The sequence below is a fragment of the Scyliorhinus torazame genome, chromosome 8 (genome assembly GCF_047496885.1).
Source record: "Scyliorhinus torazame isolate Kashiwa2021f chromosome 8, sScyTor2.1, whole genome shotgun sequence".
Lineage (NCBI taxonomy): Eukaryota > Metazoa > Chordata > Chondrichthyes > Carcharhiniformes > Scyliorhinidae > Scyliorhinus > Scyliorhinus torazame.
The window spans coordinates 175,579,542-175,722,177 of NC_092714.1; the positions used below are offsets into that span (position 1 = coordinate 175,579,542).

Consider the following 142,636-nt stretch of genomic DNA (forward strand, 5'->3'; position numbering starts at 1 on the left):
GTTGCAAGCCAGGATTTTTAAAAACACTACTACATCAGTCACACACACCCAGGCTTTTAACCCTTACTATACCAAATACATATAATTGGATAGAATTAAATATAGTGCTTGGGGCTAAAGGGATCAAGGGTGTACAGAGGGAAGGCAAGATCAGGGTATTGAACTTGATGGCGGAGCTGGCTCGAAGGGCCGAATGGCCTCCTCCTGTTTCTATTTTCTATGTTTCTATGTAATACAATATACTTGAAAATCCCTACATTCATCACAATAACCTTCCTAGTTTTGGATTCAATTCTCGTTGCAATAAACAATAACATTCTTTTAGCTTTCCTAATTACTTGCTGTTCCTGCATTCTAACCTTTTGCAATTCATGCAGCCGGACACCCAGATCGCTCTGTATCTCAGAACTATGCAATCTCTCACCATTTTGATAATATGCTTCTTTTTTCTTCTTCCTGCCTAAATTGACAATTTCATATTTTCCAACATTGTACTCTGTTACGACCCCTTCAGGGGCCAAACCCTATATTGTGTACGGAGCCTCTCCCCTAACTGGGAGGATCCTCACAGGATATAAACCCCAACATGGGAGCAGGTCAGGGAGAATGATTCTGCGGGGTGAGGAGTAGTGCAATTGTAGTATTGGGATTAGAGTAAATTAACCAGGTTGTATCCTGCCTACCTGGTGACGTATGAAGTCCTTACCTTTGGCTATTACATTCTATATTTACCACATCTTTGCTCATCACTTAACCTATACATATCCCTTTGTGGCCTCCTAATATTTTCTTCACAAATTACTTTCCGATCTATTTTGGGGTCATCAGCAAATTTAGCATCCATACGTTTGGGCCCTTCATCCAAGCTATTTATATAAATTGTAAAAGCTGTGGCTCCAGCCCTGATCGCTGTGGCACTGCATTTGTTACCCCTTGTCAATCAGAAAATAGATGACCTGTTTATGCCTGGTCACTGTTTCCTGTTAACAAGCCAATCTTCTACCCATGCCAATATGTACACCATGAGCTTTTATTTTCTGCAATAACCTTTGATGTTGCACTTTATCAAATGCCTTTGTCTTGTGGCGCAGTGGGTAGTGTCCCTGTCTCTCAACCAGAAGTTCCAGATTTGAGTCCCACCCTAGGACTTGATGGCCAAGGAAGGTACGTTCAAAAACACAGAAAACAGATTGAGTGTGTCAACCTGCAAATACTCCCAAACACACCCCTCAAGCTGTAAGTCCCGGGCGAGGCTAGCGACCACTTCCGGTAATTACTAGCTATGGAAACAAACAAAAGCCTGCCTTAATGCACCACTAGGTGCAGGAAGAGAATTGGAATTGGAAAATGCCTTCTGGAAACCTAAGTACAGTAGATTCACTAGTTCCCCTTGTCTAAAGCACATGTTACATCAAAGAACACCAAAAAAATGATTTCCCTTTCACAAAACCATGTTGACTGCCTGAATGGGGGCAGCATGGCGGTGCAGTGGTTAGCATTGCTACCTCACGGCGCCGAGATCCCAGGTTCGATCCCGGCTCTGGGTCACTGTCCGTGTGGAGTTTGCACATTCTCCCCATGTTTGCGTGGGTTTTGCCCCACAGCCCAAAGATATGCAAGGTAGGTGGATTGGCCACGCTAAATTGCCCCTTAATTGGAAAAACTGAATTGGGTACTCTAAATTTTTTATTTTTTATTTTTTTATTTTCAATATGTTTATTCAAGGTTTTCAATAAATTTTTACAAAACACTCCAAAAAGGAAAGAAAATATACATAAGAAAAATAAAAAGGGGGGCCTTACGCCATCCCCTCCAACAACTTAAACCACTAAACATTAAACTATCTAACAAACTAAGAACAAAAATGGGGCAAACGCCCCTTACAATAATAAAAACAAGCCAACCCCGCCCCCCTCTTCTCCCCCCTGGACTGCTGCTGCTCTTGACCTACACCTAACATTCTGCGAGGAAGTCTAGGAACGATTGCCACCGCCTGGAGAACCACTGCACAGACCCTCGCAAGGCAAACTTTATCCTCTACAACTTGATGAACCCTGCCATGTCATTAATCCAAGCCTTCACGCTTGGGGGTTTCGCGTCCCTCCACATTAGTAGGATCCTCCTCCGGGCTACCAAGGACGCAAAGGCCAGAACTCCAGCCTCTTTCAGCTCCTGTGCTCCCGGCTCATCTGATACCCCGAATATTGCTATCCCCCAGCTCGGTTTTACCCGAGTGTCCAAGACTTTGGACATAGCTGTTGTGAAGCCCCTCCAGAACCCCTCTAGTGCTGGGCACGCCCAGAACATATGGGCGTGATTTGCTGGGCTCCCCGAGCACCTCACGCATCTGTCCTCAACCCCAAAAAACTTGCACATCCTCGCCCCTGTCATATGTGCCCTGTGAACCACTTTGAACTGGATCAGGCTAAGTCTGGCGCAAGATGAGGAGGAGTTAACCTTGCCCAGTGCCTCCGCCCACAAGCCCTCATCCAGTTCCTCGCCCAGCTCCTCCTGCCACCCACCCTTCAGCTCCTCCACCGAGGCTTCCTCTGCCTCCTGCAACTCCTGATGGATCACCGAGACCTTGCCCTCTACCACCCATACACCCGAGGTCACCCTGTCCTGAATCCTCCGTGCGGGAAGCAGCGGAAATTCCCTTACCCACTTTCTCACAAACGCCCTCACCTGCATGTACCTAAAAGTGTTTCCGGGGGTAACCCAAATTTCTCCTCCAGCGCCCCCAGGCTAGCAAAAGCCCCGTCAATAAATAGGTCCCCCATCCTTTTAATTCCCGCCCGATGCCAACTTAGGAATCCGCCATCTATTCTGCCCGGTGCAAACCTATGATTATTCCATATTGGGGACCAAATTGAGGCCCCCAACTCACCCCTGTGCCGTCTCCACTGCCCCCAGATCCTCAGTGTCGCCGCCACCACCGAGCCCGTGGTGTACCGCGTCGGCGGTAGAGGCAAAGGTGCCGTCACCAGCGTTCCCAAGCTAGTGCCCACGCACGAATGACGCCTCCTCTAATCTTTTCCACGCCACCCCCTCTCCCTCCATTATCCATTTCCGAATCATTGCCACATTGGCTGCCCAGTAATAACTACACAGGTTCGGTAGCTCCAGAAACAGCCTCTTTACCCTCGGGGTCTTACTTGCCCATACAAACCCCATAATGCTCCTGCTTACTGGCTTAAAAAAGGCCTTGGGGATGAGGATGGGCAGGCACTGGAACACAAACAGGAACCTAGGGAGGACTGTCATCTTAACGGACTGCACCCTGCCCGCCAGGGAGAGTGGCAACACGTCCCATCTCCTAAAGTCTTCCTCCATCTGGTCTACCAACCGCGCCAAATTAAGCTTATGCAGGGCCCCCCAACTCCTGGCCACCTGGATACCGAAATATCGGAAACTCCTCTCCGCCCTTTTAAGCGACAGCTCCTCCAGCCCCCTTTCCTGGCCCCTCGCATGCACCACAAAGAGGTCACTCTTCCGCATGTTAAGCTTGTAGCCTGAGAAGTCCCCAAACACCCTAAGGATTCGCATGACCTCCACCATCTCCTCCACTGTATCTGCGATGTACAAAAGCAGGTCATCAGCATACAACGAGACCCGATGTTCCTCCCTTCCCCGGACCAACCCCCTCCGGTTTCTAGATTCCCTCAATGCCATGGCCAGTGGCTCAATTGCCAAAGCAAACAACAGAGGGGACGGGGGCACCCCTGTCTCGTCCCATGGTACAACCTAAAATAGACTGATCTCCGCCAGTTCGTAGATACGCTCGCCACCGGGGTCTGGTATAACAATTTGACCCACCCTATGAACCCCTCCCCGAACCCAAACCTGCCAAGCACTTCCCATAGGTACTCCCACTCCACCCGATCAAAGGCCTTCTCCGCGTCCATTGCCGCCACCACTTCTGCCTCCCCACCATCCGAGGGCATCATAATCACATTCAGGAGCCTCCACACATTTACATTTAACTGCCTGCCCCTCACGAACCCCATCTGGTCCTCGTGTATCACTCCCGGGACACAATCCTCAATCCTTGTGGCTAGGACCTTTGCCAGCAACTTGGCATCTACATTAAGGAGCGAGATCGGCCTATACGAGCCACACTGCAGCAGGTCCTTGTCCCGCTTAAGGATCAGCGAGATCAGCGCCCGAGACATTGTCGGGGGGAGAATCCCTTCCTCCCTCGCCTCGTTGAAGGTTCTCACCAGCAGTGGACCCAGCAGATCCACAAACTTCTTTTAAAATTCGACCGGGAACCCATCAGGCCCGGGGCCTTGCCCGCCTGCATGCTCCCTGAGGCACGATCAATTTGACTGGAGACGAAGTTGAATCCAAACTGAGGCTTTATTAGTATCAGATGTGTGGCCTCACACAGCAGCTGGCGAAATGGCTGCGAGCTGGAGGCCACCCATATTTATAACCCAGCTCCAGGGCGGAGCTAGCATGTAGGGGCCACAGGTGAACCTGTAGTGCAGGTTCTACCGTACAACCTCTAATATCAGAACACAGTGGTTTACCACATTCACCCACTGTTAAAATTGAGTCCGGTGGGCCGGTCAGAGGTTCAGCTGGTCCGGTGCCTTGATGGTTCTTTGAGATCGACGAAGCGGTGACGGTGATGTTGGTGCTGTCGTGGTCGAAGTTGACTCTGGGAGCGTGCCGAAATCCTCTTCATCAACGGGGGTGGGCAAGGGGAGGACGGGCGGGCCTAGGGGGGGGTGATGGGGCGGCGGGGGAGGGGAGGGTGGCGCCGGGGCTGACGGGGGTGGTGTGGGGGTGGAACCTGCTGGTGCCAGGTCCCTGAGGGAGACGGTATCCTGGCGGCCGTCGGGGAATGCCACGTAGGCGTACTGGGGGTTTGCGTGGAGCAGATGCACCCTTTCCACCAACGGATCCGCATTGTGGAGCCGCACATGTTTACGGAGAAGCACGGTTCCCGGAGCTGTGAGCCAAGTTGGGAGCGATACCCCGGATGTGGACTTCCTGGGGAAGGCGAAAAGTCGTTCATGTGGTGTACTGTTAGTAGCAGTGCAGAGTAATGAGCGAATGGAATGTAGTGCATCAGGGAGGACCTCTTACCAGCGGGAGGCCGGGAGATTTCTGGACCGTAGGGCCAGCTGGACGGCCCTCCATACCGTCCCATTCTTCCTTTCTACCTGTCTGTTTCCCCGGGGATTGTAGCTCGTCGTTCTGCTGGAGGCGATACCCCTGCTGAGCAGGAACTGATGTCGCTCATCACTCATGAATGAGGATCCTCTGTCACTGTGGATGTAGGCAGGGAAGCCAAACAGAGTGAAGATAGAATTAAGGGCTTTAATGACGGTGGCAGACGTCATGTCGGGGCATGGGATGGCGAAGTGAAACCGTGAGTATTCATCGATCACACTGAGGAAATATGTGTGACGATCGGAGGAAGGGAGGGGGCCTTTGAAATCCATGCTGAGGCATTCAAAGGGGCGGGAGGCCTTCACCAGGTGCGCGCGGTCCGGCCGGTAGAAGTGCGGTTTGCACACCGCACAGACCTGGTAGTCCTTGGTGATTGTCCTTACTTCCTTGACGGAGTAGGGCAAATTTTGTGCCTTAATGAAATGGTACAACCGAGTGACCCCTGGGTGACAAAGGCTGTCGTGCAGGGTCCGGAGTCGGTCTACTTGTGCGCTGGCACATGTACCTCGGGATAGGGCGTCTGGGGGCTCGTTGAGTTTGCCAGGGCAATACTTAATCTCGTAATTATAGGTGGAGAGCTCGATGTTCCACCGCAAGATTTTATCATTTTTGATCTTGCCCCGCTGTGTGTTGTTGAACATAAAGGCTACCGACCATTGGTCAGTGAGGAGAGTGAATCTCCTGCCGGCCAGGTAATGCCTCCAATGTCGCACAGCCTCAACAATAGCCTGGGACTCTTTTTCGATGGAGGAGTGCCGAATTTCGAAGGCATGGAGGGTGCAGGAAAAGAATGCCACGGGCTGCCTGCCTGGTTGAGGGTGGCGTCGCTTTCTACTTGGAAAGGAAGTGTTTCGTCTACAGCGTGCATTCCAGCTATGGCAATATCAGCTCTGATCTGGGCGAAAGCCTGTTGGGCCTCGGCCGTCAGGGGGAAATGAGTGGACTGTACGAGTGAGCAGGCCTTGTCCGCATAGATTGGGACCCACTGCGGGTAATATGAGAAGAACCCCAGGCAGCGTTTGAGGGCCTTGGGGTAGTGGGGGAGGGGGAGCTCCATGAGGGGGCGCATGCGGTCGGGATCGGGCCCCAGACCTCCGTAGCCGAGGATGGCTAAGTGGTTTGTGCGGAACACACACTTCTCCTTGTTATACGTGAGGTTGAGGAGAGTGGCGGTGCGGAGAAATTTAGCGAGGTTGGCTTTGTGGTCCTGCTGATCATGGCCGCAGATGGTCACATTGTCTAGGTTATGAAACGTGGCCCACAAGCCATATCGGTCGACCATTCGGCCCATCTCCCTTTGGAAGACCGAAACCCCATTGGTGACGCCGAAGGGGACCCTAAGAAAGTGATATAGCCGGCCGTCTGCCTCGACGGCGGGGTATGGACGGTCCGATTTACGGATGGGGAGCTGGGGGGTAAGCGGATTTCCGGTCAACCGTTGAGAAGACCCGGTACTGTGCAATCTGGTTAACCATGTCAGATATGCGTGGGAGTGGGAACGCGTCGAGCTGCGTGTACCTGTTGATGGTCTGGTCCACGACCATTCGGTTTTTCTCCCCAGACTTAACCACTACCACTTGAGCTCTCCAGGGGCTGTTGCTGGCCTCGATGATGCCCTCCCGAAGCAACTGCTGGACCTCGGGCCTGATGAAGGCCTTATCCTGGGTGTTGTACCGTCTGCTCCTGGTGGCGACGGGTTTGCAATCTGGAGTTAGATTGGCAAAGAGGGAAGGAGGATCGACCTTTAGGGTCGCGAGGCCGCACACAGTGAGGGGTGGTAAGAGTCCGCCGAATTTAAGGGTCAGGCTCTGGAGGTTGCACTGGAAGTCCAGGCTGAGGATAAGTGCAGCGCAGAGGTTAGGGAGGACGTAGGGGCGAAAGCCGTGGAACTCTACGCCTTGGACCGTAAGCTTGACCGTACAGTACCCCCGGATCGCTTACACGATGGGACCCGGAGGCCAGGGAGAGACTTTGATTGGTAGGGTGTACCTTAAGGGAGCAGCGCCTTACCGTATTTGGGTGTACAAATCTCTCGGTGCTCCCGGAGTCCAGTAGGCAAGAGGTCACATGGCATTTGACTTTCACGCTGGTGGATGCGTTGCTCTGATTATGTGGTCAGGACTGGCCGATTGCCATGGAGGCGAGCTGTGGTTGATCGTCGGGTAGTGAGACAGCCGTTGAGTTGAGGTCCTGGAAAGCCGTTCATATCCATGTGCTGCGGGGTGGACAAGATGGCGGCGCCCATGGAACACACGTTGCGGGGGTGGAGCAAGAGGGCGGTGCCCATGAAACGCACGTGTTGTGCGGAGGAGAAGATGGCGGCAGGCATAGGTCGCACATGGCCTGGGAGGGAGGAGGACGGCGGCGCCCATTGTCCATGACCCGGGGGGGGGGGGGGTGACCGCGGCCGCTGAGCGGGCCTGGCACACCGCAGCGAAGTGGCCCTTCTTCCCGCAGGCCTTACAACGGGCAGCGCGGGCTGGGCAGCGTTGGCGGGGGTGTTTTTGCTGGCCGCAAAAATAGCCCCCGGAGATCACTGGCTGGCGCGTGCGCAGGCGTATTGGGTGGGTAGCGCCCCCGCTGAGGCGGCTGCATGTGGGGCCCATGAAGTGTAGGAGGAGTGGGCCGCGCAGTTGGGGGTGTAGGACTGGACATTGCGCAGGGCGACCGTCATGGAGAGCACTAGTGTTTTAGTCTCTGCGAGGTCGCGCGTGGCCCCTTCTAGGAGCCGCTGCCTGATAACATCAGAACCAATCGCAGTTAAAAAAGCATCCCGCATAAGGAGATCCGAGTGCTCCTTAGCTGTAAAGTCCTGGCAGTCACAGTCCCGGACTAGTGGGATCAGGGCCCTCCAGAAGTCCTCGATTGACTCAGCAGGTAGTTGAGTACGCGTTGCGGGCGCGTGTCTGGCGAAGAGCGTGTTCGTCTTCTGTTCATAATTTTCTTTGAGACGAGTCATGGCATCAGCATAATTGGGTGCATCCTGGATCAGCGGGAAGACTTTAGAGCTGAGTCAGGAGTACAATATTTGAATCTTCTGAGCCTCTGGAACAGGGGTCGGCGCCGCGTTGATATACGCTTCAAAACAAGCGAGCCAGTGCTGGAAGTCCTTTCTGGCGTCGCTTGCGTGTGGATCCAGCTGCAGTCGATCTGGTTTAATCCGGAGGTCCATCTTCTGAATCAGATACTAATAAATTGAGGCACGATCAATTTGACTGGAGACGAAGTTGAATCCAAACTGAGGCTTTATTAGTATCAGATGTGTGGCCTCCCACAGCAGCTGGCGAAATGGCTGCGAGCTGGAGGCCACGCATATTTATAACCCGCCTCCTGGGCGGAGCTAGCATGCAGGGGCCACAGGTGAACCTGTAGTGCAGGTTCTACCGTACAACCTCTAATATCAGGACACAGTGGTTTACCACACACCCCAACCCTGTAACCAGCTCCTTTATCCCAATTTGGGCCCCCAAGCCTTCCACTTGCCCCTCCTCCACTCTCGGGAACCTCAATTGGTCCAGGAACCGCCGCATCACCCCCCCCCCCCCCCCCGACCCCCCTCCGGGGGTTCTGACTTATACAGGTTCCCATAGAAATTCCTGAATACCTCATTTATTTTAGCCGAACTCCGCACCGTGTTCCCCCCTCTGTCCCTGATTCCTCCAATTTCCCTCGCCGCCTCCCTCTTGCGTAGCTGATGCGCCAGCATCCGGCTCGCCTTCTCCCCATACTCGTATACTGCCCCCTGCTCCTTCCTCCACTGGGTCTCAGCTTTCCCCGTGGTCAACAAATCAAATTCAGTTTGGAGGCTCCATCGCTCCTTCAGCAGCCCCTCTTCAGGGGAATCCGCATACCTCCTATCCACCCTTAATATCTCCCCCACCAACCTCTCCCTCTCCGTCCTCTCTCTCTTCTCCCTGTGAGCCCTAATTGAGATTGACTCTCCCCTAACCACCGCTTTCAGAGCCTCCCAAATCACACCCACTGGTACTTCCCCATTATCATTGGCCTCTATGTATCTCTGAATGCACCCCCGGACTCGCCCACAAGCCTCCTCATCTGCCAACATTCCCACGTCCAAGCGCCACAGCGGGCGCTGGTCCCTTTCCCCCCCCAACTCCAACTCCACCCAGTGCGGGGCGTGGTCCGAAATCGCTATGGCCGATTATTCCGTTCCCTCCATTCTTGGAATCAGTGCCCTGCTCACCACAAAGAAGTCTATCCGTGAATAGGCCTTATGCACGTGGGAGAAAAAAGAGAACTCTCTGGCCGCTGGCCAGGCAAACCTCCACGGATCCACTCCCCCCATCTGATCCATAAAACCCCTGAGAACCGTGGCCGCAGCTGGCCTCTTGCTCGACCTCGACCTGGATCGGTCCAGTGCCGGGTCCATTACCGTACTGAAGTCCCCCCCCCATTATCAGGCTCCCCGCTTCCAGATCCAGGATCCGGCTCAGCATGCGCTTTATGAACCCTGCATCGTCCCAATTTGGGGCATACACATTCACCAGCACCACCCGGGTCCCCTGCAGTCTACCACTCACCATCACATATCGGCCCCCATTATCAGCCACAATGTTCAGCACCTCGAACGACACCCGCTTACTCACCAGGATTGCAACTGCTGTTCTTCGCATCCAGCCCCGGATGAAAGACCTGCCCCACCCATCCCTTTCTCAGCCTGATCTGATCCACCACTTTCAAGTGCGTCTCCTGCAGCATAGCAACGTCTGCCTTCAGTCCCTTTAAATGTGCGAACACCCGGGCCCTCTTGACTGGCCCGCTCAGGCCCCTCACGTTCCATGTGATCAGCCGGATCGGGGGACTCCCCCCCCCCGCTGACTAGCCATCTCCTTTCTTAGGCCAGCCACGTGCCCACGCCTCCCGCACTCTCCAGTCCCCCAGGCGGAGGACCCCCTCTCCAACTCGCCCTCTTACCTCCAGCTCCCTTCGGTCAATGCAGCAGCAACCCAGTCCCCCCCCCCCACCACCCCCCACCCCCCCCCCCCCCACCCCCATCCCCCGGCTAGAAACCTTTCTAGCCCCCTTGCTCCCCCCATTGCACTCCCATAAGTCAGCCGACTCCTGCTGATCCCAGCCGCTCCCGCCTCTGCCACCGATCCCCCGTTTAGATTCCCCGTCAAAGTCCCCCCTCCCACTTCAAGTCGATACGGACACCCCTCTGGCACTGCCCCTCCTGTCGGGCCACGCCGCCCCCGCCTTCTTTAGCACGGGAAAAAAGCCCGCGATTATTTACCTGGTCCGGCCCCACCCCCTGTGGCACAGATCCTTTCTCCTGCAGCTTCTCCCCAATTCCCAACGACGCAGGACCTCCTGCCCCCCTGCCCCCTTCGAACGCGAGGAGCGGCCCCTCCAAAACAATACCCATGCCCATTAAAACACACATATCACATCCAATTCCCCCCTTCCCACTCCTCAGCTTTCCCAAAACCCACAGCAACCATTAGTTCCAGTCCAATTTTTCGTTCTGAATAAAGGTCCACGCCCCCTCTGGCTTATCGAAATAATGGTGGCGGTCCTGAAAAGTGACCCACAATCCGCTGGCTGCAACAGCCCGAACTTCACCCCCTTTCGGTGGAGAACCGCCTTGGCCCGGTTGAATCCTACCCTCTTCTTGGCCAGCTCTGCACTCCAACCTTGGTAGATGCGGATCTCCGTATTCTCCCACCTGCTGCTCCGTTCTTTCTTCACCCATCTCAGGACGCACTCTCTGTCCGTGAAGCGGTGAAACCTCACCACTACGGCCCTTGGCTGCTCATTTTCCTTAGGCCTCCTTGCCAGGACTCTGTGAGCCCCATCCAGCTCCAGGGGCTTCGGGAAGGCTCCCACGCCCATTAGCGTATTCAGCATCGTGGCTACATATGCCCCGATGTCGGACCCCTCCACACCTTCAGGGAGACCCAGAATCCGCAGATTCGTCCTCCTCGACCTGTTCTCCAGGTCCTCAAACTTTTCCTGCCACTTTTTATGCAGCGCCTCGTGCGCCTCCACTTTCACCGCCAGGCCCAGGATCTCGTCCTCGTTTTCAGAGGCTTTCTGCTGCACCTCTCTAATCGCCGTCCCTTGAGCCTTCTGGGTCTCCACCAGCCTCTCAATCGACGCTTTCATTGGGGCCAGCATCTCTGCTTTCAGCTCCGCAAAGCAGCTTTTCAGGAACTCCTGCTGCTCCCGCGACCATTGCGCCCACGCTGCCTGGTCTCCGCCCGCCGCCATCTTACTTATTCGCGCCCGTTCTCCTCTCTTCTCCAAGATCACTTTTTTGACTGCTCCACTCCTGGTCCACTCCATGCAGTGCTGGGGGAACCTTACTGCTGTCTTCCCACACCGGGAATCGTCATCCAAGTGCTGCTGGGGCTCCTCAAGAGGGCCCAAAAGTCCGTTCACGGCGGAAGCTGCCGAATGTGCGACCTACCCAGGCATAGCCGCAACCGGAAGTCCTAAATTTATTTTTTAAAAAGACTCTGCCTGATTAGTTTGAATGTTTCTAAGTGCCCTGCTATAACGTCTTTAATAATAACTTCCAACATTTTCCCTCTTACAGATGTTAAGCTAACTGGCCTGTAGTTTCCTGCTTTCTGTCTCCCTCCCATTTTGAATAAAGGAGTTACATTTCCAAACTAATGGAGCCTTCCCCAAGTAGGGAATTTTGGAAAATTAAAACTAGCGCATCAACCATCTCGCTAGCCACTACTTTTAAGACCTTAGGGTGAAGTCCATCAGCTCCCAGGGACCTGTCATCCTCAGCACCAACCAGCATTATGTTCAGTACCACTTTCACAGTGATTGTCATTCTCTTCTGCCCCACCCTCCTGATTTACAGCTATTTCTGGGATGTGACCTGTGTTCTCTCGCAGGCATTTTCAAAGCCGGGGGCGCAAACCTACGGGTGGGTCACAGGCGGGTGTCGGGAGGGTCATGGAGCCATCCGTCGCAGCGCTCCCAATTGCGCAAATTCGCGTGCAACAGCCGCAGTAGCCGGCTTTTAACAATGCCGGCTGCAAGCGGCCTTCAAAAAGGCTGGGAGCATATTTTTAAAATGCGGCCGCACTGCGCATGCGTGCCCGCTCATCGGTGCGCATGCGATGAGCAGGCACGCATGCGCATTGCGGCCGCATTTTTTTAATGTGCTTCCAGCCTTTTTGAAGGCCACAGCAGCCGGCATTGTTAAAAGCCGGCTGCAAAATGTTTGGGGAGAATGATGTGATTGGTTGCTTTCTGAACTTTGATGCTGATGAAGTGCAAGTCTCTTACTCCAAGAATGGTCAGGATCTGGGTATCGCATTTAAGATTGGGAAAGACAGTCTCGCTGACACTGCCTTATTTCCGCATGTTCTGTGCCTAAATTGTGCTGTGGAGCTTAACTTTGGACAGATGGAGACTCCGTACTTTCTGATACCGGAAGGCTTCACCTTCATCCAACAGGTTCCATTGGAGGAGCATCTTTGAGGGCCAAAGGGACCCAAAACCACTTCCTCCATTTTGTCAGCAGCAAACAAGGTAAGAGAAAATGGTGGATCGCGAAGGTCGGCCGGCGTGGGTCGCCAGGCATGGCCGCCAAGGTCGGCCGACGTGGGTCGTGAAGGTCGGCCGGGTTGGGTCCCGAAGGTTGGACGGTTGGTAAAAATGGGTCCCAGGAAAAAAAGTTTGAAAAACACTGCTCTACAGTGATGACCGATGCAAAATACCTGTTCAATTTATTTGCCATCTCCTTATTTTCCATTATTATTTATCCAGACTCACTTTCTACAGCACTCATTTTGTTAGCTGTTTTCTTATTTAAATGTAGAAACTCTTAGTGTTTTTATATTTCTAGCTAGCTTTCTCTCTGATGCGACCATCAATTCACTCGAGACAGAGAATAGAAGTGAACAGAGGCTTTAATCAACTAGAACAGTGCATTCCTGCGACTGCTCTGCTAGTGAGGGCCGTCTGCAGGGCAGCTGCTCGTTATACCTCCCCTCAAGGGGGTGGAGCAAGGGGCGGAGCCCACAAAGGCACCAACATGATACAATCAGTGTAGTACAGTACAATGGTCCATAGGTGGAGCCCACATGGGCAACAGCATGGTACAATGTAGTACAGTGGTGAATGGTTACTATAACACGTGCACCACATTCACCCCCTGTTAAAAATTTGAAGTCCGGTGGGGGTGAAGGGCTCACAGGTTCAGTCTGTCCAGCGCCCTGATCATGCGCTGCGATCACCAGAGCTCTGGTTTCGCAGTGGGCACGGGTGGTGAACTTGTCGGTGTGGGCACGGGTGGTGAACTTGTCGGTGTGGGCAAGGGTGGTGAACTCGTCGGTGTGGGCACGGGTGTGGATTCCGTGAGCGTGTCTTCAGCAGCTTCATTCCTGTAGGTCGGCGAAGGGGGGAAGGGGTATAGGAGGGGGTGTAGAGGCCATGTAGGGGCGGGGGCGGTGTTCGGTGTAGGTTCGGGGGGGGGGGGTAGGTTGGGGTAACGGTAGGGGATCCTGCGGGTGCCAGGTCCCGGAGGGAGACCGTAACCTGTCGGCCGTCGAGGTGCTCTACGTATGCGTACTGGGGGTTGGTGTGAAGGAGCTGGACCCTCTCGACCAGGGGGTCGGGCTTATGGCTCCTGACGTGTTTGCGGAGTAGGACGAGCCAGGACAGAAGCGAGACCCCTGAGGTGGATGTCCTAGGGAAAACAAACAGGTGGTCACGAGGGGTCCCGTTCGTGGCTGAGCAAAGGAGGGACCTAATGGAGTGGAGCGCGTCGGGGAGGACCTCCTGCCAGCGGGAAACTGGGAGATTCCTAGACCGTCGGGCCAGGAGGACGGCCTTCCATACCGTCGTGTTCTCCCTCTCCACCTGTCCGTTTCTTCAGGGGTTGTAACTGGTAGTACTGCTCGAGGCGATGCCCTTACCGAGCAGGTACTGACGCAGTTCGTCGCTCATAAATGAGGAGCCCCAGTCACTGTGGATGTAAGTGGGGAAACCGAACAAGGGGAAGATTCTATGTAGGGCTTAATGACGGTGGCTGCGGTCATGTTGGGGCAAGGGATTGCAAAGGGGAAGCGGGAGAACTCGTCGATGATGTTGAGGAAATATGTGTTGCGGTTGTTGGAGGGAAGGGGCCCTTTGAAGTCGAGACTGAGGCACTCAAAGGGACGGGATGCCTTCACCAGGTGGGCCTTATCCGGTCGATAGAAGTGCGGCTTACACTCCGGGCAGATTTGGCAGTCCCTGGTCATGGCCCTGACCTCCTCGGTGGGGTAGGGCAGGTTGCGGGCCTTGATGTAGTGGAGAAGCCGGGCGACCCCCGGGTGGCAGAGGTCATCGTGGATGGCCCGGAGTCGGTCATCTTGCGCGCTGGCGCATGTGCCGCGGGACAGAGCATCTGGGGGCTCGTTGAGCTTCCCAGGACGATACACTATATCGTAATTATAGGTGGCGAGTTCGATCCTCCACCTCAAGATCTTATCGTTCTTGATTTTGCCCTGCTGTGTGTTGTCGAACATGAAGGCTACCGACCGCTGGTCGGTGACGAGGGTAAACCTCCTACCAGCGAAGTAGTGCCTCCAGTGCCATACAGCTTCCACGATGGCTTGAGCTTCTTTTTCGACTGAGGACTGTCGAATTTCGGAGGCGTTGAGGGTACGGGAGAAAAATGCTACTGGCCTGCACGCCTGATTGAGGGTGGCGGGGAGGGCGGCCTCTGACGCGTCGCTCTCCACCTGGAAGGAGACGGACTCGTCCACCGCGGGCATCGCGGCTTTGGCAATGTAGCGCACAAAGACTCCGTGAGACGAATAGAGTGAAGTCGATGAGGCTTTATTAAGCGTGTCTGTTCCCCCGCAGCTCGATAGTAAACTGGCCTGCGGGGGAAGACTCCGGCTTCTTATACTCCACCTTCAGGGCGGAGCTTGAGGTCAACGGCCAACCAGGACCCGGGATCTGTCAGCCAATGACATTAGGGCTTCCAGTCCCACATGACCCCCAATACATACTACCACATTCACCCCTTGTTAAAAATGAACCCGGCGGGGTGATGCTTCGTATGGTGGTAAGGGTTTACAGGGCTGGTCCTGGGAGGACAAAACATTCACATGGCAATACAGTATTGGACAATTTCATCCTGTTGCAACTACTTACAGAGGGTATAGGAAGAAAAGCAAAATGTTCTTGTGAACAGTCCATCTTTGTTTTACATCGACGCCACGAGTCGGTCGGGTGGTCTGGTCGTCCGTGTCGATCGCCTCGGCCCCGGTGGTGGTGGTGCTTGTACCGGTGTTGTCGCCTCCAGGAGCCTTACGGTTTCAGCTTGGGCTTTATTCTTGGTCGGTGCTGAGGGGAGGGGAACCGATCCTCCTGGGAAGGGGGTGGTCGCGGGGTGCGGTGGTGGCAGGAAGGGGGGGGGGTTGGGTTGATGGTGTCGGGGGGGTGTGTGTGTTGCCGGCGAGCACCAGATCCCGCAGGGAGACCGTGTCCTGTCGGCCGTCGGGGTACTCCACGTAGGCGTACTGGGGGTTCGCGTGGAGGAGGTGAACCCTTTCGACCAACGGGTCCGCCTTATGTGCCAGCACATGCTTTCGGAGCAGGATGGGTCCTTGTGCCACCAGCCAGGTCGGCAGCGACGTTCCAGAGGAGGACCTCCTAGGGAAAACAAGGAGACGCGCATGAGGCGTTTGATTAGTGCTCGTACATAATAACGACCGGATGGAGTGGAGAGCGTCCGGGAGGACCTCCTGCCACCGTGAAACTGGGAGGTCCCTGGACCGTAGGGCCAGTAGGACGGCCTTCCAGACCGTGCCGTTCTCCCTCTCTACTTGCCCGTTCCCCCGGGGGTTGTAGCTGGGTGTCCTGCTTGAGGCTATGCCCTTGCTGAGCAGGAACTGGCGCAGCTCGTCACTCATGAAAGAGGACCCCCTGTCGCTGTGGACGTAAGCGGGGTAACCGAACAGTGTGAAGATGCTGTTCAGGGCTTTAATGACTGTGGCCGCGGTCATGTCAGAACATGGAATGGCAAAAGGGAAGCGGGGGTATTCGTCCACCACATTAAGAAAATATGCGTTGCGGTCGGTGGAGGGGAGGGGCCCTTTGAAATCGAGACTGAGGCGTTCAAAGGGGCGGGAAGCCTTAATCAGGTGCGCTCCATCTGGCCTGAAAAAATGCGGCTTGCATTCCGCGCAGATGTGGCAGTCCCTTGTGACTGTACGGACCTCCTCTAAAGAGTATGGGAGATTGCGGGACTTGATGAAGTGGTAAAACCGAGTGACCCCCGGGTGGCAGAGGTCCTCGTGGAGGGTTTGGAGGTGGTTAATTTGTGCGTTGGCAGATGTGCCGCGGGATAGGGCATCGGACGGCTCGTTCAGCTTTCCGGGACGATACAAAATCTCATAGTTGAAGGTGGAGAGCTCGATCCTCGACCTTAAGATTTTGTCGTTTTTGATTTTGCCCCGCTGTGCACTATCGAACATGAAGGCTACCGACCGTTGGTCCGTGAGGAGAGTGAATCTCCTGCCGGCCAGGTAATGCCTCCAATGTCGCACAGCTTCCACTATGGCTTGGGCTTCCTTTTCTACTGAAGAGTGGCGGATTTCTGAGGCGTGGAGGGTCCGGGAGAAAAAGGCCACGGGTCTGCCCGCTTGGTTAAGGGTGGCCGCTAGAGCTACGTCGGAGGCGTCGCTCTCGACCTGGAAGGGGAGGGACTCGTCGATGGCGCGCATCGTGGCCTTTGCGATATCCGCTTTGATGCGGCTGAAGACCTGGCAAGCCTCTGTCGACAGAGGGAAGGTCGTGGTCTGTATTAGGGGGCGGGCCTTGTCTGCGTACTGGGGGACCCACTGGGCGTAGTACGAAAAGAACCCCAAGCAGCGTTTCAGGGCTTTTGGGCAGCGCGGGAGGGGAAATTCCATGAGTGCGCGCATACGTTCGGGGTCAGGGCCTATTATCCCATTGCGCACTACGTAGCCCAGAATGGCTAGCCGATCGGTGCTAAAAACGCACTTGTCCTCGTTGTACGTGAGGTTCAAGGCTTTGGCGGTCTGGAGGAATTTTTGGAGGTTGGCGTCGTGGTCCTGCTGGTCGTGGCCGCAGATGGTTACATTGTCGAGATACGGGAACGTGGCCCGCAACCCATGTTGATCAACCATTTGGTCCATCTCCCGTTGGAAGACCGAGACCCCGTTTGTGACGCCAAAAGGGACCCGTAGGAAATGGTATAATCGCCCGTCTGCCTCGAAGGCTGTGCACTTGCGGTCACTTGGGCGGATGGGGAGCTGATGGTAGGCGGACTTGAGGTCCACGGTGGAGAAGACTTTATATTGGGCAATCCGATTGACCATGTCGGATATGCGGGGGAGAGGGTACGCGTCTAGTTGTCTGTACCTGTTGATGGTCTGGCTATAGTCAATGACCAGCCTTTGTTTCTCCCTGTCTTCACTACTACCACCTGCGCTCTCCAGGGACTATTGCTGGCCTGGATTATGCCCTCCTTTAGTAGCCGCTTGACTTCGGACCGAATGAAGGTCCGGTCCTGGGCGCTGTACCGTCTGCTCCTAGTGGCGACGTGTTTGCAATCCGGGGTGAGGTTCGCAAACAAGGATGGGGGTTGCACCTAGAGGGTTGCGAGGCCGCAGATAGTGAGTGGGGGTATGGGGCCGCCGAATTTGAACGTAAGGCTCTGTAGATTGCATTAGAAATCTAATCCCAGCAAGGTGGGGGCACAGAGTTGGGGAAGGACGTTTAGTTTGTAGTTTTTGAACTCCCTCCCCTGCACCGTTAGGGTAACTATGCAGAATCCCTGGATCTGTACGGAGTGGGATCCTGCAGCTAGGGAAATCTTTTGTGCGCTGGGATAGGTGGTCAAGGAACAGCGTCTTACCGTGTCGTGGTGTATAAAGCTCTCCGTGCTCCCGGAGTCGACTAGGCATGGCACCTCGTGGCCGTTTATTAGTACCGTTGTCGTCGTCGTCTGGAGTGTCCGGGGCCGAGCTTGATCGAGCATAATCGAAGCGAGCCGTGGTTGTAGTAGTGGAGTGGGGTCCGTTGTTGCCGTCCAAGATGGCGTCGGGGATGAACAAAATGGCCGCCCCCATACGTCGCACGTGGCTGGGGGGGTCACAAGATGGCGGCGGGGGTGGACAAAATGGCCGCCCCCATGCGTCGTACAGGTCTGGGGCGGTCCAAGATTGCGGCGCCCCTCCTCCCCTCGTGGTGGCCGGGACCCAAAATGGCGGCGTCTGCGGGTCGCAAGTGGTGTGCTGGGGGGGCTGGGGTGCGCTAGGACCGCAAGCGCTAGGACCGCGAGCGCTAGGACCGCGCGGAGCTCCCTCACCGGGGACAGCGGTGGTCGAGGCCCAAGTAGGTGGCGCCGGCGGGTCAGGCGTGGGGCGCGGGGTGGGGGTTAGGGTGGCGTTAGGGACGCGCAAAACTCCCTCCTCTCTGTGGAGAGTGTTGGCCGGGACCCAAAGCGGTAGCGCCGGCGGCGGGTCATACATGGGCTGCGGGGAGGGGGGATGGGGAGCGTAGGCGGCGTGCAGGGCTCCCAGTTCTCCCGGGACCGCGGTGGTCGGGACCCAGAGCGGCTGCGCCTGCGGGTCGTACATGGCGTGCTGGGGGGGTTGGGGCGGATAAACTGCTTGCAGGGCTCCCTGCGCTCCCGGGACAGCGGCGACCTCGCGGTACCGGCACACAACCGCATAATGGCCCTTTTTCCCGCAGCTTTTGCAGATAGCTGCGCGGGCCGGGCAGCGCTGTCGGGGGTGTTTCGCCTGGCCGCAGAAATAACAGCGGGCGCCCCCGGTGCGACTCGGCGTTTGGACTGCGCAAGCCTGTGGGGTGTCCGGGGGGGGGGGGTAGGGGGTTTGCCGTGACGGGTACGTACGGGGCCCAATGGGTTGCCGCGCAGTCGGGGCCGTAGGCGCGGGTATTACGCGCGGCCACGTCTAGGGAGGCTGCTAGGGCCCGTGCCTCTGAGAGTCCTAGCGACTCTTTTTCTAGAAGTCTTTGGCAGATTTGGGAGTATTGCATACCTGCCACAAAAGCATCGCGCATTACCATGTCCTTGTGTTCGTTTGCGTTCACCGACGGGCAGCTGCAGGCTCGTCCCAAAATCAGCAGCGCGGCGTAGAATTCGTCCATCGATTCTCCGGGACCTTGCCGTCTCGTCGCGAGCTGGTAGCGAGCGTAGATTTGGTTAACAGGACGGACATAGAGACTTTTCAGTGCTGCGAACGCCGTCTGGAAATCGTCCGAGTCTTCGATGAGGGAGAAAATCTCCGTGCTCACCCTCGAGTGCAGGACCTGCAGTTTTTGGTCTTCTGAGACTCGGCCGGTGGTCGTTCTGAGGTAGGCCTCGAAGCAAGTCTGCCAGTGCTTGAAGGCTGCTGCTGCGTTCACTGCGTGGGGGCTGATCCTCAGGCATTCCGGAATGATCCTGAGCTCCATAGTCCTTTTTAGGCACGCTTAATAAATTGTAGCGCACAAAGACTCCGTGAGACGAATAGAGTGAAGTCGATGAGGCTTTACTAAGCGTGTCTGTTCCCCCGCAGCTCGATAGTAAACTGGCCTGCGGGGGAAGACTCCGGCTTCTTATACTCCGCCTTCAGGGCGGAGCTTGAGGTCAACGGCCAACCAGGACCCGGGATCAGTCAGCCAATGACATTAGGGCTTCCAGTCCCACATGACCTCCAATACATACTACCACAGGCAATATCTGCCATGATGTGGCTGAAGGCCTGGTGGGCCTCAGCCGCCATTGGGAAGATGGTAGCTTTGATCAGTGGGCGGGCTTTGTCCGCATAGTTGGGGACCCACTGGGCGTAATAAGAAAAGAACGCTGATGCACTATCAATTACAACAAGACGAGAGTAGAGAGTAATCGAGGCTTTATTACGCAGAGATGTGGAGCCTCCTACAGCTGCTGCCAAAATGGCTGCAGCTCGGAGAGCCCACACATTTATACTCCGCCACCGCCTGTAGAACCGCTGTGCAGACCCTCTCAAGACGAACTTAAGAGGGTCTTAAGTTCGAACTTAACAAGGCGGGACAAACCGGTGGTTACTCCTGATCGGGGACCACACTGATGCTCCCATTGCACCCCGGTGCCGTCTCCACTGGCCCCAGATCCTTAGCGTTGCCGCCACCACCGGGCTCGTGGTATACTTTGTCGGCGAGAGCGGCAGCGGTGCCATCACCAACGCCCCCAGGCTCGTTCCTTTACAGGATGCCATCTCCATCCTCTTCCATGCAGCCCCCTCACCTCCATAACCCACTTGCGGATCATCGCCACATTTGCTGCCCAGTAGTAGCTCCCCAGGTTTGGCAGCGCCAACCCTCCTCGATCCCTACTGCGTTCCAGGAACCCTCTCCTTACTCTCGGGGTCTTATTCGCCCACACAAACCCCATAATACTCCTGCCTACTCTCTTAAAAAAGGCCTTAGTGATCACGATGGGAAGGCACTGGAACACAAACAGAAACCTCGGAAGGACCACCATTTTGACCGACTGCACTCTACCTGCCAGCGAGACCGGTAGCATGTCCCAGCTTTTGAAATCCTCCTCCACTTGTTCCACCAACCTCGTCAGATTCAGTTTATGTAGGGTCCCCCAACTCCTGGCTATCTGGATCCCCAGATACCGAAAACTCCCCTCCACCCTCCTCAGCGGTAGGTCCCCTATCCCTCTTTCTTGGTCCCCCGTTTGTAATACAAAGAGCTCACTCTTCCCTACATTGAGCTTATAGCCTTGTCTCTCTCCCCCAGCCCATGTAACATTTCCTGCGCGTGATTGACCCCCTATATACAACAACCATCACACATCAAACCTCAAACACCCCCCCACCCTCACAAACCCTCAGTTAGAGTCCAGCTTTTCGGCTTGTACAAAGGTCCACACCTCTTCAGGCGTTTCAAAGTAATAGTGTTGGTCCTTGTATGTGACCCACAGTCGCGCTGGCTGCAGCATTCCGAATTTCACTTCTTTCTGGTACAACGCCACTTTGGCCCGGTTGAAACCCGCTCTCCGCTTTGCAACCTCCGTGCTCCAGTCCGGGTATATTCGGATCTGTGCATTGTCCCACTTACTGCTCCGCTCCTTCTTGGCCCATCTCAGGACCCACTCTCTGTCCGTGAACCGGTGGAACCTCACCACCAACGCCCTTGGCGGCTCATTTGCCTGGGGCTTTTTCGCCAGCACCCGGTGTGCCCCGTCCAACTCCAGCGGCCTCGAAGGGGCCTTCGTGCCCATCATCGCCTCGAGCATCGTGCTCGCGTATGCCCCGGCATCGGCCCCCTCTACTCCCTCAGGGAGACCCAGGATTCGCAGATTCTTTCTCCTCGACCTGTTCTCCAGGTCTTCGAGTCTTCCCGCCCACCTCTTGTGTAGCGCCTCGTTCTGCTCCACTCTCACCGCCAGGCCCATGAGCTCGTCCTCGTTCTGACTGACTCTTTTCTGTACCTCCTGGATCTTAACTTCTTGGGCCTTCTGGGTGATCCCGAGTCCTTCAATTGCCGAAAGCATAGGCGCCAACATCTCCTTGCGCATCTCCTCGCGCTGCTCCTCAAAGCAGCGCTTGATGAACTCCTGCAGCTCCCCTTTGTCCCTGGCCGCCGCCATTTTGTTTTCTTTCCCTCGCTTCTCCCGTTACTCCAGTGCCGCTCCTTTGGCCGTTACACTTCTGGTCCGTTTCATAAATGTTGGAGGGGGACCTCTCTCTTCCCTTCCCCACGGGTTATGTCAAAAAAAATTCCGTTGGGGCACCTCTAACGAGCCCGAAAGTCCGTGGTAGCGGGAGCTGCCGAATCGTGCGGGTTAGCTCCGCATAACCGCAACCGGAAGTCTGCGATGTCGGCCTTGATACGGTTGTAGGCCTGGTGAGCCTCGGCCGTCAGGGGAAAAACTGTGGAGTGGATGAGTGGGCGGGCTTTGTTCGCATAGTTAGGGACCCACTGGGTGTAGTACGAGAAGAACCCCAGGCATTGTTTGAGGGCCTTGGGGCAGTGGGGAAGGGGGAGTGCCATGAGGGGGCGCATGCGATCGGGGTCGGGCCCGAGAACTCCGTTCTGAACCACATAGCCGAGGATGGCTAATCGGTTTGTGCTGAACACGCACTTCTCCTTGTTGTAGGTTAAGTTGAGGAATTTGGAGCTGTGGAGGAATTTGGAAAGGTTAACGTCGTGGTCCTGCTGGTCGTGGCCGCAGATGGTGACGTTATCCAGGTACAGGCAAGGCGTTTCGTGTCCATTGACCCGGATGGTCATCATGTAGTCCCGGAGGTGCTTGGGCATGACTGGTAGCCGGCGTGGTCAGAGGTGGTGGGGTAGTCCCAAGATGGCTGCCCCCATCGGTCGCCCGTGTTGGGCGGAGTTGAAGATGGAGGAGGTACAGAAAAGAGTCAGTCAGAACGAGGAATATGGCGTCCAAGATGGCGGCCCCCATGAGTCGCACATGGCGGGCCGCATGGGAGACGGTGGCCAAGATGGCGGCCCCCGTGAGTCGCACGTGTTGTGCGGAGTTGAAGATGGCTTCCCCCACGGACAACACGAGGCAGATGACGCGTCCGGAGGGGGCGGAGCCAGCAGGCACACAGCCACTCTGCGGGGTCTGCGGGCCTGTGAGTCCGAGAGTCGGGCCTGCGATTTGGAGGACTTAGACCTGGCCAGGCAAATTTTGGCAAAGTATGCTTTCTTGCTGCAGTCACTGCTGTTCGCGTTCCGAGCCGGGCAGCGTTGCCTGGGGTGCTGGTGCTGGCCGCAGAAAAAACAGGGTAGCCTCCTGGGTCGGGCGGGTCGCTGCGCGGCAAGGCCTGGGGTACTCTCTGGTCGGGGGTCCATGAGGGGGTCGCGTGATTGGACGGGAAAGCGTTGAGGCTTTGGAACGCTACTTCTGGAGAGGTGGCTAGTTTTACCGTCTCTTCTAGGTCGAGGGCGCCCTTCTCGAGCAGGCCCTGCCTGACATAGCTGGACCGGACTCCAGCCACGTAGGTGTCCCGGACGACGAGTTCCATTTGTTGGGAGGCCGTGACGGCCTGGTAGTTGCAGCTTCGCGCGAGGGCTTTGAGATCGCGTAGGCACTCCTCCAGCGATTCCCCGGGGCGTTGGCGGCGAGTGGTGAGGAGATGCCGTGCGTACACTTCGTTCACCGGCCTCACGTGTAGGCGCTTCAGCATCGCGAGGGCGTCTGCGTATGTGGTCGCTTCCTCGAGTTGTACGGAGATTCGATGGCTCACCCGGGCGTGGAGGAGGCTCAGCCTCTGATCATTGGTGACGGAGCCAGTGTGAAAAACTCACTTTGGCTTCCGCGGCCTGTGGGTCGAGTTCCAGTCAGTCAGGTTTGAGGGCTGCTTCCATCGCGATGTTGTAGTTGATTAAATTGATGCGACCATCAATTCACTCGAGACAGAGAATAGAAGTGAACAAAGGCTTTAATCAACTAGAACAATGCCTGCCTGCGACTGCTCTGCTATGAGAGCTGCCTACAGCGCAGCTGCTCTTTATACCTCCCCTTAAGGGGGCGGAGCCCACAAGGCACCAACATGATACAATCAGTGTAGTACAGAACAATGGTCCACAGGTGGAGCCCACATGGGCAACAGCATGATACAATGTAGTACAGTGGTGAATGGTTACTAGAATACGTTCACCACACTCTCATACTCTGATTTTTCCCTCGTCAATATTTTAGTCGGTTTTTACTGGGTTTTTTATTATCCCGTCCAATATTGGTCATTGGACCCTGAACGGATTAGCTTCGTACCAGGATTCAGCATATCCACAGCAACTTCAATCCACTCCAACATACCCCTCCCCCTCAATGGCCAAAGCCCCCCCCCCCAAAGCTGAAGCCCCCCCCCCCCCCCCCCCCCCCCACAAGGGTCCACCTTAACGGGGCAAAGTTTTAAAAACAGTCACAAATCTTTTTACCCAAAATACCAGGGCTGCTGGAAATCGGCAGGTACAAGCAAAGAAAGTTGAAAATAGTCAGCAGGCCAGGCAGCTGCCTTGGAAAAATAGCAGGTGACATTTCAAAGCATTGGAGCTTTCTGAAGACGAGGGGACATTTGTCTTGGATGTTGCCGAACACGCTGAGTGTTTTCACAGCTTTGTATTTTCTCTTGCAAAAGATGAAAGACTACCTTGAACAGAAGATACAGAGTTGCTCACTTCAAATTCCCCTGCTCAGTTTAAACTGAAGTTTTTTTGAAATTGGAGCAATTCTATAAAATCACGGGTGATCTTTTGCTTTCCGAAGCCAGGTGAGTAACTACAAAATCATAATGCACGGAGAGGCTTCACTGCTTTCCCCAGCTGTTAGAGCTTCAAGCGGTTTACCTGAAGGGGCAGATGTTATGGCATTTAAGCTGCTGTTGCCAAGGAAACAGGAGTGTGCCCCCCCCCCCCCCCACCCCGCCCCGGCGCCCTGTGTTTGTGTGAAATTTGTGTCTCTGAACATGAAAGGAAGTACTTCACAATAGCACAAACCAAAATAAAACAGTAATGTGAAGCTTGAATGAAAATGCAGAATGTTCTCCTGACATTAGAGATTGCTTTGGAGATGCACAAACTGGTGAGAAAAGTGCAGCAATCTAAAGAGGTAATGCCAGCTGACTGACATCACCTCAGGTTGCCAATGCTGCAGGATAGTCCTGGACTCTGCAGGGAATAAATATTAATTTCCCGGATCCTGCCAGGATGGAAAGAATGTTCATTTTTCTCATTTTAACTTTGGTTTAGTAGTTATGAAAGAAAAAGAATTTGCATTTGTATAGTGCTTTGCACCACCAGCAAATATTTCAAAGCTCTTCACAGCCAATGAGGTACATTCGAAATGTTGTCACTGTTATAAAGCAGAAAACACGACACCGACTGGATGCACAGCAAGCTCCCACAAACAGCAATGTGGCCATAGCCAGATAATGTGTTTTTGTGATGTTGATTGAGAGATAAATATTATTTTTAATGTATTTTAATACAAACATGTATCAAAACAGGTTACAACCCATAAACAACCCGGAAACAGCCCCTCAAACACAGTTACAAACATCCCCCACCTTTTCTCAAACCCCCCTGCAGAGCCACTTAACTCATACTTTATCTTCTCCAACCGCAGGAAGTCATACAGGTCACCCAACCATGCTTCTATCCCCGGTGGCAATGCCGACCGACACTCCAGTAAAATTTGCCGCCGTGCAATCAGAGAGGCGAAGGCCCCGACATCGGCCTTCCTCCTCTCCATGAGCTCCGGCTCCTCTGAAACCCCAAATATCGGCACCAAAGGGTCCTGGCCCACCTCCTCCTCCACAATCCTGGCTAAGACCGCCAACATTCCCGCCCAGAATGTTCCCAATTTTTCACAACCCCAAAACATGTGCGTGTGATTCACTGGTCCCCGCCCACACTGATGTGTTAGGCAGGTTGGTTCGATGTGGACTGCACTCGATGCAGGGAAGTTAGAAACAGACGTCTAACACAGGAGAAGATCCAACACTGTTTTATTCAACTAGATGAACTGCTGTACATATTCAGCTGTGGGTCGACACTATACTGAACTGACTAGTGACCTTGTAGTAGCCTGACCAGACTTACTAGCTACCGCATGGTGTTTGTGCTTGCTAGCTCGTGGACTCTGACTGTCTCAGTAGCTGGGTCCCGAGAGAGCGGGAAACCTAGTGCCCTCTGGCTTTATAGTGGTAGTGTCCTGTCTGGTGATTGGCTGTGCTGTGTTGTATGCTTACTGGTCATCCTATGTGTCAATCACTGCCTGTCTGCATCTCATTATATACATGAATGGATATTATGACATCTCCCCCTTTTTTTTGCGTTAAATAAATACTGAGGTGTGTATGCCTGACTATACACAAACGGTGATTGAACAAATGTATATACATGGGAAGGTGTCGATAGTGCAGATAAATGGCAAATTAAGCAATATTTACAAGAGTTAAGTCGATGGATTCAGTCACAAAAAGTTACAAAAGTTAAGTCTACAGATTCAGTCTTTGTGGAGGGCGACAAATTCTTGTCGATCGCCGCAGAGGTGGATCAGGAGCCGCCAGCACGTGGAGAGGTGGGATCGCTGCCATTGCGGTGGTCACGTGGGCCGGCAGGATCGCTGGCAGATCGGTGGCCTCGTGGCAGGGTACGTCCGGAGGAAGCATGATAGCCGGCGGAGCACTGCGGTCAGGTGGTTGGCATGGAACTCTTCGCAATGCCCGTCTGTTGCGCCGTAGCAGGGAGCCATCAGCCATGCGAACATTGAAAGACCTTGGGGCAACTTGTTTGACAACAACAGCTGTGGCTGACCAACCGCCCTCAGGCAACTGGACGCGAACATGATCGGCTGGAGCCAGCTCAGGTAAATCCGTGGCATGAGCATCATATGTGGCCTTCTGTTGGGCCCGGGACTGCTGCACTTTTTGTAGTACCGTGAGGTGGTCAAGTCGGGAACGTGGATGGCTGGAACTGTGGTCCTCAGAGTGCGATTCATGAGCATCTGCGCTGGAGACAACCCAGTGGACAGTGGGGTTGCCCTGTATGCCAGCATTGCCAGGTTGAAGTCGGAGCCTGAGTCTGCAGCTTTGCACAGCAACCGCTTGACAATATGGACCCCTTTCTCGGCCTTCCCGTTTGATTGCGGGTAGTGGGGACTGGAGGTAACGTGACGGAAGTTGTCGGACTGTGCATAATCAGACCATTCTTGGCTGTAAAAGCATAGACCGTTGTCGCTCATTACCATGAGCGGTATCCCGTGCCTGGCGAACGTTTCTTTGCAGGCTTTGATGACCGCCTTCGATGTGAGGTTGGACAGTTTCACCACTTCTGGGTAACTGGAGAAGTAGTCAACCAGGAGTACGTAGTCACGCCCCTTGGCGCGAAAAAGGTCTACACCTACTTTGGACCACGGAGAGGTCACGATCTCGTGCTGTTGCAGTGTTTCCTTGGGTTGAGCCGGTTGAAACTTCTGGCAGGTGGGGCAGTTGAGGACGGTGTTGGTAATATCCTGGTTAATGCCCGGCCAGTAAACCGCCTCCCGAGCTCTGCATTGGCATTTCTAGACTCCAAGGTGACCCTCATGGAGTGACCCAGCACCATAGCCTGCATGCTTTGAGGAATAATGATCCTGTCGAGTTTCAGAAGCATTCCCTCCACAACCGTTAGCTCGTCTTTAACATGAAAGAATTGGGGACATTGTCCCTTCTGCCAGCCATGGGTAAGGTGCTGCATCACACGCTGCAGTGAAGGATCCTTGGCCATTTCCTCACGAATTTGGACCACCCATTCGTCAGAGGCTGGGAGGTTTTTAGGCACACAATTGCACTTGCGCTTCTATGTGGCAGATGAAATCACCTTGTTCGCACAGTGTGGTGATGGACCGGGATAGGACATCTGCAATGATCAGCTCTTTGCCTGGCGTGTAGACAAGTTCGAAGTCATAGCGGCGGAGTCGAAGAAGAATTTGCTGTAACCGAGGTGTCATGTCATTTAAATCCTTCTGGATTATGTGGACTAGAGGCCTGTGGTCCGTTTCCACCGTGAATTTCGGCAGGCCATAAACGAAGTCATGAAACTTGACTATTCCTGTCAGGAGACCCAGACACTCCTTTTCGATCTGGGCATACCGTTGCTCAGTGGGCGTCACGGCCCTGGAGGCATATGCCACTGGAGCCCAGGACGAGGAGTCATCTCGCTGGAGGAGCACCGCCCCAATGCCGTCCTGGCTTGCATCAATTGTTATCTTGGTTTCCTTGGTTGGGTCGAAGGACGCTAGAACTGGGGCTGTGGTGAGCTTCGCCTTCAGCTCACGCCATTCCGCTTCATGTGTGGGTAGCCACTGGAATTCCGTTGACTTCTTGACGAGATGGCGGAGGGCCGTGGTGTGGGATGCCATATTGGGAATGAATTTACCGAGAAAGTTGACCATCCTGAGGAAGCGGAGGACCGCCTTCTTGTCCTCCGGGGTCTTCATGGCGTTGATCGCCAAGACCTTGTCGGCGTCTGGCCGCACACCCTGCTGTGAGATGTGGTCGCCTAGAAACTTTACATCAGATTGACCAAATGAGCACTTGGCCCTGTTGAGCTGGAGACCATGTTCATGAATTCGCTGGAAGACCTGCTTGAGGCGAGCGATGTGTTCCTGGGGCGTTGTGGACCAGATGATCACGTCGTCCCAGTATACTCGTTCCCCTCGATGCCCTCCATCATCTGCTCCATGATGCGATGAAACACTTCGGAGGCAGATATGATACCGAAAGGCATGCGGTTGTAACAGTAGCGGTCGAACGGGGTGTTGAACGTGCACAGCTTGCGACTGAACGCGTCCAGCTGTATTTGCCAAAAACCCCGGGTGGCGTCCAGCTTAGTGAAGAATTTGGCATGAGCCATCTCACTGGTTAACTCTTCACATTTCGGGATCGGGTAGTGCTCCCGCATGATGTTGCGGTCTAGATCCTTGGGATCAATGCAAATGCGGAGCTCCCCTGATGGCTTCTTTACGCAGACCATGGAGCTGACGCAGTCTGTTGGCTCCGTGACCTTCGAGATGATGCCCTGGTCTTGGAGGTCCTGTAGTTGCTTTTTCAGACGATCCTTGAGGGGCGCCGGCACCCGGCGTGGTGCATGGATTACATGGGTGGCGTTCGGCTTGAGCAGTATTTTGTATCGGTACGGGAGCGTGCTCATTCCATCAAATACACTGTGGTACTGCGTGATAATGTCATCTATGTCGGCTTGCAAATTTCCATCGGGCAAGGCCGTCGCCAGTGATGATGACATGGTGTGTATTCGCTGATCCAGGTTCAGGAGCTTGCAGGCGCGAGCACCGAGCAGGGACGCCCTGTCAGGCCTGACTATTTCAAATCGTAACGTTGCCTTGATCGCCTTGTTGGATACCCCTAGTTGACATGAGCCACTGGCAGCTATAGCCTTGCCATTGTAGTCAAGGAGCTGGCAGGCTGGTGGAAGAATGCTTGGTCGGGCCCGGATGGTGTAGAGGTCGGATTGTGAGATGAGGTTCGCAGACGCGCCGGTGTCCAGTTTAAATCGGATGCGAGCCTTGTTAACTGTGAGGACAGCACACCACTCATCGTCGGGATCCACACTGAGGATCGAGAGGCATTGCGCAGGTGTGGTGGAGGCCAGCTCATGTGTGGTTATGATGCCCACCCGATATGGAGACTTGAGGCAGTCAGCATCAGGGTCTGTTGGGTTGTCGGGATCAGAATCTGGCATGCCTTGTTGTATTGAGCGGATTCATCTGCGCCGCAGCTGGGATCGCTGGCTGCTGAGCGGTGGAGCGGATCTGCAGAGGGCTGCGCAGTGGCCAAGCTTGCCACACTGGATACATCGGCGACCTCTTGCCGGACATTGCCGCTTTAAAGTGGGCGGAGCCACAATTCTGGCACGTCGTGACGCTGACGTCAGCACGATCCGTGCACCATCGCGCATGCGCAGTGCGGTCGGCCGACGTACGCACCTGCGCAGTCGGGTTTTCGGTCTCGTCGTCCACTCGGTCGTGGCGTGCATGCGCAGGGATCTGAGAAAAGCGCGCAAAACGGCCACTCTCCTTGAAGCTCAGGCCCTGCATCTGTGCAATGGCCTGCATACTTTCTGTCTCGTGGGAGGCCAGCTTTGCAGGTTCTGCCGCCCTGATGTGGGAGTAACAATTCTTGGCATGCTCATGGACACCGCATGTCTCGATAGCGACAGAGACGGTCAGCTGTTTGATTTTAAGGAGCTGCTGCCGCAGGGAGTCGGAGTGGACCCCGAAAACGATCTGATCCCGGATCATGGAATCAGCCGTCGAATCATAGTTACATGACTGCGCTAGGATGCGGAGATGGGTCAAGAAGGACTGAAAAGGTTAATCCTTACCCTGAAGCCTCTGCTGGAAGATGTACCGTTCAAAGCTCTCATTCACCTCAATGTCGCAGTGACTGTCAAACTTCAGCAGGACTGTTTTGAATTTTGTTTTGTCTTCGCCATTGGCGAACGTAAGCGAATTGTAGATATGGATGGCGTGGTCCCCCGCAGTGGAGAGAAATAGCGTGATCTTCCTGGCATCCGATGCTGCCTCGAGGTCGGAGGCCTCGATGTACAAGAGGAACTTTTGCTTGACGGTTTTCCAGTTGGCGCCGAGGTTGCCGGAGATGCGGAGTTGCGGAGGAGGCTGGATGTTTTCCATTTCGCTGAATGGCTGCTTGCTGGTCGATGCTGATTCACTCGAGGTAGGTCCGTCAAGATCAATATCACTCTGGTACCATGATGTGTTAGGCAGGATGGTTCGATGTGGACTGCACTCGATGCAGGGAAGTTAGAAACAGACATCTAACACAGGAGAAGATCCAACACTGTTTTATTCAACTAGATGAACTGCTGTACATATTCAGCTGTGGGTCGACACTATACTGATCTGACTAGTGACCTTGTAGTAGCCTGACCAGACTTACTAGCTACCGCATGGTGTTTGTGCTTCCTAGCTCGTGGACTCTGACTGTCTCAGTAGATGGGTCCCGAGAGAGCGGAAAACCTCGTGCCCTCTGGATTTATAGTGGTAGTGTCCTGTCTGGTGATTGGCTGTGCTGTGTTGTATGCTTACTGGTCATCCTATGTGTCAATCACTGCCTGTCTGCGTCTCATTATATACATGAGTGGATATTATGACACACATCTCTCACACTCATCTGCTACCCCCTGAAAGAAGCCACTCATTCTCGTCCGAGTCATATGCACCCTGTGCACCACCTTAAACTGTATCAGGCTCACCCAGGCACAAGAGAAGTCCCGTTTACCCTTCGCAGTGCCTCACTCCATACTTCCCAATTGATCTCCATTTCCAACTCCGCTTCCCATTTCTCCTTGATCTTCACCACCCGTTCGCCTCCCTGCTCCCCCAGCCACTTGTATATATCCCCAATTCTTCCTTCCCCTTTCACATCCGGAAGCAGCAGTCGCTCCAGCAGGGGGTATCCTGGTAACCTAGGGAACCCCCTGCAGAACGTTCGCGCAAAGTCCCGAACCTGCAGGTACCTGAACTCACTCGCCCTCGGAAGCTCTATCCTCTCCCTTGGCTCCTCCAGACTAGCGAACCCTTCCCCCAAATACAGATCCCTCACCTTGATCAGCCCCACTTCCCTCCACCTCCTGTATACATTATCCACTTTCCGAAAAAAGGCCTTTGGTATAAAGATCGGGAGAGCCTGAAAGATAAACAAGAACCTCGGCAGAATATTCATTTTCACCACTTGGACCCTCCCCGCCAGCGTTAAGTCCAGTGTATCCAACCTCTTAAGATCCTCCCTGGCCTCCTCCACCAGCTTTGTTAAGTTCCACTTATTGTGCCCTGTCCATTCCCACGCTACCTGAATCCCCAAGTACCTAAACCTATCCCTAGCTAGCGTAAATGGCATCCCCCCTAAATTAGCCCGCTATCCCAGTTCATTCACGGGAATACCTCGCTTTTCCCTACATTCAGCTTGTATCCCGAAAACCCTCCAAATGTCCCCAGCAGGCCCATAACCCTTCCCATACTCTCCAACGGATCCGAAACGTACAACAATCGGCCATCGGCACAGAGCGACACCCAATGCTCCCTCTGTCCCCTCATAATCCATCGTCACTCCTCCGACCCTCTGAGAGCCATCGCCAATGGCTCTATGGCCAGCGCAAACAGCAGCGGTGACACCAGCACCCCTGTCTCGTAACCCTGTGTAAGTCAAAGCTTAGTGAGCTCATAACATTCATCCTCGCCCTTGACACCACATACAGCAACCGCACCCATGCCACAAATCTCAGTCCAAACCCAAACCTTCCCAAAACCTCAAACAAGTACCGCCACTCCGCCCGATCAAATGCTTTCTCCGCGTCCATGGACAGCACCACCTCCGGTACCAGAGCTCTCGACGGATTCATCACCACATTCAACAGCCGTCTTATATTACTCGCGAGTTGCCTGCCCTTCACGAAGCCTGTTTGATCTTCTGCCACCACTCCCGGGACACAATCCTCCATCCTCACCGCCAACAACTTAGCCAAAACTTTCACATCCGTGTTCAATAGCGATATGGGCCTATGCGACCCATATTCCACTGGGTCCTTCCCGTTTTTCAGGATTAGTGCGATTACTGCCTGCGTTATCATCTCCGGCAACTCCCCCTTCTCCAGTGATTCATTAAACCCCCTCAACAGATGTGGTGCCTAGTCCATCCCAAGTTCCTTATAAAATTCCACCGGGTACCCATCCGGCCCAGGGGCCTTCCCAGACTTCATACCCCTGATATTTTCCAGCACCTCCCTCAGCCCCAGCTGTATCTCCAATGCCTGCCTCTTTGCTTCCTCCACCTGGGTAAATTACAGCTCGTCCAGAAACAGCCCCATGTCCCCCTCCTCTCTGTAGTGATTGTAGCGCACAAAGACTCCGTGAGACGAATAGAGTGAAGTCGATGAGGCTTTATTAAGCGTGTCTGTTCCCCAGCAGCCCGATAGTAAACTGGCCTGCGGGGGAAGACACCGGCTTCTTCTACTTCGCCTTCAGGGCGGAGCTTGAGGTCAACGGCCAACCAGGACCCGGGATCTGTCAGCCAATGACATTAGGGCTTCCAGTCCCACATGACCCCCAATACATACTACCACATTCATCCCTTGTCAAAAATGAACCCGGCGGGGTGATGCTTCGTATGGTGGTAAGGGTTTACAGGGCTGGTCCTGGGAGGATAGAACAGTTACATGGTAGTACAGTATTGGACAGTTTCGTCCTGTTACAACTATTTACAGAGGGTATAGGAAAAACAAAATGTTCATTGAACAGTCCATCTTTGTTTTACATCGACGCCACGAGTCGGTCGGGCGGTCTGGTCGTCCGTGTCGATCGCCTCGGCCCCGGCGGTGGTGGTGGTGCTTGTACCAGTGTTGTCGCCTCTGGGAGCCGCACGGTTTCAGCTGTCGGTGCAAAGGGGAGGGGGACTGATCCTCCTGGGAAGGGGGCGGTCGCGGGGTGCGGCGGTAGCAGGAAGGGGGGCGGTTGGGTTGATGGTGTCGGGGGGGTGTGCGTGGTGCCGGCAGGCGCCAGATCCCGCAGGGAGACCGTGTCCTGTCGGCCGTCGGGGTACTCCACGTAGGCGTACTGGGGGTTTGCGTGGAGGAGGTGAACCCTTTCGACCAACGGGTCCGCCTTATGTGCCCGCACGTGCTTTCGGAGCAGGATGGGTCCTGGGGCCGCCAGCCAGGTCGGCAGCGACATTCCAGAGGAGGACCTCCTAGGGAAGACAAGGAGACGCTCGTGAGGCGTTTGATTAGTGCTTGTACATAATAACGACCGGATGGAATGGAGAGCGTCCGGGAGGACCTCCTGCCACCGTGAAACTGGGAGATCCCTGGACCGTAGGGCCAGTAGGACGGCCTTCCAGACCGTGCCGTTCTCCCTTTCTACTTGCCCGTTCCCCCGGGGGTTGTAGCTGGTCGTCCTGCTTGAGGCTATGCCCTTGCTGAGCAGGAACTGGCGCAGCTCGTCACTCATGAAAGAAGACCCCCTGTCGCTGTGGACGTATGCGGGGTAACCGAACAGTGTGAAGATGCTGTTCAGGGCTTTAATGACTGTGGCCGCGGTCATGTCGGAGCAGGGAATGGCAAAAGGGAAGCGGGAGTATTCGTCCACTACATTAAGGAAATATGCGTTGCGGTCGGTGGAGGGGAGGGGCCCTTTGAAATCGAGACTGAGGCGTTCAAAGGGGCGGGAAGCCTTAATCAGGTGCGCTCCATCTGGCCTGAAAAAATGCGGCTTGCATTCCGTGCAGATGTGGCAGTTCCTTGTGACTGTACGGACCTCTTCTAAAGAGTATGGGAGATTGCGGGACTTGATGAAGTGGTAAAAACGAGTGACCCCCGGGTGGCAGAGGCCCTCGTGGAGGGTTTGGAGGCGGTCAATTTGTGCATTGGCACATGTGCCGCGGGATAGGGCATCGGACGGCTCGTTCAGCTTTCCGGGCCGGTACAAGATCTCATAGTTGAAGGTGGAGAGCTCGATCCTCCACCTTAATATCTTGTCATTTTTAATCTTGCCCCGCTGTGCATTATCGAACATGAAGGCTACCGACCGTTGGTCAGTGAGGAGAGTGAATCTCCTGCCGGCCAGGTAATGCCTCCAATGTCTCACAGCTTCCACTATGGCTTGGGCTTCCTTTTCCACTGAGGAGTGGCGGATTTCTGAGGCGTGGAGGGTTCGGGAGAAGAAGGCCACGGGTCTGCCCGCTTGGTTAAGGGTAGCCGCTAGAGCTACGTCGGAGGCGTCGCTCTCGACCTGGAAGGGGAGGGACTCGTCGATGGCGCGCATCGTGGCCTTTGCGATATCCGCTTTGATGCGGCTGAAGGCCTGGCAAGCCTCTGTCGACAGAGGGAAGGTCGTGGTCTGTATTAGGGGGCGGGCCTTGTCCGCGTACTGGGGGACCCACTGGGCGTAGTACGAAAAGAACCCCAGGCAGCGTTTCAGGGCTTTTGGGCAGTGCGGGAGGGGAAATTCCATGAGTGCGCGCATACGTTCGGGGTCGGGGCCTATTATCCCATTGCGCACTATGTAGCCCAGAATGGCTAGCCGATCGGTGCTAAAAACGCACTTGTCCTCGTTGTACGTGAGGTTCAAGGCTTTGGCGGTCTGGAGGAATTTTTGGAGGTTGGCGTCGTGGTCCTGCTGATCGTGGCCGCAGATGGTTACATTGTCGAGGTACGGGAACGTGGCCCGTAACCCATGTTGATCAACCATTCGGTCCATCTCCCTTTGGAAGACCGAGACCCCGTTTGTGACGCCAAAAGGGACCCGTAGGAAATGGTATAAGCGCCCGTCCGCCTCGAAGGCGGTGTACTTGCGGTCACTTGGGCGGATGGGGAGCTGATGGTAGGCGGACTTGAGGTCCACGGTGGAGAAGACTTTATACTGGGCAATCCGATTGACCATGTCGGATATGCGGGGGAGAGGGTACGCGTCTAGTTGTGTGTACCTGTTGATGGTCTGGCTATGGTCAATGACCATCCTTTGTTTCTCCCCTGTCTTCACTACTACCACCTGCGCTCTCCAGGGACTATTGCTGGCCTGGATTATGCCCGCCTTTAGTAGCCGCTGGACTTCGGACCGAATGAAGGTCCGGTCCTGGGCGCTGTACCATCTGCTCCTAGTGGCGACGGGTTTGCAATCCGGGGTGAGGTTCGCAAACAAGGACGGGGGTTGCACCTTGAGGGTAGCGAGGCCGCAGATAGTGAGTGGGGGCATGGGGCCGCCGAATTTAAACGCAAGGCTCTGTAGATTACATTGGAAATCTAATCCCAGCAAGGTGGGGGCACAGAGTTGGGGAAGGACGTTAAGTTTGTAGTTTTTGAATTCCCTCCCCTGTACCGTTAGGGTAACTATGCAGAATCCCTGGATCTGTACGGAGTGGGATCCTGCAGCTAGGCAAATCTTTTGTGCGCTGGGGTAGGTGGTTAAGGAACAGCGTCATACCGTGTCGGGGTGTATAAAACTTTCCGTGCTCCCGGAGTCGACTAGGCATGGCGTCTCGTGGCCGTTAATTAGGACCGTTGTCGTCGTCGTCTGGAGAGTCCGGGGCCGAGCCTGATTGAGCGTAACCGAAGCGAGCCGTGGTTGTAGTAGTGGGGTGGGGTCCGTTGTTGCCTTCCAAGATGGCGTCGGGGATGAACAAAATGGCCGCCCCCATACATCGCACGTGGCTGGGGGGTCACAAGATGGCGTCGGGGGTGGACAAAATGGCCGCCCCCATGCGTCGTACAGGTCGGGGGCGGTCCAAGATGGCGGCGCCCCTCCTCCCCTCGTGGTGGTCGGGACCCAAAATGGCGGCGTCTGCGGGTCGCACAACGGCGCCCCTCCTCCCCTCGTGGTGGTCGGGACCCAAAATGGCGGTGTCTGCGGGTCGCACATGGTGTGCTGGGGGGTCTGGGGAGCGCTAGGTACGCGCGGAGTTCCCTCACTGCGAGCGCCAGGGCCGCGAGCACTAGGACCGCGCGGAGCTCCCTCGCCGGGGACAGCGGTGGTCGGGGCCCAAGTCGGCGGCGCCGGCGGGTCAGGCATGGGGCCGCGAGCGCAAGGAGCGCGAGGAGCTCCCTCACCGGGGACAGCGGTGGTCGGGGTCCAAGTAGGTGGCGCCGGCGGGTCAGGCGTGGGGCGCGGGACGGGGGTGAGGGTGGCGTTCGGGACGCGAAAAACCCCTTCCTCTCCGTGGAGATTGTTGGCCGGGATCCAAAGCGGGAGCGCCGGCGGCGGGTCGTACATGGACTGCGGGGAGAGGGGTTGGGGAGCGTAGGCGGCGTGCAGGGCTCCCAGTTCTCCCGGGACCGCGGTGGTCGGGACCCAGAGCGGCTGCGCCTGCGGGTCGTACAAGGCGTGCTGGGGGGGTTGGGAGGCATAGACTGCTTGTAGGGCTCCCTGTGGCCCCGGGACGGCGGCGACCTCGCGGGATCGGCACACCACCGCATAATGGCCCTTTTTCCCGCAGCTTTTGCAGATGGCTGCGCGGGCCTGACAGCGTTGTCGGGGGCGCTTCGCCTGGCCGCAGAAATAACAGCGGGCGCCCCCGGTGCGACTCGGCGTTTGGACTGCGCAAGCATGTGGGGTGTCCGGGGGGGGGGGGGGTAGGGGGTTTGCCGCGACGGGTACGTACGGGGCCCAATGGCCTACCGCGCGGTCGGGGCCGTAGGCGCGGGTATTACGCGCGGCCACGTCTAGGGTGGCTGCTAGGGCCCGGGCCTCTGAGAGTCCTAGCGACTCTTTTTCTAGAAGTCTTTGGCGGATTTGGGAGGATTGCATACCTGCCACAAAAGCGTCGCGCATTAACATGTCCGTGTGTTCGTTTGCGTTCACCGACGGGCAGCTGCAGGCTCGTCCCACAATCAACAGCGCGGCGTAGAACTCGTCCATCGATTCTCCGGGAGCTTGCCGTCTTGTCGCGAGCTGGTAGCGAACGTAGATTTGGTTAACTGGGCGAACGTAGAGATTTCTCAGTGCTGTGAACGCCGTCTGGAAATCGTCGGTGTCTTCAATGAGGGTGAAAATCTCCGTGCTCACCCTCGAGTGCAGGACCTGCAGTTTTTGTTCGTCTGTGACTCGGCCTGTGGTCGATCTGATGTAGGCCTCGAAGCAAGTCTGCCGGTGTTTGAAGGCTGCTGCCACATTCACTGCGTGGGGGCTGATCCTCAGGCATTCTGGAATGATCCTGAGCTCCATAGTCCTTTTTAGGCACGCTTAATAAATTGTAGCGCACAAAGATTCCGTGAGACGAATAGAGTGAAGTCGATGAGGCTTTATTAAGCGTGTCTGTTCCCCAGCAGCCGAATAGTAAACTGGCCTGCGGGGGAAGACACCGGCTTCTTATACTTCGCCTTCAGGGCGGAGATTGAGGTCAACGGCCAACCAGGACCCGGGATCTGTCAGCCAATGACATTAGGGCTTCCAGTCCCACATGACCCCCAATACATACTACCCCAGTGATCTGTACATCTGTACATACATCTGCACAGACACCAAGGACTGCAGACAGATATAACAGCCACAGCATCACTAGAGGGCATCAGAGATGGGTATAAAGGGTGGAGCCCAAGGGAGGATCCGCCTCTTTCAGAAGCACAGGGCCAGGGAGCAGCATAGGCAGCTTACCTTAGCTTCACTGATCATACCTCTTGACTGTATTACATCTAGTTAAGCTCTGGAAACAGAACAAACCTACTGAATAAAGTATTTGTGTTAACTGGAAGTCTACAATCTTTATTCAGACTTAGAGAATAATATACTCTCCTCCTGGGTCTGCCTCATAAAGTCCCTGGTAATACTCTCTAAATGCCTCACTTACCTTCCCTGGCTCTGACACCACATCCCCAGCCCCAGTCCGGATCTTCAATATTTCCCTGGACGCAGCCTGCCTCCGCAGCTGGTGCGCCAGCATGCGGCTCACCTTCTCCCCATACCCGTACTGCACCCCTCTTGTCCTACGCAGTTGCCCTTCCGCCCTCCCCGTTGGCAGCCTGTCAAACTGCCCCTGCAACTTTTTCCTCCTCGCCAATCCCTCCACGGTGGGCACCCTCGAATATTCCCTGTCCACCTCCACTATCTCGCTCACGAGACGGTCATGTTCCGCCCTCCTTTCCCTATCTGCACGAGCCAAAAAAAAAATAATTCCTCTCTGGACCACTGCCTTCAGTGCGTCCCAAAAAATGGCTGCCGTCACCTCCCCATTCTGATTCAACTCCACATACTCCTCAATTGCCGCCCGCACATTATCACAAAAATCTCCATCCGCCAACTACCCCGAGTCAAACCTCCACCCCGGCCTCTGCTCTCGGATTGAGAGATAAATATTGGCCTGGACACTGGGGATAATTCCCCTGCTCTTTCACGCCCACCTGAGCAGGCAGATGGGAACTCTGTTTAAATGTTGGATCTGAAAGATAGCTTCCGCAACCGTTCAGTAGTTCCTCAGCACTGCACCATCAGTGCTGGTTTCTTCACTCTAGCCTAGGAGTGGGACTTGAACCCAAGAACCATGGAGGATGGAGGCTAGAGTGCTCCCCACTGTGCCACGGCTGATACTTTCCTGGATGCTTCACGTTCTGACCTCAAGATGTTCCGAGGAACACGTGGAAGCCGATAAACCTCGTCAGCCTTTCCGCCACTCAGTCAACCCCTGGCTGACTGGTGACCTTTCTCCATATCTGAACCTTTGCCACAGATCACAGTGGCACAGTGGTTAGCACTGCTGCCTCACAGCTCCAGGGTCCCAGGTTCAATTCCCGGCTTGGGTTACTGTCTGTGCGGAGTCTATGCGTTCTCCCCGTGCATGTGTGTGTTTCCTCCGGGTGCTCCGGTTTCCTCCCATAGTCCAAAGGTGTGATTGTTAGGTTGAGGGGTTGTTGGGATATGACGGGGGAGTGGGTTTGGGTGGAGTGTTCTTTCAGAGGGTCAGTGCAGACTCGATGGGTTAAATTGCCTCCTTCTGCACTGGAGGGATTATTTGATTCCAAGATAAGTAGCAAGTAACATTCACATCACACAAGTGCCAGGCAATGACCAGGGCAGCATGGTAGCAGACGCGGCTAGCACTGTGGTTCACAGTGCCAGGGTCCCAGTTCAATTCCCCCCTGGGTCACTGTCTGCACATTCTCCCCGTGGCTGCGTGGGTTTCCTCCGGATGCTCCGGTTTCCTCCCACAGTCCAAAGACGTGCAGGTTAGGTGGATTGGCCATGTTAAATTGCCCTTAGTGACCAAAAAGGTTAGATGGGGTTATTGGGTTACGGGGCTAGGGTGGAAGTGAGGGCTTAAGTGAGTCAGTGCAGACTCGAGGGGCTGAATGGCCTCCTTCTGCACTGTATTCTATGTAATTTCTGTCACTCAAACAGCCTTTCCCCCAATCTCCAACACTTAGGGCGAGATTCTCCGCCCCCCCCCCCCGCGATTCTCCGGCCCGGACGGGCCGATGTCCCGCCACTAAAATGCCTGTCCCGCCGGCGTAGATTAAACCACCTACCTTACCGGCAGGACAAGGCGGCGAGGGTGAGCTCCAGGATCCTGGGGGGGTGCGCGGGGCGATCTGGCCCCGGGGGGTGCCCCCACGGTGGCCTGGCTCGCGGTCGGGGCCCACCGATCCGCGGGCGGGCCTGTGTCGTGGGGGCACTCTTTCCCTTCCGCCTTCGCCACGGTCTCCACCATGGCGGAGGCGGAAGAGACTCCCTCCATTGCGCATGCGCGGGAATGCCGTCAGCGGCCGCTAACGCTCCCGCGCATGCGCCGCCCGGAGATGTCATTTCCGCACCAGCTGGCGGGGCACCAAATGCCTTTTCCGCCAGCTGGCGGGGTGGAATTTTTCCAGCGCCGGCCTAGCCCCTTAAGGTTGGGGCTCGGCCCCCAAAGATGCGGAGCATTCCGCACCTTTTGGGCGGCGCGATGCCCGACTGATTTGCGCCGTTTTGGGCGCCAGTCGGCGGACATCGCGCCGAAACCGGGGAATTTTGCTCCTCCACACCAAATCAAGAGTATTCAAAGAATAGACTTTTAATGCCCCTGTGAATTGTCCTCTGAGTTACTTGCAGCAGTGAACAGGAGATCAGTGTTTCATTCTTGGCGACTCCAGGACAATCAATCCCAGAAGGTTGGAAACTCTATATCCTGTTACGATTCCAGTTGATGTTATATCTGGACGGGAAGATCCCAGAATAGAACCCTGGCTCAAAAGACCGTAATTTTTACTTTTTATCAAATAAAACATGGAGGAACAGAGTCACATGACCGCTAATTAGTTTTAACAAAAATAAAATTTTATTAAACAAGGAAAAAATTGAATTATGACTCAATATGCCTTTAGTCCCCCCTTATTTTAACAACTATACACAGTTAGGATTAACACAGATTACAAAGTACATCTTAAGATACAATGGTTTCATTAACACACAAAGTAACTTTTAAGCACACAGGATGACTATGGTAAGACACACTCCTCTCTGAAACCTAAAGTCCAGCGTGTTGAGGAAACTAGAGAAATGAAGCGAAGTTTCCAAGCAGTCTGGAGTTAAGGGAACAAAGGAAACAGAAAGCAGAACAGATTACTCAGAGGCCAGAAAGATATCTGCAGTAGTGCTCAGGCTTGTGAGAAATTACGACAGTTTGGGAGACATTACTTGAAATGATCGTGGAGTCGGTGGCTGGACCTCGGAGTTTGTGTAAAAGCCTTTAAGACAAAGGAAATTTGAAGGGAGAGGGCTGAAAGCAAAAACTTTGATGGTTGATGGAAGCAGCAGAGTGAAAGTATAATTTAAAAGAAGATTTGACAGTGTAACTTTTGAAAGTGGAATGTGAAATTACTCATGTGGAAACCAGAGTTCAGTGAGACCAGGTGGCTCATGATATAAGAATCATTTAGAACATAGTACATTACAGTACAGGTCAGCGCAGTACAGGCCCTTCGGCCCTCGATGTTGCACCGACCTGTGAAACCACTCTAAAGCCATCTACACTATTCCCTTATTGTCCATATGTCTATCCAATGACCATTTGAATACCCTTAGTGTTGGCGAGTCCACTACTGTTGCAGGCAGGGCATTCCACGCCCTTACTACTCTCTGAGTAAAGAACCTACCTCTGACATCTGTCTTATATCTATCTCCCCTCAATTTAAAGGTATGTCCCCTCGTGCTAGACATCACCATCCGAGGAAAAAGGCTCTCACTGTCCACCCTATCCAATCCTCTGATCATCTTGTATGCCTCAATTAAGTCACCTCTTAACCTTCTTCTCTCTAACGAAAACAGCCTCAAGTCCCTCAGCCTTTCCTCATAAGATCTTCCCTCCATACCAGGCAACATCCTGGTAAATCTCCTCTGCACCCTTTCCAATGCTTCCACATCCTTCCTATAATGCGGCGACCAGAATTGCACGCAATACTCCAAATGCGGCCGCACCAGAGTATTGTATAGCTGCAACATGACCTCATGGCTCCTAAACTCAATCCCTCTACCAATAAAAGCTAACACACAGTACGCCTTCTTAACAACCCTCTCAACCTGGGTGGCAACTTTCAGGGATCTATTTACATGGACTCCGAGATCTCTCTGCTCACCCACACTGCCAAGAATCTTACCATTAGCCCAGTACTCAGTCTTCCTGTTATTCCTTCCAAAATGAATCACCTCACACTTTGAGGAGAAATCCACAGACATTCACTTGGGTTCAGGGGGGAGTGTGTCTTAACTATTACTATAGTATGGCTTTTCTTCTAGCAAGGCTGAGAGAGATGTTCCCTCGTTAGCCTTCTAAAACCAACTGCTTCTAGCAGAGCTGTGAGAGGTACCTTCTATCTCACTGCACATCTCCAACTGCAATCGAATTAGCTAAACTAAAACATAAAAGCTTCTCTACCTTACAAGGCCCCAGTGGCTAAGCAACCACAACTTGTTTATTTACTCTTCACTTCTTAACCCTCTCTAAGCACAATATACACAGTTGGAATTGAAACCAACGCCCACACATACAAACACTTCTGTCCAGCATGAATTCTAACTATCCCTGTCTAACTGTACCTTCCAGGCACAGTCACATTAAATTAAACCCATTTAAAACTATGCCTGATTTCTAACGTTTAACAATGCAAATATGAATCCCTTAAAACTACCTTTATTCTCCTAACAATCCATCACCCTGGCTTCTTTTAAGGTTTTCCTTAAAATCTAGCTTTTTGACTGAGTTTTCAGTCCATCTCTCCTGATGTTTCCTTCTTTGATTTGGTGATGATTTTGCATTGCCTATTTTACAAGGCACTCTGCCATTAACAGGTCCAGGCAGAGGGCAACTGAGGGGGTCATCCAACCAGACTGTCTGCACCTCTTCCACACTTATGTTCACGGCCAACTGTCCCTGGAGAGGGAGCATGTGGTGTCCACAGCCACCATCGGGGCCCTCCGTGCCCAGTGGGCACCACAGGGGCTGTAGTACTTTATTGACCCTCTTAACCGCACTTTGATTTGATGTTTTTCAAGTTTCCATTGATTTTTGTTTCTTTTGGGCAGTGCCACTATCAGGAGAGACACAGCTGCCAAAGTGCGCCGATGCCAGTGAGTGATGCACAAGAAGTATCAACTGTGCAAACTTGTACATAAAGAGGATGAGCTTCTGTCCTGCTCTTCGTGAGAGGAGTGATGTGCACTGACTGTAGTGGGAGTGGCAGGTACTAACAAGGAGCAGGTATCTCCGCCCCTGTCCCCTCAGTTTGAATATTGTGACTGCTCTCAGTACATTCACAAGGCTGGTGTTTGGTGCCAGCACTCCCACTTCAACAACCCAGACAGAGATCTTTCGAGTCATTCACTTTGGAGAAAAGTACACTGTTCAGATCCTCTGTTTGATGTGGATCCAGTGACTGCACAATAATGGGTAGTTAACAGAGTGCTGCAACGCTCCACCTTCAATGATCATTGGCTCAGAGATCAGTACCTTACCAGGTCTCACTCTCTGCTGGATGTTAGGACGTGAAGCTGGTTCATTTCCATTGCTGGGAGTTCTTTCACTTCAAGAATTAGACATGCTTTTGGTGAGGTTTGTAAAGCTGACCCTGAGTGTGTGGATCATAGTGACATTTCCTGGTGAGTACTGACTGCTGCAACTAAGAGATGGGATTAGAGAGAGAGCGATGAGGGATGAACAGGGATATAGAGAGAGCGAGTGTTAGGTACCAGACAGAGTGAGGGTTGGGGAATGGAGAGAGAGGTGCGAATAGAGAGAGGGGAACAGAGAGAGAAGGGGGGAACAGAGAGAGGGAGAGAGGGAGGGAACGGAGAGAGTGGGAACAGGGAGAGCACGGGGGAAACAGAGAGAGAGCGTGGGGAACAGAGAGAGAGAGAGGGGCGAACAGAGAGAGAGGGGAACAGAGAGAGAGGAGGGAACAGGGACAGACGGGGTAACAGAGGGAGAGGCAGGAAACAGAGAGAAACAAAGAGAAGGGGAAACAGAGAGAGGGGGGGAAACGGAGAGAGGGGGAAACAGGGAGAGAGGGGTAACAGAGAGGAGAAACAGAGGGAGAAGCAGGAACAGAGAGAGAAGGGGAAACAGAGAGAGGGTGGATCAGAGAGAGGGTGGAAGACAGCAAGAGAGGGGCAGCAGAGGGAGAGAGGGTGAACAGCAAGAGGCAGGAGCAGAGGGAGAGGGGGAAACAGAGAGAGGGGGAAAACAGAGTGAGGGGGGAACAGAGGGGAAACTGAGAGAGAGGGGGAACAGAGAGAGAGAAAGGGGGAACAGGGAGAGAGGGGGGAACAGAGAGAAGGGAAACAGAGGGAGAGGGGGAACAGAGAGAGAGGGAACAGACAGAGGGGGAACAGAGAGAGAGAGGGGAACACAGAGACAGGTGGAACAGAGAAAGAGTGTGGAACAGGGATGATGTGTTGGGTGTTCTGGATCACAAACAGGTCACCAACACTGGAAGTGGTGCAACTCTATTTTATTATAAGGTTAACTATATTAACATACTTGAACTGTGGGTAAATGCAATACCAGCTTTTACTGTTGACCCTTGCCTAGTCCTAACCAGGTGATGCACTCAGCACATGGTGGATGTCTGTGTTGCAGGCTGTGAGCTCTGTGCTCCGAGCTGGCTGCTACTAGAATGAACGGGAACTCTCCTGTCCCCTGTCTTTATAGTGCGTGTGCTCTCACTGGTGATTGGCTGTGGTGTTGTGTATGCTGATTGGTCCCACTGCATGTCCATCAGTGTGTGTCTGTGTGTGTCTGCACCATAATATACTGGTATATATTATGACAAGGGAGACAGAGGGAAACAGACAGAAGGGAAAACAGAGAGGGGGAACAGAGAGAGGGGTAAACAGGAAGAGAGGGGGAACAGAGGAAGAGGCAGGAAGAGAGAGGGGGAACAGAGAGAAGTGAAAACAGAGTCGGGGGGGGGAACAGAGAGAGAGGGGAAACAGAGAGGGGGAACAGGGAGAGAGGGGGAACAGAGGAAGAGGCAGGAACAGAGAGAAAGGGAGGGAAACAGAGAGAAGGGAAAACAGAGAAGGGAAAACAGAAAAAGGGGGAACAGAGAGAGAGGGGGAACAGAGAGAGAGAATGGAAGATATGGTAAACCACAGTATTGCATTGTATTGCATTGTGTTGTGTTGTACATGCCTGGGCTTGTCCAGGCTGGCTCCACCTGTGGCTCCTCCCCTCGGGCTCATGTATAAAGGTGGCAAGTCTCCGCCTCCAACCCAGTTCAGGTCCAGAGGCCAGGAGGCTAGCTGTTTAGTGTATTAAAGCCTCAGTTACATTCATCACTCGTCATGTGCTTATTGAAGGCATATCAATTTAATACACTAAACTTTAAGATGAACTCAGCACTGAAGCCTGGAGCTGGACCCACTGGCAGCCGACGCCACAGAAACATTTGAGCACTGGCTAAGCTGCTTCGAAGTGTACCTCGGATCCTTCACCGAAGAATTCACAGACCTCCAGAAGAAGCAGATCCACCACGCATGGGTGAGCCCAAGAGTCTTTCTTCTCATCAGGGACGCCCCCTCATATGCGGACGCAATAATGCTACTGAAATCCGTTAACGAGGTGTATGCTAGGCACCTCCTCGCCACGAGATGGCAACACCCTGGGGAATCCCTTGCAGAATTCCTGCATGCCTTGCGTATACTCTGCCGGAACTGTGACTGCCGGGCGAAATCGGCTGCCCAGCACGCGGACCTTCTGATCAGGGACGCTTATATCGCGGGCATGAAATCAAACTACGTCCGCCAGCGATTACTAGAAGGGGGACACTCGGCCTCCCCGAGACACTACAACTCTCCAACTCGCTGGAGGTGGCCTCCCAGTACATGGATGCCAACACCTCTGACCGCACGGCACCCTCGTGGGCCTCGTGGGCGCAGCCATCAATCGACCCGGGTGCGACGCAAGCCTCTGCTGCACAGCGGCCTGCCAACGCCGGAGGCCCGAGGTGCTACTTCTGCGGCCAGAGTAATCACCCCAGACAATGCTGCCTGGCATGGAACGCAACTTGCAACGGCTGTGGGAAGAAGGGTCACTTTGCAAAAGCCTGCCAGGCCCGATCTCCCCCTAAAACGTCTAGGCCCAGCAGCACTGCCTGCTGCCTGTTGGGGCCACCTCGCCACCCGCCATGTGCGACTCGTGGGTGCCGCCATCTTCGCCGCCATCTTCAATTTCGGCCACCACGCTCGACTCGTGGGGGTCGCCATCCTGGGACCACGCCGCAGTCTCCTGGGAGCCCAACTCACCCGACCGTACACTGGCCGCCGCTACCTCCGACCGGCCTACCAACCGCCTTCCGAAGCTCGCCTCCCTCACGCTCGATCAGTCCCGACCGCACCACCTCGCGAAGTCTACGATGACCGTCCGGATTAACGGGCACGAGACGGCCTGCCTTTTCGACTCCGGGAGCACAGGCAGCTTCATACACCCAGATAAGGTAAGGCGCTGCTCCCTCCCAATCCTACCCGCAACCCAGAAAATCTCCCTGCCATCCGGATCCCACGCAGTAGAAATCCGGGGGGACTGTGTCACCACCCTTGCTGTACAAGGCGTTGAGTCCGCTAACTTCAAACTCTACGTCCTTCCCCATCTCTGCGCTGCCCTATTACTGGGGCTTGACTTCCAGTGCCACTTCCAGAGCCTTACCTTAAAGTTCGGCGGACCCCTGCCCCCCCTGACCGTCTGTAGCCTGCCTCTTAAGGTCGCTCCACCCTCGCTCTTCGCAAACCTCACCCCGGACTGCAAGCCCGTCGATACCAGAAGCAGACGATACAGTGCCCGGGACAGGACCTTTATCAGGTGGGAGGTCCAGCGACTCCTGCGAGAGGGGATCATTGAGGCTAGCAACAGCCCCTGGAGAGCCCAAGTGGTGGTCGTCAAGACTGGGGAGAAGCACCGGATGGTCATCGATTACAGCCAGACCATCAACCGGTACACGCAGCTCAATGCGTACCCCCTCCCCTGCATATCTGACATGGTCAATCAGATTGCGCAGTATCGAGTCTTCTCAAAGGTTGACTTGAAGTCCGTGTACCACCAGCTCCCTATCCGCCCGGAGGACCGCCAATACACTGCCTTCGAGGCAGATGGCCGCCACGACCACTTCCTCAAGGTCCCCTTAGGCATCACCAATGGGGTCTCGGTCTTCCGAAGAGAAATGGACCGAATGGTTGACCAGTACGGGCTGCGGGCCACGTTCCCATACTTAGACAATGTCACCATCTGGGGCCATGACCAGCAGGACCATGACGAGAACCTCTGGCACTTCCTCCACACCACTAAACTCCTGAACCTCACCTATAATAGAGAAAAATGCGTCTTCCGCACAACCTGCCTAGCCATCCTCGGCTACGTCATGGAACACGGAGTCCTGGGGCCCGACCCCGACCGCATGCGCCCCCTCCTGGAACTCCCCCTCCCCCACTGCCCCAAAACCCTGAAGAGATGCCTGGGGTTTTTCTCGTACTATGCCCAGTGGGTTCCTAATTATGCGGACAAGGCCCGTCCACTGATCAAATCCACCATTTTTCCCCTGACGGCCGAGGCCCGACTGGCCTTCAATCGCATCAAGGCAGATATTGCCAAAGCTGCGATGCACGCTGTGGACGAGTCCATCCCATCCCAGGTGGAGAGCGATGCGTCGGACTTTGCCCTGGCCGCTACACTCAACCAGGCAGACAGGCCTGTGGCTTTCTTCTCCCGTACCCTCCAGAGCTCCCGAATTCAACACTCCTCCATCGAAAAGGAAGCCCAAGCCATTGTAGAAGCTGTGCGACATTGGAGGCATTACCTGGCCGGCAGGCGATTCACTCTCCTCACTGACCAATGGTCGGTTGCCTTCATGTTCAATAACACGCAGCAGGGCAAGATCAAGAATGACAAGATTCTGAGGTGGAGGATCGAGCTCTCCACCTACAGCTATGATATATTGTATCGACCTGGGAAGCTCAATGAGCCCCCAGATGCCCTATCCCGCGGTACATGTGCCAGCGAACAGGTAGACCGATTCCGGGCCCTCCACAATGACCTCTGTCACCCGGGGTCACCTGTTTTTTTCACTTCATCAAGGCTCGCAACCTGCCTTACTCCATCGAGGAGGTCAAGTCCGTGACCAGGGACTGCCAGGTCTGCGCGGAGTGCAAACCGCACTTCTATCGGCCAGACAGAGCACACCTGTTAAAGGCCTCCCGCCCCTTTGAGCGCCTCAGCATCGATTTCAAAGGGCCCCTCCCCTCCACTGACCATAATGTGTACTTCCTCAACATCGTTGACGAGAACTCAGGATTCCCTTTTACCAACCCGTGCCCTGACATGACCTCTGCCTCTGCCATCAAGGCCCTGCACGATCTTTTCACCCTGTCCGGGTACCCCGCCTACATCCACAGTGATCGGGGCTCCTCCTTCATGAGCGATGAGTTGCGTCAGTTCCTGCTCAGCAAGGGCATCGCCTCCAGTAGAACGACAAGCTATAACCCCCGGGGAAACGGACAGTGGAGAGGGAGAACGCGAGGGTCTGGAAGGCCGTCCTCCTGGCCCCCACGGTCTAGAAGTCTCCCAGTCTCCCGCTGGCAGGAGGTCCTCTCCGACGCGCTCCACTCCATCCGGTCGCTCCTGTGTACAGCCACCAACGGGACTCCTCACGAGCGTATGTTTGCCTACCCAGGAAATCCATCTCCGGGGACTCGCTTCCGTCTTGGCTGACAGGCCCAGGGCCCGTCCTTCTCCGGAAGCATGCGAGGAGCCATAAAACCAACCCCCTCGTTGAGAAAGTCCTGCTCCTCCATGCCAATCCACAATATGCCTACGTGGCACACCAGGACGGGCGACAGGACACCGTCTCCCTTCGGGATTTGGCACCTGTAGATTCCCCAGCGACCATCACCACCACCCCCGACCCTACACCGTCTTCCCCCACCTCTCCTCACCTACCTCATGAACTAGCACCCGCAGGCCCACTGGCGACAATCACCATCACCCCTGCCTATACACCACCCCCCCCCCCCCCCCCCCCCCCCCCCACCTTCACAGACTCAACATCTGGGTGAAGAAGAAGACAACACGCTCCCGGACACGCAGGTCTCGACACCGGTGCCCACACCACAGCCGGGACTGAGGCGATCACGGCAGAAGGTAAAGGCCCCGACAAACTTGACCTTTCAGACCACTTCACCTCCGCCGGACTCTTTTTTAAAACAGGGGGTGAATGTGGTAAACCACGGTATTGCATTGTATTGCATTGTGTTGTGTTGTACATGCCTGGGCTTGTCCAGGCTGGCTCCACCTGTGGCTCCTCCCCTCGGGCTCATGTATAAAGGTGGCAAGTCTCTGCCTCTGATCCAGTTCAGGTCAGAGGCCAGGAGGGTTGCTGTTTAGTGTATTAAAGCCTCAGTTACATTCATCACTCATCGTGTGTTATTGAAGACATATCAGAAGAGAGCGAGAGAGAGGGTGGAACAGAGAGAGAGGGTGGAATAGAGAGAGAGGGAGGAACAGAGATAGAGGGGGGACATGGAGAGAGGAGAAGTGGAACACAGAGATAGAGGGGCAACAGAGGGAGAGGAACTGGGAGAGAGAGGGTAACGGAGAGGATGGAACAGAGCAAGAGAGAGAGAAAGAGCAAGAGAGAGAAGCATAGAGAGAGAAGGGGGAACAGATAGAGAGGAGGACAGGGAGAGAGGGGGTACATGAGAGAGAAGGGGGAACAGAGAGAGAGTGAGGAAACAGAGAGGGGGAAAGAGAGAGGGAGAACAGAGAAAGAGAGAGGTGGGAACAGTAAGAGAGGGGGAAACAGAGAGGGGGATCAGAGAGAGAGGGTAGAATAAAGAGAGCAGGAGAAAAGACAGGGGGAAAGAGAGAGAGTGGAACAGAGAGAGGGGTGAAACAAAGAGAGAGAGGGGGCTGGAACAGAGAGAGAGACAGGGGAACCAGAAAGAGGGTGGAACAGAGGGAGAGGGTGGAAGAAAGAGGGGTAGAACAGAGAGAGGGGGGGACAGAGAGAGAGGGTGGAACACAGAGAGATGGGAGGTAGAACACAGAGAGAGGGGCAACAGAGGGAGAGAGGGATGAACAGGGAGATAAAGGGGGAATTGGGAGAATGAGGGGGAACAGGGAGAGGGGGGAGCAGAGAGAGAGAGGGGGGGAACAGAGAGACAGGGCGAACAGAGAGAGGTGGGGGGACAGAGAGAGAGGGGGAACAGAGAGCGAGGGGGAACAGAGAGAGAGGGGGGAACAGAGAGAGAGGGGGAATTGGGAGAATGAGGGGGAACAGGGAGAGAGGGGAGCAGAGAGAAGGGAAAACACAGAGAGAGGGGGAACAGAGAGAGAGGGGGAACAGAGAGAGAGAGGGGGGAACAGAGAGAGAGTGGGGAACAGAGAGAGAGAGGGCGAACTGAGAGAGAGGGGGGAACAGAGAGAGGGGGAATAGAGAGAGAGGGGGGAACAGAGAGAGAGGGGGAACAGAGAGAGAGGGAGGAAGAGAGAGAGGGTGGAAGAGAGAGAGAGGGGGGAAAACAGAGAGAGAGAAGGTGGAACAGAGAGAGAGGGGGAGACATAGGGAGAGGAGAGTGATACACCATCAATAACACACACCGAGTGATGAACGTAACTGAGGCTTTAATACACTAAACAGCAAGCCTCCTGCCTCTGGACCCGAACTGGGTTGGAGGCGGAGACTTGCCACCTTTATACATAAGCCCGAGGGGAGGAGCCACAGCCTGGACAAGCCCAGGCATGCACAAGCATGCACAACACAATACAATACATATAATGCAATAATGTGGTTTACCACAGAGAGGTGGAACACAGAGATAGAGGGTCAACAGAGGGAGAGAGAGAGGAACAGGGAGAGAGAGGGGGACTAGGGGAGAGGGGGGTAAAAGAGAGGGTAGAACAGAGCGAGAGCGTAAAAGAGAGAGAGCGAAACATAGAGATAAGTGGGACAGGGAGAGGGAGGGAACAATAAAAGAGAAGGGGGAACGTAGAGAGAGGAGGAAACAGAGAGAGGGGGGAGGAGAGAGAGGGGGAACAGAGAAAGAGAGAGGTGGGAACAGGCATAGAGGGGGAACATATAGAGAGAGTTGTGGTAGTCACCACTAGCAGTATTATATGTATTACGGTAAGGCCCGTATAGTAGAGGTACATGGGTAAATCCCTGCCTGCTGGCTCCGCCCAGTAGGTGGGGTATAAATGTGTGTGCTCGCCGGTGCTGCAGCCATTCTGGTTCCAGCTACAGGAGGCACAACACCTTTGCTCAATAAAGCCTCGATTATTCCACTACTCTTGTCTTTGTGGTAATTGATAGTGCATCAATTTATTGAGCAAAGATTTTTAATATGATGGATCTCCGCATCAAGCCTGAATGCCTGCAGCTGAGCCCACAAGCAGCCAACGCTACGTCCACTTTTGACCACTGGCTAGCCTGCTTCGAAAGCTACCTCCGAACATCCACTGAGGAATCCTCGGACGCGCAGAAGCTCCAAGTCCTTGATTCACGGGTGAGCCCTGACATTTCTCCTCTCATCTGAGATGCGCCCACTTACTCAGACGCGATGGAGCTGCTGAAGGGACATTACGTTCGGCCAGTCAACCAACTATACGCCAGGCACCTCCTGTCCACGAGACAGCAACTCCCCGGTGAGTCTCTGGACGATTTCTGGCGTGCCCTGCACATCCTGGGGAGGAACTGTGACTGCCAGGCAGTTTCGGCAGTCCAGCACACAGAGCTTTTTATCCGAGACGCCTTTGTTATGGGCATGAGGTGTGCGTACGTCCGCCAGCGCCTACTGGAAGGGAGTACGCTTGATCTTGCGGGAACTAGGCAGCTCGCTAACCCGTTAGAAGTGGCCTCCCATAATGTCCAGTCGTACACCCCCGACCACGCAGCACCCTCGTGGTCACCAGCTGCCGACTCCAGTTCACCGCAAGCCTGCGCCTCGCGGCAGCCAGCTAACCCTGGGGGGCCCAAGTGCTATTTTTGCGGGCAGCACAAACACCCCTGGCAGCGCTGCCCAGCGTGGAGCGCGACCTGCAATGGATGTGGAAAGAATTGACATTTTGTTCCTGTTTGCCAGGCCCGGTCGGTCGCCGCTGTTTCCAGGCCCGGTGTTCCTACACCCCCACGTGCGACCCAGGGGCGCCGCCATTTTCCTCCTCGCAAGCCACGTGCGGCCTGTGGGCGCCGCCATCTTTGATGTCACTCGCCATGTGCGCCCCATGGGCGACGCCATCTTCGGTGCCATTTTGGACGCCGCCTCAGGACCCCTGCTCGTCTGGCCGTTCATCGCCTGCCACTACCTCCACCACCACTGACCATCCCGGGACCTCCCAGCATCTACCGTAGCTCGCCTCGATCACCTTGGATCAGTCCCGGCCCCGCAACCTCGTGACCCGCAACAACGACGGTGAAAATCGATGGGCACGAGACAACCTGCCTTTTTGACTCCGGGAGCACAGAGAGCTTCATCCACCCCACGACGGTAAGGCGCTGTTCCCTCGCGGTACACCCTGTCACCCAGAAAATCTCCCTGGCCTCCGGATCCCATTCCATGGAAATCCAGGGGTACTGCATCGCAACCCTCACCATCCAGGGCGTAGAGTTCAGCAACTTCCGGCTCTACGTCCTCCCCAACCTCTGCGCTGCCCTGTTACTCGGCCTGGACTTCCAGTGCCACCTCCAAAGCTTAACCTTAAAATTCATCAGACCCCTACCACCCCCTCACCGTATGCAGCCTCACGACCCTTAATGTCAATCCACCTTCCCTGATTGCGAACCTCACCCCGGATTGCAAACCCGTCGCCACCAGGAGCAGACGGTACAGTGCTCAGGACAGGACCTTCATCAGGTCGGAGGTCCAACGGCTTCTGCGGGATGGGATTATCGACGCCAGCAACAGCCCCTGCAGAGCTCAAGTGGTGGTTGTGAAGACTGGGGAGAAGCACAGGATGGTCATTGACTACAGTCCGACCATCAATCGGTACACGCAGCTCGACGCGTACCCCCTCCCACGCATATCTGACATGGTCAATCAGATTGCGCAGTATCGAGTCTTTTCCACAGTGGACTTGAAGTCCGCCTACCACCAGCTCCCTATCCACCCGGAGGACCACCAATACACTGCGTTCGAAGCAGATGGCCGTCGCTATCACTTCCTTAGGGTTCCCTTCGGTGTCACTAATGGGGTTTTGGTCTTCCAACGTGAGATGGACCGAATGGTTGACCGGTATGGACTGCGGGCCACCTTCCCGTACCTGGATAACGTCACCATCTGCGGCCACGATCAGCAGGACCACGACCCTAACCTCCAAAAATTCCTCCAGACCGCCAAACTCCTTAACCTCACGTACAATGAGGAGAAATGCGTGTTCCGCACCAACCGCTTCACCATCCTTGGCTATGTCGTGGAAAATGGAGTTCTGGGGCCCGACCCCGACCGCATGCGCCCCCTCATGGAACTCCCCCACTGCCCCAAGGCCCTGAAACGATGCCTGGGGTTTTTCTCCTACCTATGCCCAGTGGGTCCCTAATTATGCAGACAAGGCCCGCCCACTCCTTCAGTCCACAGTTTTCCCCCTGACGGCTGAGGTCCGCCAGGCCTTCAGCCGTATCAAGGCAGACATCGCCAAGGCCACGATGTACGTGGTCGACGAGTCCCTCCACTTTCAGGTCGAGAGCGATGCATCGGACGTAGCTCTGGCTGCCACCCTCAACCAGGCGGGCAGGCCCGTGGCCTTCTTTTCCCGCACCCTCCATGCCTCCGTAATTCGGCACTCCTCTGTCGAAAAGGAGGCCCAAGCCATTGTGGAAGCTGTGCGACATTGGAGGCATTACCTTGCCGGCAGGATTTTCACTCTCCTCACTGACCAACGGTCGGTTGCCTTCATGTTCAATAACACACAGCGGGGCAAGATCAAAAAAGACGAGACCTTGAGGTGGAGGATCGAGCTCTCCGCCTATAATTACGAGATTTTGTATCACCCGGGAAGCTCAGCGAGCCCCCTGACGTCCTATACCGCAGTACATGTGCCAGCGCACAAGTGGACCGACTCCGGGCTCTCCACTATGACCTCTGCCACCCAGGGGTCACCTGGCTCTTCCATTTCATCAATGCCCGCATCCGGCCCTACTCCATTGAGGAGGTCAGGACTGTCACCAGAGACTGCCATGTCTGCGCAGAGTGCAAGCCGCACTTCTACCTGCCGGATAGAGCGCACCTGGTGAAGGCCTCCCGCCCCTTTGAGCGGCTCAGCATGGACTTCAAAGGGCCCCTCCCCTCCACTGACCGCATCATGTACTTTCTGAACATGGTCGATGAGTACTCACGGTTCCCTTTCGCCATCCCATGCCTCGATATGACTTCTGCCACGGTCAATAAAGCCCTCCACAGCATCTTCCCCACCTACGTCCACAGCGATCGGGGATCCTCATTCATGAGTGATGAGCTGCATCAGTTCCTGCTCAGCAAGGGCATCGCCTCGAGCAGGACAACCAGCTACAACCCCCAGGGAAATGGACAGTGGAGAGGGAGAACGGGACGGTCTGGAAGGCCCTCCTGCTGGCGCTGCGGTCTAAAAATCTCCCGGTCTCCCGCTGGCAGGAGGTCCTCCCCGATGCGCTCCACTCCATCCGATCGCTCCTCTGCACCGCGACTAATGAGACCCCCCACGAACGTGTGTTTGCCTTCCCCAGGAAGTCCACCTCTGGGGTCTCGCTCCCAATATGGCTGACAGTTCCTGGACCCGTCCTCCTTCGCAAGCATTTGCGGACCCATAAGTCGGACCCTTTAGTCGAAAGAGTCCACCTCCTACACGCGAACCCGCAGTACGCCTACGTGGCACACCCCGACGGGCGCCAGGACACAGTTTCCCTCCGGGATCTGACACCCGCTGGGTCCTCACCCACGGCCCCCAACCTGACACCGCCCCCCACCCCCCCCGGTTGCCTCATTCACCCCTGCGCCACTCACCCTCCCCCCAGCGAACCTCACCGCAGCTCCCACCCCAGAAGTATCCGTCCTCCCATTGATTCCACTCAGGGGTGACGAAGATGAGGACAACACGCTCCCGGAGTCGCAGGTGACCAAGTCGGTGTCCACATCACCACCAGGACTGAGGCGATCGCAGAGGAGGGTCAAGGCCCCCGACAGACAGAACTTGTAATCCTTTTTTCCACCACCCCTGCCGGACTCTTTTTTTAACAGGGGGTGAATGTGGTAGTCACCACTAGCAGTATTATATGTATTACGGTAAGACACGTATAATAGAGGTCCATGGGTAAATCCCTGCCCGCTGGCCCCGCCCAGTAGGCGGTGTATAAATATGTGTGCTCTCCTGTGCTGCAGCCATTCTGGTTCCAGCTACAGGAGGCACAACATCTTTGCTCAATAAAGCCTCGATTATTCCACTACTCTCGTCTTTGTGGTAATTGATAGTGCATCAAGGGTGGAATAGAGAGGGGAGGAGAACAGAGAGAGAGAGTGGAACAGAGAGAGGGGTGAAACAAACAGAGAGAGGGGGCTGGAATGGAGAGAGGGGGGACAGATAGGGTGGAATAGAGAGAGGAGGAGAACAGACAGAGAGGGAGGACAGAGAGAGAGAGGGTGGAACCACAGAGCAAGGGGGGTGGAACACAGAGAGTGGGGCAACAGAGGGAGAGAGGGAGGGAGAGGGAGGGGGAACAGGGAGTGGGGGAACAGGAGAGAGGGGAACAGAGAGGGGGGAACAGAGAGAGGGAGGTAACAGAAAGGGAAGGAGAACATTGAACAGAGAGAGAGAAGGGGGAACAGCGCGGGGGGAACAGAGAGAGAGGGGGGAACAGAGAAAGAGAAGGGGAACAGAGAGGGGGAACAGAGGGAGTGAAGGGGAAAAATAGAGACAGAGAGAGTGATGCACAATCAATTGCACAGAGACGAGAGTTGAATACAACTGAGGCTTTATTACTCTAAGATGTGTGGCCTCCTACAGCAGCTGGCGAAATGGCTGCTGTATAGGGAGCACACATATTAATACTCCGCCTACTGGGCGGAGCCAGCAGGCAGGGGCTACCACCGTACCTGTAGTACAAGGTCTTACAACACATCTTCTAATATGTACAACAGTGGTGATTACCACATTCACCCCCTGTTAAAATTGAGTCCGGCGGGGGTGGCGGAGAACTATATACAGAGCAAGTTTAATATCCAGAAGCGAAAAAATATATATCTCTTTCTGAAGTCCAGTACAAGGTGGTTTGATAGTCCCTAACCAATTATAGATTTAGCCGGTCCGGGGCCTTGATGTGGTGTTGGGAGCGACGCAGTGGTGGCGGCGATTCCGCTGTTGGTCTGGTCCTTGGTGACTCCGGGAGCGTGCCTCCAATGCCGCACAGCTTCAATGATGACTTGGGCCTCTTTTTCGATGGAGGAATGCCGAATTTCGGAGGCATGAAGGGTTCTTGAAAAGAATGCCACGGGCCTGCCTGTCTGATTGAGCGTGGCGGCTAGGGCGACATCTGATGCGTCGCTCTCCACTTGAAAGGGCAGCGTCTCGTCTACTGCGTGCATCCCAGCCTTGGCAATATCGGCTCAAATACGGTTCAAGACATGTTGAGCCTCGGCCGTCAGGGGAAAAAGAGTGGACTGGATGAGTGGGCGGGCCTTGTCTGCATAGTTTGGGACCCACTGGGCGTAGTATGAAAAGAACCCCAGGCATCGTTTGAGGGACTTGGGGCAGTGGGGAAGGGGGAGCTCCATGAGGGGGCGCATGCGGTCAGGATCAGGCCCCAGAACTCCGTTTTGGACCACATAGCCGAGGATGGCTATGCGGTTCGTGCTGAATATGCACTTCTCCTTGTTATAGGTGAGGTTTAGGAGAGTGGTGGTGTGGAGAAATTTGGCAAGGTTGGCATCGTGGTCCTGCTGATCGTGGCCGCAGATGGTGACATTGTCTAGGTACGGGAAGATGGCCCGCAACCCGTACTGGTCGACCATTCTGTCCATCTTCCATTGGAAAACCGAGACCCCGTTGGTGATGCCGAAGGGAACCCTGAGAAAATGATAAAGGCGGCCATCTGCCTCGAAGGCAGTGTATGGGCGGTCCGCCTTACAGATGGGGAGCTGGTGGTAGGCGGATTTGAGATCTACTGTTGAGGTAAGACCCGGTACTGTGCAATCTGATTGACCATATCAGATATGCGTGGGAGGGGGAAGGCGTCGAGCTGTGTGTACCTATTGATGGTCTGGCTGTAGTCCACGACCATTCTGTGTTTCTCCCCAGCTTTCACCACTACCACTTGGGCTCTCCAGGGGCTGTTGCTGGCCTCGATGATGCCTTCCCGAAGCAGCCGCTGGATCTTGGACCTGATGAAGGTCCTGTCCTGGGCGCTGTACCGTCTGCTCCTGGTGGCGACGGGTTTGCAATCCGGGGTTAGATTTGCGAATAGGGAAGGTGGGTCGACCTTTAAGGTCGCAAAGCCGCATACAGTAAGGGGTGGTAGGGGCCCGCCAATTTTCAAGGTTAGGCTCTGGAGGTTACACTGGAAGTCCAGGCTGAGTAGTAGGGCAGCGTAGAGGTTGGGAAGGTCGTAGAGGCGGAAGCTGCTGAATTCTATGCCCTGGACCATGAGTGTGACTATACAGTACCCCCGGATCGCCACGGACTGGGATCCGGAGGCCAGGGAGATTCTTTGATTGGCGGGGTGTACCACAAGGGAGCAGCGCCTTACCGTATCTGGATGGATGAAGTTTTCGGTGCTCCCGGAGTCCAGCAGGCAAGAGGTCTCGTGCCCATCGATCTTGGGTCTGGTGCAGGCCTGATGTAAGCTTTGAAACAAGCTGGCCAGTGTTGAAAGTCCTTTTTGGCGTTGCTTGATTGCGGATCCAGCTGCAGGCGATTCGGCTTGATGCGGAGGTCCATCTTCTGAAAATCTTAGAGTAATAAATTGATGCACGATCAATTGCACAGAGACGAGAGTTGAATACAACTGAGGCTTTATTACTCTAAGATGTGTAGCCTCCCACAGCAGCTGGCGAAATGGCTGCTGTATAGGGAGCACATATATTTATACTCCGCCTACTGGGCAGAACCAGCAGGCAGGGACTACCACCTTACCTGTAGTACAGGGTCTTACCACACATCTTCTAATATGTACAACAGTGATGATTACCACAGAGAGAGAAGGGAACAGAGAGAGATATGGGAACAGAGAGAGAGAGGGGAACAGAAAGAGAGAGATGGAAAGAGGGGGGAACAGAGAGAGAAGGGGCAACATAGAGAGAGGAAGGAAAATAGAGGGGGGAACAGAGACAGAGTGATGGGGAGTAGCAAGAGAGACGGGAAGCAAAGAGACATGGGGACAACAGAGAGGGGGGAACAGAGAGAGAGGGGGGAACAGAGAGAGAGGGGGGAACAGAGAGAGAAAGAGAGAGGGAAACAGAAGGAGAAGGGGGAACGGAGAGAGAGGGGGGTGGAACAGAGAGAGAAGGGGGAAACACAGAGAGAGGTTGGAACAGCGAGAGGGTTAGAACAGAGAGGGGAGAACAGAGAGAGAGGGTGGAACAGAGAGAGAGGGGAGGTGGAACATAGAGAGAGAGGGGCAGAGGGAGAGAGAGGGGAACAGGGAGAGAGTGGGGAACAGAGAGAGGGTGGAACACAGAGAGAGGAGAGGTGGAACACAGAGAAGGAGGGGCAACAGAGGGAGAGAGGGGGGAAGAGGGAGATGAGGGAACACAGAGAGGGGGAACACAGTGATATGTTATGTAATTTGGAATATCACAAGCTCCCACTTGATGCAGTTTTGAGTAAAAGATGCTCCAGACTTTGAAGTGAGTTCAATGTGTTTCATTGAACTATTAGCACAGTTCTCAATGAGTTTGACTCTCTGCTAATCTAAATGTAGTAACTCAGTCCAACTGAACCAGCCTTGCTCTAAGCCACGTGCTGGGGTGTGATGCTGAGGATACACCCTGTCTCACTCTGTAGATGTTGGTCTGGGGAAAGAGGCGGGATTTGAGTGCCTCATCCCTTTTATAGTGAGATACCACCCCTGAGTGTTCTGACTGCTCATTAGTCGTGTCTTATTCTACGTGTTCATTAGCTGGATTTTTGCATATCATGACACAGAGTGGGGGAAACAGAGAGAGAGGGCGGAACACAGAGAGAGGAGAGATGGAACACAGAAAGAGAGGGGCAACAGAGGGAGAGGGGGGGGGAACAAGGAGAGGAGGAAACACGGAGGAGGGAACAGAGAGAGGGGGAACATAGAAACAGTGAGAGAGAAGGGGGGAACAGAGAGAGAGAGAGTGGGAACAGAGAGAGAGAGGGGGGGAACAGAGAGAGAGAAGGGGATAGAGAGGGGGGGGGACAGAGAAAGAGAAGGGTAAACAGAGAGAAAGGGGAACAGGGAGAGAAGGGGGAATATAGAGACAGAGAAGGAGAAGGGGGAACAGAGAGAGAGGGGAAGAGACAGACAGAGAGGGGGGAACAGAGAGAGAGTGGGAACAGAGAGAGGGGTGTGTGGTGTTGGGTGCTCTGGTGCACAGATGAGCCAACACAGTTGTATGTGGTACAACTCTATTTTATTTTAACTCTTATAATACAGTTCGTTCTGGATACTCTGCATGTGCTGTCTCCCTGAGTGTGTCGTGTAGTAGGTCTGTCCTGGTCCTCCTCTGCAGCTAATACTCACCACCGGGGGTCGTGTCTGTGCTTTTATATCTTTCTGTCATTGGTTGTGGTGTTGTGTGTTCTGATTTGTCTGTTGGTGTGTCTTTCATGATGTGTGTGTTTGAATATCATGACATCCCCCCTTTTTACAAGGATATGTGCCTGCGTGGTTATAAATATAATTGTGTCGTGAGTGCATCTAAGAGTATGTGTGTGTGTTGTGTACAGCGTGTGTATATGACGTAACTATTTACATGGGGCGATGTCGGGTGCGTCACACTAACAAGGTTGTACCATAACAAAATATGGATGCGAGAGAAAAAAAAACTTGAACAGTGGTCCGGTCAGACGATATCTGGAACAATAAACAACAACAGGTTATAATACAGAAGTGTTTGACTTTTTGAACGTATGAACAGCGTATTAAGTCCAGTCTAATGGGTGACCGCCTCAAGAATGGGCTGGTCCTCAAGCCGGTTCAGCTGTGGAGATTTGGGGTCACACTGGTTCACCTTGGACTGTTGGAGGTGATGCTGTTGCCGAAGTCTCTACTTTACCATTTGTTGTACTTCGTGCAGTGCTTGGTTTTTCATTCGTGCAAATATAACATTCAACATCTTTGTTAGTGTTGCCTTGGCTGTGGTTTGGTTCTGGTGGCGATGGAAGGGGCATGATCCGTGGCATCTCCATGAAGTCATCCTTGGGAACCAGTGGAGGATCCGGCGTGTGCGTACGGTTCAGTTGCGAGCGTGGAAGGCGGCGCAAAGCTCGCTGATTGCGCCTACGCACCAATCCATCCGCCCTGCATGCCAGGAACAAGGTGGAGTCTTTTTTCTTTTTATGTTTGTGGTGGACGGCATCTTGTAGCCGATGGGTCGTTGCCATCGAAGTAGCACCATCACTAATATCATGCAAGGCGATGACTGTGCCAGATGTGGAAGTTGGCCGAGACCGTGCACGCTGGTTCCGGCCACCTGCTGTGCCGGAAGGGCGACTCCGCAGAGAAACGTCGAAGCATGTCGCCTTGGAGAGAGAATTGTTGCTCGCATCAACGTCTGGCGATGGCGCGAATTGGTGTGTCCATCTTGGACCGCCGGTGCTGGTTGCCACTGCCGACCCAGTGGGACTGCCACGCGCTCCATTCCCTGTTGCCGTGGCATCCGCCGTCACCCTGAGCGTGCCATCACCGAGGCCGCGACACCGCCCGTCCGGAGCAAGGTCTGGCGTGCGCGAATCAGAGTCGGCGCTTGGCTGCTCCCCATCTGGAGTCCGGTCTGCCTTCCGTCGATGCCCCCCATCCGGAGTCCCAACAGGTTCACTGGAGGCAGCCGAGATTCCCTGAAGCTGCACTTTTGGAGTCGGAACATGCAGGAATGCACCAACCAGTGGAGAGGCTCGAGCCATCGAGGGTGGAAGCGGTGCGCCGCCACCGCAGTCGTCAGTGGTCCCACCGTGATCGTCGAGTGCCTCGGTACGCACTAGGCGAGGTCTGTCACCTTGCACCTTTTGCATGGGAAGTGGGATGCTGTCGTCACTCATCTCACATCCCGTCGATAGATCCTCATTAGCAGCTTGCTGTTCACTAGGGTTGGGTAAATTGTCAGAGTTTTCATCTGGTGGTGCACACCATGTCGGTGGACTGTCATTGTCTTGCCGTTGTCCTTCATTTGGGCTTTTCTTCTTTGGAATTTTAAATCTTCCCCCAGACCTTGCAGAACCTTGTTTATTACCCCCAAATTCTCCCATATGTATGGTCTCGAATATAGGATCCAATGTTTCTATCGACATTGTACTATTTTCCAAAGAACATTCCGTTTCACTTTTCTTCTCAGGTACCTCATATGTATCTTTGTCTAATGTACATGCCTTCATGGTCTCTGGGTCTGATTTTGCTGGGACTGGCATGGTCACAGTCTCTCTTTTACTGTTCTCAATTGCCCACATTATACTCCCCATACATAACTGCTTAATCACTGGGGTTAGTGTGGTACAATGGATAATCGGGTCGACCTTATCTGCATCTTCACCATTAGTGGAAAGCACACTTGGTTCACTTGAAACTGCTGTGGGTTTTAAATTCGTTATCTGGCTACTCGATGTCGGTGTCCTCAGGATTCTTGCTCCAATGTTCTGCTCAATAATCAGTGGAGTGTGTATAGGTTCAATGCAATTAATGTTCCCCTCAAGGTTTGCAGAGTCATTACTGACTAACTGCTGGTCTCCGAAGTTGGGACTTTGCGGCGTTGTGTTGAATGGAGACATTTGTCCCTGCTGTAGATATGATTCAGGTTGTGTTATTTCCATTACCTGAGGATCAATGTCTTGTCCATTTTTTCGATCCGTACTAAAACACTGGCAATTCTCAGTCTGCTCCTTGCAAGTTAAACATTCAATTAATTTCTTTAGCAAATCCTCAGCATCCTTCTGTGGCCGTGCAGCATTATTAATCTCTGTTCGGCTATAATGATCCTGAAGGTCAGCGCATAAACCTTTTTTCTTCGGGCTTGGACGAGGCGATTCCTTTGGCTTGTCTTCAGTTGGGCTTGAACAGTCTTCAGCGCTGTGCCCTTCATTGTAGCATGAGAGACCGTCATGGTCATGCTGCTGTGTAGTGGAGCATGGTAGGCTGTTATAGCTTTCTTGCTGTTCACGTGAGCATGGCAGACTTGCATCGTCTGCCGCTGGTTGGTCAGGAGAGGTTGCTAGACCCTCATGGTCTTGTTCCTGCAAGGACTGCACATTGGAGTCTTGCATTGCTTCTATCGTGGAGGCTGTCCACGAGCTCGCTGTGAAGGCTTGTGACACTGGAATCACTTCTTGTTCGTGCAAGGACTGCGCTCTGGAGTCTTGCATGTCTTCTTTCATAGAGTCAGGAACGTTGAGCGGGACGTGGACCACGCTCTGTGTGGCAGCAGGGCGCTCTCCGTGTGCTTGCAGCGCTCCCTGTCTGTTAATGTCAGGCTGCAGCATCATCCGGTACTGATAAGTTGGGACGTCATATCTGCTGGATTGAAGATCCTCAAATCCGAAAAATGAATCCGCATCTGCGTCGGATTCAATGTGGGGGCCGCCAATGTGCAACACGAAAGGTTCGTCCGAGTCATAGTCGTATAGGACCACGGAGCTATCATTGGGCTCGCGAGGTCCGGAAACACTGTAAAGATCATCATCGAAGTATTCGAGGTCGGAATCATCGGCTTGTGCGTAGGTAACTGCTTGTCGGAGGGTTCTTCGGAGGTCAAATTCATCTCCTGGGTCAATTTGCGGCAATGTGCTGTCATTCCAGGTGAGGGAAGGTTGTTTTACAGCTTTAACAGATTTTTGTTTTTTTGATTTGGGACGTTTCCCTTTTAAATTGGATTTGGGACGTTTCCCCTTTAAATTGGTGCAGTCTGGGGCCTCTGACATCCTGACGCTCGGTATGTAGCACGTAGGAAGCGACTGCGCATGCTCAGATCGCTGTTCCTTTACCGATGGCCGTTTTCTTGACTGCGCATGCGCAGCATCTCGCGCATGCGCAAACGAAACTTTAGGTTCTGCGCACTGCTCGCGCAACTGTGCTAGCGTGATACCTTTAGCAAGATGGCCGCCGACCTCGACCCAGCCCTCTCTCAGGCCCGGGATTTCGGCCTCTGGGAATTCGGGCTCCGGGATCCCAGCCACGAGGTGAGTACTGCAGCTTTTCTTACCTTTACTTGCCGATTGGATTGCGTTTTCTTCACAGTACTTGGAGAATTTGTCCAGGACTGCCTGGTAATCATACCTTTGCTGCCTCCTGAAGAACCTGAACCTTGTGAATATTTCTCTTGCCCTTGCACCGGCGATGGTGAGGAGAAATTCAACTTTTTCGCTATCATCCAGGTCTTGGAGTTCAGCCGCCACCAGGAACAATTCGAACACTTGCCGAATCGTCGCCAGTTTTCGCGGAGATCGCCGTAGCACTGGAGCGGCTGCGGAACCGGGAGCTCTATCATTTTGCCTGTACACTGCTGGTTGTCTCTGTACACTGAGGTATGCCGGCAGGTATCGATCCACTCCTGTACCATGTGGTGTTGGGTGCTCTGGTGCACAGATGAGCCAACACAGTTGTATGTGGTACAACTCTATTTTATTTTAACTCTTATAATACAGTTCGTTCTGGATACTCTGCACATGCTGTCTCCCTGAGTGTGTCGTGTAGTAGGTCTGTCCTGGTCCTGCTCTGCAGCTAATACTCACCACCGGGGGTCATGTCTGTGCTTTTATATCTTTCTGTCATTGTTTGTGGTGTTGTGTGTTCTGATTTGTCTGTTGGTGTGTCTATCATGATGTGTGTGTTTGAATATCATGACAGGGGGGAAACAGAGAGAGAGGGGGGAGAACAGAGAAAGAAAGGGGGGAGAACAGAGAGAGAAAGGGGAGAACAGAGAGAGAGAGGGGAGAACTGAGAGAGAGCGATAGAGGGGGGGACAGAGAGAAAAGGGAGAACAGAGAGAGCGAGGGGGGAACAGAGAGAGAGAGAGAGAGAGATGGGAGAACAGAGATAGAGAGGGGAGAGACGGACAGAGAGAGAGAGTGGGAACAGAGAGAGAGTGTGGGGGAACAGAGAGAAAGAGACGGGAGAACAGAGAGAAAGAGAGGGGAGAACAGAGAGAGAGAGAGAGGGGAGAACAGAGAGAGAGAGGGGGGAGAACAGAGAGAGATAAGAGAACAGAGAGAGAGAGGGGGAACAGAGAGAGAGAGGGGAGAACAGAGAGAGAGAGAGAGGGGAGAACCGAGAGAGGGAGGAACAGAGAGAAGAGGGGGAACAGAGAGAGAGGGGAAGAGACAGAGAGAGGGGAACAGAGAGAGAGGGGAAGAGACAGAGAGAGAGGGGGGAACAGAGAGGGGGGGAAACAGAGAGAGAGTGGGAACAGAGAGGGGGGGAACAGAGAGAGAGGGAGCAAGGGGAGAACAGAGAGAGAGAGGGGAGAACAGAGAGAGAGAGGGGAGAACCGAGAGAGGGGGGAACAGAGAGAGAGCAATAGAGAGTGGGGGACAGAGAGAAAAGAGGGAACAGAGAGGACGAGGGGAGAACAGAGACAGAGAGAGAGTGGGAACAGAGAGAGAGGGGGGAACAGAGAGAAAGAGAGGGGAGAACAGAGAGAGATAGGAGAACAGAGAGAGGGGGGAACAGAGAGAGGGGGTAACAGAGGGAGAAGGGGGAACAGAAAAATGGGAACAGAGAGAGAGGGGGAACAGTGAGAGGGGGGGAAAGAGAGAGGAAACAGATAGAAGGCGGCCGGTGCAGAGAGAGGGGGGTACAGAGAGAGAGAGCAGGGTGAACAGAGAGATAGTGGGGTGTAGTGATTGCATGGTTGTGTTGTAATTCACCGACTGATCACTAGGAGTCTCATTAGTACATCACCGGCGACAGCCTCGCTCGATGGAAATTTGCAAGCCGACATAGATGACATCATCGCAGTACCACAGCGTGTTCGATGGAATGGGCACGCTCCCATACCGATACAAAACCCTGCTCAAGCCGAACGCCACCCATGTAATTCATGTACCTCGCCGGGTGCCGGCACTCCTCAAGGATCGTCTGAAGAAGCAATTACAGGACCTCCAAGACCAGGGCATCATATCAAAGGTTACAGAGCCCACAGACTGGGTCAGCTCCATGGTCTGCGTCAAGAAGCCGTCAGGGGAGCTTCGCATTTGCATTGACCCTCAGGATCTAAACCGCAATATCATGAGGGAGCATTACCCAATATCAAAACGAGAAGAGTTGACCAGTGAGATGGCTCATGCCAAATTCTTTACTAAGCTCGACGCCTCCAAAGGTTTTTGACAAATACAACTGGACGCATCCAGTCGCAAGTTGTGCACGTTAACACCCCGTTTGGCCGCTACTGCTACAACCGGATGCCTTTTGGCATCATATCTGCCTCCGAAGTATTTCATCGCATCATGGAACAGATGATGGAGGGCATCGAGGGGGTGAGAGTGTACGATGACAATGTCATTATCTGGTCCACAATGCCCCAGGAACACATCGCTCGCCTCAAGAAGGTATTCCAAAGAATCCATGTACATGGTCTTCAGCTCAACAGGGCCAAGTGCTCATTTGGTCAATCGGAGATCAAATTCCTAGGTGACCACATCTCGCGGCAGGGTGTGCGGCCAGACGCCGACAAGGGCTCGCCGATCAACACCATGAAGACCCCGGAGGACAAAAAGACGGTCCTGCGCTTTCTCGGAATGGTCAACGTCCTCGGGAAATTAATTCCCAATATGGCATCCCACACCACGGCCCTCCGCCATCTCGTCAAGAAGTCAACGGAATTCCAGTGGCTGCCCACACATGACGAGGAATGGCGCGAGCTGAAAGCAAAACTCACGACAGCCCCAGTCCTAGCGATCTTCGACTCAACCAAGGAAACCAAGATATCAACTGAGGCAAGCCAGGACGGCATTGGGGCGGTGCTCCTTCAGCGGGATGACTCCGTGTCCTGGGCTGCAGTGGCTTATGCCTCCAGAGCCATGACGCCCACTGAGCAATGGTACGCTCAGATTGAGAAGGTGTGTCTGGGCCTCCTAACAGGAATAGTCAAGTTCTACGACTATGTTTATGGCTTGCCGAAATTCACGGTAGAGACGGACCACAGGCCTCTAGTCCACATAATCCAGAAGGATGTAAACGACATGACACCTCGGTTACAGCGTATTCTTCTAAAGCTACGCCGCTACGAATTCGAACTGGTCTACACGCCAGGTAAAGAGCTGATCGTTGCAGATGCCCTGTCCAGGGCCATTACCACACCGCATGAACAAAGTGACTTCATCTGCCACATAGAAGCCCAAGTGCAGTTGTGTGCCTCGCACCTTCCGGCCTCCGACGAACGGGTGGTCCAGATTTGTGAGGATCCTCTGCTGCAGCGCGTGATGCAGCACCTCAGCAATGGCTGGCAGGAGGGACAATGTCCCCAGTTCTATAACGTAAAAGACGACCTGACGGTGGTGGAGGGAATTCTACTGAAACTCGTCAGAATCATCATTCCTCAGAGTATGCGTGCTATGGTGCTGGGCCAACTGCACGAGGGTCACCTTGGGGTTGAGAAATGCCGACGCAGAGCTCGGGAGGCGGTCTATTGGCTGGGCACCAGCCAGGACATTGCCGACACAGTCCTCAATTGCCCTACCTATCAGAAGTTTCAGCCAGCTCAACCCAAAGAAACACTGCAACAGCACGAGATTGTGACCTCTCCGTGGTGCAAAGTCAGTGTAGACCTTTTTCACGCCAAGGGGCGTGACTACATACTCCTGGTCGACTACTTCTCCAGTTACCCAGAAGTAGTGAAACTGTCCGACCTCACGTCGAAGGCGATAATCAAAGCCTGCAAAGAAACGTTTGCCAGGCACGGGATACCGCTCACGGTAATGAGCGACAACGGTCCTTGCTTTTACAGCCAGGAATGGTCAGACTTTGCACAGTCCTACAACTTCAGTCATGTTACCTCCAGCCCCCAACCCGCAGTCAAACGGGAAGGCCGAGAAAGGGGTCCACATTGTAAAGCTGTGCAAAGCTGCAGACTCAGGCTCCGATTTTAACCTGACGATGCTGGCATACAGGGCAACCCCACTGTCCACTGGGTTGTCTCCAGCGCAGATGCTCATGAATCGCACTCTGAGGACCACAGTTCCAGCCATCCACGTTCCCGACTTGACCACCTCACAGTCCTACAGAAAATGCAGCTGTCACGGGCCCAACAGAAAGCCACGTACGATGTCCATGTCACGGATCTGCCCGAGCTGGCCCCAACTGATCTTGTTCGCGTACAGTTGCCTGAGGGTGGCTGGTCAGCCACAGCTGTTGTGCTCAAACAAGTGGCCCCAAGATCATTCCTTGTCCACAAGGCTGATGGCTCCCTGCTACGGCGCAACAGATGGGCACTGCGAAGAGTTCCACGCCCGCTACCTGACTGGTGTGCCCCGCCACCTACGATGCCTCTTCCGGACATACCCGACCACGAGGCCACCGATCTACCAGCAATCCTGCCGGTCCACGCGCCCACCGCGATGCCAGCGATCCCACCTCTCCAAGCACAGGCGGCTCCTAATCCGCCTCTGCGGCGATCAACAAGAATTTGTCGCCCACCACAAAGACTAAATCTATAGACTGAGCTTTTGTACATTTTTGTGACTTCACCAATTGGACCTCTGTAAATATCGTTTTGTTTGCCATGTATCTGCACTATCACAACCTTCCTATGTATATACGTTCGTTTAGACATCTTTCTGTATATGGTCAGGTACATATATATATATATATATATATATTTATAAGCATCCACACCTTAGTATTTATTTTTTTTAAAAGGGGAGATGCCATAATATCCACACATGTATTTGTGATATAATATATAAGATCCAATACGGTTTTATTGAACGATAGAACTAACATACATATTTAACTGTGGGTCGACACTATACTCAACTGACTGGAGACCTTGTACTAGCCTGACCAGACTCATGAGCTACCGCATGGTGTTTGCACTGTGCTAGCTCGTGGACTCTGACTGTCTCAGTGGCTGGGTCCCGAGAGAGCGGGAAACCTAGTGCCCTCTGGCTTTATAGTAGTGGTGTCCTGTCTGGTGATTGGCTGCACTGTGCTGTGTGCTTACTGGTCATCCTGTGTGTCAATCACTGCCTGTCTGCACTTCATTATATACATGCGTGGATATTATGACAACGGACTCTTGAAATCCAGAGAAAACTTTCACTACAACACGATGGATGACAAATCTACATCAGAATCAAGTGACAGATAGTTCAGCAGTTCCTGAGCATGAGAATGTCGTGGAGAACATTGAATCTACAAGTTCTGAGCAGCAAGGTCAAACTTTGAGATCATCAATCAGAGTCAGAAGAAAATCTGATCGACTCAATTTGTAGATTCAGACTATTTGTACATACGATGCTCGCTGTTCTTGTATGCATATATAAAAATATATTTATATATATATATATTTGTTAAAATATTTTAAAATAAATGAGTGTCACGGTAACATAGTGGGTAGCACTGTTGCTTCACAGCTCCAGGGTCCCAGGTTCGATTCCCAGCTTGAGTCACTGTCTGTGTGGAGTCTGCACATTCTCCCCGTGTGTGTGTGGGTTTCCTCCGGGTGCTCCGGTTCCCTCCCACAAGTCCCGAAAGACATGCTGTTAGGTAATTTGGACATTCTGAATTCTCCCTCCGTGTTCCTGAACAGGCGGCGGAATGTGGCGACTAGGAGATTTTCCCAGTAACCTCACTACAGTGGTAATGTAAGCCTACTTGTGACAATAAAGATTATTATTATATTATAAATATTTTTTAAAAATTAATACTGTTAGGCTCACAGGCTAATGATATCACACGTAAATATACAGATATTCCATCAAAGGAAAAGGGACGGAGTGATATCATGGTCGTGTTGTAATTCACTGACTGACCACTAGGAATCTCATTAATATATAAGTGAATGTTAGAGTCAGGTGACCTCAGACTGACCAGGGAGCTGGAAGAGAGAGGTTGCTTGTGCATGAGAGGAAGGGGGAACAAAGAGAGGAAGGGGTAATAGAGAGAGAGAAGATGAACAGGAGGGTGAACAGAGAGAGGAAGGAGGACCAGAGAGAGGGAAGGGGAAACAGAGAGAGAGAAGGGGGGCAATCAGAGGGCGAACAGAGAGAGGAGAGGGAACAGAACGAGTGAGAGGGGGAACAGAAACAGATGGGGGTAACAGAGAGAGAGAGAGAGAGAAGGGGACAGGGAGAGAGGGGGAATGGAGAGAGAGGGAGCAGTGGATGAGAGAGGGAGCAGTGGATGAGAGGAGTGGGAAATGAAAGAAAGAGGGGTGAAGAAAAAGGAGGAAGGGGTGGGGAATTAAAGAGAGAGGAGGAATAGAAAGACAGACAAACAGAGAGGCATACAGACAGATAGGGACAGTGAGAGACTGAGAGAGACAAAGAGGAAAGGAAGCAGAGACAGAGTGGGAGAGAAAGTCGAAAGGTGTCTACAGATTAATGGCTAGTCGTAGTTTGTGAAATCTTCCCTTGAATGTTCTCTTTCCCAGGAGTGAGCTGAGTTCAATCATTGACCAGGGGCTCAAACCCTAGCACCGTCAGCCCTTTTGTTTTGAAAAGACCTGTTTTCGGTCAGTTTGGTGCATCAAACTGTGATAAGAAACAACACTCAGAATCTAACTGAGGAAACTGCATCATAAAGCCGAAAGATGGTCAGACGGCCAGAGCAGAGCACTGAGAAACATCTTCCACGATCAGCACTCCAGTCTCACCCAGACATGAGGGTCAGGCAGCTGATCGACCTTGGCTGGCCTCACACCTGACCCTGACTCTGTCCCCACCTGGCTTCTTTTCGTAGGGGGCCACTGGCGATCGATCAGTGGAGGAAGCCGTACCGAACACCTCCCTTTCCGATCGCCGGCATTGGGGTCAACTCCTGTCCTGGCAAAGATCAGAGGAATGAACAGGGGCCAGGGATCGATGTTGGCTCCGATTAGTTCAGGATGATTAGCAACTCATTGGTTAATAATAATGGGGGGGTGTGAGGGGAGAATCCTGCTTTGTTCTTCAAATCCAAAAAAGGCAGGTGCGCCCTGTGTCTGGCTCATTGCTAAGTTGAATATCAAAAGCCATGGGCCACGCTCAGGTTATGTAAAGAGAAACAGACTTGCATTTCTCTAATGGTTCTTACAGCTTAAACCAACTTAAATGAGTATGCCACCACCGTCACAACTTCATCAGCAATTGTGTGGACGACTGCGTGCCAAAGAAAGCAGTACGTGCGTTCCCCAACCGGAAACCATGGCTCAATCGCGAGATTGACTCCCTACTGAAGGACAGGTCTGAGGCGTTCAAGTCAGGCGACCCTGACCTATACAAGAAATCCAGGTACGACCTCCGCAAAGCCATCCGAGATGCCAAGAGAGAATATCAAACCAAGCTAGGGTCACAGACTAGCATTACAGACTCTTGGCGGTTGTGGCAAGGCCTAAACAACATAACGGGCTACAAAGCGAAGCCAAGCAGTATCTCCAGCAGCAGCACAAAGCTCCCCGATGAATTCAATGCATTCTCTGCTCGGTTCAAGCAGGAAAACTACGATCCACTGTCGAGTGCCCCAGCAGACCATAACTCACCCATACCCACCATCGCAGCTTCCAAAGTCAGATCGGCCTTCCTGAAAGTGAACCTTCGGAAGGCGACAGGCCTGGACGGGATCCTTGGTCGTGCACTCAGAGCCTGCATGGACCAGCTGGCTGATGTGTTCGTGGACATCTTTAACCTGTCCCTACTCCGCTCCGAGGTCCCCACCTGCTTCAAGAAGGCCACCATCAAGAACCAGGCAACGTGCCTCAATGACTACTGTCCGATGGCCCTGACTTCAGTTGTAATTAAGTGCTTCGAGAGGTTGGTCTCTCGCCATTCCCCGTTTCTCTCTCCATTCCCCCTCTCTCTGTCCCCTTCTCTCTCTCTCTCTCTCTCTCTCTCTGTTACTCCCTCCATACTCCCAGAACACCTTGATCCACTGCAATTCGCATACTGCCGCAACCAGTCCACAGCAGACGCCATTTCCCTGGCCCTACACTCATCCCTAGATCATGTCAACAACAAGGACTCCTACATCAGACTCCTATTTATTGATTACAGCTCCGCCTTCAACACCATAATCCCAGCCAAGCTCATATCAAAGCTCCAAAACCTAGGACTTGGCTCCTCACTCTGCAACTGGATCCTCGACTTTCTGACCCATAGACCACAATCAGTAAGAATAAACAACAACATCTCCTCCACGATAGTCCTCAATACCGGGGCCCCGCAACACTGCATACTTAGCCCCCTCCTATACTCCCTGTACAAGCATGACTGTGTCGCAAAATTTGGTTCCAACTCCATCTACAAGTTTGCTGACGATACGACCATAATGGCCCGGATCTCGAATAACGAAGAGTCAGAATACAGGAGGGAGATAGAGAACCTAGTGGAGTGGTGTAGCGACAACAATCTCTCCCTCAATGCCAGCAAAACTAAAGAGCTAGTAATTGACTTCAGGAAGCAAAGTACTGTACACACCCCTGTCAGCATCAACGGGACCGAGGTGGAGATGGTTAGCAGTTTCAAATTCCTAGCGGTACACATCTCCAAAAATCTGTCCTGGTCCACCCATGTCGATGCTACCACCAAGAAAGCACAACAGCGCCTATACTTCCTCAGGAAACAAAGGAAATTTGGCATGTCCACATTAACTCTTACCAACTTTTACAGATGCACCATTGAAAGCATCCTATCTGGCTACATCACAGCCTGGTATGGCAACTGATTGGCCCAAGACGGCAAGAAACTTTGGAGAGTCGTGAACAGTCTAGTCCATCACTCGAACCTGCCTCCCATCCATTGACTCCATCTACACCTCCCACGTCCTGGGGAAAGTGGGCAGCATAATCAAAGACCCCTCCCACCCAACTTACTCACTCTTCCAACTCCTCCCATCGGGCAGGAGGTTCAAAAGTTTGAGAACACGCACAAACAGACTCAAAAAGAGTTTCTTCCCCACTGTCACCAGACTCCTAAACGACCCTTTTATGGACTGACCTTATCAACACTACACCTCTGTATGCTTCATCCGATGCCAGTGTTTATGTAGGGGCTTTTCACAGTAACTTCATTGAAGCCTACTTGTGACAATAAGTGATTATTATTTTTAGTTACAGTGTGTACCTTGTGTTGCCCTATTATGTATTTTCTTTTATTTCCTATTCTTTTTATGCACTTAATGATCTGCTGAGCTGCTCGCAGAAAAATACTTTTCACTGTACCTCGGTACACGTGACAATAAACAAAATCCAATCCAAATCCAATCTAGCCTCAGTATCCCGATGTGCTGCACACACGACAAAGTACCTTTTTGAAGTGTAGTCACGGTGTAGGAAGCACAGCAGCCAATCAGCACACAGGAAGTTCCCACAAACACCACTCTGATAATGACCAAGTCATCCGTTTTTTATATAAAAACTGAAAATGCTGGAAAAATGCAGCGGGTTTGGCAACATCTGACTGAAGATCTCTGAAGAAGGGTCATACGGACCGGAAACATTCCTTCAGTTTCCCTCTCCACAGACGCTGCAAGACCTGCTGAGTTTTTCCAACATTTTCCGTTTTCAGATTTCCAGCATCCACAGTATTTTGCTTTTATTAATCCGATTTTTACTTTGTTTGACAGTCATATATTGAGCAGAACACCGAGGAAACCTTCCCTGCTCTTTGTCAATTTAAATAATAATATTTTTTAAAAATAATATTTTATTGATGTTTTCATATTTAACAAACATGATCTCAACTACAACACAACTATAAAAATTGTTCAAATGTGGTACAATTGCCGTGTTAACACCACAAGAAATCAGAGATATAGGGTGCAATTCTCCAGACTCATTGCGCTCTCGCTCGAGCGAAACGATGCCGGTGAATAGTGGGAGAGGCAGAAAACGGAACTCGCGCCAGGCACCAAACCATTTGCGATGCAACCGGCCCGCCTCTGTAGGCGAAATCAGGATCCTATAACATGGCAAAAAAACAATTATCACCACTTAAGCCCTATTTCCACACAATGAACAGGAGCCACCCCATATCCAAGGGACTCCCGTGATTCAGCGGCCTCCCCAGGGAGTGGTCACGCTGGCGCCGAATAGTACGTCTTTTGAAAAACAAGATCAGACGTGCGCAGGTCCGCCATGTCAACCCCTGGACCGTATGTTCCCGGACCAGGGGCAACCCCAGCCCCTGCCTCTCTGGCCCACCGACCACCCATAACTCCTACTGACCGTGCGGCTGAGGCTATTGCTAATAGGGAATTAGCAATCGTGATTAAGTAAGCACTTCACACAACCCAAGTGGATCCCTGTGGGTGGGCGGGCCATGTAGCATGTGGGAGTCATTGCATAGCAACCCAATCATACCTTGATGCATAGACACTGTGCTTGAACAATGCGGGAGGCAACACTACAGATGCAGCAGCCAAATTTCGATCACCCAGGGGATGGGCCCCAGCACCGGGCACGAGTCCACGGCCGGGTGTATGTGGGCAGGGCGTCTCGGGCGGCTTATGTCTGGGGGGATTGGTGGCTGCCCTGCATCAAGGAACAAAAAGCCATAGGCACCATTTTGCTTGTAGTGAGGGTATTTTAATGTTCCTTGTACAACTGTACACCACTGCCTCACTATTCTGATGGTGCCACTCCACTATCCCCACCCTCTCTTACTCACCCCCACAAAGCTTCCCTATCCCTCCCCCCAATGCATATCCCACTCCTTACCCTTCCCCTAACCTTGCCCCCTCCCGCAGTGGCCTCAGTAATACTTGATGTGCTTGGCCTTCCTAGTTTATAGCTACGTCCAGGTGTCTCCCCAGGATGGACATCTGAGGTGGATGCAACCAGCTGCTTACCTCCTCCTATGGCCTCCGATGCCCCTGGCGGGCATCCTCTAGGGGCAGGAACGTCCCGGCGCACTTGGCGGGGGGTACGTATACAGCCGTGCTGGCCTGTTTCGGTGCTGACTGCGAGATGTGGCCTCAGCAGAGGGGTGGAACTCAGGGGAGCTGGAGGCCACCATCGCCACTCCATGGGAAGGTTGGTACCTAGGCCCCGTCCCAATCTGTGCCCATAGGGCCCTGGGGTTCACCTTGGGATAGAGGGGCAGCTGGTTCAAGCCCCATCTGTTCCTGCATCATCAGGCTCTGCGAGCCTGACATGTCCCGCAGAACCTCATCAAGGTCAGCCTGGTACTGGGTGACATCCCCCAGCGAGGCGGACATTCTGCAGAGACCCTCAGCCATGGCCATCACCGACTGCGAGACTTCCTGGACACCTTCACTCGTGGTGCCGATGTCATGCCATTTTTCACCACTGCGGCTGCCACCCTTGCAGTGTTGGCCTTGGTGCCACTCATTGCCAGCGCCATCTCCTGCACCCCAAGCCGCTGGGACTCATCCAAGTGGCTATGGATCAGCTGGAGTGACGCTGACATCTCCCTCTGAATGTCCAGGTTGCTCCCTATCCTCTCCATCAGCTCCGGGTACCTCTGTACCACAAGCTCAGCATCAGGCAGACCTCCGACTGCTGTCTCGCCTGGGGTTCCTGCCTCCACCTGATATACATCAGCAGCAGTGTGGTGCTCACCAGATTGTGCCCCAGAAGCCTGACCACTAACATTTCCCACCGAGGTGCGTGTATCTGCGCTGGTGGAGGGTGGGCATGACCGCTGCACCGCGACGACGGTTGCATCCTCGAAGCTCCCCTCTGAGGTGTTGTCCTCGGAGTCAGTGGAGGGGGCCGCCCGGGATGGGCCGGCGCCGTCGGCTGGAGGACCTGCGGGAGAATGGACATGTGGTCAGAGGGAGGGACGGGTCAGTCAGTAAGGCAATCAGTACTCACGTTTGACCGGTTCCCCCGGGTGGAGCCCGGTGGCTCCTCACCTCTACGGCGTCCGACAGCCTCTGCGTGGGTGACCGCCCTGTCCTCGGCCATGCCGGTCACCTCCAGGGCCCGCTCCTCGAAGGAGGTGAGGGATCTTATGTACAGCACCCCTCCGCCAGTCTTGGCCCTCTCCCAACGGTTATGGGAGAGCTTTTCCTGAGGAGACACAAAGAGGGCATTGTTAGCCACATGTGTGGTTCACAGTGGTGGGAAGGGGTGTCTACTCACTCGTGCTGCCCGGTGTCGGACGTTGATCTTTTTTCGGCACGGAAGACCAGTCCACTTGTTCGCACTCCCCGAGCACACAGCTGCCGCCAATTCATCCCAGGCAGCACTGGCTGCCTTGTGGCTGACTCTCGAGGACCCGTGGAGGAACAGGACATATCTCCTGGCCTCCACAGCGTCTAGCAGCCTTCCCAGGTCAGCATCTCTGCATCTTTGGGCTGGTCTCCTGGGCACCATTGTTGCGAGCTGGCTGGGGTTGGTTCAGCAAGTGCAGCTTAAGTGCCGCTCGACCGTGTTCGCGGAGGGCGGGTGAGCGCGGTGCTGCCAAATGAGCTGGCGAGCCTTCATTTGTGCCGAGAAGCCTGTGAGGCCTCATTAAGTGGGCCAATTAACGTTGAATTGCATTGCCAGCCTCACTGGGCGGCAATTCCCGCTTGTTATCACACTTAGAAATGTTTCCGGAGAATTGCGCCCAAAGTCTCTGTTTAACATATCGTGTGACAGGGCAGCATCCGCTCGGTCCTGCACTATAGTGCCTGAATTATAATCATACTATCAAAGGAAATAAGAGCAGAAGTAGACCATTCAGCCCCTCAAGCCATTTACCAAGATATGGTCACTTTGATTGTGGCCTTAACTCCACTTTCCTATCTATCCCCTGTAATCATTGATTCCCTTGAAATCTGTCCGTCTCACCCTTGAATATATTCAATGACTCAACCTCCACTGCTCTCTGGGGGAGAAAATTCCACTGACTAACAACCTTCTGAGTAAAAGAGTAAAAACAACAGGGTTGTGGTGATGGGAGACTTCAACTTCCCCAATATTGACTGGGACTCACTTAGTGCCAGGGGCTTAGACGGGGCGGAGTTTGTAAGGAGCATCCAGGAGGGCTTCTTAAAACAATATGTAAACAGTCCAACTAGGGAAGGGGCGGTACTGGACCTGGTATTGGGGAATGAGCCCGGCCAGGTGGTAGATGTTTCAGTAGGGGAGCATTTCGGTAACAGTGACCACAATTCAGTAAGTTTTAAAGTACTGGTGGACAAGGATAAGAGTGGTCCGAGGATGAATGTGCTAAATTGGGGGAAGGCTAATTATAACAATATTAGGCGGGAACTGAAGAACATAGATTGGGGGCGGATGTTTGAGGGCAAATCAACATCTGACATGTGGGAGGCTTTCAAGTGTCAGTTGAAAGGAATACAGGACCGGCATGTTCCTGTGAGGAAAAAAGATAAATACGGCAATTTTCGGGAACCTTGGATGACGAGTGATATTGTAGGCCTCGTCAAAAAGAAAAAGGAGGCATTTGTCAGGGCTAAAAGGCTGGGAACAGACGAAGCCTGTGTGGCATATAAGGAAAGTAGGAAGGAACTTAAGCAAGGAGTCAGGAGGGCTAGAAGGGGTCACGAAAAGTCATGAGCAAATAGGGTTAAGGAAAATCCCAAGGCTTTTTACACGTACATAAAAAGCAAGAGGGTAGCCAGGGAAAGGGTTGGCCCACTGAAGGATAGGCAAGGGAATCTATGTGTGGAGCCAGAGGAAATGGGCGAGGTACTAAATGAATACTTTGCATCAGTATTCACCAAAGAGAAGGAATTGGTAGATGTTGTGTCTGGAGAAGGGGGTGTAGATAGCCTGGGTCACATTGTGATCCAAAAAGACGAGGTGTTGGGTGTCTTAAAAAATATTAAGGTAGATAAGTCCCCAGGGCCTGATGGGATCTACCCCAGAATACTGAAGGAGGCTGGAGAGGAAATTGCTGAGGCCTTGACAGAAATCTTTGGATCCTCGCTGTCTTCAGGGGATGTCCCGGAGGACTGGAGAATAGCCAATGTTGTTCCTCTGTTTAAGAAGGGTAGCAAGGATAATCCCGGGAACTACAGGCCGGTGAGCCTTACGTCAGTGGTAGGGAAATTACTGGAGAGAATTCTTAGAGACAGGATCTACTCCCATTTGGAAGCAAATGGACGTATTAGTGAGAGGCAGCACGGTTTTGTGAAGGGGAGGTCGTGTCTCACTAACTTGATAGAGTTTTTCGAGGAGGTCACTAAGATGATTGATGCAGGTAGGGCAGTAGATGTTGTCTATATGGACTTCAGTAAGGCCTTTGACAAGGTCCCTCATGGTAGACTAGTACAAAAGGTGAAGTCACATGGGATCAGGGGTGAACTGGCAAGGTGGATACAGAACTGGCTAGGCCATAGAAGGCAGAGGGTAGCAATGGAGGGATGCTTTTCTAATTGGAGGGCGGTGACCAGTGGTGTTCCACAGGGATCAGTGCTGGGACCTTTGCTCTTTGTAGTATATATAAATGATTTGGAGGAAAATGTAACTGGTCTGATTAGTAAGTTTGCAGACGACACAAAGGTTGGTGGAATTGCGGATAGCGATGAGGACTGTCTGAGGATACAGCAGGATTTAGATTGTCTGGAGACTTGGGCGGAGAGATGGCAGATGGAGTTTAATCCGGACAAATGTGAGGTAATGCATTTTGGAAGGTCTAATGCAGGTAGGGAATATGCAGTGAATGGTAGAACCCTCAAGAGTATTGAAAGTCAAAGAGATCTAGGAGTACAGGTCCACAGGTCATTGAAAGGGGCAACACAGGTGGAGAAGGTAGTCAAGAAGGCATACGGCATGCTTGCCTTCATTGGCCGGGGCATTGAGTATAAGAATTGGCAAGTCATGTTGCAGCTGTATAGAACCTTAGTTAGGCCACACTTGGAGTATAGTGTTCAATTCTGGTCGCCACACTACCAGAAGGATGTGGAGGCTTTAGAGAGGGTGCAGAAGAGATTTACCAGAATGTTGCCTGGTATGGAGGGCATAAGCTATGAGGAGCGGTTGAATAAACTCGGTTTGTTCTCACTGGAACGAAGGAGGTTGAGGGGCGACCTGATAGAGGTATACAAAATTATGAGGGGCATAGACAGAGTGGATAGTCAGAGGCTTTTCCCCAGGGTAGAGGGGTCAATTACTAGGGGGCATAGGTTTAAGGTGAGAGGGGCAAGGTTTAGAGTAGATGTACGAGGCAAGTTTTTTACGCAGAGGGTAGTGGGTACCTGGAACTCGCTACCGGAGGAGGTAGTGGAAGCAGGGACGATAGGGACATTTAAGGGGCATCTTGACAAATATATGAATAGGATGGGAATAGAAGGATACGGACCCAGGAAGTGTAGAAGATTGTAGTTTAGTCGGGCAGTATGGTCGGCACGGGCTTGGAGGGCCGAAGGGCCTGTTCCTGTGCTGTACATTTCTTTGTTCTTTGTTCTTTGAGAGAAGAAATTCTTCCTCCTCTCACTCTAAATGGGAGATGCCGTATTTTTAAGCTGCGCTCCCTCGTTCTAGATTCCCCCACGAGAGGAAGCAGCCCCTCAGTATTCACCCTGTTAAAGTCTCCTCAGAATATTATACATTTCAGTCAGATCACATCTCATTCTTATTTAGGCCCAACCTGCTCAACCTTTCCTCATAGACAACTCATTCATCCCAAGAACCAGCCCAGTGAAGCTCCTCTGAATGGCTCCCAATGCAAATATATCCTTCCTTAAATAAGGAGACCAAAACTGTACTCAGTTCTCCAGGTGCAGTCTCACCAATGTCCCGTTCAGCTGTAGCAAGACTTCCCTGCTTTTATATTCCATTTTTTTGGCAATACAGGTCAACATTCCATTTGTCTTCCTAATTACTTGCTCCACCTAACGTTTGGTGATTCATTTACAGGGTCACCCAGACGCCTCAGCACTGCAGCATTCTGCAATCTCTCTCCAATTAAATAATGTTCTGCTTTTCTATTCTTCCTGCCAAAGTGGATAACCTCACATTTTCCCACGGTATTCCCCATCTGCTGAATTTTAGTCCACTTGCTTACCCCAGCTATATCCCTTTGCAGACTCAGATTATGTACTCAAGGCTCTGAGGTGGGATTCCGAGACAGAATAGCCATACCCAGTGGGCCACGGCTGACATATTATTTTCCAGCTGGTGTCTGAGTATTGCTCTCAGAAGGTTTCTTCTCTTCAATCCTAGGGCTGCTGAGTGCTGAGGCAGCAAGACTACACTGGGAACCTCTGTGCCTGCACCAACTGCGACACCTACAGGATGCATCCAGGATTACAATTGTCATTCCACCCAGGCTGGAGGGGCACTGGATTTCCACACGGTAAGATAAAAAGCAGCTGGGTGGGAAACAGATGATTGTACATGGAGAGCTGATATAGAATTCACCTACATTCACATTGCACTGAATAAAAGCTAATATATTCCGTCAGCTGTTTTTAATTTAGAAAGGATGGCAATTCCACACTGTCATTTTCAAATAAATTGTCCCTGAAAGTATTTGTAGATACCGAAAGACACTGTTGATCTTTGCTAACACTGCGGAGACAGAAATGCAATTGTCTGTACATTTAAAATAAATATATCCCATATTCAATGTGAAATGTGGGGGGGGAGTCAGGGTGTGATGTGGGGGGGAGTCAGGGTGTGATGTGGGGGGGAGTCAGGGTGTGACGTGGGGGGAGTCAGGGTGTGACATGCGGGGAGTCAGGGTGTGACAGGGGGTGGAGTCAGGGTGTGACATGGGGGGAGTGAGGGTGTGACATGCGGGGAGTCTGGGTGTGACGTGGGGGGTAGTCAGGATGTGACATGGGGGGGGTGTCAGGGTGTGACGTGGGGGGGGAGTCAGGGTGTGATGTGGGGGGGAGTCAGGGTGCGATGTGGGGGGGAGTCAGGGTGTGACAGGGGTAGGGAGTCAGGGTGTGACGTGGTGGGGAGTCAGGGTGTGACGTGGGGGGAGTCAGGGTGTGACATGCGGGGAGTGACCAAGAAGGTAGATGAGGGCAGTGCAGTAGACGTTGTCTACATGGACTTTAGCAAAGCCTTTGACAAGGTACCGCATGGTAGGTTGTTGCAGAAGGTTAAAGCTCATGGGATCCAGGGTGAGGTTGCCAATTGGATTCAAAATTGGCTGGACGACAGAAGGCAGAGGGTGGTTGTAGAGGGTTGTTTTTCAAACTGGAGGCCTGTGACCAGTGGTGTGCCTCAGGGATCGGTGCTGGGTCCACTGTTATTTGTGATTTATATTAATGATTTGGATGAGAATTTAGGAGGCATGGTTAGTAAGTTTGCAGATGACACCAAGATTGGTGGCACAGTGGATAGTGAAGAAGGTTATCTAGGATTGCAACGGGATCTTGATCAATTAGGCCAGTGGGCCGACGAATGGCAGATGGAGTTTAATTTAGATAAATGTGAGGTGATGCATTTTGGCAGATCGAATCAGGCCAGGACCTACTCAGTTAATGGTATGGCGTTGGGGAGAGTTATAGAACAAAGAGATCTAGGAGTACAGGTTCATAGCTCCTTGAAGGTGGAGTCGCAGGTGGACAGGGTGGTGAAGAAGGCATTCGGCATGCTTGGTTTCATTGGTCAGAACATTGAATATAGGAGTTGGGACGTCTTGTTGAAGTTGTACAAGACATTGGTACGGCCACACTTGGAATACTGTGTGCAGTTCTGGTCACCCTATTATAGAAAGGATATTATTAAACTAGAAAGAGTGCAGAAAAGATTTACTAGGATGTTGCCGGGACTTGATGGTTTGAGTTATAAGGAGAGGCTGGGTAGACTGGGACTTTTTTCCCTGGAGCGTAGGAGGCTTAGGGGTGATCTTATAGAGGTCTATAAAATAATGAGGGGCATAGATAAGGTAGATAGTCAACATCTTTTCCCAAAGGTAGGGGAGTCTAAAACTAGAGGGCATAGGTTTAAGGTGAGAGGGGAGAGATTCAGAAGGGCCCAGAGGGGCAATTTCTTCACTCAGAGGGTAGTGAGTGTCTGAAATGGGCTGCCAGAGGTAGTAGTAGAGGCGGGTACAATTGTGTCTTTCAAAAAGCATTTAGATAGTTACATGGGTAAGGTGGGTATAGAGGGTTATGGGCCAAGTGCGGGCAACTGGGACTAGCTTAATGGTAAAAACTGGGCGGCATGGACTGGTTGGGCCGAAGGGCCTGTTTCCATGCTGTAAACTTCTATGATTCTATGATTCTATGAGTCAGGGTGTGACAGGGGGTGGAGTCAGGGTGTGACATGGGGGGGAGTGAGGGTGTGACATGCGGGGAGTCTGGGTGTGACGTGGGGGGGAGTCAGGATGTGACGTGGGGGGGGTGACAGGGTGTGACGTGGGGGGGGAGTCAGGGTGTGATGTAGGGGGAGTCAGGGTGTGATGTGGGGTGAGTCAGGGTGTGACGTTTGGGGGAGTTAGGGTGTGACGTGGGGGAGTCAGGGTGTGACGTGAGGGAGTCAGGGTGTGACGTGGGGGAGTCAGGGTGTGACGTGGGGGGGAGTCAGGGGGTCACAGGGGGCGGAGTCAAGGTGTGACGTGGGGGGGAGTGAGGGTGTGACGTGGGGGAGTCAGGGTGTGATGTGCGGGGAGTCTGGGTGTGACGTGGGGGGGAGTCAGGATGTGACGTGGGGGGGGTGTCAGGGTGTGACGTGGGGGAATCAGGGTGTGACGTGCGGGGAGTCTGGGTGTGACGTGGGGGGGAGTCAGGATGTGACGTGGGGGGGTGTCAGGGTGTGACGTGGGGGGGGGAGTCAGGGTGTGATGTGGGGGGAGTCAGGGTGTGACGTGGGGAGAGTCAGGGTGTGACATGGGGAGAGTCAGGTTGTGACGTGGGGAGAGTTAGGGTGTGGCGTGGGGGGGGAGTCTGGGTGTGACGGGGGGAGTCAGGGTGTGACGTGGGGGGGAGTCAGGGTGTCATGTGGGGAGAGTCACGGTGTGACGTGGGGGGGAGTCAGGATGTGACGTGGGGGGGTGTCAGGGTGTGACGTGGGGGGGGATTCAGGGTGTGATGTAGGGGGAGTCAGGGTGTGATGTGGGGGAGTCAGGGTGTGACGTGGGGAGAGTCAGGGTGTGACTTGGGGGGGAATCAGGGTGTGACGTGGGGAGAGTCACGGTGTGACGTGGGGGGGAGTCAGGGTGTGACGTGGGGTGAGTCAGGGTGTGACGTGGGGGGAGTCAGGGTGTGACATGGGGAGTGTCAGGTTGTGACGTGGGGAGAGTTAGGGTGTGACGTGGGGGGGGAGTCTGGGTGTGACGGGGGGAGTCAGGGTGTGATGTGGGGGGGAGTCACAATGTGACAAGGGGGGGGGTGTCAGGGTGTGATGTGGGGGAGTCAGAGTGTGACATGGGGGAGACAGGGTGTGACGTGGGGGGGTTTCCGGGTGTGACGTGGAGGGGAGTCAGGATGTGACGTGGGGGGGGTGACAGGGTGTGACGTGGGGGGGGAGTCAGGGTGTGATGTAGGGGGAGTCAGGGTGTGATGTGGGGTGAGTCAGGGTGTGACGTTTGGGGGAGTTAGGGTGTGACGTGGGGGAGTCAGGGTGTGACGTGAGGGAGTCAGGGTGTGACGTGGGGGGGAGTCAGGGAGTGACAGGGGGCGGAGTCAAGGTGTGACGTGGGGGGGAGTGAGGGTGTGACGTGGGGGAGTCAGGGTGTGACGTGCGGGGAGTCTGGGTGTGACGTGGGGGGGAGTCAGGATGTGACGTGGGGGGGTGTCAGGGTGTGACGTGGGGGAATCAGGGAGTGACGTGCGGGGAGTCTGGGTGTGACGTGGGGGGGAGTCAGGATGTGACGTGGGGGGGTGTCAGGGTGTGACGTGGGGGGGGGGAGTCAGGTTGTGATATGGGGGGAGTCAGGGTGTGACGTGGGGAGAGTCAGGGTGTGACATGGGGAGAGTCAGGTTGTGACGTGGGGAGAGTTAGGGTGTGACGTGGGGGGGGAGTCTGGGTGTGACGGGGGAGTCAGGGTGTGACGTGGGGGGGAGTCAGGGTGTCATGTGGGGAGAGTCACGGTGTAACGTGGGGGGGAGTCAGGATGTGACGTGGGGGGGTGTCAGGGTGTGACGTGGGGGGGGAGTCAGGGTGTGATGTATGGGGAGTCAGGGTGTGATGTGGGGGGAGTCAGGGTGTGACGTGGGGAGAGTCAGGGTGTGACTTGGGGGGGAATCAGGGTGTGACGTGGGGAGAGTCACGGTGTGACGTGGGGGGGAGTCAGGGTGTGACGTGGGGTGAGTCAGGGTGTGACGTGGGGGGAGTCAGGGTGTGACATGGGGAGAGTCAGGTTGTGACGTGGGGGAATCAGGGTGTGACGTGCGGGGAGTCTGGGTGTGACGTGGGGGGGGAGTCAGGATGTGACGTGGGGGGGTGTCAGGGTGTGACGTGGGGGGGGAGTCAGGGTGTGATGTAGGGGGAGTCAGGGTGTGATGTGGGGGAGTCAGGGTGTGACGTGGGGAGAGTCAGGGTGTGACTTGGGGGGGAATCAGGGTGTGACGTGGGGAGAGTCACGGTGTGACGTGGGGGGATGTCAGGGTGTGACGTGGGGTGAGTCAGGGTGTGACGTGGGGGGAGTCAGGGTGTGACATGGGGAGAGTCAGGTTGTGACGTGGGGAGAGTTAGGGTGTGACGTGGGGGGGGAGTCTGGGTGTGACGGGGGGAGTCAGGGTGTGATGTGGGGGGGAGTCACAATGTGACAAGGGGGGGGGTGTCAGGGTGTGATGTGGGGGAGTCAGAGTGTGACATGGGGGGAGACAGGGTGTGACGTGGGGGGGTTTCCGGGTGTGACGTGGAGGGGAGTCAGGATGTGACGTGGGGGGGGTGACAGGGTGTGACGTGGGGGGGGAGTCAGGGTGTGATGTAGGGGGAGTCAGGGTGTGATGTGGGGTGAGTCAGGGTGTGACGTTTGGGGGAGTTAGGGTGTGACGTGGGGGAGTCAGGGTGTGACGTGAGGGAGTCAGGGTGTGACGTGGGGGAGTCAGGGTGTGACGTGGGGGGGAGTCAGGGAGTGACAGGGGGCGGAGTCAAGGTGTGACGTGGGGGGGAGTGAGGGTGTGACGTGGGGGAGTCAGGGTGTGACGTGCGGGGAGTCTGGGTGTGACGTGGGGGGGAGTCAGGATGTGACGTGGGGGGGTGTCAGGGTGTGACGTGGGGGTATCAGGGTGTGACGTGCGGGGAGTCTGGGTGTGACGTGGGGGGGAGTCAGGATGTGACGTGGGGGGGTGTCAGGGTGTGACGTGGGGGGGGAGTCAGGGTGTGATGTATGGGGAGTCAGGGTGTGATGTGGGGGGAGTCAGGGTGTGACATGGGGAGAGTCAGGGTGTGACTTGGGGGGGAATCAGTGTGTGACATGGGGAGAGTCACGGTGTGACGTGGGGGGGAGTCAGGGTGTGACGTGGGGTGAGTCAGGGTGTGACGTGGGGGGAGTCAGGGTGTGACATGGGGAGAGTCAGGTTGTGACGTGGGGAGAGTTAGGTTGTGACGTGGGGGGGGAGTCTGGGTGTGACGGGGGAGTCAGGGTGTGATGTGGGGGGGAGTCACAATGTGACAAGGGGGGGGTGTCAGGGTGTGATGTGGGGGAGTCAGAGTGTGACATGGGGGGAGACAGGGTGTGACGTGGGGGGGTTTCCGGGTGTGACGTGGAGGGGAGTCAGGGTGTGACATGCGGGGGGAGTCAGCGTGTGACGTGGTGGGGTGTCAGGGTGTGATGTGGGGGGAGTCAGAGTGTAACATTGCGGGAGTCAGGGTGTGATGTGGGGGGAGTCAGGGTGTGACACGGGGGAGTCAGGGTGTGATGTGGGGAGGAGTCAGGGTGTGATGTGGGGGGGAGTCTGGGTGTGACGTGGGGGGTGTCAGGGTGTGACATTGCGGGAGTCTGGGTGTGACGTGGGGGGTGTCAGGGTGTGACATTGGGGGAGTCAGAGTGTGGTATTGGGGGAGTCAGGGTGTGACATGGGGGGAGGCAGGGTGTGACATGGGGGGTGTCATGGTGTAATGTGGGGGGAGTCAGGGTGTGACATGGGGGGAGACAGGGTGTGACATGGGGGGAGGCAGGGTGTGACATGGGGGGTGTCATGGTGTAATGTGGGGGGAGTCAGGGTGTGACATGGGGGGAGACAGGGTGTGACATGGGGGGGTGTCATTGTGTGACGTGGGGGGGGAGTCAGGGTGTGACGTGGGGGGGGTGTCAGGGTGTGACATGGGGGTATTCAGAGTTTGATGTGGGGGGGAGTCACAATGTGACAAGGGAGGGGTGTCAGGGTGTGACATGGGGGGAGTCAGATTGTGACTTGCGGGGAGTCAGGGTGTGACATGCGGGAGAGTCTGGGTGTGACGTGGGGGGGGTCAGGGTGTGACGTGGGGGGTGTCAGAGTGTGACATTGCGGGAGTCAGGGTGTGATGTGGGGGCGTGTCAGTGTGTGACATGGGGGTAGTCAGAGTGTGCATGGTGGGTTTCAGGGTGTGACGTGGGGGGGAGTCACAATGTGACAAGGGGGGGTGTCAGGGTGTGACATGGGGGGAGTCAGAGTGTGACTTGCGGGGGAGTCAGGGTGTGACTTGCGGGGGAGTCAGGGTGTGACGTGCGGGGGAGTCTGGGTGTGACGTGGGGGGGGTCAGGGTGTGATGTGGGGGGAGTCAGAGTGTGACATTGCGGGAGTCAGGGTGTGATGTGGGGGGGAGTCAGGATGTGACATGGGGGGTGTCAGGGTGTGACGTGGGGGGAGTCAGGGTGTGACATGGCGGGGGAGTCAGGGTGTGATGTGGGGGGGAGTCAGGGTGGGACGTGGGGGGGTGTCAGGGTGTGATGTGGGGGGGAGTCAGGGTGTGACGTGGGGGGAGTCAGGGTGTGACGTGGCGGGAGTCAGGGTGTGACGTGGGGGGAGACAGGGTGTGATATTGGGGGAGTCAGTTTGTGACGTGGGGGGAGTCAGAGTGTGACGTAGGGGGAATCAGGGTGTGACGTGGGGGGAGTCAGAGTGTGACATTGGGGGAGTCAGGGTGTGATGTGGTGGAGAATCAGGGTGTGACATGGGGGGTTGTCAGGGTGTGATGTGGGGGGAGTCAGGGTGTGACGTGGGGGGAGTCAGGGTGTGACATGGAGGGGTGTCAGGGTGTGACATGGGGGGGTGTCAGGGTGTGACATTGGGGGGTGTCAGTATGTGACATTGGGGGAGTCAGGGTGTGATGTGGGGGGAGTCAGGGTGTGACATGGGAGGGTGTCCGGGTGTGACACGGGGGAGTCAGGGTGTGATGTGGGGGGGAGTCTGGGTGTGACGTGGGGGGTGTCAGGGTGTGATGTGGGGGAGTCAGAGTGTGACATTGGGGGAGTCAGAGTGTGACATTGGGGGAGTCAGCGTGTGACGTGGGGGCTGTCAGAGTGTGATGTGGGGTAGTCAGAGTGTGACATTGGGGGAGTCAGGGTGTAATGTGCTGGGGAGTCAGGGTGTGACATGGGGGGAGACAGGGTGTGACATGGGGGGTGTCATTGTGTAACGTGGGGGGAGTCAGGGTGTGACGTGGGGGTTCAGGGTGTGACGTGGGGGGGTTTCAGGGTGTGACGTGGGGGGGAGTCAGGGTGTAACGTGGGGGGGTGTCAGGGTGTGACATGGGGGTAGTCAGAGTGTGATGTGGGGGGGAGTCACAATGTGACAAGGGGGGGGTGTCAGGGTGTGACATGGGGGGAGTCAGAGTGTGACATGGGGGGAGTCAGAGTGTGACGTGCGGGGAAGCCTGGGTGTGACGTGCGGGGAAGTCTGGGTGTGACGTGCGGGGGAGTCTGGGTGTGACGTGCGGGGTGTCAGGGTGTGACGTGAGGGGAGTCAGAGTGTGACATTGCGGGAGTCAGGGTGGGACGTGGGGGAGTGTCAGTGTGTGACATGGGGGGAGTCAGGGTGTGACGTGGGGGGAGTCAGGGTTTGACGTGGGGGAGTGTCAGTGTGTGTCATGGGGGGAGTCAGGATGTGACGTGTGGGGGGTGTCAGGGTGTGACATTGTGGTAGTCAGAGTGTGCATGGGGGGGTGTCAGGGTGTGACGTGGGGGGGAGTCAGTGTGTGTCATGGGGGGGAGTCACGATGTGACAAGGGGGGTGTCAGGGTGTGACATGGGGGGAGTCAGGGTGTGACATGGAGGGGAGTCAGGGCAAGATGTGGGGGGGATCAGGGTGTGATGTGGGGGGGAGCCAGGGTGTCACGTGGGGGGGAGTCAGGGTGTGACTTGCGGGGGAGTCAGGGTGTGACATGCGGGGGAGTCTGGGTGTGACGTGGGGGGGGTCAGGGTGTGACGTGGGGGGAGTCAGAGTGTGACATTGCGGGAGTCAGGGTGTGATGTGGGGGGGTGTCAGTGTTTGACATGGGGGTAGTCAGAGTGTGCATGGTGGGTTTCAGGGTGTGACGTGGGGGGGAGTCAGGATGTGACATGGGGGGTGTCAGTGTGTGACGTGGGGGGAGTCAGGGTGTGACATGGCGGGGGAGTCAGGGTGTGATGTGGGGGGGAGTCAGGGTGGGACGTGGGGGGGTGTCAGGGTGTGATGTGGGGGGGAGTCAGGGTGTGACATGGGGGGAGTCAGGGTGTGACGTGGGGGGAGTCAGGGTGTGACGTGGGGGGAGACAGGGTTTGACAATGGGGGAGTCAGTTTGTGACGTGGGGGGAGTCAGGGTGTGACGTGGGTGGAGTCAGGGTGTGACGTGGGGGGAGTCAGAGTGTGACATTGGGGGAGTCAGGGTGTGATGTGGTGGAGAATCAGGGTGTGACATGGGGGGGGTGTCAGGGTGTGATGTGGGGGGAGTCAGGGTGTGACGTGGGGGGAGTCAGGGTGTGACATGGGGGCGTGTCAGGGTGTGACATGGGGGGGTGTCAGGATGTGATGTGGGTGGAATCAGGGCGTGACGTGGAGGGAGTCAGGGTGTGACGGGGGAGTCAGAGTGTGACATGGGGGGAGACAGGGGGTGACGTGGGGGGGTTTGAAGGTGTGACGTGGAGGGGAGTCAGGGTGTGACATGGGGGGGAGTCAGTGTGTGACATGGGGTTAGTCAGAGTGTGCATGGTGGGTGTAAGTGTGTGACGTGGGGCGGAGTCAGTGTGTGTCGTGGGGGGGAGTCACAATGTGACAAGGGGGGTGTCAGGGTGTGACCTGCGGGGGAGTCAGGGTGTGACTTGCGGGGGAGTCAGGGCGTGACATGGGGGGGTCAGGGTGTGACGTGGGGGGAGTCAGAGTGTGACATTGCGGGAGTCAGGGTGTGACGTGCGGGGGAGTCTGGGTGTGACGTGGGGGGGTCAGGGTGTGACGTGGGGGGAGTCAGAGTGTGACATTGCGGAAGTCAGGGTGTGATGTGGGGGGGAGTCAGGATGTGACATGGGGGGTGTCAGGGTGTGACGTGGGGGGAGTCAGGGTGTGACGTGCGTGGGAGTCTGGGTGTGACGTGGGGGGGGTCAGGGTGTGTCGTGGGGGGAGTCAGAGTGTGACATTGCGGGAGTCAGGGTGTGACGTGCGGGGGAGTCTGGGTGTGACGTGGGGGGGTCAGGGTGTGACGTGGGGGGAGTCAGAGTGTGACATTGCGGAAGTCAGGGTGTGACGTGCGTGGGAGTCTGGGTGTGACGTGGGGGGGTCAGGGTGTGATGTGGTGGGAGTCAGAGTGTGACATTGCGGGAGTCAGGGTGTGATGTGGGGGGGAGTCAGGATGTGACATGGGGGGTGTCAGGGTGTGACGTGGGGGGAGTCAGGGTGTGACATGGCGGGGGAGTCGGGTGTGATGTGGGGGGGAGTCACGGTGGGACGTGGGGGGGAGTCAGGGTGTGACATGGGGGGGAGTCAGGGTGTGACATGGGGGGAATCAGGGTGTGACGTGGGGGAGTCAGGGTGTGACATGGGGGGGTGTCAGGGTGTGACGTGGGGGGGGAGTCAGGGTGTGACATGGGGGGAGTCAGGGTGTTATGTGGGGGGAGTCAGGAAGTGATGTGGGGGGGGAGTCAGGGTGTGATGTGGGGGGGGGAGTCAGGGTGTCATGTGGGGAGGAGTCAGGGTGTGATGTGTTGGGGACTCGGGGTGTGATGTGGGGGGGGTCAGTATGTGACATTGGGGGAGTCAGGGTGTGATGTGGGGGGAGTCAGGGTGTGACATGGGAGGGTGTCATGGTGTGACACGGGGGAGTCAGGGTGTGACGTGGGGGTGAGTCAGGGTGTGACAAGGGGGGGTGTCATGATGTGACGGGGGATTCAGGGTGTGATGTGGGGGGGAGTCTGGGTGTGACGTGGGGGGTGTCAGGGTGTGATGTGGGGGAGTCAGAGTGTGACATTGGGGGAGTCTGGGTGTGACGTGGGGGGTGTCAGTGTGTGATGTGGGGGAGTCAGAGTGTGACATTGGGGGAGTCAGGGTGTAATGTGGGGGAGAGTCAGGGTGTGACATGGGGGGAGACAGGGTGTGACATGGGGGGTGTCATTGTGTGACATGGGGGGGAGTCAGGGTGTGACGTGGGGGGGTGCAGGGTGTGACGTGGGGGGGTTTCAGGGTGTGACGTGGGGGGGAGTCAGGGTGTGACGTGGTGGGGTGCCAGGGTGTGACGTGGGGAGGGGTGTCAGGGTGTGACGTGGGGGGGTGTCAGTGTGTGACATGGGGGTAGTCAGAGTGTGATGTGGGGGGGAGTCACAATGTGACAAGGGGGGGTGCCAGGGTGTGACATGGGGGGACTCAGAGTGTGACTTGCGGGGGAGTCAGGGTGTGACGTGTGGGGAAGTCTGGGTGTGACGTGGGGGGAGTCAGGGTGTGATGGGGGAGTCAGAGTGTGACATGGGGGGAGACAGGGGGTGACGTGGGGGGGTTTGAAGGTGTGACGTTGAGGGGAGTCATGGTGTGACATGGGGGGGGAGTTAGGGTGTGACGTGGGGGGTTGTCAGGGTGTGACATTGTGGTAGTCAGAGTGTGCATGGGGGGTGTCAGTCTTTGACGTGGGGGGGAGTCAGTGTGTGCCGTGGGGGGGAGTCACGATGTGACAAGGGGCGTGTCAGGGTGTGACATGGGGGGAGTCAGGGTGTGACATCGGGGGGTGTCAGGATGTGATGTGGGGGGAGTCAGGGCGTGATGTGGGGGGTGTCAGGGTGTGATGTGGGGGGGAGTCAGGGTGTCTCGTGGGGGGGAGTCAGGGTGTGACGTGGGGGGGAGTCAGGGTGTGATGTGGGGGGAGTCAGTGCGTGATGTAGGGGGGAGTAAAGTGTGACGTGGGAGGGATTCAGGGTGTGATGTGGGGGGAGTCAGGGTGTGACGTGGGTCGGAGTCAGTGTGTGTCGTGGGGAGGAGTCAGAGTGTGACATTGCGGGAGTCAGGGTGTGATGTGGAGGGGTGTCAGTGTGTGACATGGGGTTAGTCAGAGTGTGCATGGTGGGTGTCAGGGTGTGACGTGGGGCGGAGTCAGTGTGTGTCGTGGGGGGGAGTCACAATGTGACAAGGGGGGGTGTCAGGGTGTGACCTGCGGGGGAGTCAGGGTGTGACTTGCGGGGGAGTCAGGGTGTGACGTGGGGGGGGTCAGGGTGTGACGTGGGGGGAGTCAGAGTGTGACATTGCGGGAGTCAGAGTGTGACGTGGGTGGAGTCAGGGTGTGACATGGGGGGAGTCAGAGTGTGACATTGGGGGAGTCAGGGTGTGATGTGGTGGAGAATCAGGGTGTGACATGGGGGGGGTGTCAGGGTGTGATGTGGGGGGAGTCAGGGTGTGACGTGGGGGGAGTCAGGGTGTGACATGGAGGGGTGTCAGGGTGTGACATGGGGGCGTGTCAGGGTGTGACATGGGGGGGTGTCAGGATGTGATGTGGGTGGAATCAGGGCGTGACGTGGAGGGAGTCAGGGTGTGACGGGGGAGTCAGAGTGTGACATGGGGGGAGACAGGGGGTGACGTGGGGGGGTTTGAAGGTGTGACGTGGAGGGGAGTCAGGGTGTGACATGGGGGGGGAGTCAGTGTGACATGGGGTTAGTCAGAGTGTGCATGGTGGGTGTAAGGGTGTGACGTGGGGCGGAGTCAGTGTGTGTCGTGGGGGGGAGTCACAATGTGACAAGGGGGGTGTCAGGGTGTGACCTACGGGGGAGTCAGGGTGTGACTTGCGAGGGAGTCAGAGTGTGACATTGCGGGAGTCAGGGTGCGACGTGCGGGGGAGTCTGGGTGTGACGTGGGGGGGTCAGGGTGTGACGTGGGGGGAGTCAGAGTGTGACATTGCGGAAGTCAGGGTGTGATGGGGGGAGTCAGGATGTGACATGGGGGGTGTCAGGGTGTGACGTGGGGGGAGTCAGGGTGTGACGTGCGTGGGATTCTGGGTGTGACTTGGGGGGGGTCAGGGTGTGTCGTGGGGGGAGTCAGAGTGTGACATTGCGGGAGTCAGTGTGTGACGTGCGGGGGAGTCTGGGTGTGACGTGGGGGGGTCAGGGTGTGACGTGGGGGGAGTCAGAGTGTGACATTGCGGAAGTCAGGGTGTGACGTGCGTGGGAGTCAGGGTGTGACGTGGGGGGGGTCAGGGTGTGATGTGGGGGGAATCAGAGTGTGACATTGCGGGAGTCAGGGTGTGATGTGGGGGGGAGTCAGGATGTGACATGGGGGGTGTCAGGGTGTGACGTGGGGGGAGTCAGGGTGTGACATGGCGGGGGAGTCAGGGTGTGATGTGGGGGGGAGTCACGGTGGGACGTGGGGGGGAGTCAGGGTGTGACATGGGGGGGAGTCAGGGTGTGACATGGGGGGAATCAGGGTGTGACGTGGGGGCGTCAGGGTGTGACATGGGGGGGTGTCAGGGTGTGACGTGGGGGGGAGTCAGGGTGTGACATGGGGGGAGTCAGGGTGTTATGTGGGGGGAGTCAGGAAGTGATGTGGGGGGGAGTCAGGGTGTGATGTGGGGGGGGGGAGTCAGGGTGTCATGTGGGGAGGAGTCAGGGTGTGATGTGTTGGGGACTCGGGGTGTGATTTGGGGGGGGGTCAGTATGTGACATTGGGGGAGTCAGGGTGTGATGTGGGGGGAGTCAGGGTGTGACATGGGAGGGTGTCATGGTGTGACACGGGGGAGTCAGGGTGTGACGTGGGGGTGAGTCAGGGTGTGACAAGGGGGGGTGTCATGGTGTGACGGGGGATTCAGGGTGTGATGTGGGGGGGAGTCTGGGTGTGACGTGGGGGGTGTCAGGGTGTGATGTGGGGGAGTCAGAGTGTGACATTGGGGGAGTCTGGGTGTGACGTGGGGGGTGTCAGGGTGTGACATTGGGGGAGTCAGCGTGTGACGTGGGGGGTGTCAGGGTGTGATGTGGGGGAGTCAGAGTGTGACATTGGGGGAGTCAGGGTGTAATGTGGGGGAGAGTCAGGGTGTGACATGGGGGGAGACAGGGTGTGACATGGGGGGTGTCATTGTGTGACATGGGGGGGAGTCAGGGTGTGACGTGGGGGGGTGCAGGGTGTGACGTGGGGGGGTTTCAGGGTGTGACGTGGGGGGGAGTCAGGGTGTGACGTGGTGGGGTGCCAGGGTGTGACGTGGGGAGGGGTGTCAGGGTGTGACGTGGGGGGGTGTCAGGGTGTGACATGGGGGTAGTCAGAGTGTGATGTGGGGGGGAGTCACAATGTGACAAGGGGGGGTGTCAGGGTGTGACATGGGGGGACTCAGAGTGTGACTTGCGGGGGAGTCAGGGTGTGACGTGTGGGGAAGTCTGGGTGTGACGTGGGGGGAGTCAGGGTGTGATGGGGGAGTCAGAGTGTGACATGGGGGGAGACAGGGGGTGACGTGGGGGGGTTTGAAGGTGTGACGTTGAGGGGAGTCATGGTGTGACATGGGGGGGGAGTTAGGGTGTGACGTGGGGGGTTGTCAGGGTGTGACATTGTGGTAGTCAGAGTGTGCATGGGGGGTGTCAGTCTTTGACGTGGGGGGGAGTCAGTGTGTGCCGTGGGGGGGAGTCACGATGTGACAAGGGGCGTGTCAGGGTGTGACATGGGGGGAGTCAGGGTGTGACATCGGGGGGTGTCAGGATGTGATGTGGGGGGAGTCAGGGCGTGATGTGGGGGGTGTCAAGGTGTGATGTGGGGGGGAGTCAGGGTGTCTCGTGGGGGGGAGTCAGGGTGTGACGTGGGGGGGAGTCAGGGTGTGATGTGGGGGGAGTCAGTGCGTGATGTAGGGGGGGAGTCAGAGTGTGACGTGGGAGGGATTCAGGGTGTGATGTGGGGGGAGTCAGGGTGTGACGTGGGTCGGAGTCAGTGTGTGTCGTGGGGAGGAGTCAGAATGTGACATTGCGGGAGTCAGGGTGTGATGTGGAGGGGTGTCAGTGTGTGACATGGGGTTAGTCAGAGTGTGCATGGTGGGTGTCAGGGTGTGACGTGGGGCGGAGTCAGTGTGTGTCGTGGGGGGGAGTCACAATGTGACAAGGGGGGGTGTCAGGGTGTGACCTGCGGGGGAGACAGGGTGTGACTTGCGGGGGAGTCAGGGTGTGACGTGGGGGGGGTCAGGGTGTGACGTGGGGGGAGTCAGAGTGTGACATTGCGGGAGTCAGAGTGTGACGTGGGTGGAGTCAGGGTGTGACGTGGGGGGAGTCAGAGTGTGACATTGGGGGAGTCAGGGTGTGATGTGGTGGAGAATCAGGGTGTGACATGGGGGGGGTGTCAGGGTGTGATGTGGGGGGAGTCAGGGTGTGACGTGGGGGGAGTCAGGGTGTGACATGGAGGGGTGTCAGGGTGTGACATGGGGGCGTGTCAGGGTGTGACATGGGGGGGTGTCAGGATGTGATGTGGGTGGAATCAGGGCGTGATGTGGGGGGTGTCAGGGTGTGACATGGAGGGGTGTCAGGGTGTGACATGGGGGCGTGTCAGGGTGTGACATGGGGGGGTGTCAGGGTGTGACATGGGGGCGTGTCAGGGTGTGACATGGGGGGGTGTCAGGATGTGATGTGGGTGGAATCAGGGCGTGATGTGGGGGGAGTCAGGGTGTGACATGGAGGGGTGTCAGGGTGTGACATGGGGGCGTGTCAGGGTGTGACATGGGGGCGTGTCAGGGTGTGACGTGGGGGGCGTGTCAGGGTGTGACATGGAGGGGTGTCAGGGTGTGACATGGGGGCGTGTCAGGGTGTGACATGGGGGGGTGTCAGGATGTGATGTGGGTGGAATCAGGGTGTGACGTGGAGGGAGTCAGGGTGTGACGGGGGAGTCAGAGTGTGACATGGGGGGAGACAGGGGGTGACGTGGGGGGGTTTGAAGGTGTGACGTGGAGGGGAGTCAGGGTGTGACATGGGGGGGGAGTCAGTGTGTGACATGGGGTTAGTCAGAGTGTGCATGGTGGGTGTAAGGGTGTGACGTGGGGCGGAGTCAGTGTGTGTCGTGGGGGGGAGTCACAATGTGACAAGGGGGGTGTCAGGGTGTGACCTGCGGGGGAGTCAGGGTGTGACTTGCGGGGGAGTCAGGGTGTGACATGGGGGGGTCAGGGTGTGACGTGGGGGGAGTCATAGTGTGACATTGCGGGAGTCAGGGTGTGACGTGCGGGGGAGTCTGGGTGTGACGTGGGGGGGTCAGGGTGTGACGTGGGGGGAGTCAGAGTGTGACATTGCGGAAGTCAGGGTGTGATGTGGGGGGGAGTCAGGATGTGACATGGGGGGTGTCAGGGTGTGACGTGGGGGGAGTCAGGGTGTGACGTGCGTGGGAGTCTGGGTGTGACGTGGGGGGGGTCAGGGTGTGTCGTGGGGGGAGTCAGAGTGTGACATTGCGGGAGTCAGGGTGTGACGTGCGGGGGAGTCTGGGTGTGACGTGGGGGGGTCAGGGTGTGACGTGGGGGGAGTCAGAGTGTGACATTGCGGAAGTCAGGGTGTGACGTGCGTGGGAGTCTGGGTGTGACGTGGGGGGGGTCAGGGTGTGATGTGGGGGGAGTCAGAGTCTGACATTGCGGGAGTCAGGGTGTGATGTGGGGGGGAGTCAGGATGTGACATGGGGGGTGTCAGGGTGTGACGTGGGGGGAGTCAGGGTGTGACATGGCGGGGGAGTCAGGGTGTGATGTGGGGGGGAGTCACGGTGGGACGTGGGGGGGAGTCAGGGTGTGACATGGGGGGGAGTCAGGGTGTGACATGGGGGGAATCAGGGTGTGACGTGGGGGAGTCAGGGTGTGACATGGGGGGGTGTCAGGGTGTGACGTGGGGGGGAGTCAGGGTGTGACATGGGGGGAGTCAGGGTGTTATGTGGGGGGAGTCAGGAAGTGATGTGGGGTGGGAGTCAGGGTGTGATGTGGGGGGGGGAGTCAGGGTGTCATGTGGGGAGGAGTCAGGGTGTGATGTGTTGGGGACTCGGGGTGTTATGTGGGGGGGGGTCAGTATGTGACATTGGGGGAGTCAGGGTGTGATGTGGGGGGAGTCAGGGTGTGACATGGGAGGGTGTCATGGTGTGACACGGGGGAGTCAGGGTGTGATGTGGGGGGGAGTCTGGGTGTGACGTGGGGGGTGTCAGGGTGTGATGTGGGGGAGTCAGAGTGTGACATTGGGGGAGTGTGGGTGTGACGTGGGGGGTGTCAGGGTGTGACATTGGGGGAGTCAGCGTGTGACGTGGGGGGTGTCAGGGTGTGATGTGGGGGAGTCAGAGTGTGACATTGGGGGAGTCAGGGTGTAATGTGGGGGAGAGTCAGGGTGTGACATGGGGGGAGACAGGGTGTGACATGGGGGGTGTCATTGTGTGACATGGGGGGGAGTCAGGGTGTGACGTGGGGGGGTGCAGGGTGTGACGTGGGGGGGTTTCAGGGTGTGACGTGGGGGGGAGTCAGGGTGTGACGTGGTGGGGTGCCAGGGTGTGACGTGGGGAGGGGTGTCAGGGTGTGACGTGGGGGGGTGTCAGGGTGTGACATGGGGTAGTTAGAGTGTGATGTGGGGGGGGAGTCACAATGTGACAAGGGGGGGTGTCAGGGTGTGACATGGGGGGACTCAGAGTGTGACTTGCGGGGGAGTCAGGGTGTGACGTGTGGGGAAGTCTGGGTGTGACGTGGGGGGAGTCAGGGTGTGATGGGGAGTCAGAGTGTGACATGGGGGGAGACAGGGGGTGACGTGGGGGGGTTTGAAGGTGTGACGTTGAGGGGAGTCATGGTGTGACATGGGGGGGGAGTTAGGGTGTGACGTGGGGGGTTGTCAGGGTGTGACATTGTGGTAGTCAGAGTGTGCATGGGGGGTGTCAGTCTTTGACGTGGGGGGGAGTCAGTGTGTGCCGTGGGGGGGGAGTCACGATGTGACAAGGGGCGTGTCAGGGTGTGACATGGGGGGAGTCAGGGTGTGACATCGGGGGGTGTCAGGATGTGATGTGGGGGGAGTCAGGGCGTGATGTGGGGGGGAGTCAGGGTGTCTCGTGGGGGGGAGTCAGGGTGTGACGTGGGGGGGAGTCAGGGTGTGATGTGGGGGGAGTCAGTGCGTGATGTAGGGGGGGAGTCAGAGTGTGACGTGGGAGGGATTCAGGGTGTGATGTGGGGGGAGTCAGGGTGTGACGTGGGTCGGAGTCAGTGTGTGTCATGGGGAGGAGTCAGAGTGTGACATTGCGGGAGTCAGGGTGTGATGTGGAGGGGTTTCAGTGTGTGACATGGGGTTAGTCAGAGTGTGCATGGTGGGTGTCAGGGTGTGACGTGGGGCGGAGTCAGTGTGTGTCGTGGGGGGGAGTCACAATGTGACAAGGGGGGGTGTCAGGGTGTGACCTGCGGGGGAGTCAGGGTGTGACTTGCGGGGGAGTCAGGGTGTGACGTGGGGGGGTCAGGGTGTGACGTGGGGGGAGTCAGAGTGTGACATTGCGGGAGTCAGGGTGTGACGTGCGGGGGAGTCTGGGTGTGACGTGGGGGGGTCAGGGAGTGATGTGCGGGGGAGTCAGGGTATGACGTGGGGGGGGTCAGGGTGTGACGTGGGGGGAGTCAGAGTGTGACATTGCGGAAGTCAGGGTGTGATGTGGGGGGGAGTCAGGATGTGACATGGGGGGTGTCAGGGTGTGACGTGGGGGGAGTCAGGGTGTGACATGGGGGGTGTCAGGGTGTGATGTGTGGGGGAGTCAGGATGTGACATGGGGGGTGTCAGGGTGTGACGTGGGGGGAGTCAGGGTGTGACGTGCGTGGGAGTCTGGGTGTGACGTGGGGGGGGTCAGGGTGTGTCGTGGGGGGAGTCAGAGTGTGACATTGCGGGAGTCAGGGTGTGACGTGCGGGGGAGTCTGGGTGTGACGTGGGGGGGTCAGGGTGTGTCGTGGGGGGAGTCAGAGTGTGACATTGCGGGAGTCAGGGTGTGATGTGGGGGGAAGTCAGGATGTGACATGGGGGGTGTCAGGGTGTGACGTGGGGGGTGTCAGGGTGTGACGTGGGGGGAGTCAGGGTGTGACATGGCGGGGGAGTCAGGGTGTGATGTGGGGGGGGAGTCACGGTGGGACGTGGGGGGGAGTCAGGGTGTGATATGGGGGGGGAGTCAGGGTGTGACATGGGGAGAATCAGGGTGTGACGTGGGGGAGTCAGGGTGTGACATGGGGGGGTGTCAGGGTGTGACGTGGGGGGGAGTCAGGGTGTGACATGGGGGAAGTCAGGGTGTTATGTGGGGGGAGTCAGGAAGTGATGTGGGGGGGAGTCAGGGTGTGATGTGGGGGGGGGAGTCAGGGTGTCATGTGGGGAGGAGTCAGGGTGTGATGTGTGGGGGACTCGGGGTGTGATGTGGGGGGGGGGTCAGTATGTGACATTGGGGGAGTCAGGGTGTGATGTGGGGGGAGTCAGGTTGTGACATGGGAGGGTGTCATGGTGTGACACGGGGGAGTCAGGGTGTGACGTGGGGGTGAGTCATGGTGTGACAAGGTGGGGTGTCATGGTGTGACGGGGGATTCAGGGTGTGATGTGGGGGGGAGTCTGGGTGTGACGTGGGGGGTGTCAGGGTGTGATGTGGGGGAGTCAGAGTGTGACATTGGGGGAGTCAGGGTGTAATGTGGGGGAGAGTCAGGGTGTGACATGGGGGGAGACAGGGTGTGACATGGGGGGTGTCATTGTGTGACATGGGGGGGAGTCAGGGTGTGACGTGGGGGGGTGCAGGGTGTGACGTGGGGGGGTTTCAGGGTGTGACGTGGGGGGGAGTCAGGGTGTGACGTGGTGGGGTGCCAGGGTGTGACGTGGGGAGGGGTGTCAGGGTGTGACGTGGGGGGGTGTCAGGGTGTGACATGGGGGTAGTTAGAGTGTGATGTGGGGGGGAGTCACAATGTGACAAGGGGGGGTGTCAGGGTGTGACATGGGGGGACTCAGAGTGTGACTTGCGGGGGAGTCAGGGTGTGACGTGTGGGGAAGTCTGGGTGTGACGTGGGGGGAGTCAGGGTGTGATGGGGGAGTCAGAGTGTGACATGGGGGGAGTTAGGGTGTGACGTGGGGGGTTGTCAGGGTGTGACATTGTGGTAGTCAGAGTGTGCATGGGGGGTGTCAGTCTTTGACGTGGGGGGGAGTCAGTGTGTGCCGTGGGGGGGAGTCACGATGTGACAAGGGGCGTGTCAGGGTGTGACATGGGGGGAGTCAGGGTGTGACATCGGGGGGTGTCAGGATGTGATGTGGGGGGAGTCAGGGCGTGATGTGGGGGGTGTCAGGGTGTGATGTGGGGGGGAGTCAGGGTGTCTCGTGGGGGGGAGTCAGGGTGTGACGTGGGGGGGAGTCAGGGTGTGATGTGGGGAGAGTCAGTGCGTGATGTAGGGGGGGAGTCAGAGTGTGACGTGGGAGGGATTCAGGGTGTGATGTGGGGGGAGTCAGGGTGTGACGTGGGTCGGAGTCAGTGTGTGTCGTGGGGAGGAGTCAGAGTGTGACATTGCGGGAGTCAGGGTGTGATGTGGAGGGGTTTCAGTGTGTGACATGGGGTTAGTCAGAGTGTGCATGGTGGGTGTCAGGGTGTGACGTGGGGCGGAGTCAGTGTGTGTCGTGGGGGGGAGTCACAATGTGACAAGGGGGGGTGTCAGGGTGTGACCTGCGGGGGAGTCAGGGTGTGACTTGCGGGGGAGTCAGGGTGTGACGTGGGGGGGTCAGGGTGTGACGTGGGGGGAGTCAGAGTGTGACATTGCGGGAGTCAGGGTGTGACGTGCGGGGGAGTCTGGGTGTGACGTGGGGGGGTCAGGGTGTGATGTGCGGGGGAGTCAGGGTGTGACGTGGGGGGGGTCAGGGTGTGACGTGGGGGGAGTCAGAGTGTGACATTGCGGAAGTCAGGGTGTGATGTGGGGGGGAGTCAGGATGTGACATGGGGGGTGTCAGGGTGTGACGTGGGGGGAGTCAGGGTGTGACATGGGGGGTGTCAGGGTGTGATGTGTGGGGGAGTCAGGATGTGACATGGGGGGTGTCAGGGTGTGACGTGGGGGGAGTCAGGGTGTGACGTGCGTGGGAGTCTGGGTGTGACGTGGGGGGGGGTCAGGGTGTGTCGTGGGGGGAGTCAGAGTGTGACATTGCGGGAGTCAGGGTGTGACGTGCGGGGGAGTCTGGGTGTGACGTGGGGGGGTCAGGGTGTGTCGTGGGGGGAGTCAGAGTGTGACATTGCGGGAGTCAGGGTGTGATGTGGGGGGAAGTCAGGATGTGACATGGGGGGTGTCAGGGTGTGACGTGGGGGGTGTCAGGGTGTGACGTGGGGGGAGTCAGGGTGTGACATGGCGGGGGAGTCAGGGTGTGATGTGGGGGGGAGTCACGGTGGGACGTGGGGGGGAGTCAGGGTGTGATATGGGGGGGGAGTCAGGGTGTGACATGGGGAGAATCAGGGTGTGACGTGGGGGAGTCAGGGTGTGACATGGGGGGGTGTCAGGGTGTGACGTGGGGGGGAGTCAGGGTGTGACATGGGGGAAGTCAGGGTGTTATGTGGGGGGAGTCAGGAAGTGATGTGGGGGGGAGTCAGGGTGTGATGTGGGGGGGGGAGTCAGGGTGTCATGTGGGGAGGAGTCAGGGTGTGATGTGTGGGGGACTCGGGGTGTGATGTGGGGGGGGGTCAGTATGTGACATTGGGGGAGTCAGGGTGTGATGTGGGGGGAGTCAGGTTGTGACATGGGAGGGTGTCATGGTGTGACACGGGGGAGTCAGGGTGTGACGTGGGGGTGAGTCATGGTGTGACAAGGGGGGGTGTCATGGTGTGACGGGGGATTCAGGGTGTGATGTGGGGGGGAGTCTGGGTGTGACGTGGGGGGTGTCAGGGTGTGATGTGGGGGAGTCAGAGTGTGACATTGGGGGAGTCTGGGTGTGACGTGCGGGGTGTCAGGGTGTGACATTGGGGGAGTCAGCGTGTGACGTGGGGGGTGTCAGGGTGTGATGTGGGGGAGTCAGAGTGTGACATTGGGGGAGTCAGGGTGTAATGTGGGGGGGAGTCAGGGTGTGACATGGGGGGAGACAGGGTGTGACATGGGGGGTGTCATTGTGTGACGTGGGGGGGAGTCAGGGTGTGACGTGGGGGGGTGCAGGGTGTGACGTGGGGGGGTTTCAGGGTGTGACGTGGGGGGGGAGTCAGGGTGTGACGTGGTGGGGTGCCAGGGTGTGACGTGGGGAGGGGTGTCAGGGTGTGACGTGGGGGGGTGTCAGGGTGTGACATGGGGGTAGTCAGAGTGTGATGTGGGGGGGAGTCGCAATGTGACAAGGGGGGGTGTCAGGGTGTGACATGGGGGGACTCAGAGTGTGACTTGCGGGAGTCAGGGTGTGATGTGGGGGGTTGTCAGTGTGTGACATTGCGGGAGTCAGGGTGTGAATTGGGGGGGTGTCAGTGTGTGACATGGGGGTAGTCAGAGTGTGCATGGTGGGTGTCAGGGTGTGACGTGGGGGGTGAGTCAGTGTGTGTCGTAGGGGGGAGTCACAATGTGACAAGGGGGGGTGTCAGGGTGTGACATGGGGGGTGTCAGAGTGTGACTTGCGGGGGAGTCAGGGTGTGACTTGCGGGGGAGTCAGGGTGTGATGTGCGAGGGAGTCTGGGTGTGACGTGGGGGGGGTCAGGGTGTGACGTGGGGGGAGTCAGAGTGTGACATTGCGGGAGTCAGGGTGTGATGTTGGGGGGGACATGGGGGGAGTCGGGGTATGATGTTGGGGGGGGAGTGTCGGGATGTGACGTTAGGGGGGAGTCAGGGTGTGATGTTGGGGGGGAGTCGGGGTGTGATGTTGGGGGGGGACATGGGGGGGAGTCGGGATGTGACGTTGGGGGGGCAGTCAGGGTGTGATGTTGCGGATGAGTCGGGGTGTGAGATGGAGGGCAGTTAGAGTCTGTGCAGGTTTCCTGAATACGTCCCATCCATGTTTATTCACATTACCCAGGGTGACTCGTGAGCAGAACTGTCTGTGTCTCTCTGTAGCTAAGTGTTTTGGGCTGTGATACCAAATCAGAACAGGGAGGAGTCCCGTGCTCAATGTCAGTGAAATTCTGAGCCCATATCATCTGACCCAACTCTTGAAAAGGCTACAATCCACTTTGTAATTCAGTCAAAATTCCCATCCCCGAACATGAATCCACTGACTCCTTTCCAGAACGTGGATTTATGTTGATTTCGAGTGTGGACAGTCTGAGCCGCAACTCTGGTTCATCCCAAAGCTGAATTGACATCTGACATTGTGGATGATAAAACAGGAGATTGGGGAATGATTTGATTGAGGTGTTTAAAATTATGCAGGGTTTGCACAGAGTAGATGTGATCACATGATGAAGGATGCATATTAAAGGAACATTGATCTAAGGGGACACTGAGGGTGTAAAGAGCATAGAATGTACTCTGGGTGGGGGACTTCACTGTCCATCACTAAGAGTGGCTGGGTTGTACCACCACAGACCGAGCTGGTAGGGTCCTAAAGGACATAGCTGCTAGACTGGGACGGCAGCAGGTCGAAGATGGAAAAACATACTTGACCTCATCCTCACCAACCTGCCTACTGTAAATCCATGACAGTATTGGTAGAAGTGACCACTACATAGTCCTTGTGGAGACAAAGTCCCATCTTCACATTCAGGATACCCTCCATCATGTTGTGAGGCACTACCACCGTGCTAAATCGGATAGACTTCGCAAAGATTTATCAACTCAAGTCTGGGCATCCATGAGACGCTATGGGCCATCAGAAGTAGCTGAATAATATTCAATCACAATCTGCAATCTCATGGCCTGGCATATCCCCACTCTACCATTAGCATCAAGCCAGGGGATCAACCCTGGTTCAATGAAGAGTGCAGGAGAGCATGACAGGAGCAACATCAGGCATACCGAAAAATGAGGTATCGACCTGGTGAAGCTACAACAAAGGACTACTTGTGTGCCAAACAATATAAGCAGCAAGTAATAGACAGCTGAGCAATTCCACAACATGATCTAAACTCTTCAGTAGGGCAGCATGGTAGCACAGTAGTTAGCACTGTTGCTTCATAGCTCCAGGGTCCCCGGTTCGATTGCCAGCTTGGGTCACTGTATGTGCAGAGTTTGCACGTTCTCCCCATGTCTCCCCAAAAGCTCCGGGTGCTACAGTTTCCTCCCACAGTCCAAAGATGTGCAGGTTAGGTGGATTGGCCATGCTAAATTGCCCTTTGTGTCCAAAAGAACGGTTGGATGGGGTTACTAGGTTAAGGGGATAGGGTGGAGGTATGGGCTTTGGTAGGGAGCTCTTTCCAAGGGCCAGTGCAGACTCGATGGGCCGAATGGCCTCCGTCTGCACTGTAAATTCTATGATTCTATGAGTCTTGCCACATCCAACCTTGAATGGTAGTGAACAATGAAACAACTCACTGGAGGAGGAGGCTCCACAAATATCCCCATCCTCTAGATGGAGGAGCCCAGCACATATGTGCAAAAGACAAGACTGAAACATTCGCAGCCAGAAGTGCCAAGTGGATGATTCATCTGGCGTCCCCCGGAGATCCCCAGCATCACAGATGTCAGTCTTTAGCCAATACGATTCACCCCACGTGATATCAAGAAATGACTGAAAGCGCTGGATACTGCAAAGGCTATGGGCCCTGACAATATTCCGGCAATAGTACTGAAGACTTGTGTATTATAGCGGTTGAAGAAGGCAACTCACCACCACCTTCTGAAGGGCAACTAGGGATCGGCAATAAATGCTGGCCTAACCAGCGACGCCCACATCCTGTAAATGAATTTAAAAAAAGAAGAATGGAAAAGCTGAAACACATGGGTTGAACACAATAATCGACAGAGGGTAGCACGTTAGCACATTTGTTAGCATAGTTGATTCACAGCTCCAGGGTCCCAGGTTCGATTCCCGGCTTGGGTCACTGTCTGTGCAGAGTTTGCACGTTCTCCCCATGTCTGCGTGGGTTTCCTCTGGGTTCTCCGGTTTCCTCCCACAGTCCAAAGATGTGCAGGTTAGGTGGATTGGCCATGCTAAATTGCCCCTTAGTGTCCAGAAAGGTGGGGTAGTGTTACTGGGGATCGGGTGGAGGTGTGGGCTTGGGTAGGGTGCTCTTTCCAAGGGCCGGTGCAGACTCAATGGGCCAAGTGGCCTGCATCTGCACTGTAAATTCTATGATTCTATTCTATGAATTCTATGATTAGATGTACCAACGCTCAATCTAGACTGACACAAAGCCTGCAAAGTAACCGATAATGTCACGGACGAAGTGACCATGCAATAATACAGTAACAAGCCACATTTATAACAACTTGTGCTCCAGAATTTGCCATGCCAAGAGCTAAGCTGTTCCAGTACAACTACCACAATGGCATCTACCCGGCAATATGGAAAATTGCCCAGTTTGTCCTGTACACAAGAAACAGGACAAATCCTACCCAACCAATTACCGCCCTACTGGCCTGCTCTCAATCATGGGCGGCATGGTAGCACAGTGGTTAGCACTGCCGCCTCACAGCTCCAGGGTTCAATTCCGGCCTCAGGTGACTGTATGTGTGGAGTTTGCACGTCCTCCCCGTGTCTGCGTGAGTTTCCTTCGGGTGCTCCGGTTTCCTCCCACAGACCAAAAATGTGCAGGTTGCGTGGATTGGTCATGCTAAATTGCCCTTAGTGTCCAAAATGTTAGGTGGTGTTACTGGATTACGGGATAGGGTGGGGACTTGGGCTTAAGTAGGATGCTCTTTCCAAGGGCTAGTACAGACCCGCTGGGCCGAATGGCCTCCTTCTGCACTTTAAATTCTATGATTCTATAAATGATGGCAGGAGTCATCAACAGTGCTACCAAGCAGCACTTACTCAGCAATAACCTGCTCATGGGCACTCAGTTTTGATTCCACCAGGGTCACTCAGTTCCTGACCTCATTACAGCCTTGGTTCAAACAGGGACAAAAGAACTCAATTCCACAGGTGTGGTGAGAGTGGCTGCCCTTGACATTAAGGCAGCATTTGACCGAGTATGGCATCAAGGAGCCCTAGCTAAACTGGAGTCAATAGGAATCAGGGGGGAAACTCTCCGCTGACTGGAGTCATACCTGGCAAAACGAAAGATGGTTGCAAGTCAATCAGCTGAGTCCCAGGACATCACTGCAGGAGTTCCCTAGGGTTGTCCTAGGCCCAACCATCATCAGCTGCTTCATCATAAGGCAGGCGTGGGATAGTTCACTGATTACTGCACAATGTCCATCATTTATGATTCCTCAGACATTGAAGCAGTCCATGCCCAAATGTAGCAAGACTTGGACAATGCCCAGGCTTGGACTGACAAATGGCAAGTAACACTCACGTCACACAAGTGCCAGGCAATGACCACCTTCAATGAGAAAAAAACTAACATCACCCTTTGACTTTCAATGACATTATCATCGCTGAATCCTCCTCTATAAATATCCTGGGGATTACCATTGACCAGAAACTGAACTGAACCAGCCAGATTAATACTGTGGCTACAAGAGCAGGTCAGAGGCTAGGAATCCTGCAGTGAGTAACTCACCTCCTGACTCTCCAAAGACTGTACAAGGTACAAGTTAGGAGTATGAGAATGCTCCCTTCTTGTCTGGATGAGTGCAGCTCCAACAGCACTCAAGAGGCTCAACACTCACAGCGCCGAGGACCTGGGTTTGACTCTGGCCCCGACTGTCCATGTGGAGTTTGCACTTTCTCCCCACAACCAAAAAAGATGCGCAGGGCAGGTGGATTGCCCACCCTAAATTGCCCCTTAATTGGAAAAAAAAAGAATTGGGTACTCTAAATTTATTAAAAAAACAAAAAACATTTTTTTTAAAGAGTCTCAACACCATCCAAGACAATGCAATCCATTTGATTGGTACCCATTTTGCAAACATCTAATCTCTCCACCACTAACAATCAGTGGCAGCCGTGTGTATCATCTACGAGATGCACTGCAGGAACTCACCAAGGTTGCTCAGGCAAAACCTTCCAAACCCATGACCACTGACATCACGAAGGACAAGGGCAGCAGGTATCTGGGAATGCCACCACCTGGAAGTTCCCTTCAGGTCAATCACCATCCTGACTTGGAAATATATCGCCGTTTCGTCACTGTCACTGGGGCAAAATCTTGGAACTCCCTCCCTAACAGCACAGTGGGTGTACCTACACCACGGGGACCGCAGCAGTTCAAAAAGACAGCTCACCACAACCTTCTAAAGAGCAATTAGAGATGGGCAATTAATGCTGGCCTAGCCAGCAATGCCAACATCCTGTCAAAGGATTGTGAAAACGATTACATAAAGCGATTTAGGACAGTGATCAGTGCCTAAAGGATTATGAGACTGTGGAAAGCACTGCTGGAATTGATGGAGTAGGCCATTCGGCCAATTGAGCCTGTTCCGCCATTCAATGAAATAGCTGATTTGGCGGCAGCCTTAAATCCACTTTCTGTCTGTCCTCCATAACTCTTGACTCTCTAGCAGGTCAATACTGTCTAACTCAGCCTTGAATATATGCAATGGACCAGATTCCACCTAATGTTGGGGAAGAGAAATTCAAAAAGAATGACCATCCTCTGTCTGAAGAAATTTATCCTCCCCTCCATCTTAAATGGGAGACCACTTGTTCTGAAACTATCTTCTGTAGTTTTTGATTTCCCCACATGGAGAGACATCCTCCCAGCATCCACCCTGTCAAGTCCCCTCAGAATCTGATGTTTCAATAAGATCACCTCTCATTCTTCCGAAACCCCAATGAATACAGGCCCAACCTGTCCAAAGTTTTGTCTTAAGGCAAACCCTTCATAAGACCTTAAGACATAGGAGCAGAATTAGGCCACTCGGCCCATCGAGTCTGCTCCGCCATTCAATCATGGCTGATATTTTCTCATCCCCATTCTCCTGCCTTCTCCCCATAACCCCTGATCCCCTTATTAATCAAGAACCTGTCTATCTCTGTCTTAAAGACACTCAGTGATTTGACCTCCACCTCCTTCTGTGGCAAAGAGTTCCACAGAGTTACCACCCTCTGGCTAAAGAAATTCCTCCTCATTTCTATTTTAAAGGATCGTCCCTTTAGTCTGAGATGGTGTCCTCTGGTTCTAGTTTCTCCTACAAGTGGAAACATCCTCTCCACGTCCACTCTATCCAGGCCTCGCAGTATCCTGTAAGTTTCAATAAGATCCCCTCTCATCCTTTTAAACTCTCAGAATAACAGAATTTACAGTGCTGAAGGAGGCCATTCATCCAATCAAGTTTGCACCGGCCCTTGGAAAGAGCACCCTACCTAAGCCCACACCTCCACCCTATCCCCACACTTCCACCCTATCCCTGTAACCCCACTTTACCTTTTTTGGACACTAAGGACAATTTAGCATAGCCAATCCACCTACCCCTGCACATCTTTGGACTGTGGGAGGAAACCGGATTACCCTGAGGAAACCCACGCACACAAGGGGAGAACGAGCAGACAGTGACCCAAGCCGGGAATCGAACCTGGGACCCTGCCGCTGTGAAGCCATTGTGCTAACCATTATGCTACCGTGCTGACCAACGAGTACAGACCCAGAGTCCTCAACTGTTCCTCATACAACAAATTCTTCATTCCAGGGATCATTCTTGTGAACCTCCTCTGGACCCTTTCCAAGGCCAGCACATCCTTCCTTAGATATGGGGCCCCAAACCGCTCACAATACTCCAAATGGGGTCTGAGCAGAGCCTTATACAGCCTCAGAAGTACATCCCTGGTCTTGTATTCTAGCCCTCTTGACATGAATGCTAACATTGCATTTGTTTTCTTAACTGCGGACTGAACCTGCACGTTAACCTTAAGAGAATCGTGAACAAGGACTCCCAAGTCCCTTTGTGCTTCTGATTTCCTAAGCATTTCCCCATTTAGAAAATAGTCTATGCCTAAATTCCTCCTTCCAAAGTGCATAACCTCAGACTTTTCCACATTGCATTTCATTTGCCACTTCACTGCCCACTCTCTCATCTCAGGAATCAGCCTAGTGAACCTTCTCTGAACTGCTTCCAATGCAGCGATATGCCTCCTTACATAAAGAGGGCACGGTATTCGAGGTGCAGTCTCACTAATGCCCTGTAACAAGACTTCCCGACTTTCGTATACTCCATCCCACCTTGCAATAATGGAAAAGGGAAGAAAGGGAGAGAGGGAGAAAAGGTGGGATCCAAATAACTGATCAAGTGAAGAATAAAGGCCAATACCGATGAGTTGGGACAAACTGTAATATCTGTAATTCTAAGAATGACTTTCCAGCAATCACTGGGTTTGCTCCTGAACATGAGGAACTGGCCAGATGGGAATTAAGGGACATCTGATAGGTCAGTATAGAGCAACATAGGGAGCTATGTCGTAACTAATGGTTCCTGGTGGCTAGTCAAACATTATGGCTACATGGGAATAAAGATGCACCTCCTCTAATTGCCATGCCATATTTAACAATAACAACTTGCATTTATATAACACCATTCATGTAAAACATCCCAAGCCACAGAATTGTCAGAAAGGTTTGACACAAAGCTGTATACGGAGATACTAAACAGAAAAGAGGCAAGTTTTAAAGAGCAGTTTAACGGCGAGAATGATGGTGAGGTGAAGACGTTGAAGGAAGAAATTCCAGAGCTTACAGCCCAGGCAGCTGAAGGTACAGCCACCAATATTGTGGCAATGGAAATCTGGGGGGCATGAGATCAGAGTTGGAAAAGCACCAAGATCTCGGAGGGTTATAGAGCCAGAGGAGATTACAATCAGAGGTAGCGGGGTGTCAATCCATGGAGCCAATGGAAAACAAAAATGAGAATTTTAAAATTGAGTGGTTGTTGGGCTGAGGGCCAGCATAGGTTATCAAGCACAGGGGCGCTGGTGTGAATTTGGGCACAGGTTTGTGATTCTTTGTGAACTCCTTCTGCCAGGTGTGAGGTGCGTCCTGGGCCTGAATTCATCACTAGATCCTACATGTTTTACCTGAACGGGACGTTTAAGGCCTACCAGTTCTATTATACTGACCACCAATGCACGAGGCCTGCCTACACCCTGGTGATCAAAGGGAAGACCCGTCTGCGCCAAGCCTCCTGGGTCACTCGCGGAGCCACTGAGGCCAGCTACCGCCTGCAACAAGTGGCCATAGCCTTCCACAGTGGGCAGGCACTGGCGGCCATCTTGGACAGGATGAACCACTCGTGCGCCGGATTCAACCACCTCAGGATAGCCTGGTCACCGGGAACAACCTATGAGATCCTGAATGCCAGGACCAACCACGACTGCACAGCTGGACTCGGGTTTGCGATGCACGAGCTCAACCTCGTGCGGGTGGAGGAACAGACCCACCAACGGATGGTGAAGGAGCTCTTCCTGGGAGACATTCATACGAACTGGGCTCAGAGAACCCATTATCGACCTACTGGTTATCAATGCCCCCTGCAGGCAGCTTTGGTAAGTGTGCGAGTGTCCATTACATTTCAACATCGTGGAATTGCATGGGATTCTATGAGACCATTCTCATAGCATCACTACAGTGCAGAAGGAGGCCATTTGGCCCATCGAGTCTACACTGATCCTCTAAAAGAGTACCCTACCTAGGCCCATACCTCAAATATATCCCTGGAACCCCACCCATCCTTTTGTGGACACCAAGGGCCCATTTATCATGGCCAATCCACCTAATCTGCACATCTTTGGACTGTGGGGGGAAACCGGAGCACCCGGAGGAAACCCACGCAGACACGGGGAGAATGCCACAGGGACAGTCACCCACAAGACCGGAATCGAACCCGGGTCCCTGCCACTATGCCACTATGCAGCAGCAGTGCTAACCACTGTGCTATCGTGCCACCCACTCCCTCATGTATTTATCCAATTTCCCCCTAAATGCATCAATTCTGTTTGCTTAACCATTCCATGAGTTCGTGAGTTCCACATTCTAATCACCCTTCAAGTAAAGACATTTATCGGTGACTATTTTGTATTTATTGCCCCGAGCCCCCTCCCCCCTAATTGGAAACAGCTTCTGTACATTCACCCGATCAAACTTTGTCATAATTTTCCTAATTAGAGGGAAGAACCCCAAACTCAATCTTTTCCCAGATGAGGTCCATTTGGATCTTCCACCATCCTGCTGGTTGCATGATACAACCGTAATGCCGTTGTTGACTAATCGTTCTCTGTCAGTTAGTTTACAACAGACCTAGATATGAGGGAATGAAAACGCCCAGTGGTAGAAATGTTACCATGTGATCACCACAACTGCTTGGGTTGGCTTAGTGTATCTAACAATGAACATGTCTCAATCTGCTGAATGTGTAACCAAACCAAAATGGACAAAAGGTCTTTGAGGAGGTGACCAAGCATGTGGATGAAGGTAAAGCAGTGGATGTAGTGTACATGGATTTTAGTAAGGCATTTGATAAGGTTCCCCATGGTAGGCTTCTGCAGAAAGTAAGGAGGCATGGGATAGTGGGAAATTTGGCCAGTTAGATAACGAACTGGCTAACCGATAGAAGTCAGAGAGTGGTGGTGGATGGCAAATATTCAGCCTGGATCCCAGTTACCAGTGGCGTACCGCAGGGATCAGTTCTGGGTCCTCTGCTGTTTGTGATTTTCATTAATGACTTGGATGAGGGAGTTGAAGGGTGGGTCAGTAAATTTGCAGACGATACGAAGATTGGTGGAGTTGTGGATAGTAAGGAGGGCTGTTGTCGGCTGCAAAGAGACATAGATAGGATGCAGAGCTGGGCTGAGAAGTGGCAGATGGAGTTTAACCCTGAAAAGTGTGAGGTTGTCCATTTTGGAAGGACAAATATGAATGCGGAATATAGGGTTAACGGTAGAGTTCTTGGCAATGAGGAGGAGTAGAGAGATCTTGGGGTCTATGTTCATACATCTTTGAAAGTTGCCACTCAAGTGGATAGAGCTGTGAAGAAGGCCTATGGTGTGCTAGCGTTCATTAACAGAAGGATTGAATTTAAGAGCCGTGAGGTGATGATGCAGCTGTACAAAACTTTGGTAAGGCCACATTTGGAGTACTGTGTACAGTTCTGGTCGCCTCATTTTAGGAAGGATGTGGAAGCTTTGGAAAAGGTGCAAAGGAGATTTACCAGGATGTTGCCTGGAATGGAGAGTAGATCTTACGAGGAAAGGTTGAGGGTGCTAGGCCTTTTCTCATTAGAACAGAGAAGGATGAGGGGCGACTTGATAGAGGTTTATAAGATGATCAGGGGAATAGATAGAGTAGACAGTCAGAGACTTTTTCCCCGGGTGGAACAAACCATTACAAGGGGACATAAATTTAAGGCGAATGGTGGAAGATCTTGGGGGATGTCAGAGGTAGGTTCTGTACCCAGAGAGTAGTGGGGGCATGGAATGCACTGCCTGTGGAAGTAGTTGAGTCAGAAACATTAGGGACCTTCAAGCAGCTATTGGATAGGTACATGGATTACGGTAAAATGATATAGTGTAGATTTATTTGTTCTTAAGGGCAGCACGGTAGTATTGTGGATAGCACAATTGCTTCACAGCTCCAGGGTCCCAGGTTCGATTCCGGCTTGGGTCACTGTCTGTGCGGAGTCTGCACATCCTCCCCGTGTCTGCGTGGGTTTCCTCCGGGTGCTCCGGTTTCCTCCCACAGTCCAAAGATGTGCAGGCTAGGTGGATTGGCCATGATAAATTGCCCTTAGTGTCCAAAATTGCCCTTAGTGTTGGGTGGAGGTGTTGACTTTGGGTAGGGTGCTCTTTCCAAGAGCCGGTGCAGACTCAATGGGCTGAATGGCCTCCTTCTGCACTGTAAATTCGATGATAATCTATGATTAATCTAGGACAAAGGTTCGGCACAACATCGTGGGCTGAAGGGCCTGTTCTGTGCTGTATTTTTCTATGTTCTGTGTTCTATGAAAGGAGATATCAGGAGGAGTGTCGAACACTTGGTCAAAGAGGTGGACCTTAAGGAGTGTCTTAAAGGGAAAGTCGGAGAGGTTCAGAGAGTGAGCTGTGACTGTTGAATCATTGTGGACTTGATACAAACTGGGAAGAGCTATAGCTGAGGGTGAATCCAGCTCTTAACTGTGCAGGGTTCTTCTGGGTAAAGACTATTAGAGCTCCCCTTTTCTAAGTTATCGCCCCATTACAAACAGCTCCTGCATCTAATCTCGTAGCATAGTGTGCCAGTTTGGTGGATTCTCTGAGACAAGTAGAGTCAGTGGAGACTGTGTGAGGCAAATGCAAACATAAAACATGGAGTTGAGGGGAAATAGAAACCCTTTCCTGGAGCAATGTGGTGATTTCATAGATTTCATAGAATTTACAGTGCAGAAGTGGGTTACTCCATTCACACCACCTTTGGTGCCCATGCCTCATCAACCAAGGCCTTGGAGTTCCCAAAACCTCTCCATCTCTCTCCTCCTTTAAGACATTCCTTCAAGCCTGACCAGGCTTTTAGTAACTAATCCTAATTCCTCAGTATTAACTCTGGTCACTCTCCTTATTTTTGTCTGATTAAACAAAGCGAAGACCTGTGGGAACATTGGCTACATTAATGCAAGTTGTTCCTGTTACAGCTGCTGATACTGACGTTTACTCTGGCCGTATGTTTGGATTGTTCTCAAATTGCTGAATGAAAAATTGAAAACCATGGTTTTTACAATGCAGAGGGAGTCCATTCTGCCTATCCTGTTTGCATATAATCTGTGCTGTACCTGCTCAAGAGTGTTGGGACATGGTAGAGGTACATCGATTTGTATCCAACCCATGGTATACTTGACCCTGATATGTTTGATGGAAGGGTGTAGTGGGAATTTTAATCTGTTTCTAACATGGGCTGTCCCTGTCCTGGGAGTATTTGGTAGGGACAGTGTAGAGGGAGCTTCACTCTATATCTAACCCCGTGTTGTACCTGTCCTGGGAGTGTTTGATAGGGACAGTGTAGAGGGAGCTTCACTCTATATCTAACCCTGTGTTGTCCCTGTCCTGGGAGTGTTAGATAGGGACAGTGTAGAGGGAGCTTTACTCTGTATCTAACCCCGTGCTGTACCTGCCCTGGAAGTGTTTGATGGGACAGTGTAGAGGGAGCTTTACTCTGTATCTAACCCCGTGTTGTACCTGCCCTGGGAGTGTTTGATGGGGACAGTGTAGAGGGATCTTTACTATGTATCTAACCCCGTGCTGTACCTGTCCTGGGAGTCATGATGTGGAGATGCCGGCATTGGACTGGGGTGAGCACAGTAAAAAGTCTTACAACACCAGGTTAACGTCCAACAGGTTTGCTTCAAATCACTAGCTTTCGGAGCACTGCTCCTTCCTCAGGTGAATGGTACTGGAGTACCATTCAACCCATATTGTATCTGCCCTGGGAGTGTTTGATGGGACAGTGTAGAGGGAGCTTTACTCTGTATCTTACCGCGTGTTTTCATAGATTATCATAGAATTTACAGTGCAGAAGGAGGCCATTCAGCCCATCGAGTCTGCACCTGCTCTTGGAAAGAGTACCCTACCCAAGGCCAAGACCTCCACCCTATCCCCATAACCCAGTGACCCCACCCAACACTAAGGGCAATTTTGGACACTAAGGGCAATTTATCATGGCCAATCCAGCTAACCTGCACATCTTTGGACTGTGGGAGGAAACCGGAGCACCCAGAGGAAACCCACGCACACACGGGGAGGATGTGCAGACTCCGCACAGACAGTGACCCAAGCTGAAATCGAACCTGGGACCCTGGAGCTGTGAAGCAATTGTGCTATCCACAATGCTACCGTGCTGCCCGTGTTGTACCTGTCCTGGGAGTCATGATATGGAGAGGCCGGCGTTGGACTGGGGTGAGCACAGTCTTACAACACCAGGTTAAAGTCCAACTGGTTTGCTTCGAATCACTAGCTTTTGGAGCACTGCTCCTTCCTCGGGTGAATGGTACCATTCAACCCATGTTGTATCTGCCCTGGAAGTGTTTGATGGGGACAGTGTTGAGGGAACTTTACTCTGTATCTAACTCCGTGCTGTAACTGCCCTGAAAGTGTTTGATGGGGACAGTATAGAGGGAACTTTACTCTGTATCTAACCCCATGTTGTACCTGTCCTGAGAGTGTTTGATTGGATTGGATTTGTTTGTCACATGTACCGAGGTACAGTGAAAAGTATTTTCCTGCAATCAACTCACCAGATCATTAAGTATATGGGAAGAAAAGGGAATAAAAGAAAATACATAATGGGGTAACACAAGGTATACAATGTAACTACATAAGCACTGGCATCGGATGAAGCATACAGGGTGTCGAGTTAATGAGGTCAGTCCATAAGAGGGTCATTTAGGAGTCTGGTAACAGCGGGGAAGAAGCTGTTTTTGAGTCTGTTCGTGTGTGTTCTCAGATTTCTGTATCTCCTGCCCGATGGAAGAAGATGGGGACAATATAAAGGGTTCTTACCCCCTCCAGGATCTTGCATAGTTTTTAATGCATAGAAACTGGCCATTCAGCCCAACTGGTCATTGCTGGCATTTATGCTCCTCCTAGCCTTTCTCTTCTAACTTTATCATCTGAATCCTCTATTCCCTTCTCCTTCGCATGCTTGCCTAACCTTCCCGGAAATGCGCCTACATTATTCACCTCAACTAATCTCTGTTGTACAAAGCTGCGCCATCTAAGCACTCTCTGAGTAAATAAGCTGTTCCAGAACTCATCTAATGGTTTCACTACATTGTATAGGTCTTTAATGGGTGGCAGTGGCACTGCTACCTCACAGCACAAGGGACCCGAGTTCAATTTTGGCCTCAGGTGACTGTGTGGAGCTTGCACGTTCTACCTGTGTCTGCGTGGGTTTCCTCCGGTTTCCCCCCACAGTCCAAAGATGAGCAGGTTTGGTGGATTAGCCATGATAAATGCGCCCCCCCCCCCCCATGTGCCCGCCTCCCCCCCCCCAACCCCCAATCCGTCCTGCAGTTATGGCCTTATCAACCATCATTGTTCCATTTAATGATTTGTGCTCTAATTTCTCCTCAGAATGAGCACAAACAATTCTTCCCATGAATGGCCAGGTGAACTCTGACCAACTGCAGATGCTCAGAGTGGTTTTGCTGTTTATTCTGCTCATGTTTGCTGATGGAGATTCTCCTCTTTCTGCTCCACAGCATCACGTGCACCCGTGTGTGGCCTGCGGGATCATCTACCGGGCAGATGAGCACCATCCGCCGATCCTGCCCGCCCAACAGGAGGCCGCCGCCCGCCTGGGTGGGCAGTGGGCAAGCCGGTTGTGCGAGGTGCGCCCGGCTGTCCTTTTCCTCACCAGGTATTTTGTGTTTCACGACAGTAGCCACACCTGGGAGGGTCACTACACCCACTTCTCTGACCCAGCCTGCAGGAGACCCACGTTCCTGGTCCGTGCCTGGGGTGACTACAGCAAGGGTAGTTCCTCCACCCGGGAAAGGCGAGGCACTGACTTCACATTCACAGCACGGCGGGCGTGGGTGACGCCTTTGGACGTGACCATGATCTTGCTGTTGAACGTCTCTACCGAAGGATCCTGCGGGATGGCTGCCCCTTGGCTGCTGGGGCAGGAGCAGGAGGTCAGCTCCACCAATGGCTGCCTGGCACTGGGCATCCAGCTCCCTCACACTGAGTACGAACTGGTCAGGATCGAAGTGGACTCGGCCAATCGCCGCCTGTTGTTCCTCGGCGAGCGGCCCACGGACGGAACAAGTCCCAACACTCCAGGCAAACGGGCCACCTCTTACCAGACTCCACTCCTTCAGTGCTCCATGGAGACTGTAGGGTTCGCCATGCAAGTGAGGCAATACCAGCACAGAGAGACTGGGAATCATGGAGCAATGACATGGGAAAACCGCTGGGTGGTGAGACTCGGGTTACTGTTGGCATTCACAGAATTGTTCCTGAACTAAACTAACACCGACTGCTGAAACGATGCAAGGACTCATTCCAGGTGGCCATTGCAGGCAGAATATTTCTCTACTCTTAATCCCACAGCAAGCAAACATCACACTATTTGTGAAATTATCCATTTTCAGCTCAACTTTTGTTAAAACTGAGAATAAATATTATTAAATTGATGCAGGCACTCACCAACGGGGCCATTATACGCCTATTGATTTTCTCATCTGTGAGGATCTAGTCCAGTTAAGCTGATGCCAGGTCCACATTGCAGGACTGTGTTAGATATTAATAAGTGAGATGATCTGAGATTGAGATACATCTGATTTGATTCCTAACAATGGGACCAGTAACCCTCTATAAAAATGGGGCTGAAATGTGGAATTCGAGACTGTGAGGATTGCGATGTAATACATCGTATTTACATTGATGCTGAAACACACTGGGTCACAGGGAAACACCGAGTCATCAACATGCAACACCACGCACTAACAGAGCAACACCACACACCAACATAGTAACACCATGCACCAACATAGATGTTGTAATATGGATTAGACCATAAGACCATAAGACATAGGAGCGGAAGTAAGGCCATTCGGCCCATCGAGTCCACTCCACCATTCAATCATGGCTGATTTCAACTCCATTTACCCGCTCTCTCTCCATAGCCCTTAATTCCTCGAGAAATCAAGAATTTATCAACTTCTGTCTTAAAGACACTCAACGTCCCGGCCTCCACCGCCCTCTGTGGCAATGAATTCCACAGACCCACCACTCTCTGGCTGAAGAAATTTCTCCTCATCTCTGTTCTAAAGTGGCTCCCTTTTATTCTAAGGCTGTGCCCCCGGGTCCTAGTCTCCCCTGCTAATGGAAACAACTTCCCTACGTCCACCCTATCTAAGCCATTCATTATCTTGTAAGTTTCTATTAGATCTCCCCTCAACCTCCTAAACTCCAACGAATATAATCCCAGGATCCTCAGACGTTCATCGTATGTTAGGCCTACCATTCCTGGGATCATCCGTGTGAATCTCCGCTGGACCCGCTCCAGTGCCAGTATGTCCTTCCTAAGGTGTGGGGCCCAAAATTGCTCACAGTATTCTAAATGGGGCCTAACTAATGCTTTATAAAGCTTCAGCAGTACATCCCTGCTTTTATATTCCAAGCCTCTTGAGATAAATGACAACATTGCATTTGCTTTCTTAATTACGGATTCTTTTCGATGTCTGAATAATGAGATCTTGAGACTTATATGTTGAAATGTGAACCGTTTATTGTTTGTCTTTAGCTATTTACAGATCCCAGGTTACTGATATGCATGAAGCTGCTGCCATGCAGATAGGCTGCTTCCAGAGTGTGCTCTGAGTCTGTTACCAGGTGACTCAGTACATCATACCGTGGGTGATGCTATTCCCCGGTCCCACATTGACCCTTCCTCTGCGAAGCACCTTTACATTACAATGGCATGTAGAAACATAACACATCACCCTTCTTCTCCAAAGAAAACTTTACTCCCGTACAATGAAGTATTACCACACAATCTTTCCCTGCAATCCCTGCTCCCCCACCCCAAGTCTCTGTTTTTACAAATTCAGATGGTCTTGAAGCTTGATAGTTCTTCCACATCTCAGTCTGTCATGTTGCGAGGAATGGTAATTGTACTCTGTGTTTCTGCTACTTGGTTATCCCCAGTTGCTTCGATTTTTGTGTTCCTCAGAGTTGCATTTCTCTTTGATTTTTAAAAAATGTATTTGATTACAACATGAATCAAAACAGGTTGCAGTGAATAAACACCCCGGGAAACATACTTCCCAACAATCAACTATACAGTCTAGACAGATTTTTCCCCTTTTTCACCCCCCACCCCCCTGCGACGAACAGCTCCTCAAACACGATCACAAACATCTCCCACCTTTCCTCAAACCCCCCTGAAGAGCCCCTTAACTCATACTTTATCTTCTTTACTCACAGGAAGTCGTACAGGTCACCCAACCAAGCCGCTACCCCCGGCGGCGATGCCGACCGCCACTCCAGCAAAATTCGCTGCCGTGCAATCAGAGAGGCGAAGGCCAAGACATCGGCCTTCCTCCTCTCCATGAACTCTGTCTTCTCTGAAAACCCAAATATCGCCACCAAAGGTTGCGGGTCCACCTCCTCCTCCACTATCCTGCCTAAGACCGCGAACACTCCCGCCCAGAATCTTCCCAATTTTTCGCAACTCCAAAACATGTGCGCGTGACACACACCTCTCACACTCATCTGCTACCCCCTGAAAGAACCCACTCATTCTCGCCTGAGTCACATGCAACCTGTGCACCACCTTAAACTGTATCAGACTCATCCTTGCACAAGAGGAGGTCCCGTTTACCCTACTCAGTGCCTCACTCCATACTCCCCAATTGATCTCCCATCCCAACTCCGCTTCCCATTTCTCTTTGATCTTCACCACCCGCTCACCTCCCTGCTCCCCCAGCCCAATTCTTCCCTCCCCTTCCACATCCGGAAGCAGCAGTCGCTTCAGCAGGGTGTGTCCCGGCAACTTAGGGAACCCCCTCCAGACCTTTCGCGCAAAGTCCAGAACCTGCAGATACCTGAACTCACTCCCCCTCGGCAGCAATAATCTCTCCTTTAGCTCCTCGAGACTGACGAACCCTGCTTCCAAATACAGATCCCTCAACTTGACCAGCCCCATTTCCCTCCACCTCTTGTATACACTATCCATACATCCCGGCTCAAACCCATGATTCTCGCACAGCGGCGTTAGCACCGACCTCCCTTCCACCCTAAAATGCCTCCTCAGCTGATTCCATATCTTCACCGTGGACTGCACCACCGGGCTCCCTGAATATCTACTCAGAGCCATTGGCAATGCTGCCGTCACCATAGCCCTCAAACTAGACCCTTCACAAGATTCCTCCTCCATCCTAACCCACTCTACCCCTTCTCATTCCCACCACCACTGCCTCTTGTCCACATTTGCCGCCCAATAATAATGAAGCAGGTTTGGCAACGCCAAGTCCCCCTGCTGCCTCTGCCTCTGTAGCAGGGTCCTCTCCATCCTCGGCACCTTTCCCGCCCATACAAAGTCAGAGATGATTGTGTCCACTTTCCAAAAAAAGGCCTTTGATATCAAGATTGGAAGAGCCTGAAAGATAAACAAGAACCTTGGCAGAATATTCATTTTCACCACTTGGACCTCCCTGCCAACGTTAAGTGCAGTGTATCCCACCTCTTAAGATCCTCCCTGGCCTCCTCCACCAGCTTCGTTAAGTTCCACTTATGGAGCCCCGTCCATCCCCTCGCTACCTGAATCCCCAAGTACCTAAACCTATCCCTCGCTACCGTAAATAGCATCCCCCCTAAATTAGCCCGCTGTGCCAGCTCATTCACCGGGAACACCTCACTTTTCCCCACATTCAGCTTGTATCCCGAAACCTCTCCAAACCTCCCCAGCAGGTCCCTAATCCTTCCCATACTCTCCAACGGATCCGAAACATACAGCAAGAGATCATCGGCATAGAGCGACACCCAAAGCTCCTTCTGTCGCCATATAATCCCCCGCCACTCTGCCGACCCCCTGAGAGCCATCGGCAATGGCTCTATGGCCAGCGCACACAGCAACGGCGACTGTGGGCACCCCTGCCTCGTATCACTGTGTAAGTCAAAGCCTTGTGAGCTCATATCATTCGCCCTCACCCTCGCCCTTGATGCCACATACAGCAACTGTACCCGTGCCACAAATCTCAGCCCAAACCCAAACCTTCCCAAAACTTCGAACAAGTACCGCCACTCAACCCGATCAAATGCTTTCTCCGCGTCCATGGACACCACCACCTCCGGTACCAGAGCTCTCGACGGATTCATCACCACATTCAACAGCCGTCTTATATTACTCGCGAGCTGCCTTCACGAAGCGTGTTTGATCTTCTGCAACCACCCCGGGACACAATCCTCCATCCTTCTCGCCAACAACTTAGCCAATACTTTCACATCCGTGTTCAATAGTGATGTAGGCCTATGCGACCCACATTCCACCGGTTCCTTCCCCTTTTTCGGAATTAGTGTGATTTCTGCCTGCTTCATCGTCTCCGACAATTCCCCCTACTTCAGTGCTTCATTAAACGCCCCCAACAGATGAGGTGCCAGGTCCGTTGCAAATTCCTTATACAATTCTGCCGGGTACCCATACGGTCCAGGGGCCTTCCCCGACTCATACCCCTGAAACTATACAGCACCTCCCTCAGCCCAGGGGCTGCTCCAACGCCTGCCTCTTTGCTTCCTTCACCTGGAGAAATTCCAGCTCGTCCAGAAACCACCCCATGGCCCCCTCCTCTCCTCCTGGGTCTGCCTCATAAAGTCTCTGGTAATACTCTCTAAATGCCTCATTTACCTTCCCTGGCTCTGGCACCATATCCCCAGCCCCAGTCCGGATCTTCAATATTTCCCTGGACGCAGCCTGCCTCCGCAGCTGGTGCGCCAGCATGCGGCTCGCCTTCTCCCCATACACGTACTGCACCCCTCTTGCCCGACGCAGTTGCCCTACTGCCCTCCCTGTTGTCAGCCTGTCAAATTGCCCCTGCAACTTTTCACCACTCACCAATCCCTCCACGGTGGGCACCCTCGAATATTCCCTGTCCACCTCCACTATCTCGCTCACTAGACAGTCATGTTCCGCCCTCCTTTCCTTATCCGCACGAGCCTTAAACAAAATAATTTTCCTCCTCTCCCGGACCATTGCCTTCAGTGCTTCCCAAAAAATGCCTGCCGACACCTCCCCATTCTGATTCAACTCAACATAATCCTTAATCGCCCCACACCTTATCACAAAAACCTCCATCCGCCAACAACACCGAGTCAAACCTCCACCCCGGCCTCTGCTCTCGTCCCGTAGTGAACCGAGTATCCAGCGAGTGGGGTGTATGGTTCGAGATATCCATCCCCGCATACCCTGCCCCCTCCACCCCAACCAAAATCTCCCGACTCACTACAAAGTAATCAATCCTCGAATACACCTTATAGACGTGTGAAAAGAAGGAATACTCCCTTCCCCCTGGGTTCTGAAAGCGCCATGGATCCACCATGCCCATCCTCTCCATAAACCCCCCCAACTCCCTCGCCATTTGTACCCTACCCATCGACCTCGTGCTCGACCTATCCACCCTCAGCTCTAGGACACAGTTATAATCTCCTCCCATGATCAACTGGTACGTGGCCAAATCCGGGATTGCTGCCAGCAACCCCCTCATAAAACCCACATCATCCCAATTTGGGGCATACACATTTACCAACACTACCGGTGCCCCTTCCAATACCCCACTCACAATCACATATCTCCCACCTGGTTCCCTCGCCTCCTTCGCACTCACAAATCTCATTTTGTTGCTCATTAAAATCATCACTCCCCTCAATTTTGAATCAAACCCCGAGGAAACCTGTCCGATCCACCCTTTCCTTAACCTAACCTGTCCTTCACATGGAGGTGTGTCTCCTGCAAAAAGACAACCCCCGCTTTCAAGCTCCTGAGGTGCACGAACACCCGCCACCTTTTAACCGGCCCATTCAGTCCCCGAATGTTCCACGTTACCACCCTTACCGGAGGCTTGTGCCTCCAATCCCCTCTACCATCTGTCACCTTCCCCACTTAACTCCTGCCCCTTTAATTCCACTCTGTACCTAGCCCATCCCGGATGGCCCCTTTCTTCGCCCTTGACCATGTCATCTCTCACCCCTTGCCACGTCGCAACAAGCATTTCTCTTTGTTAACAACTTCACACTTTTTTTGGACGCTGTTGATTTGTCCCATTCCTGCCGAGGGGAATGTGCACTCCGTTCATTCCTAGAGTGGACTTGAATTTTCCTATTCGGTGGAATCCGCCATGTTCTCACTGGATGTTTACGTTTTCCAGCTGGAACCTTTATTTTCATTTGTTTCACAATCCCCAGTTAAATATTTGTTTATTGTTTTACTTTCAATTTTTTTCGATGAATCTTTTCATTCAGCTCAAAGTTTCTCAGCACATCTGGGACATCCAGTTCTTCAACCAGTGCCTCGTTCTTCAGTGTCGGATTTACCGTTTCTGATCTTTTTTTCTGTCTTTTCTTTCTCTGTGTGCAGCTGGGAACGTTCTGCAGCTTTCCCTTTTCAATGCCTCTTTGTTTCCATTCAACTGCTTCTGCTCTTCAGTCTCTTTCTTGTAGCTTTCTACATCCTCCTGGAATATGGAACATTGCTGAGCCCTGCCCTGCCAACTGGTTCTTCAACTTGTTCAGAGTGACATTAAACCCATTCCCCTTCTCTTCCGAATATTCCAAAAGAATAAACTTTGACCTGAGGGGTCCTTGTAGAGTGCAAAGGTCTTTCAACAGGTTTTCATTTTCTTCATGAAGCTTCTTTGCTTCAGCAATGTCTCCTCGCTGTTCTTCTGCTGTTTAAAACAATCTTTGTTTCTTCATGTTGCTGAATCTTGTAGTACAATCAGTATTCTTTCGACTGTTTATTTTCTTGTTGACCCCTTTCCAGCACACTCTGGGTTTCAATGCATCATCATGTTGACTCAGCTTGAATCTTGTGCTTCAAATCTTCCAGTTCAGCTCTGATGGGAATGTTTTGCTTGTTTTGAGTTACATCAGATATCGTTCCTTCATTCACAGCCAACTGCACACTCCGCACTGCCATCTGCTGTTGTCAGCATTTTCAAGAAACCCTATTTTTAAGCCTTTCGGCTGCTTCTCAGCTATTTCTTTGTTCTGCACTAAACTCTTTGGCTCATGCATTCATTGCACTGGTGTGGATAGCAACCAACTTGTGGTTTACTTGAATATTGTCTCCCTTGCTCTGCGGTCTTCTGTCTTTTGGGGTATCTTGTTACCCTTGGTTCTTTATTGGGACTTGCCCTTTCTCTGGGGATCACGTGTTGTCCTCGGTGCTTTACTGAGAGTTGCCCTTTCTCTGGGAGTCTCCTGTTGTCCTCGACACTTTACTGGGAGTTGCCCTTTCTCTGGGGGTCTCCTGTTGTCCTCGACACTTTACTGGAGTTGCCCTTTCTCTGGGAGTCTCCTGTTGCCCTCAAAACTTTACTGGGAGTTGCCCTTTCTCTGGGGGTCCCTTGTTGCCCTCGACACTTTATTGGGAGTTGCTCTTTCTCTGGGGTCTCCTGTTGCCCCCGGTATTTTACTGGGAGTTGCTCTTTCTCTGGGGGTCTCCTGCTGCCCTCGACACTTTACTGGGAGTTGCCCTTTCTCTGGGAGTCTCCTGTTGCCCCCGGTATTTTACTGGGAGTTGCTCTTTCTCTGGGGGTCTCCTGCTGCCCTCGACACTTTACTGGGAGTTGCCCTTTCTCTGGGAGTCTCCTGTTGCCCCCGGTATTTTACTGGGAGTTGCCCTTTCTCTGGGGGTCTCCTGTTACCCTCGACACTTTATTGGGAGTTGTTCTTTCTCTGGGGGTCTCCTGTTGCCCCCGGTATTTTACTGGGAGTTGCTCTTTCTCTGGGGGTCTCCTGTTGCCCCCGGTATTTTACTGGGAGTTACTCTTTCTCTGGGAGTCTCCTGTTGTCCTCGACACTTTACTGGGAGTTGCCCTTTCTCTGGGAGTCTCCTGTTGCCCTCGACACTTTATTGGGAGTTGCTCTTTCTCTGGGAGTCTCCTGTTGCCCCCGGTATTTTACTGGGAGTTGCCCTTTCTCTGGGAGTCTCCTGTTGCCCCCGGTATTTTACTGGGAGTTGCTCTTTCTCTGGGGGTCTCCTGTTGCCCCCGGTATTTTACTGGGAGTTGCCCTTTCTCTGGGAGTCTCCTGTTGCCCTCGACACTTTACTGGGAGTTGCTCTTTCTCTGGGAGTCTCCTGTTGTCCTCGACACTTTACTGGGAGTTGCCCTTTCTCTGGGTGTCTCCTGTTGCCCCCGGTATTTTACTGGGAGTTGCTCTTTCTCTGGGGTCTCCTGTTGCCCTCGACACTTTACTGGGAGTTGCTCTTTCTCTGGGAGTCTCCTGTTGTCCTCGACACTTTACTGGGAGTTGCCCTTTCTCTGGGGGTCTCCTGTTGCCCCCGGTATTTTACTGGGAGTTGCTCTTTCTCTGGGGTCTCCTGTTGCCCCCGGTATTTTACTGGGAGTTACTCTTTCTCTGGGAGTCTCCTGTTGTCCTCGACACTTTACTGGGAGTTGCCCTTTCTCTGGGGGTCTCCTGTTGCCCCCGGTATTTTACTGGGAGTTGCTCTTTCTCTGGGGTCTCCTGTTGCCCTCGACACTTTATTGGGAGTTGCTGTTTCTCTGGGGGTCTCCTGTTGCCCCCGGTATTTTACTGGGAGTTGCTGTTTCTCTGGTGGTCTCCTGTTGCCCCCGGTATTTTACTTGGAGTTGCTCTTTCTCTGGGGGTCTCCTGTTGCCCTCGACACTTTATTCGGAGGTGCTCTTTCTCTGGGGTATCTTTTAATTTTCTGTCCAGTGCTTTTTTGTAGTTACAGGTTTGAAGCGCACAAAGACTCCGTGAGACGAATAGAGTGAAGTCGATGAGGCTTTATTAAGCGTGTCTGTTCCCCCGCAGCTCGATAGTAAACTGGCCTGCGGGGGAAGACTCCGGCTTCTTATACCCCGCCTTCAGGGCGGAGCTAGAGGTCAACGGCCAACCAGGACCCGGGATCTGTCAGCCAATGACATTAGGGCTTCCAGTCCCACATGACCCCCAATACATACTACCACATTCACCCCTTGTCAAAAATGAACCCGGCGGGGTGACGCTTCGTATGGTGGTAAGGGTTTACAGGGCTGGTCCTGGGAGGAAAAAAAACATTCACAAGGCAATACAGTATTGTACAATTTTGTCCTGTTGCAACTATTTACAGAGGGTATGGGAAGAAAAGCAAAATGTTCTTGTGAAAAGTCCATATTTAGTTTTAGATCGACGCCACGAGTCGGTCGGGTGGTCTGGTCGTCCGTGTCGATCGCCTCGGCCCCGGTGGTGGTGGTGCTTGTACCGGTGTTGTCGCCTCCAGGAGCCTTACGGTTTCAGCTTGGGCTTTATTCTTGGTCGGTGCTGAGGGGAGGGGAACCGATCCTCCTGGGAAGGGGGTGGTCGCGGGGTGCGGTGGTGGCAGGAAGGGGGGGGGGTTGGGTTGATGGTGTCGGGGGGGGGGTGTGTGTTGCCGGCGAGCACCAGATCCCGCAGGGAGACCGTGTCCTGTCGGCCGTCGGGGTACTCCACGTAGGCGTACTGGGGGTTCGCGTGGAGGAGGTGAACCCTTTCGACCAACGGGTCCGCCTTATGTGCCAGCACATGCTTTCGGAGCAGGATGGGTCCTTGTGCCACCAGCCAGGTCGGCAGCGACGTTCCAGAGGAGGACCTCCTAGGGAAAACAAGGAGACGCGCATGAGGCGTTTGATTAGTGCTCGTACATAATAACGACCGGATGGAGTGGAGAGCGTCCGGGAGGACCTCCTGCCACCGTGAAACTGGGAGGTCCCTGGACCGTAGGGCCAGTAGGACGGCCTTCCAGACCGTGCCGTTCTCCCTCTCTACTTGCCCGTTCCCCCGGGGGTTGTAGCTGGTCGTCCTGCTCGAGGCTATCCCCTTGCTGAGCAGGAACTGGCGCAGCTCGTCACTCATGAAAGAGGACCCCCTGTCGCTGTGGACGTAAGCGGGGTAACCGAACAGTGTGAAGATGCTGTTCAGGGCTTTAATGACTGTGGCCGCGGTCATGTCAGAACAGGGAATGGCAAAAGGGAAGCGGGGGTATTCGTCCACCACATTAAGAAAATATGCGTTGCGGTCGGTGGAGGGGAGGGGCCCTTTGAAATCGAGACTGAGGCGTTCAAAGGGGCGGGAAGCCTTAATCAGGTGCGCTCCATCTGGCCTGAAAAAATGCGGCTTGCATTCCGCGCAGATGTGGCAGTCCCTTGTGACTGTACGGACCTCCTCTAAAGAGTATGGGAGATTGCGGGACTTGATGAAGTGGTAAAACCGAGTGACCCCCGGGTGGCAGAGGTCCTCGTGGAGGGTTTGGAGGTGGTTAATTTGTGCGTTGGCAGATGTGCCGCGGGATAGGGCATCGGACGGCTCGTTCAGCTTTCCGGGACGATACAAAATCTCATAGTTGAAGGTGGAGAGCTCGATCCTCCACCTTAAGATCTTGTCGTTTTTGATTTTGCCCCGCTGTGCATTATCGAACATGAAGGCTACCGACCGTTGGTCCGTGAGGAGAGTGAATCTCCTGCCGGCCAGGTAATGCCTCCAATGTCGCACAGCTTCCACTATGGCTTGGGCTTCCTTTTCTACTGAAGAGTGGCGGATTTCTGAGGCGTGGAGGGTCCGGGAGAAAAAGGCCACGGGTCTGCCCGCTTGGTTAAGGGTGGCCGCTAGAGCTACGTCGGAGGCGTCGCTCTCGACCTGGAAGGGGAGGGACTCGTCGATGGCGCGCATCGTGGCCTTTGCGATATCCGCTTTGATGCGGCTGAAGGCCTGGCAAGCCTCTGTCAACAGAGGGAAGGTCGTGGTCTGTATTAGGGGGCGGGCCTTGTCTGCGTACTGGGGGACCCACTGGGCGTAGTATGAAAAGAACCCCAAGCAGCGTTTCAGGGCTTTTGGGCAGTGCGGGAGGGGAAATTCCATGAGTGCGCGCATACGTTCGGGGTCGGGGCCTATTATCCCATTGCGCACTACATGGCCCAGAATGGCTAGCCGATCGGTGCTAAAAACGCACTTGTCCTCGTTGTACGTGAGGTTCAAGGCTTTGGCGGTCTGGAGGAATTTTTGGAGGTTGGCGTCGTGGTCCTGCTGATCGTGGCCGCAGATGGTTACATTGTCGAGATACGGGAACGTGGCCCGCAACCCATGTTGATCAACCATTCGGTCCATCTCCCGTTGGAAGACCGAGACCCCGTTTGTGACGCCAAAAGGGACCCGTAGGAAATGGTATAATCGCCCGTTTGCCTCGAAGGCTGTGTACTTGCGGTCACTTGGGCGGATAGGGAGCTGATGGTAGGCGGACTTGAGGTCCACGGTGGAGAAGACTTTATATTGGGCAATCCGGTTGACCATGTCGGATATGCGGGGGAGAGGGTACGCGTCTAGTTGTGTGTACCTGTTGATGGTCTGGCTATAGTCAATGACCATCCTTTGTTTCTCCCCTGTCTTCACTACTACCACCTGCGCTCTCCAGGGACTATTGCTGGCCTGGATTATGCCTTCCTTTAGTAGCCGCTGGACTTCGGACCGAATGAAGGTCCGGTCCTGGGCACTGTACCGTCTGCTCCTAGTGGCGACGGGTTTGCAATCCGGGGTGAGGTTCGCAAACAAGGACGGGGGTTGCACCTTGAGGGTTGCGAGGCCGCAGATAGTGAGTGGGGGTATTGGGCCGCCGAATTTGAACGTAAGTCTCTGTAGATTGCATTGGAAATCTAATCCCAGCAAGGTGGGGGCACAGAGTTGGGGAAGGACGTTTAGTTTGTAGTTTTTGAACTCCCTCCCCTGCACCGTTAGGGTAACTATGCAGAATCCCTGGATCTGTACGGAGTGGGATCCTGCAGCTAGGGAAATCTTTTGTGCGCTGGGATAGGTGGTCAAGGAACAGCGTCTTACCGTGTCGGGGTGTATAAAGTTTCCGGGCCGAGCTTGATCGAGCGTAATTGAAGCGAGACGTGGTTGTAGTAGTGGAGTGGGGTCCGTTGTTGCCGTCCAAGATGGCGTCGGGGATGGACAAAATGGCCGCCCCCATACATCGCACGTGGCTGGGGGGGTCACAAGATGGCGGTGGGGGTGGACAAAATGGCCGCCCCCACGCGTCGTACAGGTCTGGGGCGGTCCAAGATGGCGGAGTCCCTCCTCCCCTCGTGGTGGCCGGGACCCAAAATGGCGGCGTCTGCGGGTCGCACATCGGCGCCCCTCCTCCCCTCGTGGTGGCCGGGACCCACAATGGCGGCGTCTGCGGGTCGCACATGGTGTGCTGGGGGGGCTGGGGAGCGCTAGGACCGCGAGCGCTAGGGCCGCGAGCGCTAGGACCGCGAGCGCTAGGACCGCGCAGAGCTCCCTCACCGGGGACAGCGGTGGTCGGGGCCCAAGTAGGTGGCGCCGGCGGGTCAGGCGTGGGGTGCGGGGTGGGGGTTAGGGTGGCGTTAGGGACGCGCAAAACTCCCTCCTCTCCATGGAGAGTGTTGGCCGGGACCCAAAACGGTAGCGCCGGCGGCGGGTCATACATGGGCTGCGGGGAGGGGGGTTGGGGAGCGTAAGCGGCGTGCAGAGCTCCCAGTTCTTCCGGGACCGCGGTGGTCGGGACCCAGAGCGGCTGCGCCTGCGGGTCGTACATGGCGTGCTGGGGGGGTTGGGGCGCGTAAACTGCTTGCAGGGCTCCCTGTGCTCCCGGGACAGCGGCGACCTCGCGGGACCGGCACACAACCGCATAATGGCCCTTTTTCCCGCAGCTTTTGCAGATAGCTGCGCGGGCCGGGCAGCGCTGTCGGAGGTGTTTCGCCTGGCCGCAGAAATAACAGCGGGCGCCCCCGGTGCGACTCGGCGTTTGGACCGCGCAAGCCTGTGGGGTGTCCGGGGGGGGGGTAGGGGGTTTGCCGCGACGGGTACGTACGGGGCCCAATGGGTTGCCGCGCGGTCGGGGCCGTAGGCGCGGGTATTACGCGCGGCCACGTCTAGGGAGGCTGCTAGGGCCCGTGCCTCTGAGAGTCCTAGCGACTCTTTTTCTAGAAGTCTTTGGCGGATTTGGGAGGATTGCATACCTGCCACAAAAGCATCGCGCATTAACATGTCCGTGTGTTCGTTTGCGTTCACCGACGGGCAGCTGCAGGCTCGTCCCAAAATGAGCAGCGCGGCGTAGAACTCGTCCATCGATTCTCCGGGAGCTTGCCGTCTCGTCGCGAGCTGGTAGCGAGCGTAGATTTGGTTAACTGGGCGGACATAGAGACTTTTCAGTGCTGCGAACGCCGTCTGGAAATCCTCCGAGTCTTCGATGAGGGAGAAAATCTCCGTGCTCACCCTCGAGTGCAGGACCTGCAGTTTTTGGTCTTCTGTGACCCGGCCGGTGGTCGTTCTGAGGTAGGCCTCAAAGCAAGTCTGCCAGTGCTTGAAGGCTGCTGCCGCGTTCACTGCGTGGGGGCTGATCCTCAGGCATTCCGGAATGATCCTGAGCTCCATAGTTCTTTTTAGGCACGCTTAATAAATTGTAGCGCACAAAGACTCCGTGAGACGAATAGAGTGAAGTCGATGAGGCTTTATTAAGCGTGTCTGTTCCCCCGCAGCTCGATAGTAAACTGGCCTGCGGGGGAAGACTCCGGCTTCTTATACTCCGCCTTCAGGGCGGAGCTAGGGGTCAACGGCCAACCAGGACCCGGGATCTGTCAGCCAATGACATTAGGGTTTCCAGTCCCACATGACCCCCAATACATACTACCACAAGGTTTAAATGTAATTTCCACTTTAAGACTGTAAGTGCAGTAACCGTTTTTTCTCTCTCACATGGGTTGTCTCTGCAGCTGTCAGTTTCTTGTCTTTGATTTTCCTATGCTTTTCCAGGTACAGTGGGCTCTCTGGTGATCGGCCACTTGTTTTTAAAGCTTTTTTGAACACCGCTGTGTTGATTTTAGGAGCATGCTTTTTTCAGGATCGTGGGCATTATATTCAAGCTTTTTAAAATACTTTATATTAAATATTAACAGCAGCAACTCTTTTCTGGGAGGTTAGTTCTGTTTATCTTTTTGACTACTGTAGGCATTTTTGTTCTCTGTGAACGTCCCACGTTTTGGGAGTTACAACGGTCTGATGAGGGCGTTTTCTTTTAACTTTAAGTTCTGGAGAGAAGGCAGGAGAATGGGGATGAGAAACAAATCAGCCATGATTGAATGGCGGAGCAGGACCGATGGTCAAATGGTCTAATTCTGCTTCTATGTCTTAAACCATTGTAATGTAAGGCAGAGCAATGAGAATAGCACTGCTCACGATATGATGTAAAGTCATATGGTAACACTCTATAAGGTTCTGTACGGGTATGCTGAGCTGGGAACGGTGTCTCGCAGTCATCATCGCAGAGAAGCAGTCTGGGAACAGTGCTCTGGCAGTGAGCATCGCAGTGAAGCAGTCTGGGAACAGTGCTCTGGCAGTGAGCATCGCAGTGAAGCAGTCTGGGAAAAGTGCTCTGGCAGTCAGCATCGCAGTGAAGCAGTCTGGGAAAAGTGCTCTGGCAGTCAGCATCGCAGTGAAGCAGTCTGGGAACAGTGCTCTGGCAGTCAGCATCGCAGTGAAGCAGTCTGGGAACAGTGCTCTGGCAGTGAGCATCGCAGTGAAGCAGTCTGGAAACAGTGCTCTGGCAGTGAGCATCGCAGTGAAGCAGTCTGGGAACAGTGCTCTGGCAGTGAGCATCGCAGTGAAGCAGTCTGGGAAAAGTGCTCTGGCAGTCAGCATCGCAGTGAAGCAGTCTGGGAAAAGTGCTCTGGCAGTCAGCATCGCAGTGAAGCAGTCTGGGAACAGTGCTCTGGCAGTCAGCATCGCAGTGAAGCAGTCTGGGAACAGTGCTCTGGCAGTGAGCATCGCAGTGAAGCAGTCTGGAAACAGTGCTCTGGCAGTGAGCATCGCAGTGAAGCAGTCTGGGAACAGTGCTCTGGCAGTGAGCATCGCAGTGAAGCAGTCAAGGAACAGTGCTCTGGCAGTGAGCATCGCAGTGAAGCAGTCTGGGAACAGTGCTCTGGCAGTGAGCACCGCAGTGAAGCAGTCTGGGAACAGTGCTCTGGCAGTGAGCATCGCAGTGAAGCAGTCTGGGAACAGTTCTCTGGCAGTGAACGTCACAGTGAAGCAGTCTGGGAACAGTGCTCTGGCAGTGAATGTTGCAGTGAAGCAGTCTGGGAACAGTGCTCTGGCAGTGAACATCGCAGTGAAGCAGTCTGGGAACAGTGCTCTGGCAGTGAGCATCGCAGTGAAGCAGTCTGGGAACAGTGCTCTGGCAGTGAACGTTGCAGTGAAGCAGTCTGGGAACAGTGCTCTTGCAGTGAACATCGCAGTGCAGCAGTCTGGGAACAGTGCTCTGGCAGTGAACATCGCAGTGAAGCAGTCTGGGAACAGTGCTCTGGCAGTGAGCATCGCAGTGAAGCAGTCTGGGAACAGTGCTCTGGCAGTGAGCATCGCAGTGAAGCAGTCTGGGAACAGTGCTCTGGCATGAGCATCGCAGTGAAGCAGTCTGGGAACAGTGCTCTGGCAGTGAGCATCGCAGTGAAGCAGTCTGGGAACAGTGCTCTGGCAGTGAGCATCGCAGTGAAGCAGTCTGGGAACAGTGCTCTGGCAGTGGACATCGCAGTGAAGCCATCTGGGAACAGTGCTCTGGCAGTGAGCATCGCAGTGAAGCAGTCTGGGAACAGTTCTCTGGCAGTGAACGTCACAGTGAAGCAGTCTGGGAACAGTGCTCTGGCAGTGAACGTTGCAGTGAAGTAGTCTGGGAACAGTGCTCTGGCAGTGAACATCGCAGTGAAGCAGTCTGGGAACAGTGCTCTGGCAGTGCACATCACAGTGAAGCAGTCTGGGAACAGTGCTCTGGCAGTGAGCGTTGCAGTGAAGCAGTCTGGGAACAGTGCTCTGGCAGTGAACGTCGCAGTGAAGCAGTCTGGGAACAATTCTCTGGCAGTGAGCATCGCAGTGAAGCAGTCTGGGAACAGTGCTCTGGCAGTGAGCATCGCAGCGAAGCAGTCTGGGAACAGTGCTCTGGAAGTGAGCATCGCAGTGAAGCAGTCTGGGAACAGTGCTCTGGCAGTGAACATCGCAGTGAAGCAGTCTGGGAACAGTGCTCTGTCATTGAACGTTGCAGTGAAGCAGTCTGGGAACAGTGCTCTGGCAGTGAACATCGCAGTGAAGCAGTCTGGGAACAGTGATCTGGCAGTGAACATCGCAGTGAAGCAGTCTGGGAACAGTGCTCTGGCAGTGAGCATCGCAGTAAAGCAGTCTGGGAACAGTTCTCTGGCAGTGAGCATCGCAGTGAAGCAGTCTGGGAACAGGGCTCTGGCAGTGAGCATCGCAGTGAAGCAGTCTGGGAACAGTGCTCTGGCAGTGAGCATCGCAGTGAAGCAGTCTGGGAACAGTGCTCTGGCATGAGCATCGCAGTGAAGCAGTCTGGGAACAGTGCTCTGGCAGTGAGCATCGCAGTGAAGCAGTCTGGGAACAGTGCTCTGGCAGTGAGCATCGCAGTGAAGCAGTCTGGGAACAGTGCTCTGGCAGTGGGCATCGCAGTGAAGCCATCTGGGAACAGTGCTCTGGCAGTGAGCATCGCAGTGAAGCAGTCTGGGAACAGTTCTCTGGCAGTGAACGTCACAGTGAAGCAGTCTGGGAACAGTGCTCTGGCAGTGAATGTTGCAGTGAAGCAGTCTGGGAACAGTGCTCTGGCAGTGAACATCGCAGTGAAGCAGTCTGGGAACAGTGCTCTGGCAGTGAGCATCGCAGTGAAGCAGTCTGGGAACAGTGCTCTGGCAGTGAACGTTGCAGTGAAGCAGTCTGGGAACAGTGCTCTGGCAGTGAACATCGCAGTGCAGCAGTCTGGGAACAGTGCTCTGGCAGTGAACATCGCAGTGAAGCAGTCTGGGAACAGTGCTCTGGCAGTGAGCATCGCAGTGAAGCAGTCTGGGAACAGTGCTCTGGCAGTGAGCATCGCAGTGAAGCAGTCTGGGAACAGTGCTCTGGCATGAGCATCGCAGTGAAGCAGTCTGGGAACAGTGCTCTGGCAGTGAGCATCGCAGTGAAGCAGTCTGGGAACAGTGCTCTGGCAGTGAGCATCGCAGTGAAGCAGTCTGGGAACAGTGCTCTGGCAGTGGACATCGCAGTGAAGCCATCTGGGAACAGTGCTCTGGCAGTGAGCATCGCAGTGAAGCAGTCTGGGAACAGTTCTCTGGCAGTGAACGTCACAGTGAAGCAGTCTGGGAACAGTGCTCTGGCAGTGAACGTTGCAGTGAAGTAGTCTGGGAACAGTGCTCTGGCAGTGAACATCGCAGTGAAGCAGTCTGGGAACAGTGCTCTGGCAGTGCACATCACAGTGAAGCAGTCTGGGAACAGTGCTCTGGCAGTGAGCGTTGCAGTGAAGCAGTCTGGGAACAGTGCTCTGGCAGTGAACGTCGCAGTGAAGCAGTCTGGGTACAATTCTCTGGCAGTGAGCATCGCAGTGAAGCAGTCTGGGAACAGTGCTCTGGCAGTGAGCATCGCAGCGAAGCAGTCTGGGAACAGTGCTCTGGAAGTGAGCATCGCAGTGAAGCAGTCTGGGAACAGTGCTCTGGCAGTGAACATCGCAGTGAAGCAGTCTGGGAACAGTGCTCTGTCATTGAACGTTGCAGTGAAGCAGTCTGGGAACAGTGCTCTGGCAGTGAACATCGCAGTGAAGCAGTCTGGGAACAGTGATCTGGCAGTGAACATCGCAGTGAAGCAGTCTGGGAACAGTGCTCTGGCAGTGAGCATCGCAGTAAAGCAGTCTGGGAACAGTTCTCTGGCAGTGAGCATCGCAGTGAAGCAGTCTGGGAACAGGGCTCTGGCAGTGAGCATCGCAGTGAAGCAGTCTGGGAACAGTGCTCTGGCAGTGAGCATCGCAGTGAAGCAGTCTGGGAACAGTGCTCTGGCATGAGCATCGCAGTGAAGCAGTCTGGGAACAGTGCTCTGGCAGTGAGCATCGCAGTGAAGCAGTCTGGGAACAGTGCTCTGGCAGTGAGCATCGCAGTGAAGCAGTCTGGGAACAGTGCTCTGGCAGTGGGCATCGCAGTGAAGCCATCTGGGAACAGTGCTCTGGCAGTGAGCATCGCAGTGAAGCAGTCTGGGAACAGTTCTCTGGCAGTGAACGTCACAGTGAAGCAGTCTGGGAACAGTGCTCTGTCAGTGAACGTTGCAGTGTAGTAGTCTGGGAACAGTGCTCTGGCAGTGAGCATCGCAGTGAAGCAGTCTGGGAACAGTGCTCTGGCAGTGAACATCACAGTGAAGCAGTCTGGGAACAGTGCTCTGGCAGTGAACGTTGCAGTGAAGCAGTCTGGGAACAATGCTCTGGCAGTGAACATCGCAGTGAAGCAGTCTGGGAACAGTGCTCTGGCAGTGAACATCGCAGTGAAGCAGTCTGGGAAGAGTGCTCTGGCAGTGAGCATCGCAGTAAAGCAGTCTGGGAACAGTGCTCTGGCAGTGAGCATCGCAGTGAAGCAGTCTGGGAACAGTGCTCTGGCAGTGAGCATCGCAGTGAAGCCGCCTGGGAACAGTGCACTGGCAGTGAGCATCGCAGTGAAGCAGTCTGGGAACAGTGCTCTGGCAGTGAGCATCGCAGTGAAGCAGTTTGGGAACAGTGCTCTGGCAGTGAGCATCGCAGTGAAGCAGTCTGGGAACAGTGCTCTGGCAGTGAGCATCGCAGTGAAGCAGTCTGGGAACAGGGCTCTGGCAGTGAGCATCGCAGTGAAGCAGTCTGGGAACAGTGCTCTGGCAGTGAGCATCGCCGTGTTGCAGTCTGGGATCAGTGCTCTGGCAGTGAGCATCGCAGTGAAGCAGTCTGGGAACAGTGCTCTGGCAGTGAGCATCGCAGTGAAGCAGTCTGGGAACAGTGCGCTGGCAGTGAGCATCGCAGTGAAGCAGTCTGGGAACAGTGCTCTGGCAGTGGGCATCGCAGTGAAGCCATCTGGGAACAGTGCTCTGGCAGTGAGCATCGCAGTGAAGCAGTCTGGGAACAGTTCTCTGGCAGTGAACGTCACAGTGAAGCAGTCTGGGAACAGTGCTCTGGCAGTGAATGTTGCAGTGAAGCAGTCTGGGAGCAGTGCTCTGGCAGTGAACATCGCAGTGAAGCAGTCTGGGAACAGTGCTCTGGCAGTGAGCATCGCAGTGAAGCAGTCTGGGAACAGTGCTCTGGCAGTGAACGTTGCAGTGAAGCAGTCTGGGTACAGTGCTCTGGCAGTGAACATCGCAGTGAAGCAGTCTGGGAACAGTGCTCTGGCAGTGAACATCGCAGTGAAGCAGTCTGGGAACAGTGCTCTGGCAGTGAGCATCGCAGTGAAGCAGTCTGGGAACAGTGCTCTGGCAGTGAGCATCGCAGTGAAGCAGTCTGGGAACAGTGCTCTGGCAGTGAGCATCGCAGTGAAGCAGTCTGGGAACAGTGCTCTGGCAGTGAACATCGCAGTGAAGCAGTCTGGGAACAGTTCTCTGGCAGTGAACATCACAGTGAAGCAGTCTGGGAACAGTGCTCTGGCAGTGGACATCGCATTGAAGCCATCTGGGAACAGTGCTCTGGCAGTGAGCATCGCAGTGAAGCAGTCTGGGAACAGTTCTCTGGCAGTGAACGTCACAGTGAAGCAGTCTGGGAACAGTGCTCTGGCAGTGAACGTTGCAGTGAAGTAGTCTGGGAACAGTGGTCTGGCAGTGAACATCGCAGTGAAGCAGTCTGGGAACAGTGCTCTGGCAGTGCACATCACAGTGAAGCAGTCTGGGAACAGTGCTCTGGCAGTGAACATCGCAGTGAAGCAGTCTGGGAACAGTTCTCTGGCAGTGAGCATCGCAGTGAAGCAGTCTGGGAACAGTGCTCTGGCAGTGAGCATCGCAGTGAAGCAGTCTGGGAACAGTGCTCTGCCAGTGAACATCGCAGTGAAGCAGTCTGGGAACAGTGCTCTGGCAGTGAGCATCGCAGTAAAGCAGTCTGGGAACAGTTCTCTGGCAGTGAGCATCGCAGTGAAGCAGTCTGGGAACAGTGCTCTGGCAGTGAGCATCGCAGTGAAGCAGTCTGGGAACAGTGCTCTGGCAGTGAGCATCGCAGTGAAGCAGTCTGGGAACAGTGCTCTGGCATGAGCATCGCAGTGAAGCAGTCTGGGAACAGTGCTCTGGCAGTGAGCATCGCAGTGAAGCAGTCTGGGAACAGTGCTCTGGCAGTGAGCATCGCAGTGAAGCAGTCTGGGAACAGTGCTCTGGCAGTGGGCATCGCAGTGAAGCCATCTGGGAACAGTGCTCTGGCAGTGAGCATCGCAGTGAAGCAGTCTGGGAACAGTTCTCTGGCAGTGAACGTCACAGTGAAGCAGTCTGGGAACAGTGCTCTGTCAGTGAACGTTGCAGTGTAGTAGTCTGGGAACAGTGCTCTGGCAGTGAACGTTGCAGTGAAGCAGTCTGGGAACAATGCTCTGGCAGTGAACATCGCAGTGAAGCAGTCTGGGAACAGTGCTCTGGCAGTGAACATCGCAGTGAAGCAGTCTGGGAACAGTGCTCTGGCAGTGAGCATCGCAGTAAAGCAGTCTGGGAACAGTGCTCTGGCAGTGAGCATCGCAGTGAAGCAGTCTGGGAACAGTGCTCTGGCAGTGAGCATCGCAGTGAAGCCGCCTGGGAACAGTGCTCTGGCAGTGAGCATCGCAGTGAAGCAGTCTGGGAACAGTGCTCTGGCAGTGAGCATCGCAGTGAAGCAGTTTGGGAACAGTGCTCTGGCAGTGAGCATCGCAGTGAAGCAGTCTGGGAACAGTGCTCTGGCAGTGAGCATCGCAGTGAAGCAGTCTGGGAACAGAGCTCTGGCAGTCAGCATCGCAGTGAAGCAGTCTGGGAACAGTGCTCTGGCAGTGAGCATCGCAGTGAAGCAGTCTGGGAACAGTGCTCTGGCAGTGAGCATCGCAGTGAAGCAGTCTGGGAACAGTGCTCTGGCAGTGAGCATCGCAGTGAAGCAGTCTGGGAACAGTGCTCTGGCAATGAGCATCGCAGTGAAGCAGTCTGGGAACAGTGCTCTGGCAGTGGGCATCGCAGTGAAGCCATCTGGGAACAGTGCTCTGGCAGTGAGCATCGCAGTGAAGCAGTCTGGCAACAGTTCTCTGGCAGTGAACGTCACAGTGAAGCAGTCTGGGAACAGTGCTCTCCAGTGAACGTTGCAGTGAAGTAGTCTGGGAACAGTGCTCTGGCAGTGAACATCGCAGTGAAGCAGTCTGGGAACAGTTCTCTGGCAGTGCACATCACAGTGAATCAGTCTGGGAACAGTGCTCTGGCAGTGAACGTTGCAGTGAAGCAGTCTGGGAACAGTGCTCTGGCAGTGAACATCGCAGTGAAGCAGTATGGGAACAGTGCTCTGGCAGTGAACATCGCAGTGAAGCAGTCTGGGAACAGTCCTCTGGCAGTGAGCAACGCAGTAAAGCAGTCTGGGAACAGTTCTCTGGCAGTGAGCATCACAGTGAAGCAGTCTGGGAACAGTGCTCTGGCAGTGAGCATCGCAGCGAAGCAGTCTGAGAACAGTGCTCTGGCAGTGAGCATCGCAGTGAAGCAGTCTGGGAACAGTTCTCTGGCAGTGAGCATCGCAGTGAAGCAGTCTGGGAACAGTGCTCTGGCAGTGAGCATCGCAGTGAAGCAGTCTGGGAACAGTGCTCTGGCAGTGGGCATCGCAGTGAAGCCATCTGGGAACAGTGCTCCGGCAGTGAGCATCGCAGTCAAGCAGTCTGGGAACAGTTCTCTGGCAGTGAACGTCACAGTGAAGCAGTCTGGGAGCAGTGCTCTGGCAGTGAACATCGCAGTGATGCAGTCTGGGAACAGTGCTCTGGCATTGAGCATCGCAGTGAAGCTGCCTGGGAACAGTGCTCTGGCAGTGAACATCGCAGTGAAGCAGTCTGGGAACAGTGCTCTGGCAGTGAGCATCGCAGTAAAGCAGTCTGGGAACAGTTCTCTGGCAGTGAGCATCGCAGTGAAGCAGTCTGGGAACAGTGCTCTGGCAGTGAGCATCGCAGTGAAGCAGTCTGGGAACAGTGCTCTGGCAGTGAGCATCGCAGTGAAGCGGTCTGGGAACAGTGCTCTAGCAGTGAGCATCGCAGTGAAGCAGTCTGGGAACAGTGCTCTGGCAATGAGCATCACAGTGAAGCAGTCTGGGAACAGTGCTCTGGCAGTGAGCATCGCAGTGAAGCAGTCTGGGAACAGTGCTCTGGCAGTGAAGCAGTCTGGGAACAGTGGTCTGGCAGTGAGCATCGCAGTGAAGCAGTCTGGGAACAGTGCTCTGGCAGTGATCATCGCAGTGAAGCAGTCTGGGAACAGTGCTCTGGCAGTGAGCATCGCAGTGAAGCAGTCTGGGGACAGTTCTCTGGCAGTGAGCATCGCAGTGAAGCAGTCTGGGAACAGTGCTCTGGCAGTGAACATCGCAGTGAAGCAGTCTGGGAACAGTGCTCTGGCAGTGAGCATCGCAGTGAAGCAGTCTGGGAACAGTGCTCTGGCAGTGAACATCGCAGTGAAGCAGTCTGGGAACAGTGCTCTGGCAGTGAGCATCGCAGTGAAGCAGTCTGGGAACAGTGCTCTGGCAGTGAGCATCGCAGTGAAGCAGTCTGGGAACAGTGCTCTGGCAGTGAGCATCGCAGTGAAGCAGTCTGGGAACAGTGCCCTGGCAGTGAGCATCGCAGTGAAGCAGTCTGGGAACAGTGCTCTGGCAGTGAGCATCTCAGTGAAGCAGTTGTGAATTTAAAAGTGTGTTTTTTGGAAGAAGGGATTAACTGAGAAACAACACAAAAAAGTGAAAGTCAGAGTCATAATGAAGTATTGTAAGTAAACAAGGTAGGGTAAGGGAAGTAAAGTTAGAATAAGGGAAGTAAGTTCATGGTATTCTTTTCTGGAAAAGCATACTTTTCTGGAAAAAAGCGAGTAAATAAGGGGCTTAAGGGTCATGGCAGGAGGGTTTGCACCCATGATATGCTCCTCCACATATGGTATGTGGCAAATCTTGGAAGCTTCTGTTGGCTCTGCTGGCCACGTGTGCCGGAAGTATGTCAAACTGCAGCTGCTTACTGTGTTTCGGAGCTGGAGCAGAGGGTGGGTTTACTGTGGAGCATCCATGATGCTGAGCAGGTTGTGGATAGCACATTCAGTGATGTGGTCACTGTGTCGAGGAAGGCAGGTAGTGCAGGAGTCCCCTAAGGCCATCCCCCTTTCTAACAGTTTTACCATTTTGGATACTGTTGGGGGAGATGACTGTGTAGGGAAAAACAGTGGCAGCCAACTTTATGGCACCAGGAGTGGATGTGCTGCACAAGAGGGGAGATGGGAGAATGACAGGGCTATAGCGGTAGGGGATTCCGTTGTAAGGGGAACAGGCAGGCGTTTCTGTGGCTGTAAAAGTGACTTCAGGCCTCTCTAGTGCCAGGGTCAGGGATGTAACTGATCATACTGAAGTGGGAGGGCAAACAAACAGTTACTGTGGTACATATTGTTACCAATGATATAGGCAGAGAAAGGGATGAGGTCCTGGAAGCAGAATTCAGGGAGCTAAGAAGTAGATTCAAAAACAGGACCCAGAAGGTAGTAATAATCTCTGGATTACTTCCAGTGCCACGTATGAGTGTGTATAGAAATAGATTAGTCCAGGTGAATTTGTGGTTGGAGAGACGGTGCTGGAGGGTGGACTTTGGACTTCTGGGACACTGGGGCCGTTTTGGGGGACGGTGGGACTTGTACAAGGTGGACAGGTTGCACCTGAACCGAAATGGGTTGAGTATCCTTCCAGGGAGGTTTGCTAGTGTTGTGGGGAGGGTTTAAACTGACTTGGCAGGGGGAAGGAATCCTGAGAGAGGGTTCAGCAGAGACAGCCAAAATTATAAGAGATAGAGGGCAGGATTCTCTGCCCCGCGACGCCAGCAATGCGGATCGTGATTGGGCAGAGAATCGGGCGTCTGGCTTTGAGGTTCATGCAGGGCGCCGAATCGACTGTGATGTTCCGGGCCCCGCTGGCGATGGGATCGGGATTCATCCCAGTGGGAGGATGCTGATGGATGCTAATGGGTCCGAATGACACATCTGCATCCACTTAGCGGGCACAGCACCACAGTCTCCAGGCCCTCTCAATTCTCCAGTCCACTGGGCCGGGAATCACATCAGCAAGGATCACAACAGGTATCACCAAACGTGTACATGATGTGGTGGGCTAAGGGGGTAACTCCTTAAGGAAATTGCCCCCAAAGTCCATCCAAGGGCCACCCCTCCCCCTACACCCACAGTGCACTCTCTGCCCAGCCCTCCCTTAACAGACCATCCCAAATGCCCCCTCCCCCAAGACCTCCTAAAACGGGAGACCCCCAAGAGACCCGCTAACTGAAGGGACCTCACAGAAACTCCCTAAATAGGGAGGCCCCCCACAGGGACCCGCTAAATAGGGAGACCCCCCCAGGAATCCCCTGACTAAAGGGACCCGCAACAGAGAACCCCTAACTAAAGGGACCCCCCCTTCCAGATGCCCCCAAAAAGAGACCCTGTCTGGAAGCTAGAAAGCAGTCCAGACACGGGCAGTGAAAAAAATTACAGTTGTAACTCTCACCTGGAAGCACTACGTGCCCATTCCTGGAAAGAGAACAGCTGTGGCCTGTGTTTAAACCCCTCAGATCCTTTAGCAGCAAGCCATTCATTAATTTCTGGTAGTGGTTTATAAGTGACAACTTCCACAAAAACAGCTGTTAGCCTTGCTTCATTCATCTTCTTACTCTAAGTGCTGTAACCACAATGCTTACAAAAATCAACATCAAAGAGAGTTAAGTGCTGTCAATCACACCCCTTCACACTTGAGTGATTTTGAAGTGCTGAGCTGGCATGGTAGTAGTGGTTAGCACTGTTGCTTCACAGCGCCAGGGTTTCAGGTTCGATTCCCGGCTTGGGTCACTGTCTGTGCGGAGTCTGCACATTCTCCCCCATGTATGCGTGGGTTTCCTCCGGGTGCTCCGGTTTCCTCCCACAATTCCCAAAAGACGTGCTTGTTAGGTGAATTGGACACTCTGAATTCTCCCTCTGTGTACCCGAACAGGCGCCGGAGTGTGGCGACTAGGGCATTTTCACAGTAACTTCATTGCAGTGTTAATGCAAGCCTACTTGTGATAATAATAAAGATTATTATTATTTTAAATTGACAGCCTTCAAATTCCTCAACATTCACTGGGGTAGTCACAGTGTGAAATGTTTAGAGGGAGCGGAATTCTTAAAATTCATCCAGGGAAACCTTATAAGCCAGTACATAGAAGGTGCTACAGCAGATTTCATTTCAAGTAACAAAGCTGGACAAGTGGTTGAAAAATCAGTTGGGGAACATTTTGCAGACAGTGATCATAACTCCATTAGATTCAATATTGTTATGGAAAAGGACAACGATGGGCCTGAGATCAAACTTCTAAACTGGGGAAAGGCCGATTTTAATAAGATCTGATACTATTTGGTCCGGGTAGACTGGGAGCAGACACATTCTGACTAAATCTGTGGTAGTGATGCACTATCAATTACGACGAGACGAGAGTAGAGAGGCTTTATTAAGCCAAAATGGCTGCAGCTCGGTGAGCACACACATTTATACTCCGCCTACTGGGCAGAGCCAGCAGGCAGGGATCTACCCACGTACCTGTAGTACAGGAGCCTTACCGTATTACTTCTCATATACATCATATATACAAACAGTGGTGACTACCACATTCACCCCCTGTTAAAAAAGAGTCCAGCGGGGGTGGTGGAAAACTATTTACATGTATGTGAGCATTTTTAAAGTGTACAGTTTGGGGAAAAGTTCACAAATTTAGCCGGTCAGGTGCCTTGATCCTCCGTTGTGAGCGCCGCAGTCCCGGTGGCGATGCAGGCGCCGGCTTGGTCGCCGGAGACTCCGGGAGCGTGTAGTCCTCATCTTCATCCCCGAGTGGAACCAATGGGAGGACGGATCGTCCTGGAGCGGGGGCTGTGGTGAGGTGAGGTGCGCTGGAGGGAGGATGGGTGGCGCCGGGGCAGTTTAGGGAGGGGGGGGTGGGGACCCAGCTGGTGCCAGGTCCCTGAGGGAGACTGTGTCTTGGCAGCCGTCGGGGTACACCACGTTGGCGTACTGCGGGTTTGCATGGAGTAGCTGTACCCTCTCGACCAACGGGTCCGCCTTGTGGAGCCTCACATGCTTGCGGAGGAGAACGGGTCCTGGAGCTGCCAACCACGTTGGGAGCGAAACCCTGGAGGTGGACTTCCTGGGGAAGGCAACGAGGCGTTCATGGGGCGTTGCATTAGTCGCAGTGCAAAGTAGCGATTGGATGGAGTGGAGGGCGTCGGGGAGGACCTCCTGCCAGCGGGAGACTGGAAGATTTTTAGACCTTAGGGCCAGCAGGACAGCCTTCCAGACCGTCCCGTTCTCCCTCGCCACCTGCCCATTTCCCCGGGGGTTGTAGCTGGTCGTCCTGCTCGAGGCAATGCCCTTGCTGAGCAGGAATTGACGCAGCTCATCACTCATAAAGGAGGACCCCCGGTTGCTGTGGACGTAAGCGGGGAAGCCGAACAGGGCGAAGATGGTGTTGAGGGCTTTGATGACTGTGGGAGACGTCATATCGGGGCGTGGGATGGCGAAGGGGAATCTGGAGTATTCGTCGACTACGTTAAGGAAGTACGCGTTTCGTTTGGAGGAGGGGAGGGACCCTTTGAAATCCATGCTGAGGCGTTCAAAAGGACGGGAGGCCTTCACCAGGTGCGCTCAGTCTGGCCGGTAGAAGTGCGGTTTGCACTCCGCGCAGACCTGGCAGTTTCTGGTGACCGCCCTGACGTCCGTAATGGAATAGGGTAGGTTGCGGGCCTTTATGAAGTGAAAGATCCGGGTGACCCCTGGATGACAGAGACCATCGTGTAGGGCCCGGTCTCGGTCCACTTGTGCGCTGGCACATGTACCTCGGGATAGGGCATCGGGGGGCTCGTTGAGCTTACCGGGGCAATACAAAATCTCGTAATTGTAGGTGGAGAGCTCGATCCTCCAACTCAAGATTTTATCATTTTTGATCTTGCCCCGCTGTGTGTATTGAACATGAAGGCAACCGACCGTTGGTCAATGAGGAGAGTGAATCTCCTGCTGGCCAGGTAATGCCTCCAATGCCGCACAGCTTCAACGATGGCTTGGGCCTCTTTTTCGACGGAGGAGTGTCGAATTTCGGAGGCATGGAGGGTGCAGGAAAAGAATGCCACGGGTCTGCCTGCCTGGTTGAGGGTGGCGGCCAGAGTGACGTCTGATGCATCGCTCTCGACTTGGAAGGGGAGCGTCTCGTCGACCGCGTGCATCGCCTTGGCAATGTCGGCCTTGATATGGTTGAAGGCCTGGTGAGCCTCGGCCATCAGGGGGAAAACTGTGGAGTGAATGAGTGGGCGGGCCTTGTCCGCATAGTTAGGGACCCACTGGGCATAGTATGAGAAGAACCCCAGGCATCGTTTGAGGGCCTTGGGGCAGGGGGAATTCCATGAGGGGGCGCATGCAGTCGGGGTCGGGCCCTAGAACTCCATTTTGCACCACATAGCCAAGGATGGCTAAGCGGTTGGTGCTGAACACGCACTTCTCCTTGTTATACGTTAGGTTCAGGAGTTTGGCGGTGTGGAGAAATTTGAAAAGGTGAGCGTCGTGGTCCTGCTGGTCGTGGCCGCAGATGGTGACGGTATCGAGGTACGGGAAGGTGGCCCACAGTCCGTACTGGTCAACCATTCGGTCCATCTCATATTACATAGAATTTACAGTGCAGAAGGAGGCCATTCAGCCCATCGAGTCTGCACCGGCTCTTGGAAAGAGCACCCTACCCACGTCCACACCTCCACCCTATCCCCATAACCCAGTAACCCCACCCAGCACTAAGGGCTATTTTGGATACTAAGGGCAATTTAGCATGGCCGATCCACCTAACCTGCACATCTTTGGACTGTGG

General features: G+C 54.3%; 1 protein-coding gene across 1 annotated transcript; it reads left to right on the forward strand.

Moving 5' to 3' along the window:
- The first annotated feature begins 43,039 nt into the window (after nucleotides 1-43,039).
- apcdd1l (adenomatosis polyposis coli down-regulated 1-like) lies at nucleotides 43,040-115,174 on the forward strand. The gene is made up of 4 exons (XM_072515487.1): nucleotides 43,040-43,276; nucleotides 79,070-79,202; nucleotides 108,083-108,602; nucleotides 114,281-115,174. The coding sequence occupies exons 1-4, from the start codon at nucleotides 43,102-43,104 to the stop codon at nucleotides 115,046-115,048; spliced, it is 1,596 nt and encodes a 531-aa protein (XP_072371588.1). The 5' UTR covers nucleotides 43,040-43,101; the 3' UTR covers nucleotides 115,049-115,174.
- The last annotated feature ends 27,462 nt before the right edge of the window (nucleotides 115,175-142,636 follow it).

Excerpts from the sequence above, each read along its gene's own strand:
- apcdd1l (XM_072515487.1), top strand. The coding sequence starts at position 43,102 with ATGATCATTGGCTCAGAGATCAGTACCTTACCAGGTCTCACTCTCTGC. Across the intron at positions 43,277-79,069 it reads GATCATAGTGACATTTCCTG|GGCTGCTGAGTGCTGAGGCA; the intron begins GTGAGTACTGAC and ends CTTCAATCCTAG. Across the intron at positions 108,603-114,280 it reads GCCCCCTGCAGGCAGCTTTG|CATCACGTGCACCCGTGTGT; the intron begins GTAAGTGTGCGA and ends TCTGCTCCACAG.